This window comes from Thamnophis elegans, chromosome 2 (assembly GCF_009769535.1).
Source record: "Thamnophis elegans isolate rThaEle1 chromosome 2, rThaEle1.pri, whole genome shotgun sequence".
NCBI lineage: Eukaryota > Metazoa > Chordata > Lepidosauria > Squamata > Colubridae > Thamnophis > Thamnophis elegans.
Window position 1 is genome coordinate 98380803 of NC_045542.1, and position 132467 is coordinate 98513269.

General features: G+C 39.8%; 4 protein-coding genes across 12 annotated transcripts; 2 read left to right on the plus strand and 2 right to left on the minus strand.

Moving 5' to 3' along the window:
- The first annotated feature begins 34162 nt into the window (after positions 1 to 34162).
- Positions 34163 to 107013, plus strand: NSD1 (nuclear receptor binding SET domain protein 1). 8 transcript variants are annotated; one of them, XM_032211074.1, is made up of 24 exons: positions 34887 to 35451; positions 36049 to 36086; positions 36366 to 36953; positions 65776 to 65911; positions 69118 to 69290; positions 70070 to 72212; positions 78074 to 78195; positions 79491 to 79782; positions 81360 to 81466; positions 83538 to 83613; positions 84824 to 84942; positions 85836 to 85976; positions 88112 to 88235; positions 88699 to 88899; positions 89060 to 89239; positions 90182 to 90338; positions 91578 to 91783; positions 92408 to 92520; positions 93227 to 93496; positions 94453 to 94569; positions 95107 to 95248; positions 97086 to 97192; positions 97829 to 98030; positions 99848 to 104974. In XM_032211074.1, the coding sequence occupies exons 2-24, from the start codon at positions 36069 to 36071 to the stop codon at positions 101662 to 101664; spliced, it is 7551 nt and encodes a 2516-aa protein (XP_032066965.1). In that variant the 5' UTR covers positions 34887 to 35451; positions 36049 to 36068; the 3' UTR covers positions 101665 to 104974. The 8 variants fall into 8 exon arrangements, with proteins under 8 accessions (XP_032066967.1, XP_032066965.1, XP_032066963.1 ...); XM_032211079.1 differs by having other exon boundaries at positions 34888 to 35451; positions 36049 to 36953; positions 70070 to 71675; positions 99848 to 100039; positions 101093 to 104974; XM_032211080.1 differs by having other exon boundaries at positions 34888 to 35451; positions 36049 to 36953; positions 70070 to 71675; positions 99848 to 100039; positions 103615 to 104974.
- A 1337-nt stretch (positions 107014 to 108350) lies between these two features.
- On the minus strand, positions 108351 to 118244 carry RAB24 (RAB24, member RAS oncogene family). The gene is made up of 9 exons (XM_032211082.1): positions 118123 to 118244; positions 117267 to 117489; positions 115841 to 115909; positions 115586 to 115664; positions 112258 to 112325; positions 110350 to 110449; positions 109812 to 109862; positions 109224 to 109283; positions 108351 to 108831 (listed from the first exon to the last, which is right to left on the minus strand). Exons 2-9 carry the CDS (start codon positions 117381 to 117383, stop codon positions 108764 to 108766), a joined length of 612 nt encoding a protein of 203 aa, XP_032066973.1. The 5' UTR covers positions 117384 to 117489; positions 118123 to 118244; the 3' UTR covers positions 108351 to 108763.
- Positions 118245 to 118328: 84 nt separating this feature from the next.
- Positions 118329 to 121763, plus strand: PRELID1 (PRELI domain containing 1). The gene is made up of 5 exons (XM_032211081.1): positions 118329 to 118661; positions 120145 to 120370; positions 120478 to 120591; positions 120768 to 120846; positions 121433 to 121763. Exons 1-5 carry the CDS (start codon positions 118570 to 118572, stop codon positions 121549 to 121551), a joined length of 630 nt encoding a protein of 209 aa, XP_032066972.1. The 5' UTR covers positions 118329 to 118569; the 3' UTR covers positions 121552 to 121763.
- Positions 121764 to 122194: 431 nt separating this feature from the next.
- MXD3 (MAX dimerization protein 3) lies at positions 122195 to 129519 on the minus strand. Of its 2 annotated transcripts, none has more exons than XM_032208553.1 (6): positions 129146 to 129519; positions 128874 to 128973; positions 127752 to 127781; positions 124735 to 124849; positions 123478 to 123643; positions 122195 to 122955 (listed from the first exon to the last, which is right to left on the minus strand). In XM_032208553.1, the coding sequence occupies exons 1-6, from the start codon at positions 129213 to 129215 to the stop codon at positions 122762 to 122764; spliced, it is 675 nt and encodes a 224-aa protein (XP_032064444.1). In that variant the 5' UTR covers positions 129216 to 129519; the 3' UTR covers positions 122195 to 122761. The 2 variants fall into 2 exon arrangements, with proteins under 2 accessions (XP_032064444.1, XP_032064443.1); XM_032208552.1 differs by having other exon boundaries at positions 124735 to 124852.
- Between the last annotated feature and the right edge of the window lie 2948 nt (positions 129520 to 132467).

The following is a 132467-nucleotide window of genomic DNA, read 5'->3' on the forward strand; positions in this document are numbered from 1 at the left end:
AGACAGCTTTAAGTTATCCTTAGTTGTATGAGAATATATTTTTCCTTATAATTCCAATGCTGTCCAAGAGCAGCTTTGATATATAAAACCTGTTAGGTTTTGCCACCCTTTAGCCTGGAAAGGAATCAGAACACTAGTAGGACCAGGGGACAGGGCAGAGGTGGTATTCAGCCGGTTCTCTCTGGTTCAGCCAAACCAGTAGCGGCAGCTGCAGGAGGCTCCGCCCACCCACCCCGATGTAATGCGCTACCTTCTGCGCACGTGCAGAAGGCTGTGCACATATGCAGACTCACATTTGTGAGCCGGTAGGGAAGGTAAGTGAATCCCACCGGTGGGACAGAGGCAGTAAAGACAGAATAAAGACAGGATGTGGTGCTTTGTTGCTCCTGTTTCTATCTGTTGTTTCCAGATTTAGGGGGTGTTCAGGGATGGGTAACACCTGTGGTGGAAGGACCTGCCACACTCTTTTTAGGGCTCCTTGTTTAGTGACACTCAGCTCTCACTTGTGGCTCCAAAGAGCTGTAACACATGCAGAAGCCACATCCAAGTAAACTATCTTGGAGGGGCCCCAAACAGTTGAGGGCAGCTGATGAATCTTCGACTCACTGTGAGGTGATGGATTTGTAAATCCGGTGTGTGAAGACTGGCTCTGGCAGACTGAGCAGAGGAAACGGGTCAATTGTCCAGGGGTCAAAAAGGCAGGCCCAGCAGGAGCTGTGGAGCATGGCAAGACACTTAGATTTCCTATTGCAGCAGGAGAGGTCTCCAGCTGTTCTCTAGGCCACTGGACTGCCGAGAGAGCGTGACCGCCCTTGTGCAATGGCCGTCCCACTTAAAACTCCATCATGTACAGGTTTCTCTTGTGCAATTTATTGTGTAGCGGGCTTCAGTAGGCAAGAACCAGACCAGCATAGCTGCAACAGCATTTATTGGCTCAAAATTAGCAATAGCAATAGCAGTTAGACTTATATACCGCTTCATAGGGCTTTCAGCCCTCTCTAAGTGGTTTACAGAGTCAGCATATTGCCCCCAACAACAATCCGGGTCCTCATTTTACCCACCTCGGAAGGATGGAAGGCTGAGTCAACCCTGAGCCGGTGAGATTTGAACAGCCGAACTGCAGAATTGCAGTTAGCTGAAGTAGCCTGCAGTGCTGCATTTAACCACTGCGCCACCTCGGCTCACAAATGCCTGTGATTTATACTCTAGGCTTATGATGGCATAACCTATACATGCCATAGGTGGAACGCGGAGCCCTCTCTGCGGGCACACCAACGGTTGGCCCAGCTCCACCGTGCATGCGTGCACATCTCCCACCGGCCAGCTAATCTTTGGGTCTCTGCCACGCATGCACAGGGGGTGGGGGCGCATGCACAGGGGGATTGCATTCCATTTTGGGGCCTTGCACAGCGCCCCCGTACTCCGTTTTGGCTTCTAGGTTAATGCAGGAGCCCCTCACTCCATTTGGGGTTCTAGGTTGGTGCAGAAGGCCTTTCAGGCCCAAAATGGAGCACGGAGGGGGAGGATATGCACATGCATGCACGGGGGGGTCATGTGTGTATGTGCAAAGGTCACGCACACATTGCATTGTGGGTGTGGGCATGCTCATACACTGATGCGCATGCATGCTTTTGCCACGCGACGACGAAAAGGTTCACCATCACTGCTCTAGGCCCACAGGGCTTTAACCAATCATAGAACTAGAAAAAGGCCGCCCAAATATAAATGTTCTAAATTTCCCTCCAAAACAGTTTGGGTCATCTAAAGGCTAGTTCGCTTTAGCACAGTTAGCACAACTATATACATTCAATACATAACACAATTCTGCTTCATCTACAACTGATCTTCAAATCCTCTCCGTCCAAACCTAATTTGATGAGTCTCCTGCAGTGATGGGGGAGTGGCGAATCAATAGGTAGAGGTGCCCACTGGTAGTTGTAGTCCCAAACCTGCATGTGGGTAACACCTGGGCCAGTGGTTGCTTGTCTGTGTACCGTAAATCTGTTTGGCAGCATCCAGGGTAACTGAGCAGTCCTTCTAGGATAGCAAGCCCATCCTTGCCTGAGGAAGTTAACAAACTAAAAATTGTCTGTCCCACAATATCTGGCTAGTTAATTGCAGCCAGAAGATCATCTCCTTAGTGGTTGAGAATCAAGAGGGGGGGGGGGAAGAATCAAAGAAAATTCATGTTTGGGAGCTTGGAAGATCCATATCTGGCTGGATAGAGACAACATGTCAACGTCTGGAAGATGAACAGCCAACTCAGAAAGCCCAAACTGCCCCAAAAGCTGCTGATTCTGTTCTACAGAGGAGTTATTGAGTCTGTCATCTGCACCTCTGTAACTGTCTGCTTTGGCTCTGCAGCCAAGCAAGACAGACATGGACTTCAACAGATAATTAGAACTGCAGAAAAAACAATTGCTACCAATTCCATTGAGGACCTGTATACTCTACGAGTCAAAAAGAGGGCTGTGAAAATAACTACAGATGCCTCACATCCTCGACATAAATTGTTTCAACTCCTACCCTCAAAACGATGCTATAGGGCGCTGCACACCAGAACAACTAGACACAAGGACAGTTTTGTCCTGAATGCCATCACTCTACTTAACAACTAATTCCCACAACAAAGTTAAAAGTTTACTAAGAATATATTACTATTCTTCTCTTCCTTCCTAATATCTGTCTCTCCCCAGTTATGACTATAATCATGTTGCTTGTATCTTTCAATTTATATTGTTTTTATTTGTTTCCTAGTATAATTTGATTGTTTATTAGTATCTTTTTATTCTTGATGAATGTATTTTATTCTCCTTATGTACACTGAGAGCATATGCACCAAAGACAAATTCCTTATGTCCAATCACACTTAGCCAATAAAGAATTCTATTCTATTCTACTCTACTCTACTCTACTCTACTCTACTCTACTTTACTCTACTCTACTCTACTCTTGTCAGCTCCTCTCCATTAATTAATTAGGAAAGAAAGACCACAAGACTCCATGTGTGGAAAATCAAGTGTACTTTTACTAATTAAGAACGGTTAAAAGGCAAAGCGTAGCGAAGTCTGATTAATTAGGCGCGAAAGCAATTGATATATAGAATAGCCCATTCCCCACCCCTTGGCATCTTAGTCCCAGTCCAATCATAAGTCTTCCAAGTGTCAGGTGTGAGATAACTTCAAAAGGCATCACGAAGATGGAATGTCAGTGCCATTAGTCCTGGCGGGAAACACCCACACATGCGTAGTCCGATCAGTCGGTGAACTCCAGAACCTTCCTCCAGCACAATGAGTAACCCCTCCCAAATACCATGCCCTCCCTCCCCGTTTCATGGCAGCTGAAGCGATAGCAAAGCAGAAGCTGACATCTCTACTCTAGCCTAGCCTAGCCTAGCCTAGCTGAACTTTGTTGTCATAGTATTGGCATTGCTGCACTCAGTGAGATACCAGGCTGGCAGACAAGAGTTCTCTGCAGGAAATAGTGAGTAGATATAGAGCTTTTTGGAAAGGAAAACCACAGACAGACAACAGAACTCACACGATAGGTTTGGCAATCAAAACTGCTCTGCTGAAGAGCATTTCTATTGTGCCCGCTGGAATAAATGAACGCATCACGAAGTTCCACTTTCCTCTTACGAAGTCTCAGTAGATCACCAATCAACACTTATACACCACCTCTCATGAGTCCAGATGAAGACAAGGAAGCTTTCAACAAGGACCGGACAAAAGTATTCAAATAATTCCCGTCAGTGGCCAATTCATCATTCCAGGCAATTTCAGTGCCAGCAAAACTGGGATGGAGTCCTTGGGGAACATGGGGTGGAGAACAAAATAGCAGTGGCCTGCTGCTTCTGAGAAAATCCACTGAGCACAACTTGTGCATCATTAGCACTATGTTCACACCAGTGGTGGGATTCACTAACCTTCGCTATGAGCATGCTTGCACACACGTAGGCTTCGCTTACATGCGCCACCTTCTGTGCACCGCATTACGGTGCACATGTGCACCGCTTTACGTCAGGGCGGTTGGGCGGAGCCTCCAGCAGCCGCCGCTACCAATTTGCTCGCACCGGTAAGAACTGGAAGAAAACCACCTCTGGTTCAGACTTGCAAACAAATGCAAAACTACCTAGATCAGGGGTGTCAAACTGGCGGCCCACGGGCCAGATGGATCACACTCAGGCAATGCCCCCCCTTTACCTCCGCAAAGGCAAAAAATAGAATAGAATAGAATAGAATAGAATAACAGAATTGGAAGGGACCTTGGAGGTTTTCTAGTCCAACCACCAGCTTAAGCAGGAAACCCTACATCACTACATCATGATTCGTCATGTGACATCATGGGCCGTGATCGAGTTTGACACCCGTGACCTAGATGCATCCCAGATCCAAACACTAGCACCTGCTTGACTATTTCATTGTATTCAGCACAGTCTTTTTTGGGTTTTATGCCCTATCTGGGCTTTTGTTAAGAGAACTTTTATTTTTCTTTAAAAAAAAACAAACACAAATATGTCATCATTTGTCAATCATTAAGACATTGAAATACAATTTTTTTTGTTGTGTGTACCCCTCCCTCCCTCCACCCCCCCCATCCCCCCTCCTCCTTCCCCCCCGACTTCCCAGAACCCGTACACGGTATGGATTTTTAACTAACACAGTCTAAAATCTATTGAGAAAAAAGAAATAAAGAAATTAATGACATTCTAGATTGAACTTAGCTTCTTCTTACTGAACTAACTTTTAACAGTTTAAATCATTTCTGATCTTAAGCATAGGCTAACTGGAATTTCTTAGTCCCGTATTTATTTTGTATATAGTCAATCCATTTTTTCCAGTCTCGTTTATATCTCTCATTTGAATGATCTTTGAGATATGCCGATATTTTAGCCATTTCAGCTAAGTTTGTTACTTTCAATGTCCATTCTTGGATTGTAGGCAAGTCTTCCTTCTTCCAATATTGCGCCACCAACAGTCTTGCTGCAGTTATCAGGTGCAGAATCAAATTGGTCTCTACCACTGTAAAATCAGTACATATACCTAGTAAAAATAACTGAGGAATAAACTTTATCCTTTTTTTAAAAACATTTTGCATGACCCACCATATTTTTATCCAAAATGCCTTAACCTTTTGGCAGGTCCACCATATATGATAATATGTAGCATCGAGAGAACCGGATACATAGAAGCCAACTTTTTAGGATCTAAATGCCATCTATAAAACATCTTGTAAAAATTTTCTCTCAGATTTTGAGCTTGTGTAAATTTCACATTTCTTACCCAAATTCTTTCCCATGTATCCAACATTATTGGTTCCTCAATATTTTGAGCCCATTTTATCATACAATCTTTAACTAATTCTGTTTCCGAATCCATCTGTATTAATACATTATATATCCTCTTTATATGCATTAAGCTTTGATCTCTTATTTGTTTAAACAGATTATCCTCAACTTGAATAAAGCCAATTTTTTGATCTATTTTCCACCTAGCCTGTAATTGCCCATACTGGAACCATGTTTGAACTACCTTCTCCTCTTTTAATACCTCTAAAGATTTTAATTGTAATACCCCCCTTTCCGAGGTAAGAAGCTGTCTGTAAGTAAATCTATCCTGTTTTTGTGCTGTATTCATATTTTCAATTGCATGTCTAGGAATTGCCCACATGGGTATCTTGTCATTTAATTTATATTGGTATTTCTTCCAAACCCGCAATAAAGCATTTCTCAAAATATGACTTTTAAAGTTCTTATCCAATTTTTTGTTGAATAACAGGTAAGCATGCCAACCAAATACCAGATCGTGTCCCTCAATGTTCAATATTCTATCATTGGTTAAATGAATCCAATCACTAATTACAGATAATGCCACTGCATCATAATATAGTTTTAAATTAGGTAGTTTCAATCCTCCTCTCTCACGTACATCTTGCATTATTTTCATCTTTACCCTCGGCTTCTTTCCTGCCCACACAAATTTGTTGATACCCTTCTGCCATTCTAAAAGGTTCGCATCTTTTTTAAGTATAGGTAACATTTGGAAAAGAAATAAAAATTTTGGTAAAATGTTCATTTTCACTGCCGCTATCCTGCCCAGCAAAGATAAGTGCAATTTCTCCCATTTTTTCATCTCTGTCTGTATGCTATGCCAAAGTGGTTCATAATTATGCTTATATAATTTCCCATTTGAAGTTAAAATGTTAACTCCAAGATATTTGACTTTTTTAACTACCTCACATCCTAGCATCACTCCTAATTCTTCCTTTTGTTTAATATTCATATTTATAGCTAATATTTTGGTTTTTCCTAAGTTTATTTTAAAGCCAGACACTTAACCATATTGATTAATCGTATTCATTAAAACCATACTGGATTCCTGCGGTTGTTCCAATATTATGACCAAATCATCCGCAAAAGCGCGGACTCTATATTCTTGCTGCCTAATCTTGATCCCTTTTAAACCATCCAAGCCCCGTATTTTATTCAACAATACTTCCAAAGTTATAATAAACAATAATGGGGACAAAGGACAACCCTGTCTTGTACCTTTTCCAATTTGAAAAGAGTCTGTTAAACTTCCATTGACTATGATTTGTGCTGTTTGCTGTTGGTATATTGCTTTAATTGACTGTAAAAAATTATCTCCTATCTGCATTTTTTGCAATATCTTCAGCAGAAATTGCCAGTTAACTCGATCAAAGGCCTTCTCAGCATCCAAAAATATAAACGCAGCAGGGATCTGGTTGTTCTTTCCCAAATATTCTAATGCATTAATAATTAATCTGACATTACTTTTCATCTGTCTCCCTTGTATAAAACCTGTTTGGTCCGTATGTATCAATTGTTGAATGACCAACATTAACCTATTTGCTAATATTTTAGTAAAAATTTTATAATCTACATTCAGTAATGAAATGGGTCTATAATTTTGGGTTGAGTAGTATCTTGATCTTCTTTGGGTATCAAAGATATAAACGCTGTCTTCCAAGATGGAGGGACTTTACCTTCCGTTTGAATCATATTAAATAATTCTCTAAGAGGTTCTACCATTTCTAACTGTAAGTTTTTGTAGTAAACCGCTGTCAAGCCATCTGTACCTGGTGCTTTCCCTGGCTTTAATTGCTTAATTACCTGCAGGATTTCCCCCGAGGTTATTGGTTGATTCAATTTTTGCCTGTGTTCTTCTCTAACTGAAGGTATTTTCTCCTTGTCTAAATATTTGTCTATGTCTAAACCATTAATTTTATCCCCTTTATACAGTTCTGTAAAAAATTCCCAGAAAGCCTTTTGAATATCTTCCTGTTGGAACACCTCCTTCCCTCTGTAAATCAGTTTAGATATATTTCGAGTTTTCCTTTTTTTCCTAATCTGATAAGCTAACCATCTGCCAGGTTTGTTTGCATTACAAAAAGTATTGTGTTTTGCATATAATAAATTAGTAGCTACCTGGTCAGAGATCAACATGTCAAATTGAGATTTTAATATGTTAATAGCTTCCTTAACCTTTGTATCGTCTGGTTTCCTTGTTAACTCCAGCTCTTTTCTCTTAATTTCCTCTTCCAGTTCTGTTCGTTTTAGCCCTTGCTTATTTCTATGTGTTTTATTTATATTCATCAAAACTCCTCTCATATACGCTTTGCTTGCATCCCATACAAATTCCATAGATGTACCCTTATTCATATTCAAAACAAAATATTCAGATAGTAATTTTTACAATCATTAATATAGTTTTCATATCTAAATAAATTTTCATTCAGTCTCCAAAACCTTCTTGCCTGCACTACCCTTCCCAACTCCATCCAAACTGGGTTATGGTCCGAAAGGACTCTAGCTGCAATCTTTGTTTTCTTGACCCTAGAAAGCAAATCATTAGTGGTTAGAATAAAATCGATCCTTGAAAGGGATTGATGCCTGTCCGAGAAGAAAGTGAAGTCATATTCCTCTGCATTTCTTTCTCGCCAGATATCTCTCAATTCAAAATCATCCATAATGTCAAAGAAAGATTTGGGTAACTTTGCTCGCATCTTGGTATTTAGGCGGGAAATCTTCTTATCTCTCTTAGTATCTATCACTCCATTCCAGTCACCCAATAGTATACAGGAACTATAGTCCCACTGTACTAATTTAGCATGAAGATTTCTATAGAATCTATCTTGCTGTTGATTGGGAGCATAAATTCCCAAAAGTAATGTCTTTTTCCCTTCTAAGATTAAGTCTAAAGCAATATATCTTCCGAAGGGATCTGCTTCTATTAATTCAGCTTTCATATCTTTTCTTAAGTATACAACTATACCATTCTTCTTTTCCATAGCAGAAGCTGCAAAATGTTGACCAAGTTTTGAGTTGATCAAATATTTTTGATCAATTGACTTGATATGAGTTTCTTGCAAACAAATTACATCGTTCTTAAACTGTTTAAGATAATGAAATATTTTCTTCCTCTTCTGTGGAGAGTTCAGTCCGTTGACATTCCATGTTAAAATCTTAGTTGTCATCTTTGGTTGGTTGAAGCATTTTTAGAGCTTCCTGCACGGCCTGTTTAACCTTAGGTCTAGCTCCTCCCACTGCTTCCAGATTTGTTGTTGTAGTTCCTTGATCGATGGCCGATGATTGTTGATGCTGTTGCCTCTTAGCTTGTTTCTCCATACGTCTAGTAGTCATGCGGCTAGGTCTTGGTTCCATAGCACCTTGCACTTCTAGAGAAGAGAGATGCTCCATCTTGTCTGGTGGTTGTGTAGTTTGCTGTCTATCCTGTCCTTCTTGTGGTCTTTCTCTAGGTCCAGATGGTGCAGGGTGTCCGGCCTTCAATATATTATAATAAAAATCTCGGGCTTTCCATACAGAGTTGAGGCGGTACCTTTGCTTATCAAATGTAAATATGATGCCAAATGGTGCATCCCATCTATACTGTATCTGACGATTTCTGAGTTCTTCGACCAAAAAAGCGTAGTCTCTTCTGGCTCTTAACATTTGAGGTGGTATCTCTTTCAAAACAGCCAGGTCTTGACCGCCAATTTGAAGCTTAGTGTTATAAGACGCTTGCAGTACCATATTTCTGAACTCTCTTGTAGTAAAATATATAACGATGTCTCGAGGAAGCTGCTTCTGCTTTGCCAGCCAGGAGTTAACGCGGTAAGCTTTGTCAATTTGCCAGCCTTGGTTGGTCCCTGGTCTTCCCATCAGGCGGTCAAAAGCTTCCGATAGGATCTGTTTCAGGTTCTCCTGTTTCTCCTCACGCAGCCCCCTTACTCTTAATGCGAACTCCATTTGTCGGTACTGTATCATAATAATTTCTTTTTCAGCATTTTCCACTTTTTGTTCCACCACCTCTGTTTTCAATGTCAAGTTAGCATTGGCATCATTAAGAACCTCTAGAGTATCTTCCACTCCAGAAATATGTTCTGTTAATACAGTTACAAGACTCAGCATGTCGTCTCTAATTTTATCAACCTTAGCCTCAAATTTCTCATACAACTCCTGTTTAAGTCCTTTTATTTCACTTTTAATTTCACTTTTAATTTCTTCTTTCATTTCTTTTATTTCCTCTTTTCTCTCCTCTCTATTATCTCTAAATTTATCTTCCATTTTAATTGTCTGTGCATTAAAAGCCTCGCTTAGATTACTCAGAAAAAATTCTTTCGTTAACACATCCCCAGCAGGGGGCGTAGGAAGCGGAGGCTGCAGCTTTGTACCAGGCACTGAGGATGTGCCCCTGGAAGTAAAGGGTGACGTCTTCAAGTTAATATTTGGTTTTGAGGCCATTTCAAAATTTGTCTGCCTGCAGTTAATAAAACTCTATTGCCTAAATATGCAGCTTTAAGTAAAGAGGCTTTTATTTTGAAATTTAAGGCTTGGCAAAAGTTTCAGTGAGTAAACATTGTAACAAGACCGTTCAACAGATTCATCACCATTTAACTTCCAAATAAGCAAAGTTAATGAAGGAGTAAAATTCTTCTATTGTGAAACCAAAACATGTGATAAGCTATCTCTTTTGTTTTGAATTCTTTTGAAGTCTTGTGAGAATTAGCAAAAAGTGTTCGTTATTACCGGAGAAACCAGCCTGCTCGGCGCCATTTTAAAAGCCTCTGAGTAAATAATTTTTCGGAGGAGAAAAAGAGAAGAAGCTAAAATGTTGATAAGCAATTATTGTCCTCGCAGTAAACGGATTCAGCTCGTGATAAGATTAAATCAAACAAAACTTAGAGCAGAGTGGGAGAGACCTACTTTGTCCTGCACAAGGCAGTTGGAAGTTCCCAGCACGGACAGCCGTTCTGCCTTGGGCTAGCCCCCCTTTCCTTGCAAGCACAAAAGCTGCAAAAATCGAAGAGCATTTGCCAGCAAAACAGTTTCTTCTTTCCCTCTTGCCTGAAGGATAAGAAAACCTGATAAGACGTCAGATGGAAGATCCTCTAATCAGGTACGTAGCCAGGAATTCGGAGGCAGCTGATTTTTTGCTGCTTCCACCAGTAAGCTCCTCCCAGGAAGTCGTATTCAGCACAGTCTTAAAGATGTCCTTATCACCCGTACCATGCAAGGTGTTGAGTGATGGACAGATCACAGGCTGGTCCTCTCTGTCAGTTTACCGCTTGTAGGCATCTGTTCTGAAAAGTGGACACAGTTTAAAGATGTCATCACACAGATTGCAACATCCGTACTCCGAAAATCCAGGTGCATCAAGAACTGGTTTGATGAAAAACACAAAACCATTTCAACAGCCTCCGGGTGGAAAGCAAGGCCTACGCAGACTTGCAAAATGATCTATCATGTGTCTCAAAGAAAGACAAGCTTAAGTACCTGCAATCCAAAGTATAGACAGAACTGTGAGAAATGCAGGAGGGATGGGAGCAGAAGAAGGCTGATTAGGTGGAACCTATGCTGACATGCATGCCACCCAAGAGTTCTTCAGTGGAATAAAGTCAGCTTATGGTCCTTCTAAATCGGGATGATGCCCCCTGGCTGTCAGGTGATGAGTCAAAGCTGATCAGGAAGGACTGAAAAAATGGCTGGGCTGAACACTTTTCCAACTTACTCATTAGGCCAGGGGTGTCAAACTCGTGGCGTCACGTTGCCATCACATGATGTTTCACAACATTTTTCCCATTTGCAGAACTGGGGTGGGCATGACCTGCACCAGACACATCCGGCCCAAGGGCCACCAGTTTCGTGACCCGACAAAAGCGCGCACGACAAAAGCGTGCTGACAAAACCACGTCGCTAAAACCGCAACATCATCAATGCGCCAGCGCATCGACAGAAGGGCGATTTAAGTTAAGGTAAGAGTTAGGTTTAGGGTTAGGTTTAGGGTTAGGTTTAGGGTTAGGTTTAGGGTTAGGTTTAGGGTTAGGGTTAGGGTTAGGGTTAGGGTTAGGGTTAGGTTTAGGGTTTGGGTTAGGGTTAGCGTTACGTTTAGGGTTAGGATTAGCGTTACGTTTAGGGTTAGGGTTAACGTTACATTTAGGGTTAGGGTTAGGGTTAGGGTTAGGGTTAGGGTTAGCATTAGGTTTAGGGTTAGGGTTACATTTAGGGTTAGGGTTAGGGTTAGGGTTAGGGTTAGGGTTAGCGTCAGCGTTAGGGTTTGGGTTAGGTTTAGGGTTAGGTTTAGGGTTAGGTTTAGGGTTAGGTTTAGGGTTAGGTTAGGGTTAGCGTTACATTTAGGGTTAGGATTAGCGTTACGTTTAGGGTTAGGGTTAACATTACATTTAGGGTTAGGGTTAGGGTTAGGGTTAGGGTTAGGGTTAGGGTTAGGGTTAGGGTTAGGGTTAGGGTTAGAGTTAGGGTTAGGGTTAGGGTTAGGTTTAGGGTTAGGTTTAGGGTTAGGTTTAGGTTCACAGCGCGCTTCTGTCGCCGCGCTGTTGTCGGCGTGATTCAGCGCTCATTCATCGGCACGGTTTAGAACTCGCGGTTTAGTCACTGCGGTTTAGTTGGGTGCGGTTTTGTCGGTCATCCTTTTGTCGGTGAACCCACCAGTTTGACACCCCTGCACATGGACATTTGCCATATCTGTCAGCAGACTCCTCAGTTGTCAGTCTTGGATGTCCTAGACCTGTCTCTTTCTAAAGATAAGATCGAAAAAGCAATCTTGCAGATGAGCTAAAATAAAGCAACAGGACAGGATGGCATTCCTGCTAAAATCTACAAAGCACTAGACTCACCAGACATCTTGAAAAACATTTAGTCCACAGATGAGATGTCTGATAATTTCCATGATGCCTTTATAGTGATTCTCTATAAAAATAGGGGAAATAAATGAGATGGTGGGAACTAGAGAGGTATCTCACTGCTGTCCATTGCAGGGAAGACCTTTTCCCGCATTCTCCTTAACAGAATCGTCACTGCCTCAGAAAGGAACCTCCCAGAGGCCCAGTGTGGATTTTGGGCAGAATGACAGACATGATACTTGCTACGAGGCAAGTTCAGGAGAAATGCAGCAAGCAGAAAGAATGAGCCTCTTTACTCTGTCTTCATTGACCTGACAAAGGCATTTGACCCTGTAAACAGGGAGACTCTCTGAATCATCCTGAGATATAATGGGTGCTTGAGGAAACTTGCGAAACTCTTTCATAATGAAATGACATGGCAGGTTCTTTGCAACGGTGATATGTCAGCTGCATTTGCCATTTCCAGTGGGGTAAAACAAGGTTGTGTATTAGCCCCAGTCCTATTTTATCTGGTCTTCACTTGCATGTGGTCACATGCTGTCCAGGGTCTTAAAGAGGGAAATTATATCAGGTACTAATTGGATGACTCTCCTTTTGGACTTTGCCTGACTGCATGGCAAAGTGTCTCCATACGGTCAATCAAAAAGCTCTCTTTATTGATAGGACAAAGTGGCACATGAAGACAGTGACCTAGAATTTATGCTGAACAAATTCTCAGAGGATGCTATGCTCAGGGGCCTGATTCAGCCTGAAATACTTTACCAGTCCATGCCAAATACCGAGTCCATAGAACCCAAAATCACCATTGATGACACTCAGCTGTCAAATGTAAACAGCTTCAAATACATGGGAAGCATCATCTTGAGTGATGGGACTGTGAACAAAGAAATTGATCAACAAGGACAGCCAGGCACCGGGGCAAACTAGAGTGCTCAATCAATGTAGGATCTATAGCTCCATAAAGCTAAAAGTCTACAGAGCTGTGGTTATCCCTTCTTTCTTCTATGAAGGTGAGTCCTGGACTCATCAATGCCAAAGGCACATTGAGCAACTGAAGGAACTTCACATGTCTGTGCTCCACGACATTCTCAGCATTCATTGGCAAGACTGTGTCTCCAACTTGGAGGTCTGCAAAGTCCACCAGCATTGAGTCTCTACTTATATCAGATCCCAGATGAGATGGGTGGGAAATGTCATCACAGCTGATGACTGTTATATGCCTTGCCAGTTGCTCTGTGGTAAACTGGAGACTGGCAAGAGTCCTCGGGGTCATCCATGCAAGTGCTACAAAGATGCAGTGAAGGAAACCTATGCCCTTGTGACATCCAACCAACAGAACTAGAAGCTGTGGCTGCTGTTAAGATTCACTGGCAAGCCCTGTGCTATGAAAGCTTTGCTGGCTTTGAAGACAGGCTCCAACAAAAACTGATGGAAAAATGTGAGCAGTATTACAGAATACACCCATAGTTATTGAAACTAACAATGGACTTCTAGTGGCCCTATTGTGATAGACTCAGAGCTTCCAGATTGGGACTGCAGAGCCACCCATGTGTTCACAAATGAACTGCACAACAGCATGTCTTCTTCAAACCCAAAGGGCTGCTTATCCATCCATCCATCCATCCATCCATTTATTCTTCAGCTTGGCATGGTTGGCACAATCAATGACCTTTCTAAAATCAATGAAGCAGATACTGTATTGACTTCTTTTTTATATTCTTTGGCTTTCTCAATTAAACAGCATACATACCTCTTAATCTTTCATGTATATGCAAAGCTAAGTTACCATACTGTTGCCTGTAATCAATTAGGTTTGGGGGGAAATTTATTTAATGCAGGCAAAAGCCAAAAGAATGTGTGCATCACGCAAAGAAAGGGGTGTATATATGTACCATATATAACCTTAATCTTTCTAAAGCCTCATCTTGGTCTTACTCTTTCAGTATTGTGCAGCAGTGAATTTACCAGAGACCATTTGAGGATAACGCAAAAGTAGAAGAATTCCGGTCCTCCTCAAGGGGTGGGAAGAAGCTTTCTTGAAAGGAAGATGCAGTTGCTTACTAGCAGAAGAATCGTGCTAAAATGGGAACAAAGACAATAGCATGTTGGAGGCCTGACAAAAACAAAAGTAAAGGAGGCTACAGCAGAACCACTTTCCCACTTTGAGACGCAACAGGAACTAATACCAATGAAATCCTGTGGTGCGTGTTCCAATTTCTTTTAACAAAATCTTTTGCAAAATCCAGGAGGTGCAGTTTCCTTTGCTTTTGACTAAAACCAAACACCATTTAGCTTTACTTGAGTAGCAGCATTTCTGAGAATCCTGGTTATCTAGGATGGCCCAAGCTACTCCAGCCTGGTACCCCAACTGATATGGGCTGGTACCCCAACTGATATGGCAGGGCTGCCAAACTTGTGGCCTGTAGGCCAGATGCATCATGCGCTGGCCAGACACATGCTTGGTTTAGCGAAGGGGGTGGGAAATCACAATATGTCACGTGACACTGCCAGGATGATGCAGGTTTGACACTCATGGGCTATGGTGAAAGACTAGTAGGGAATAATGGGAGTTACCGGTAAATTCCCCAACATCTGAGAAGTCCTTTTGTTCTTCCCTGCCTTATGACAATCAAGACAAGGCCACAACCTCTGGCATTCTGGATATTTAAGGGCACAGAAGCATGGCCAGCGGAGGAAAATACTTCCCTGATTCAAACATTTTCCTTATTTGAAATAAACACGTGTTTTTCAGGTTTGAGGACCATTCACTTGGCTGGTGGAGAATGCTTGCTCACTTTCACTCTCTCTTAGCCAAACCTCTTCTCTAGTGTTTGTGAAAATCAATGAGAAAAGGCCCATTTCAATCACCCCTTTTTTAAGGAAAAAAAGTTAATTATAAAAGTAATAGCAAATATAGCTAAATGGGATATTTCACAGGCATGTAACACAGCTATATACACGATATATCTAGCATGTGTGTGTATGTATGTGTCTGTGTGTGTATATATATATATATGTGTGTGTGTGTGTGTGTTTGTGTCTGTGTGTGTTGCATTTGTGCTGATAAATAAATAAAGGGAGACTAGTATAGATCTATTTCAAGCCATTTAGCTCTCATCAGCTAGCCGTTGTATTAGGCAGTTGTATTAGCCACTAAGCCATAGGCTCTCCTCCTTTATCAGCTAAGCCACACACACACACACACACACGCACGCACGCACGCACCATATTTTTGGAGTATAAGATGCACCTTTTTCCCTCAAAAAAGAGGCTGAAAATCTGGGTGCGCCTTTTACACCGCCCCTTCACCAAAATGGCCATGTATAGCCTTTAGGAAACTTTCAGAGTGTTCCTGGGGGCTGGGGAGGGCAGAAATGAACGAAAAATGGGGCATTTTTCGCTCAATTTTGCCAGCCCCCAGGGGAACTCTATAATCCTCCAAAAGGCTATGCTGGTTTTTAAAAAAAAATATTTTGGGGAGGTCTGCAGAGTGCAAAATCTTTTTAAAAAATTTGCTTCTTCAAAATCTTACTGCATCTTATACTCCCGTGCATCTTATACACTGAAAAATATGGTGTTGTATGTGTATATATATATGTGTGTGTGTGTGTGTGTGTATGTATGTATGTGTGTATATATATATATATATATATATATATATATATATATATATATATATATATATATATATATATATATTTCAAATCCCAGTAAGGGTATGACTAGCTGATGAGAGCTAAATAGCTTGAAATAGATCTGTACTAGTCTCCCTTTATTTATTTATCAGCACAAATACAACATATATATATATATATATATATATATATATATATATATATATATATATATATATATATATATATATAATATATATTATATATATTATATATATTATATATATATATATATATATATATATATATATATATATATATATATATATATATATATATATATATTCTAGTTTTCTGTTCTAGTTTTTGCTTACTTTTAAGCACTTATCTTTTTTCTATAAAGTATATATTTGTGTTTTGTTCCTTTGTTTTTTTTCTGTTATTATTTTAAAAGCAACAAATTTTTTATTAAAAAAAACCTTGACCACTTCAAGTTGAGTGGCCTTCAGTTCAATGCTGGCTGGAGAATTCTGGGAGTTGGAGTCCACCCATCTTATAGCAATCAAAGTTGAGGAACGGCCGTTAAACTACCACTTTGCTGACATCTGGCTCTCTGGATTTTTATTGTCAGAATATAGCAGCCCTAGCACAACATCTTGCTTTTTTTAGATGCTTTAAACTTCTTATATAGATCATTTCTTGTTGCCAATTGATGATTGATTATAAATAGCATATTTTAAATATGTTATTTATCTCATAGTTCCAGGAATGGTCTCTTGAGTTCCCCAAGATTGTGCTATTGAAATTAGAAGGCTGATTTTTGAGAGTATGATATTTTAATTTATAGTATGACTAGTAAAATGGTTGGGTTAAGATTCTTCAAATCATAATGCTCCTGTTTCCCTTTTAATTAATTTGATTTTTTTTCCTTTTAAAAACAAATTATCCTCCCCGCTGAAATTTCAACCCTCTCCTTGGGTGATAATAAGTTGGATTTTCTTTAAAAATGCTTGTGTGTGACAAAGCAGTAATTGAAAAATAGTAGACTACTATAATAGTAATACTTCACTTTACTCCTCTTGAAGGCTTGGAGAAGTCAGAATACCAGAAAAGTGGCATAAAATGTGGTATCTCATTATTGATCTGCTTAAGGAATTATCAGAAAAGTAGATTGATACAACACACACACACACACACAACCTGCTGAGTACTTTTTATACTGCACTGGGTCATCCTTTTTTCCTACTGAAACTTCTGGAATTTTGTACAACCTATTGCAAAAGGAAGAACCCAAAATGATGTGAAAGATTCCATGATTCCATTGGTGTGGGTTCAATCAGCTTTCAGTGTGGATCTAAAGCCACATCTGGTAGTAACAGGTTACTCTGTTCTTTCTCCCAGCCCAAATTAGAAATATAATGCATACCATATCATATTAAGACTGCAGATATGCAGAGGAGCACCAGATGGCAGCAGAGAGATTGTTTTGTATCTTGTATCTTGTGCACCTCCTTGCTGCCATCTAGTGATCCTCTTGTGTTTCTGCAGACCAGATGTGGCATAGCAAATGTTTATTCTATGGTCTCTCTTTTTCCCAGATTATGTAGTAATCTGGTTTCCCAGCAGAGACAATTTATTTTAATGTCCTTTTACTTTTGATAGTAAGGTGTTTTAAAATTAGATGAAATTGGTAATCAAAACTTCTGCAGAGGTGGAGATTGGCATGAGGGCAATTAAGAAAGGCCACTCATGGCTAATACTCTGGTCATAATTTCTTTTTTAATTAAAGGCACAAGACCCTGCAAACGTTTGAAAAATATTTTGCCATAAATAACACTATGCTGTTGCAATTGTATTCTACTGTAAAAACAAACACACAAACAAACAAACATATAGTGCTATATTGGCCTAGCTTGGGAAGCTGAGAAAAGTTCCTGGAAAGAAACATGTTGAAATGACTTCTGTGATATAGTCAAAAAATTGCATGGAAGTGTCTGTGAAGTCACCAGAAATCAAACTCAATCGAAGAGATATTTTAACCATTATATGTAAGTGTCCTCTTCCGAATAAAGGCAAGCTGGCTTATAGGTGATTGTCCTATAAATATTACAAACAAATTATTATAAAATGTTGGGCCTATGTAATCTTTATTTTCCTCTGGCTTGAAGAACAAAGTAAATGAGTAATACTATTTTGCTATCTTTTGGGATCAGTAAGAGCTGAGGTGGTACAGTGGTTAGAGTGCAGTACTGCAGGCTACTTCAGCTAACTGCTAGCTGCAGTTCGGCAGTTCAAATCTCACGGACTCAAGGTTGACTCAGCCTTCCATCCTTCTGAGGTCAGTAAAATGAGGACTGAAATTGTTAGGGGCAATATGCTGATTCTGTAAACTGCTTAGAGAGTGCTTTAAAAGCACTATGAAGCGGTATATAAGTCTAAGTGCTATTGCTTTCACAAGAGGTTTTTCTCAAGCCCATGGCTGGTAAATCAAGAAATGTGGCATGGTTTTTCTCTCATGTAACCTTGGAAGAAAACACCAGAGCCACTTATAGAATAATCTGAATTTTATTCAGTTAATATGAGATAATATGCATTTTGAAACCATGAGTCTGGATGACCAAAAGAGGGGGGAAATTGCAGCCAATGAGGCAAAAATAGTTCAAATGGTTTAACAGGTTTTATTTTCCTTTTACACGTGTAAGCTGTAGATATCCTCTGAAGATAGCTAATAATCAAATGGAACGTTATACATGGGCATTGTCAGCTCTTCAGGGTGAGCCAGGTCAGTAATTCCACAGTCATTGAACCAGGTTTTGGTGCTTCTGGCAAAAGTTGCTCTCATCAGAAAAGAGGACTTTGGACACTGAACAACAGGACTTTGGACCACTGTGCTTCATTAAGACCAGGGTCAAAACAGCTGTCTACCAGGAGATTTTGGAGCACTTCATGCTTCCTTCCACAGACGAGCTTTATGGGGATGCTGACTTCATTTTCCAGCTGCCCACACTGCCAAAAGCACCAAAATCTGGTTCAATGACTGTGGGATTACTGTGCTTGATTGGCCAGCAAACTCGCCTGACCTGAACCCCATAGAGAATCTATGGGGCATTGCCAAGAGAAAGATGAGAGACATGAGACAGAACAATGTAGAAGAGCTGAAGGCCGCTATTGAAGCATCCTGGTCTTCCATAACACCTCAGCAGTGCCACAGGCCGATAGCTTCCATGCCACACCGCATTGAGGCAGTAATTGCTGCAAAAGAGGCCCAAACCAAGTACTGAGTACATATGCATGCTTATACTTTTCAGAGGTCCGATATTGTTCTGCGTACAATTGTTTTATTGATTGCATGTAATATTCTAATTTTCTGAGATGGTGGATTTGGGGTTTTCATGAGCTGTATGCCATAATCATCACAATTATGACAAATCACGGCATGAACTATCTTGCTTTGCATGTAATGAGTCTTATCTCATATATTAGTTTCACCTTTTAAGTTGCATTACTGAAATAAATGAACTTTTGCACAATATTCTTAATTTTTTGAGTTTCACCTGTACTAGATGGGATTCTAGCACAGAGCCTGCCCAAATCCTCTGCCTTCTCCAGTTGGTTTCAAGACAAAAGAGACTTTCCCCATTGTGATTAGGCTGAGGCCTCATTGGTGGAATTGAGCTAAGATAAATGACTGTTGCTTGAGATGAGAAAATATACTGCATCCTGTTCCCAGTGACATCTTGCCCAGCCAGCTGATCCTATGAGGAAGAGAAAATGGAAACCAGCAAAACATTTGTCTATTCCACTCCTGTTTACTTTGCCTGGATAGCTGAGGGGAAGTTGCAAAACCAACCAGCTAGTGTTTCTCTTACAATCCCATAAGTTCTCATTGCAGTTGGTGGCAGTACCTGATTCACTTTGTCTGAGCTCAGAAGCTAAGCAGGGTCAGACCTGGTTAGGACTTGGATGGGGGCCTTCAGGAAATACCAGTGTTGTAGTTAGACTGGGAAGTTTTAAAATAAGGTTCAGAAGAAGACAACAGTGACAGATTGCTTCTATACAATTTCCTTTCATATTTGCAGTACATGTCCAGAAAATCATTGGAAGTTGAGCTCTTCACACTGTAGGTTTAGGAGCTGGTAGTAGAGGTGAATCAAGAGATCCCCCTCCCATAGAGAAGCATTTGAAATATATCTAGACCTCCACCCAAAACCCAGCTTTGCAGTATTTTAAACTCCTAAATTGTGGGAGAAAAATCAAAGAGCCAAAGCAGCTTTCAGCCTGCCACAGAATTCTTGAATGGATGTGCCCCAAGCTACTTGGCTCAAAGTAGAATTTCTTTATAATGGATAAGGGAAGTTAATTAGGTGCCATCAAGTGTGTTTTTTATTCCCAGGGATGGGTAAAGGCATACTATCTTGACCTATTTTTGGCAACAACTCATATGCCTTTCAAGTGATTTATTTCATCCATTCATCCACTTTATCCATTGTGTTCCCCAAAACTTGCCAAGCATAATAATTTTTTGATCCATTGTCTGCCTAAATTATGTGCCTGAATTTTATGAGTTTCTGCTGGCTGATCATCACCTCAAGGGAGCCATCAGTTTGGTTCAGGGCCAATTTATTAGTTGTTCTTACTCTCTATGGTTCCTTTCCAAATGCATAATTCTCAGTGGCCAACTTTTGCTTTTCAACCTGATCACTGAAAACTACTGCTTTAATCATTCTGATTGTTCTTGTGATGTCCTTTAACCGTTATTATCTTAGTTTCTCATTGTCTTTGTCCTTCAGCACAATGTTTATCTTTTCTTCAGCCCCCAAAAATCAAAACTATCTACCATCTTTACTCTTTCATTCTGCTGCTTTCCATGCCAAAGTTACCATTTCACTTTGATAATTCAGTTCTGGCTACTTTACTTGCAGATATTTTTGTGTGACAAAGATACTAGAATTCTAAAAGCATTCTAGAATGTTAATTTACATTAGCTACAGCAACACAAAGACTAAAGTACTGAAAGAATTCGATTATCCTATATTTGACCAGAGATGAGTCCCATTTATTTTATATCATCTTCCATGTGTTTACCTACTGTTCGTAGTTTTATTTAAATGTGCATACTTTGAGAGTGAGTAAAATGTGAGTTTTAAAGTTTAAAGTTATGTGATTGTTATACTCAGGATAAGGTATTTTCTACATGATTAAAATAAGGATCAATTTCAAAACTTAAATTGTTTTCAGATTCATCAGATGTTTTAAACCAGAAGAGAACAGAACAGAATAGAACTACAATCAACATGACATCCTTTTAATTCAAAACCTAAAGTAGTAAAGGAACAAGAGGTAAAAGTAGTATCAAAAGTGTTTGAAATATTGCTGGACTTGGGAGCAAAAAAAGGGGGGAGGAAAGGAAAGGATTGAACCAAACCAGTGGTGACATTCAATTTTTTCCTACCATTTCTGTAGGCGTGGCTGGCTGGGTGTGGCTTGGTGGTCATATGACTGGGTGGGTGTGGCTTGGTGGTCATATGACTGGGCAGGCGTGGCTGCACAACTGACTCACACACAATGTAAAAGCAACTGGACTTCACACAAAATGTCCCCTGCAACAAGCAGGAACCTCACAGTCACAGAGAGTTCAAAAACCAACTATCACACTTTACACAAAAATAACACAAAAGCTGCACAACTGACTTACACACAATGTAAAAGCAGCTGGACAAAATGGGCCCTGTAACAAGCAGAAACCTACAGACAATCAGGCACAGCTGATTATCACACAGCTGATCGTTGGAACTTAAAAAAAAATAAAGCATTTTTTACTACCCATTCAGGTGAATAGGTAGCAAAAAAATGCTTAATAAAGTTTTTAAAAACTATCGAGTGGCATAGCTGATTGTAACACAGCTGATCATCAGAACTTTTTTTTTTACTTTTTAAAGTATTTTTTTTTTACTACCGTTTTAGGTGAACTGGCTGGAATTGGTAGCATTTCACTCCTGAACCAAACTCAAAACCAAAATCTTAAAACCTAGGAAAGAATGGGCTCAGTTACCCACATGTTTGATTTGCAAGGTCAGTATCTCCTGTTCTACCCACAACATCCTGAGATTATTTTGAATGTTACAAATTTGCCCACCCTTATAATTCAACAATATAAACATTTTTTTCCTACTTCTATAGCGGAATTTTCATATTTTATACATTTTGGTTCATTGTGGGCCCTGGCTTATGGTGATGCCCTGTTCCTAATCGATGAATTTTAAATGGGATCGTTTTAATGGATCGATGGTTTCTGACTTGCCCAAGAGTAAGGGATTACATGCTGAAAGGAACAGTGATTTGAACATGATTGACACATCTAAATCTTCAAAAGTTTAAGTAAAAGTACTCACCAATATAAGATATATGTTAGCAAGATTTAGAATAGAGGTAGGAATCAGAAAGAGGGAAAATATTGTTATGTACACTCCTATATCATGTTTTAAAATTAATATGTAATGGGAAGGATTAGAAGTTGAAAAATGAGAGCATTATATACCCTCAAATAACATTTTTATGGTTACCATGGTTATTAGCATTGAATAAGATAAAATAATATTGAATAATTAAATTATGAGGGATTATGTATAAGGTGGAGTAAATATGCTAATACTTTTAATTACATATTTATAATGTTATAATGATGTGAGTATGACTACTGTAAGAAATATAACTACAATGGACAAGAGATGAAGGATAGAAATAGAATACTGATTAATATAAGATTGGTGTTACCAAGATAGGAAATAGAGGCAGAAATTAGACAGGGGTATATAATACAATGAATGTTTTTATATAACATGCTAAAATCAGCAGATAGATGAAAGGATAAGAAGTTGAAAGATGATTGTATTTTATATAATGTGATCAGAAAGATGTGAGTATGATTAATATAGCTGATCAAAATTGTCAATTCTATTATTGTTGTTGGGTATCAAAACCAATACACAAAAGTCACACTGTCCATGTGTTTAATATTCATACACATTTAAAAATAAAAAAACTTATTTTTAAAAAAGTCTAGGTAAAAGTTAAATATGAGAGGCTGCCAACAGGAAGTTCTTAAATTTTCTTTGGAAGCCTTCTTCCTGCATCTTCTAAGAAAAAAAGAAAGGAAGTCCTTTTAAAAATCCTTCCCAAAGACCAAAAATATAGCATTAACAAAACCTTATGAAATAGAGGAGATGCAATTTTACATATAGGGATATTTTTCCTTCCTTTCTTCCTTCCTTCCTTCCTTCCTTCCTTCCTTCCTTCCTTCCTTTCCTTCTTTCCTTCCTTCCTTCATCCCTTCTCTCTCTGTCTCTCTCTCTGTCTCTGTCTCTCTCTCTCTCTCTCTCTCTCTCTCTCTCACACACACACACAAACAGTCTCAAGCCTAATCCTATCCCAATGCTATGCTTTTAAAGCAATGAACCAAATCTCCAAATATTTTTTAAAAAGTTTATTGAGAAAGAGACAATGCAGAAAAAATAAATAAAAGAAGACCACAGAATTCCAACTAACAACATTAAATTAGTTAATTTACATACTGTCTGTTCAAGTAAGATCTTGCTTTTAAGAATATGTTTGGAGTTCACTGAGAGTTGATGGCTTGAGTTAAATTATCTGGAATTGTTTTGTTTCTTACTGTTCCTCTGGCCCCACCCACCTGTTTTATATAATGCAAAGAATAAATGAAAGACAGCCTCTGGGCATATGCTTTGCCCAACCAGACAAAATGCTTTAGTGTTGATGTTGTGAATGTAACTAATAAAATGAAAAATTGCCTGATTGCTGAAATGACCATCCTAATAACTCCATGAATAAATTATAAAAGATGCCAACTAGTTTACAACAATTATGTGTTTTATTAAAAAGATTACTGTACATAGGTTATCTTTTTGCAAAAAAAGAAAAAGATGGACCCTGTCTATTCTGGTCTATCAGCATGGAAATCAACCACTATATTGTACTCTGAAAAAACTAGAGATGTCCCGTGTATCATCCTCTAAGTGCATTGAACAGCCAGACAAATTCTTACACAATTAATACTGTGCAAGAATGGTTTCTTGCCAGCTGATCTTGATGGCTGCTGAGAAAATGTGTACAGCAAAATGCATGCCATACACAAGGACATCTTTACCAAAAACAGGTGCCACATTTTAAAAATCTATGAAGTATACTATGTAATTACACTTCTACCTTTGTGTTTTCTTTAAGATACATATTATAACTCAAATTAATTACAAGTGTAAAAATAAAGAAGAACCATGCTATTGATGACTCTGTAATATAATTTCAGGATATTTTCAATGGTAGAGAAAAAGAGTTACACTGACTGTACTGGCTGCTGGCTACTTCCAAATATTGCCCTAGTAAAGGTGATTTGGAGAGGCTGCCATCAGACAGGTTCACCACTTGACATACCCCTAACCTGTGCAGTTGGGGAATCCTTAGCTCTTCTTCCAAAGAAAGCCAGTCCCATCAGCCTAGCTCCAGGAAAAACAAAAAGGGAGGTGGCTTGGATCTTCCTATCCAAAGCCTACAACTGCAGAACTTAACTAAACCTTGTAAAAGTTGTACAATTATTTAGTCTTGCATGTAGCAAAAATTCTAAAGTGAGATTTCATTTTAAACCAATTAAGCTAAAATTACTAATGTAAAAAGACATTGATTGAAAACGTAGAATACGGGTAGACCCTCTCATCTGGTTTACTGCAGTTGCCACCCTAGCCACCATATATATAATAACAGTATCTATATACAGTTACTGTTATACTATATACCCCCAATTCTCTTACACTCAAGGTCTCATTATCCAGACTTCCATTATCTGTGATTTAACACTGCAATGTAATCCTGGCAAATGCCAAGGTCTGGATGTATAGGTAAAAAAGGGAAAGGATAAATATTCTTTCTGCCTTTCTTTCAGGTTGTTTTTACAGGTAAGGGCCAAAATGCCTATAACCTTGATACACGTTTTTCCAAACATTTTATACTTTAATATATGAATGGGTGTAGGAATATGGGCATGTAAATTCATTCTGTAAATGAATTTTTACATTCCTGTTTTGCAAGAAAAACTAGAACTATCAGGAAAAGAGTTGGATGAATCTGATTTTTTGGCACATACTATCTATACATACCATATCTATACATATATTGTCCGTAAGCTAGCTTGGCATATTGGAGAGGCAGTTTGGTCTAGTGGTTAAGGCAGCAGATAGAAATCAGGAGAGTGTGAATTCTAATCCTGTTTTAGGCATGAAAGCTGATTGAGTGATTTCTCAGCCCAACTCACCTCATAGGGATGTTGTGAAGAAAATAGGAGGAAGAAGCTGCCTTAGGTTATTTATAAAATAATAAAAGTAGGATTAAAAAATATTTTAAATAGGCATCAAGCGAGAAACTGGGAAACCCTGAGTTCTACTCCCACCTTAAGCATGAAGCCAGCTGAGTGATCTTGGTCAACTATTCTCTCTCAGCCCTAGAAAATAGGCAACAGTAAACCACTTCTGAAATTTTGCCAAGTAAATTGCATAAACTTGTCCAGGCAGTCCCCAAGCCTGACCTGAAGGTAATACACCTATGTACAAACAAACACAGATACACATACATGTACAGTACAGTTCTTAAAGCAGGATGCTATGCAGGTTTCTAAGATACAGTTCTAGATTTACTTTTTACTTTTATAACTCAACTCCTAATAACTTAATTCAATGAACTTTACTACAATTCATTTGAATTGCTCTAAGTCATGGGTCGTCAACCTGGTCCCTACCGCCCACTAGTGGGCGTTTTGGGATTCCAGGTGGGCGGTAGGGACTTCGGAGGTTAAAACCTCCTTTTGAGCGAGTGGGCAGTTGCAAAATAGGAGAAGCAAACACGTGGGAAGGGGAGAGGGGATAGCAGGGACAGGCAGAAGCCAAACAGAGCAGTTGCAAAATAGGAGAAAGAAAAGTTATAGGCAGGAGAGAATTGTTGACTAATAATAATAAGTGGGCTAACTAGCTCAGCCTTACTTTTGTACGTTGCCCTAAGGAAGGTAAAAAAAGGAGATAAAAAGGAAAAGATTAAAAAAAATTAACAAAAAAGGGAAGAAAAATAGAGAAAAGGGGATAAAATAAAGGAGGAGAGTAAGCAGTGTTTAGTCTGGCTCATAAAGTTAAAAACATTATAAACATGCATAAAGTAGAAATAAAAAGATAAATGTACGTACATTTCTTTTTTAAAAAAAAAACACCCTCCTTTCTAAAAAATATTCCGCACTTGCGCAAAAACTGGTGGGCGGCAAGGAAATTTTTCCATCAAGAAACATCCATTAGTGGGCGGTAGGTAGAAAAAGGTTGATTACCACTGCTCTAAGTAATACGGCTTATGTAACATTCTTCAAGTGTGGCACAGTGGTTAGAGTGCAGTACTGCAGGCTACGTCAGCTGACAGCTAGCTGCAGTTCAGCAGTTCAAATCTCACCAGGCTCAAGGTTGACTCAGCCTTCCATCCTTCCCAGGTGGGTTAAATGAGGACCCAGATTGTTGGGAGCCAATATGATGACTCTGTAAACAGCTTAGTTAGAGAGGGCTGTAAAAGCACTATATAAGTCTAAGTGCTATTGCTATTCAAAACTCTTGATTCCATTTTCCAGATAATTCCTCTATAGATAATTATTATTTCTCTTCTATAGGCTGGATTAAGCAGGGTTTATGCACTATGTCTTTGGGTTGATATTCTGTTCTCAGGCTTCTTTCTTCCTCTGGTAAGTTCCATATTAGAAGATGAGATCCAGTTCATTGGCAACTTCAGAGGACTTTTAGTAGCAAAAACCGTGGCACGACATAACCGCGAACGTCAAAAGCGCGCCAACAACACCGTGACGCTAAAACCGTGATGTCAACAGCGTGCCGACAACAGCGCGCCGACAACAGCGCGCGACAACAGCACGCCGACAACAGCGCGCCGACAGAAGCGCGTTTTAACTTAAAGTAAGGTTTAGGGTTAGGTTTAGGTTTAGGTTTAGGGTAGGTTTAGGGTAGGTTTAGCGTTAGGTTTAGGGTTAGTTTTAGGGTTATTTTTAGGGTTATGTTACAGCGCGCTTCTGTCGGCGCGCTGTTGTCAGCGCGCTGTTGTCGTGCGGTTTTGACGGTGCGGTTTTGTCACCGCGCTTTAGTCACACGCGCTTTAGTCTACCGCGGTTTTGTGGTGGAACCGCAAAAACTTATCTTTTCCCCATTCCACAGCGTCACGTGTCTGACTCCATAACCTGAAAAATGCAAATGGTAGGTAGGAACTTTTGGAGAGGAACGGTATCCCCATTTTAGTGAAGGCCATATCACCAGTTTCACATATTGTTGTAAGTCATAATTGCTAAATCATGTTTTATTAAACACACTACTTAGGGGGATTGGTGTGTCATGGTAAGCCATGAACTGTGGCTTTCAAACCAAAATGTGCTAGGCTTTAGGTCTCGTCTCATGTTGGTTTTATGTAAACCCAGCTTATCTTCCATCTGATTTCTTATACAACAGGCTACCTCAAACCTCAAGTACTTAACAAAAACACATAGAACCAGAATTAAAATCAGATACATTGACTTAACAGCGTTTAAAAGCTTATTTTATAAGGTATGTTTTAGAGCCTTTTACAAATCAGACAAAGAAGCCAATCTCAAATTAATAGAAAATGCATTCCAGAGACTTGGGAAGTTAATTTCCATTTCTGAATTTAGAAATTGGTGACTCCCATAATAGGATTAGGATTAGGATTAATTTCATTTATATGCCGCCCTTTTCCCCGAAGGGGACTCAGGGCGGCTCACAACTCAGTCAAGGGAAAGGAGGTACAAACAGGAGATAACAAAGACAAACAAACAATACACAATTTAAAACACACAACAACCGTACCATTCGAGAAGGGGGGGCAGAAGCTCTTTAGCCCCAGGCCTGCCAGAATAGCCAGGTTTTAAGGGCTTTGCGGAAGGCCTGGAGGGTGGTGAGGGTTCGAATCTCCACTGGGAGTTCGTTCCAGAGGGTTGGAGCAGCCACAGAGAAGGCTCTCCTCCGGTTAGTCGCCAGTCGGCATTGGCCGGCGGATGGAATTCGAAGGAGGCCTAATCTGTGGGATCTAATCGGTCTATTGGAGGTAATTGGCAGCAGGCGGTCTCTCAAGTACCCAGGTCCAATACCATGAAGGGCTTTATAAGTGACGACTAGCACCTTGAAGCGTATCCGAAGACCAATAGGCAGCCAGTGCAGCTCGCGGAGGATAGGTGTTACGTGGGTGAACCGAGGTGCACCCACAATCACTCGCGTGGCTGCATTCTGGACAAGCTGAAGTCTCCGAATGCTCTTCAAGGGCTGCCCCATGTAGAGCACGTCTGCTAACCAGATATCAGGCTAGGTTTCTTATGTCCAGGAATAATCCCCTCCCTCCCTCCTTCCCTTCCTATCAGTTTTCAACCCATCTTGTAAACTACAACTCTGGACAGTTCATAGCAGTAAAAACTAAAACCAAAAAAGCCCAAATGCCTGACCTATCATCCCTAATTCCACCTATCCATATGATCTTCAGGCTCCTCTCCTAGGGGGAAGCCATCTTTTTATAGCTTTCCTGGAAGCTAAAAGGGGGAGGTTCTCCTGGACCTCTTAGGGGAGGGTGTTCCATAGGGCAGGGGCTGCTACAGAAAAGACATGATTCCTAAGTCCTATTAGATAGTAAGAATTAAGGGGTGGGAGCTGTTATATACCCACCCTATGTGCAGCAGGCAGACCATCTCAGACAGAGATGGTCCCTCAAATAAACCTGACCCCATGCTACATAGGGCTTTTAAGGTAATAACCAGCACCTTGTGGGGGGGGGGGTACTGAGAACCAGTGCAGCTCACACAGCAATGGTGTAACATGGGCAAACCAAGGGACATCCAGCACTGTGCATGCTGCCATGACCTGGACCAGTTGTAACTTCCAGGTAGTCTTCAAGGGCAGCCCCTTGTAAATTTCAAGGCAATGGTCTAACCAGGAATGACCAAAGAGTGAGTGACCATGAGTATGCCTCCCAGTCCAAAAATGGATGCAACTGGTGCATGATTTATATGCAAAGATCTCTTTAGCAAGAGCTGCCACATGCTCTTCAAGCAGGAGCTGCAAGTCTGGAGGGACTTCCAAATTGTGTACCAGCTCTGTTTGAGGAAAGCCTAACCTACTAAGTGTGAAAGGTAAACACATCACCAGATCCTGAAGAGGAGCAAAAATCAAAGCTACTTTATCTTGCTAGGCTAGAGTTAAAGTCGGTTACTCACCATCCAGTCCCTCATAGTCTCAGGGCACCAGGTCAGCACTAAAACAATGTCAATGGCCAGATCAAGGGTGGATGAATATATTTTATTTATTTGTCAACATGTACAAGGTAACAAGTATTAGTATAGACATGGACATTATTGTATGAGATTGGTACAAATAGATGGATATAAATAAGTATAACATGGCCATGAAATGAGTAGATATCAATGGGGACAGTAGGACAGGTATGGTAGGTAGGCACGCTGGTGCGCTTTTGCACATCCCCTTAGGGACCTCTTAGGAAACATGTGAGGTCCCCAGTGGACAAGTTTAAGGTTAAAGATATAGGGGTTTGAAGAACTAACAATGGAATCAGGTAGAATGTTCCAGGCATTGGCCAACTTCAGTTGCTGAAGTTATTTAATTGTTATTTAAGTTATGTTTAAAAGTTATTTAAGTTATATAATTGTGTATCTTCACATCCTGATGATATTGTAAATTGTGCCATCGAAGAACCTCACCCAGCAGTTTCATACAGATGTTAGAGGAGCAATGAGAGGCCCAAGACCTGTTCACCCCACTTTGCAAGGGCCTAGGCCTTGATCAATCCCCACCCCCAATGCTGAGTGAAATTGGCCAGTGAAAAAGGAGAAGAACTACTGCAAAACAATGCTTCCTTCTCTCAATCCCTGAAGCTGGGTGAGAAGAACACTGATGGCATCAAAAGCTGCAGAGAGATCCAGGAGGACCATAATGGTCCACATTATGACTTTGGGACTGATGAATAACCAATGGAATTATTGCCTACCCATATGTCTATGTTTCAAGCATCTTCCTTGAAACTCTTCACATTATCAAGCCGACAGTGAACTAGTCACGTGAACACGATTTTCCCAAGTGAGATTTGGGGAACTGAAAATGCAACACAATTTACACACCATGGCTCTGTGGTACCTTAAGCAGAAAAATGGAAATGAAGAAAGGCCCCAAAGCTGGTTAGCATGGAGATGTTCTGAATTATTTCGTTCTGTTTACATTCCATATTCCTATTCAATAGAATGCTAAGGGTTGCTAACCAATTAACAAAAAAGGAGATTCCAAAACTAAAAACGTGTTAATATAAATTTTAATTTAATATTAAAAGCCTGGTGAAAAAGAAGCCTCTTTACGTATTTTTAAAATGTTGATAGTGGTTAGCACAAGTTCTGAGGAAGCATATTTCACCGCTTGGGAGTAATGCAGAAGGGCTTTTCCCCAATAGAAGGCCTCTGACAGCAGGAACTTCTTCAGAAAGGCTTGTCCTGCAGTTCTTAGCTGCTGGGCAGGACACGAATAAACTCTCCTGGGCCTTAAGCCATAAACAGTGCAGATCATCTAGTACAGAGATCAGGGTTCCAATATGTTACAAATATCCCATAGTTTGGTCTACGTTTAGAAACATTAAGAAGAAAAAAGCAATAAGGTTGCCATTGGAACTGCTCCAGAATACATTGTTTCAGATAATTTACTTACGTTTATTGAGAAATTTAAAACAATATTTTCCCTCTTATATTTCAATTAGAATATTTTATATCAGTCAGGTTGCAGATTCCCAGCTACCAACTGACAAAAAATTATCTTCTTTTGGGTAAGATGGATCCAAAAATGATGGACTGTTATTTCTGTAAAATAAGAGAAAGGTCAATTTGAGCTGGAAGGAAATGCATGTCTAAGGCCTGCAGATAAAAGGAACTGTAGCCAAGATTTTGGGGTAGGTGGGAATTTGAAGTGGATAAAGATGCTGGAAGCTAGTCCGAGGAAGCTGGGAGTAGCCATGGTTGAGGCCTAAACACAAAGGTATAAGAGTCGGGTTGGCTGAAGAAAGTATTCTTTGAAACAATATTTTTACTGTTTTTACACAGTGAATTCAAGGCAATAACTTTGAGGTTCAATGAATGTGGGAAACTGACTGACCATGGTTAAAAGAACAATAGCTAGCACACCACTCCTATGGGAGAGAACAGGTAGAAAAAGAGAATCTGAGAGAAGAAAATCAAACTGTGGAAAGAAGAGGTGAAGGAAAAGAGATAGTGAAATCCCAGAGAAAGGAGAAACATCAGCTTGTTGATATGCTTGTGTGTTTTATTAAATCGGCCTTTGCAATCGTTCTGTTGTATTAAAGAGGGAATTGTGTTGAATTGTGGATAACTCAGTCCTAATATTCCTGACTATTGCTGGTCATAATACTGAGCCTGCTGGGTTTTGTGGAGGACAACAGCTAACCTCCACTCACCCACCTTTCTTTCCGTCTTTCCCTGGGCAGCTTTCCTGGGAATAATCAGGGTCACTTTTGATTGCCTGTCCCAGATGTGCAAACTTAATCTGAACTACAACTGACAAAGGGATCCTCTTCAGCTATTCTAATAAGCAGCAGAGATACTCATGGATGAACCAGGTTTCCCGAAAGACAGTGATCACCGGAGAACTGCAAATGTTCCTACCTTCTATCTCTCCTGTTAAAAGGACTACTTTCAATTTGGGAATGGTTTTGTTTGCGTGATACATCAGTTGCAACTGTGACAACCAGGTTTTAAGCAAGCACCTTCTATGAACTGCCAAAAATTTACAAATTATCCTTAGACCATGATTATAAACAGTTTGGTCTAGAGGTTAAAACACCAGACTAAAAAGTCGGAGACTCTTGAGTTCAGGCCCCACCTTAGCCATGAAAGCCAGTTGGGTATCTTTGAGCCAGTCTCTCAGCTCATCCCACCTCATGGGGTTGTTGTTGTGGGGAAAATAGGAGAAAGGAATGTGGTAAGAGCCGAGGTGGCGCAGTGGTTAGGGTGCAGTACTGCAGGCCACTTCAGCTGAATGTTATCTGCAGTTCAGCTGTTCAAATCTCACCGGCTCAAGGTTGACTCAGCCTTCCATCCTTCCGAGGTGGGTGAAATGAGGACCCAGATTGTTGTTGGGGGCGATACGCTGACTCTGTAAACCGCTTAGAGAGGGCTGAAAGCCCTATGAAGCGGTATATAAGTCTAACTGCTATTGCTATTATTATTTATTTATATGTTCACTGCCTTGCGCTATTTGTAAAAACAATAAAGATGGGATACAAATAAAATAAACAACCATGGGTAAGCATGTAAGTAAACAAGGCCTATGTAAAGCAGTATAAGCATTCAAAAGCATAAGTATTATTATTACAGTGACCAGGTAAAAAAGCCACTTTTACTACACAGAGACGGGGGGGGGGGGGGAGAGTGATAGCTCTTTTTATTCTATGTGGACCTTTCTTTCCCAATTTCTTGCTCTCCAGATACCAATTTCCATTATACTCTTCAGAATCTGGTTCAGGACAGCTTGTAATCAGTAACTACTTCAAAGAACAATACTGTCAATTTCTATTTCATACAGGAATATTTGTGGAAGAGGAGGATTAAAATATTTGTTTTATTTAGATCAGTTTGCATTCTGGCCAAAAATATGTAACAGGAAAGGGTGGTTGGTATATTACTGGTATTAGGAAATACAAAACTTCCTTAATCAGATCATTAGTTTATTTAGACCAACTTCCTGCAACTGGATACATCTTCTGCTGGTCCAAACTTTATTGGGGCTGCAACTTTCCAAATTCTAATTGGTGAGGCATTCTTTGCACTGCAGTCCCAATGTTTCGGGGGGGGGGGGGGTCAGTTTGGAGAAGACTGACCTGGACCACTAGGGCACATTCTAGTTTGTCTATTCTGAGGCCTCAGCAGCTGCAATTTAAACAAAATGATGCTCAGTAATAATAAAAGTAGAAAAACATTCTCTTTTAGAACTTTATTTGTGCCAAGGTTCCATGCACAAGTTCCATCTGAGATGGTAGTTTCAGAATAAAAGTTGGTGATTTGCCCAGGCTTGTTCAAATTGTCAGTGGCAAAATTAAATCTGTTTGTGCAATCTGCGCTGTGCTTCGCTTTTAGTGGGGATATTTTAAAAAGCCCGATCCAAGATGTCAGAATGTAGCAGGTTCGTCCACTGTGGGCATACCCCATCTCCCCCATGCCAGCCTATCCTTGAATGGCAACTCCCCCACACAAGAGTTTTTCCTCTGGAAAACTAGCACTAAGAGCAAGCAAGCTCTTTCAAGGCAGCAAAGAGCAGAAGCTGGAAGCTGGCCTTGGACACAATCGTCTCCCCTGTTTGCTTGACTGGGGGTTGCTTCTGCCTGCTCACTCTCAGCAAAGGATGAGAATTTCGCTGAAGCCGATTCCATTTAAATATATAAATGAACATATCAAATAGAAATAAGGATTGATAAGAAACCGGAGGTCCCGGTTCCCTCTTCAGCAAGGCTGCTTTGCTTCCTGCGGACGAAATTCGGCGGCGAGGATTTCAGGTAGACCGAACGAGCCAATCCACCCCTCCCGCTTCAGCCCGTCTGGAGGGGCTTGGGAGCCGCAGGGGGGCTGCCAAGAGTGCGAGTGCCCTGGGAAGGTTTGCCTCGGCTTGGCTCGCAACTCCAATGGCTGCTGTACAAAGCAGGTGGGGGGGGTGGGTGGGGTGGGGGTGCCGGGCGGGGGCGACTGCATTCTGCTCCCAGGCGAAGCCGGGGCTGCACGCGGAAACGGGAAGGGAGAACCACACGGTCAAGGCCCGCCGCTCTTGACCGATGTCAAGGAGCTGCAGCGGCCGCGAAGGAGCGGGGAAGCCGGAGCCTGGGTAACTCTGGGCCGTCGTTCGGGATCTGCACCGCACCACCTCCCGCCGGAGTTTGGGGATTCGGCCGTGGTGGCTGCGCTGCGGTGGGTCCCCCTGCGAGGCTCCCCGCCCGCCTTCGCCCCACATAAGGAAGAAGCAGCGCTTGCCCAAGGCAACAGGCACGCGACGTTCTCGCTGGCCCCGGAGACCAGCTGCGGCAGCGGGGGTGGCCCTTTCAGCGCCCGCAGCGGTAGAGCGGGCTTCTCTCCCCAAGTCAGGCGGGAGACGCTTCATCCAATCTGTGGGGAGGAAGGAGGACAGCCACCCAACCTCACTGCTGGGCAAGCCATTGGCTGGGGAGTGGATCTCCCCCCCTCCCCCCCTTGAGGGTTTGGGGAGCGGCCTGGTTTCGTTCTGTAGATGAGATCCTAGCCTCGTCTTCCTCTGCCCCCCCCCCACGGTTCTCGGGGGCAGTGTGGCCCTGCTCTCGTCTCTGGGAGAACAGGATCCCTTTAGAATTTGGCGGGGGCCAAAAGGCAGCCAGATCTCTCGCCACAGCCCAGCCATTTATTTAAGGAGAGACGGCTCCCCTCCCTTAATCGGCGAAGGAGGTGGGGCGGGGGGGGGAGAGAAAAGAATAGCGACGGAGCTTTTCTTCACTCGCCACCCCATTGTTGGCCGCGAAGAGGGAACAAGTTGACCTGCTCAATTTCCCTCATAGTTTGGGCGCGAATATGGGGGCAGCCTTGGCTACGTCCTGCTCCTAATCTCAGGGGCAGAAAGCCCACCCGGTTTTCCTCTCCCCCTCCCCCTCCCGAAGCGGAATAGGTTTACGAGGTCGGCCCGGCGCCCTGGTCAACCCCATGGATGTGGCGAAGGGCACTCAGACTCGGCGGCACCACGTGCCCCGGAGAGAACCCCGGGACGGCACTAAGCCCGGTTGGCTGGTGGTCACGGGGCGTCAGGAGGACTCCCCCCTCCCCTTATTTCAGGCTGGCGAGGAAAGCGGCGGCTGCCCAGCGGATGGGTGGACGAGCTGAACAGCCACCATCTTTGCTCGCTCGTGCTCTCTCCCGCACCGCTTGGCGGGGGAGCTAGCAAAGGCCTGGCCTCGCAGGCGGCGCCCTGCCTGAGGTGGCTTGGTACGAAACGACTCGTTTAGGCTGCGTGGAAGGACGGGTGCTGGCGCTGGGCGCGAGAAAGGCAGGGTTTGTCCAGCGCGGGCAGAGAGGAGAGCTGCGGCGCCATGTGCCGTGGGAAGGAAGGGAGGGAGGCCGAGGTTAGGCCGGGCAGAATTGCTCGGCCACAACCAGCCCTCGGGAGCAGGCTAAGGAGATAGTCAGTGGAAGGAGCAAGAAGTGGGGCAGGAGGGGCTGCAGCAGTGAGCACTAGGGGGCAGCGACAAGCACACAGGGCCGTGTGGTGCCCAAAGGGGACAGGAGCGGGCGCGCCCGCTCTGATTGGACAGCGCCGCGTTTGCAGCTGCTGAACCCCAAGAGTCAGTCAGGGGGCGCGCGCGAGCGCGCACGGGGGGACAGCAGTGGCGGCGGCGGCGGCGCGCCTGCGGCGGCGGCGCGCCTGAGCGGAAAAGAGCGAGCGAGCAAGCAAGCTAAGCGCAAGAGGCCGGCAGGCTGCTGTGCTGGAGTCGGAGCGGGTAGGGGCCGGAGGAGCCAAGTCGGCTCTTCGTTTTGGCCCCGCACTGAGGGAGGGGGCAGGTAAATTTCAGGAACGACTTCCCCGTTCTCCAAAAAAGGCTTTAAAACGTTTTCTTCAGCCAAATTCCATCCGGACATGGCAAGGGCGCTGCAGCCCACTCCAGATGGGCCTTTGCAAAGGGGAGGGGGGGCAATCCTTGCTCGCTTCTGTCGGGCCTAGTAGGGAAGCCGGGCGGTAGGAAAAGGAGGAGGGATGAAAAGTCCAGAAGCCTTTGCTCGACCGTTCACTGTGTAGCAGCTGGAGCTTTCGGGGAGGTGGGGCGGGGAGTGCGGCAAGGCCAGGCCAGGCCTGCTCTGCTCTGCGGTGCTCCCGGCAAGCAACAGCAGGATGGATGCTGCCCTTGTTATGAAGGCAACGTCAGGTTGTGGCGATTAGGAGGCAGCGTTGCTGGGAGTGGAGAGTCGGGGGAAGGAGCCCGCACCCGGCTTGTTAGACGTTCTGCGGCCTCCGGGCCAGAGCAGAAGGCGGCTGTCGGGCCTCTGCCGCGGCAGCGGCCGCCGAGAAAAGGAGGAGGAGCAGGAGGAATGGCTGCCATTTTGGAGAACAAGGCCATGGAGGGCTTGGCTGACCCCATTGTTGCTGTGTTTACTTCACAGGTTGATGCCCGCCTCGCAGAATGGATCAGGCCTGCGAAGTGAGCAGGAGGGGCTGCCTGCTCTCTCTCACCACTCCTTTGGGGCTAGACGCGCTGGAGGAGGAAGGGGACAGCAGCCCCTACGTGGGGGAGGGTCGGAGTGGTAGCCCCGAGCTCCCTAATGGGTGCCCCGTGGGGGTTCCTCCAGCAGCGTCCGAGGCTGCATTCGGTCAAGAGCCTTCCTCCTTTTATATCCCGCTGCGCAAGCTGCAGGATTTGGCCTCCATGGGCAATGCTGAATATTTCAATAGCTCAAAAGATGGCTCTGATTCCTTGCAGGAGCTGGAAATGAACGACTCCAGCCGGGACTCCCTGGAGCTTTGCAGTTCGTCGTTGTCGTTAGATGGCTCCAGAGACTACCATCTGCAGGATTCTGCCAGGACTTTGGATTTTGACTCTTTTTCTTCATCCGAGGAAGACAAGGAGGAGGATTCAGAAGCCTCCTTCATCACAGCTGAGGAAAACCCAGAGGAAGAAATTCTCTTGAGGATGGCAAATAGAGCTACAGCCACCTGCAGTAAGGAAACCGACTCTGAGAACAGGGCAGACCTCCATCTAGGAGACTGTGTAGAAATTAGACCCAATGAGACCATTTCTGCCCTCTTATCAACCCCACTTTGTTCTCCAAAGCATGTACAAAATAATTCTTACCAAGAGTCGGCTATAGGGAGCAGGACTGAGAAAACGGATCTACCCTCAATGCCTTATTTACCTGGAGATGCTGATCTGAGAAAAGAAAACCAATTCAGTCTCATGAAAGTATCTGAAAAGGAAGATCCAATTCCAACTCCCATCAACTTAGGAAACTTGATAGAAAGGCTTGAATCTTCAATTACTGCAAATCCACCAACTCCAGGATTACCATCTGTAAGCAGCCTTGGGGTACCAAATAAGTTTTCTGGAAATTTATTTTACTGTGGCCACCTGCTGCTTTAGAGAAGCACAAATAGAGGGGAGGAAGGTCGATCAGTTAAGGGGCAGCCTTCTGCAACCTGGTGCACTCCAGATAATCTTGTTCTTAAAACCATTAACTGTCTGAACTAGGATGCTAAAATTTAATTCCATCTGGAAGACATTAGGCTGAAGAAAGTTGTTGTGGGGCAGATTTTTTCCATATATCTGCTTATGTGTTTCAGATGAAAATTGAAATGGGAATGATTTAGTAAAGTGAATAGTACAAATGTAGCTTATTCTGCCTGGCACATAATCATCAAAGTTGGCATATTGAAAAGTAACTTATTGCAGAAACAGGATTGAATCTGTTATTTTTTTTCTTTTATAGGAATTCCCAACTTTCCTTGCTTCTTATTGACAACCATTTGCCAGAATTGGGATGTGATATTTTATTGATTTAATTATTATTTATTTATTTTTTGTTTACAACATTTTTTTTCTTCCTGCTTACGGTTTCAATTATTAGTATAAATCTGGAATTTTAAAACTACTTTGAAGCCAAAATATTCTTTGGATAGAACATTTGTCTATAGAATTAATTTCTACAGTTCATTGTAATTTGTGAGTGTAGGTTATCTTTACATCAGTGAAAGATAAACCAGTTCTACGAGCTGAAAGGTTATTCGTGCATTTCTAATTTGATTTGCAAGGTTGGTACAACCGTTTCACATAAAAGTCACTGCAAGAGTAATAGCACAAATATGAAAATAAGTGTAATTTTGAGCATTTCTTTTGCATAGAAACACATTTCAGATACTTGCTGTCAGTTTTGTCTTTTTAGTGCATGTACATATGATACAACGAACTGATATTGTGTGGTATACTATACATTGTATAGTATACATTGATGTCAACAAGTGTCACATGCCAGGTAGGCATGCAAATATATCAGGATAAAATAACATGAAGCAGGGGGAAATATACTATTTTAGTAAAACTAGAAAGATTTAACTAAAAATATAGGTTTGAAGATTACATTGTTTTATAGTTATAAGAAGCTGATCAGTTCATGGGCCTGGAATTGATTGGGAATGACAACCATGATACTGATAATACCTGGAATGAAAAGTTTACTTTTCAGGAGTAATTTTGCAAATAATTATGTTTTGCTGTGGCCCTATATTCATTGTTGTGAGTGGAAGTATTAAAGAATAAACACAGGGATTGTCTTAAGAATTTTCATTGTGGTTGGTTTGTAAAGGTTGTGCTGTGGCAGTAAATAAATAGAAAAAAGAGTGTGATATAAGAGTAATAGAACAATTCTGCATTTGCCCATTCAGAAGTACATTCCATGTAATTAAATGGAACTTATTTCTTGATAAATGAGAAAAGGATTACGAACAGTTGTCTGGTGCACACATGTATACACATACACTCCACCTCTAAGTTTGGACATATGGTGGGATTTTTTTGAGTTTGCTTGTTATGTGAACCAAGCTATTATGAGTTTTTGTGGGATGCAAGCAATGTATTTGTACGAAGTGCTGCTATAAGAATTGTTTTATCTTCAACTGTAACATTGACATATTGTTCATATTTATTGTTACTTTATTGAAGGCTAGGTAATTCAGGGGAAAAGTTGTTACATCTAAAAACAGCAGCCAACCCAATAATATTTTTGCAGCAGGATTTATACCTCATTGCATGAAGTGGTTATTTCAACTATTAAGTGCACATATAGATATGTGAAGTTCTTAAAGCAGTCATCCAATATGAATTGAGTAATTTATTATATTTGTGGATAGGTAAAATTGATCTGACTAAAGAACCTTATTTATTGTTTTAAATAAAGCAAGCATAATCCTACAAGAGACATTCTCTGCAAGGCCAAATAAGAATATCTCTGAAGTGGTTATTTTATGAGGTTGCTGCTATTTGTAACTGCTTGCATTTGGCTTTTTGTTAAAGTGAGGTGCAAAGGACAAGCAATGCAAGAGTTAGTCATAGGAATATTACTGTCCTGAATATAATTACGAGTTTCATTTCCAAATTGCTTTGTATCTACTGTTTTGAGTTAGAATCTCTGTTCTCTTGAGCCTTCTAAGTCTTGAGTGTCCATGATTAGGTCCTGTGGTGGTTAAGAAGCCTATTTGGCTGAACACTGCTTGCTTGTGTGGGATGCTGTTAAGATAAAGAAAAATAAGAAATCTTTTTTTTAAAAAAAGAGTTTTGTCTTTTGGAATTCAGTATTACAATTCTCTTTTAAAATGTTTTGCCTAAGGTTAAATCAGACTAAAAGTATGTTAGCTTACTGGATCACTTTTGTGAGTTTATACGTATATTAAGAATAATAAACCAAGTAAATTCTAGGCATTATTAACAATCTGTAACAAAGGGTAGTTTCCTTTTTCATTCAATTGAAAGTATTATTTTGTCTAAGAAGAGTTAATAAGGATTAAATTATAGTTAATGGTGTGAGTTCTCATACTTGAAGAAAGTGGAAACCTTTATAGGTATTCCTTGACTTACCACCATTTCTTTGTAACTTTTTGTTAGTGCCAATTTGAAATTATGATGAGCCCTCACACTTATGACTGTCTTAGTGTTCCTGCAGTTACATGATTTCAGTCTGGATGCTTGGCAACCAGCTTACATTTACAACAGTTTTTTAGTCACATGATTGCCATTTGTGACCAACAAAATTAAGTGTGGTCATGATGCTTTGCTTAATGACCAAACTGCTTAACAACATATTTTCCAGTTCCAGTTATGGTCATAAGACGAGGACTACTTATAGCCTGTGACAAACTTGAAATGGGACCTTTACACTTGTATGGTGCTTAGGTGAGTGCAGAAGCATGTGGCCTGTAGTGTTGCAATGGGATGCTAAACATCGCTATTACTTCAATCCTGAATCCCTTGTAGTAAACTCATAGGTAGAACTGTTGCTTTTCTGTGTAGAATAATAGTGGATATTATTTTTTGCTGCAAATTAGAAAAAATAATTGGATGGTTTATGAACCTTATGATTGGAAAGGGTAGATTATGGAAAGAAAGAAACTTTGATATAACCTTAGTAAAAAGGGTAAAATACAAATATTCTTATAATTGCTATTAAGTAGATTAAAAACCACTTCTTTATTATCTCTTTTTCATTCAATTCAACTTCATTTCTTTTTTCTTTCCTATTATTTTTCTCTATTTCTCTTTAAGTAAAAATTTGTAATATTTTTATTCGGAGGAAAATTATCTATCTATCTATCTATCTATCTATCTATCTATCTATCTATCTATCTATCTATCTATCTATCTTCTAATACCAGTAATGGGGATCTGGCATATTCTTGTGGCTGGGGGGGATCTGTAGTCTGTGCCCCTGGGAGATCCCATCTCAGATTTCTATGCAAAAATTTCACTTAGGTCATCTTTTCTGCATCTGTTTCTGTATTTACTACCACTCAAATTATGAAGGGCTTTCTAAAAATAAATTGTTTCCATTCTATCCCATGTACTCTGCCCATAACTAATGAGACCTTCTGACAAACATAATGGACAGGTAAAAATAATTTTGGAGGTTCATGCTAAATATATTAATACCACACTTATTAAGTTTTAGTTGTTCAGAATTAATCAGCTTATTTACAAAATGTTTGTTGTAGAAATAGCCTTTTACCATATTTTTCAGAGTATAAGATGCACCAAGATTTTGAAGAGGCAAATTAAAAAAAGTTTTTGCATTCTGCAGACCACCCAAAAAATCCATTTTTTTGCAAAAACGGGCCTGTTTTTTTCAAAAAAAAGGGCAGGAACAGCCTTTAGGAGGCATATAGAGTATTCCTGGGGGCTGGAGAGCAAAAACGAGAAAAAATGGCCCATTTTTTGCTCATTTCTGTCCTCCAGTGCCTTGGAGCACTCTAGAAGCCTCCTAAAGGCTATGCACAGCCATTTTGGTGAAGGGGGTGGGGTTTTGGGAGGCGAAAAAAGCTGTATTCAGTGTATAAGATGCACCCAGATTTTCACCATCTTTTCTGAGGCAAAAAGTTTTATACTCTGAAAAATACGATAATTAATTTAAACCGATATTATTTATTATTTTATCTTAAAATGTGATTCTCGGACCTGTGAGTGTCCCCTTAAGACCTCTTAAGGGTCCGCAAAATAAAATTTGCCAGACTATGTTGAAAAATAATATCTGAGGAAGCATCCCAATTTCATCACCCCATTGCATTAGGTCAGGCACGGAAGGTATGTTACCTGCTCGATTGGTTAGGTAGTTTTGACTGGCAGGACCTAGATAAAGAGCCTCCTCTGCCATTGCCATCGCCCTATAAAATATTTTGCCTCCAGAGGTGAGATTGTGCCCAGCTCTTTTGGCCTTCCAGAAGAGTATAAAGACCTGGATTTGCCAACTGGCATGGGGATTGAAGAGTCACAGGTGACCAGTGGTGGGTTTCAAAAAATTTTAGAACCTCTTCTGTAGGCCTGCTTTGTGGGAGTGGCTTGTCGGCCATGTGACTGGGTGGGCATGGCCAATTTGTAAAATGTGGTGAAACTCACTTAACAACGCTCTTGCTTAGCAATCAGAATGTTGGCTCAGAAACTCTGGCATTTGAAGCACACAAGTCTTAAAGCTGTCAAGTTACAAGACCCTTGCACCCCTAAGCCTTTAGAAAAAAAAAACAGGGTTGTTCAAACTTGACATCTTTAAGACTTGTGGACTTCAACTCCCAGAATTGATGTAGGAAGGTGGAACCGGAGGAAGCTGGAACCGGTTCTAAATGGCACTGTAGATTTGTGGAACCTCTTCTATAGAACTGGCAGGAACCCACTCCTGCAGGTGACCCTGAGATTGGTTGGTGGTTTGAGGCGCTCCCTCTGACTTTTAAGTTGCCTTTTAAACTTTGTTCTTATTTTATTTTCTGCTTTGTTTCCATTCTGGTTTTCAATTAAGTCTCTTTTACATAGTTTTATGGTTTGTATCTGTAAACCACCCAGAGTCACTTGGGTAGTGAGATGGGCAGTATCTAAATTTGATAAATTAATAATGCAATATTAAAATCCCATCAACAATTATAAGAAGTGGCAGTGTGAAAGCAAATGTGTCGGTTTTAATTTTTAATATGATAAATAAAGATAAAAGTAACCCATACAAACAAAAGCTCTTTTGGGAATCATCCATAAATTTTAGAAGGGAACTGAGAGCACAAACATTAAGAAACACTGATAGTGTTTTGCATCATTGATTGTACCTAATAAAGCAGTTTGCCCATTATATCAATATAGAGGAAGAATGTTTCAGGTAGTCTGGCCTGTGGGTGAAAGAGTTTTCACTCAGAGAGAAATAAATCTATCTGCTAAACGCTCCCTTGATCATGTCTTTGCTCTGCCTCTTCCTGATGTGTTGGATTAAAAGGATCCTCTGCCCCATTACTGTCCAAAGGTGTCAGTCTTACCTAGATTCTAGTGCAGTGATGGCAAACTTTTTCAGCAACAAATGCCCAAACAGTAACGTGCCGGAGCCCCACAAACTCAAAGACCAGCTGCCTAGTGCGCATGCACATGCCGGCCACTCGGCCTCTGGGTTTCTGGCACACGCATGCATTCTGGCCAGCTGGTCTTCAAGTGGCAGAAACCAGAAGAGCAGGTGGCAACAGCGCACATGCCCACAGAGAGGGCTCTGTGTGCCACCTCTGGTATGCATGCCATAGATTCGCCATCATGGTTCTAAGTGTATTCTTTTTTTTTTTTAATATATTTTTATTATTTTTACATTTAAAACAATGCAGTACCGCGAAGTCGAAGTGACCATACATTCATATTATATACAGCTAGTCTCAACTATTAACATTTAGCCTACTTAATACATTGTCTATCCTTCTGTTCAATCACAATATATACAGTTTGTTCCAGTCTTGTCACTTTGTCTTATACCAATCATAAAATCTGTTCCAGAGTTCAAAATATTCTGATTCCCCTTTATTTTTAAGTTCAAGAGTGAGCCTATCTGCTTCCGCACAGGCCAACACTTTTCTGATTATATCTAGCTCTGATGGTGTATTTTCTTTTTTCCAATATTGTGCATAAGTTATGTGCGGCGCAGTTAGTACATGTATAATTAGATAAAGTGTATCTTTCTTAAACCCCTCCGGTATTATACCTAGGAGAAAAATTTCTGGTTTAAACAAGATTTGGTTTCCCACCATTTGTTCTAACCACAATTGAATCATTTTCCAATATTTTTTTGCCTCATTGCACGTCCACCACATATGATAAAAAGTGCCTGGTTCTAAGCCTATTCTTATAGTGGCCTGAGAGCCTTTTAAGAATGAAATGTTTTGAAAGAGGTAGTAAGAAACTGGCCGTGTTCCCCAAGACCAAACTAAAGAGACCAAACCCTAGTGAAGCTCCTCCACCCATTACTGGAGGACTCTCCTTGGGCAGTCAGCTTCTTTTTGTTATTGCAAACTGTGCAATAACACACACACACACACACACACACAACTCATCTTTATGGCTTAGGAAATGTTAGAATCACAGAAGAGAAGTTGTACCTTGACTTGACTTTCTGACAGACTCTGGTGGTTTTCCCAATAAGTGTGTTGGTTCCCATAATTCTCGGCCAGCCTGGTATTAGACTGAGAATTAAGTCTAATGCATCTGGAGAGGTTCTTGGGAGAATTTGCTCTTCCTGTGGAAGTTTGCGAAAACTAACTTTTATTTTGGGGGGGTTTGATGCTGTATAATACTGTGTAACCTTCAGAGAGATTGTCTTCATTGTTTTCAGAGGAAAAACAATGTATCTTTATAGCAATATTCCTTATGATAAAATTGAACAATCCAGGCTAGGCCTGGAAAACATAATGAATTTAGGGATTGATCCAGACGTTCCTTTCATGCAGATCTCTGCTGAAAATAATGGGGGAGGCAGTTTCTTTCCCACACCCAACCCAGGCTCCAGTGGCAGCAATATCTTCAATTCTGAAACATTTGTAGTCCTCCATAGCTGTGTTTTCTGGGGATGCTAAAATGGGCAAAAAATTAGATCAAGGGTATCAAACTCGCATTGTCACAGTGTCATCATATGATGTATCACAGATTTTTTCCCTTTTACTAAACCGGGGGTGGGTGTGACTAGTGTGTGACGTATCTGGGCCGTGAGTTTGACACCCCTGCTTCAGATTATTATTTCATAAATTAGATGCATGAAGCCTTTTATTTTGTGGTTGTACACCAATTGCTTAACAGCTTTGTTTATTGTGTTTCTGTTCAGAAGTATGTAAAATGGCTTTTTAAGTTCATAAGACACATGTTTAATTCCTCCATTTTCAGTGGCTATTTTTAGTTTACTTATCACAATTAATTTGTGGAAAATCATAAAAATCGTTGAAGTGAGGCGTAATCTATTATTAAACATTATGCTGTTTCTTATGTCTTGTTCTGCAAGTGACCTTTCTATCAGTCAATAGTAATTTTTGCTAAAGTAAGTAATAATATGCTTTCCTCGTTGTGTTAAATGAGGATGAGAAGAAATATGGCAGTTGGATCAGTTAAGAAAGTTAAAAGATCTGTGTCAAAATATCAGTTTAGCTGCCCTGAGCTGAGGATCATTTCAACCAGTTGTTGATTAAAGACCTTCATTTGAGAGTAACCAGGCAAAAGTATTGATAGTAGGCATGGATTTCTGCTTCACATTAGTATCATTAAACATCTATGATATGGACAATACCGTGTTTCCTCGAAAATAAGAAATGGTCTTATTTTCTTTTGAACCCTGCAATAAGCACTTGGCTTTATTTTCAGGGAGGTCTTGTTATTTTTGAGGTGCAGGAGGTGGTGAGCGTGGTCACCTCATGACTGCTACTGTGTTGCAATATTTTGGGGGAGGGCTTATTTTAGCGCATGCACTCAAAAGCCCAATTGGGCTTATTATCCGGGGAGGTCTTGTTTTCAGGGAAACGGTGTATCCAAAATTCAGTAAAGTATAATTTTTTTTCCAGAAAGTGGAGTAGTTGAAGTACCAGCCTAGAAACTGGGAGACTATAATAATTTCTAGTGTCCCCTCAACCAACTGGGTGATCTTGGGCCAGTCACTTTCTTCTAGTCCTAAGGAAGCAAGAAATGGTAAAGCACCCTGAAAGATTGTGCCAAGAAAATTGCAGGAACCTCTCTAGGCAGTCACTAGGAGTTAAGACTGACTAAAAGGTACCAAATAATCATTTTCTTCGTGCCTAAAATGGGCTCTATAATTAGGGTAAGACAGATTTAATTGTGTAGTTATAGAAAGAAATGGCTCATTGTTTAGCAGGCCAAACTCCAAACTGGAAGTAAGTGCTGGAAACTGGCAAAAATGCAATCATGTGATTGTGGAGACACTGCAAATGTCTGTAAAAGGAAATTGGGTGACAAATGCCCAAAATGCAATCACATGACCCACAGGATGTGTATAGCTGTAATAATTCAAAAAATGGTTGTAACTTGGGGGAGGTCCATCGTAACTCTTGTCATTAAGTGACCACTTGGCAGTCGAGGATTTAAAGTCTGGTATACTAGAGTGACTTTCTGCTCTGTTTCTGGCTTATGTAGGGTTACAAAAAAAAACCTAGAATTTGATAACTTTAAAATAATATAAAGCACTGAACTAAAGGATATTTAATTGTAACAAGCTAATACTTATTCCTAATATAGAAAACGTGCTTAATGTATATTTCTATTTTTCCCCCCAAAAAGAACAAACATTTAATGTTCTACTTCTCAGACTTCTTTTTTCTTGTGATACATTTTACATTGTTGCAAGTTTTCTAAAGCTATGAACAAAAATTAGTAACATCTCTAAGTAACCTGGAATATTTTTTTTCTTTGCCTATTAGTATTGGAATGTCTACTGAGAAAAATTCTGGCCCAGAAGATTACCTAATTGCATATGTATACTAAATTACTAAATTAATTGCATTTTTTTCTTCTGTTAGTAAAGTCAGAATGAATGGATTAATTTGAAGACAAAAGGTTGCTTTTTACTGCTTTTGGAAACCAGGTAGTATCAGCCCTTGTTAGTATTTGAATGGGAGACCACAGGGAAATTTCAGGGTTTTAGACTAGATTAAGACATTGAAAAAAAATACCCTGAAAGAAGGCAGCAGGCACTCACTTCTGTGTGGTTGCTAACAAAACTGTATATTGTCTAGGAGTCAAACTCAATTTGAAAGAAAAATTTACATGTAAATGAGGTAGTACTTAAGGAAACAGTTATTTAAATATTATGTGTTTTCCTTTCTAAAACTTCCTTTGAATAGTGGTATTTCTTTCACAGATGCATGTATCAGTTTGTAAGTAGCAGTATTTTGGGATATAAAAATATTAGAGTTTTGAAGTATCTTGCAGGCTCAGTTAAAGGATAATTCAGAAAATAAATTTGTTAGCCTATTTTGGTCCAATGTCTTTTATAAAGTCTTTTTCTCCATTCCAAGATGCTGAAGTTTTAAAGATATTTTCCTTTTAATTCATCTAAATGTTACTTTAAGAAAATTCTAGTATTTCTGTAGAAAAATATGGAGTCTTTTCCAAGGCAGTGGTGTTACATAGAAATAGTATTTATAATGAGACGTCAACTTCTGTCTTAACTTCTCTCTCTTGTTTTGGTGATAAAGACTCTTGAGTTTGATTCCCATAAAGAAATCTATCTTTATGTTTGCAGATAATTTCTGGTGCTTCTGCTGAACAACCATAAAATGTTGGTTTTTTTTTTAAAGCATTAATTAAGCTGATATATAGATCCTAAAGCAGGTGCTGCACAGTTAATTTTTGAATCCCTATATGTAGCTATGTCATCTCGCACAGCACTGTGGCAACTAGGGAAGTAATAACTATGCTAAGATTCTTTATATGGGGCATCAGTAAGTTGGGTACAACTATATATGTTATATTCCGTTTTGTTAGTGTTGAATATTAGCTTTTTCTCTCTCTGCAACGAGAACTGTTATTGTGCCTATAGCTTTTTAAACATCATTGGGGGGGGGGGACTCCTTGGAATTGAATCACCAGTAGGCATGTTAAATAATGAATGGAGTTGAAGAAAGAAAGGTCCTAAAGTTATAAAAGGAGAACGACAAACCATTACTATGTTACTATATTATTAATGATTGAAACAAGATTTCCATTTCCTGTTTTTTTTCATTTGCGTTGTTTCAATTTAATTATAAGTTAGGCCAAAATCTTAAATTCTTTGCTCTTTAGAAACAATGCATTACACCACTATGGCAACATGCAGTTTTTCTTTTATAAAGGAACACATTTTATACAGTGTTTTAATTTTATTGTAATTTAGTTTAACCTTAAATCAGTTGTAGTTTTTGTCTCTCTCTTCTTCCCTTTCTCATTCTGGCCTCCCAACATTCTACTCAAAACTTAAGAGTGGTGCTCCATCCAAGAGAATACATCATTATCACGTTGTACTATGTCTGAACCATGTTAAAATACATTTTCTAGGTAAATAAAATGGCATAAATTTTAAATAATGAAACAAAGCCATTGGGGGTTTGAGACAAAACATCCTCTGGCAAGATGTTTTAATACCATTCTTTACTTTTATAATATTGACCCCCAAAGTCCAGCAAATGAGAAAATGAAGAAAATAGTCCAGATTAGATTAAAATTGTTTTGACGTCTTTGAACTTTTGAAATATCAGAGTTGCTCACAATATAAATCAAATTAACATGAATTTAATGCAAGCCAGAATTCCCATAAAAAGTATAAAAGAACTAGCTGCCTAGTCTTGTGAAGGATCACAGAAGGTAAAATTCTGCCATGTTTTCTTTTTAGAAAACCCATTTCCTCTCCTTTCTACCTTATCTTTTGGGAAGGATAATAGGGGATATCTTAAAACAAGTAGGACATTTAAATTTTTCTTCTGTATGTAAGACTATTTTGCACCCTGTAAGATATATATAATAAAGCAAACCCAGGATTTACCTGACTGAAATAAACCATAGTTATCTGATTTACATGCAGTACATTACAGCTAGGACATAAGGTTGACTTTATATAATCACAATAAATCAATAGCAAAGAAAGCTTAGCTTTGAACTATGCTTTTTATACATTCCTGTTATAGTCAGTAGGTCAGTGGGGCTTTGGAGAATCAAATCTAAATCTACATACTTTGTCTCTCCAGTCTACTAGTATATATTTGTTATGTTAAGGGTTCTATTTATTTGTCACTTTCATTGTGCCCCTCATTTCCTAATACTGTTAAATATAATGTTTCAATGTTTATAGATAAAAGGAAATGGCATTAGAACATGTAAATTAACGAGGTGGCCTTTTGAACATGTAGGTTGTCTGTTTTCTAGAACTTGTTCGTGATGATAAGAACATCATTGCTGAAATGCGTCTCTGCTTAGTAACCAGTATGTTCTCTTTGGAAATTGTCTTAATGACAAATATGTTCCATTTGGAGATGTTCTGTCTGTACCCAATAGACTTCTGTCTGCTACTTTCTCCTTTCTTGATTGTTTTCTGTTTTTCCTTTGTGCAGGACTTTGATATGCTTCAGATGTGTATTGGATAAAGCTATAGTATTAATATTTATGGTTGTTTTATGTGTATGCCAAATCGTAACTTGATACTTAGTACTCCTACTTACTTAAATGCACTGCTCCCTACTAATATTGTCCTGGATCCTAAATAATGCTTAGTCAGTGGAAGCTTCTTCTCAGTGGGTTACCAGATTGGCTGCAAACATCTGGATGACCATCAGATAGCAAGAATGGTTTAGATCAGTGCTGTCAAACTCTTGGCCCGCAGGCCAGATCCATCACACACTGGCCACACCCACATTAGTGAAGGGGGGGAAGTCTTGATATATCATGTGAAGCTGCTGTGACGATGCGAGTTCCACATCTCTGGTTTAGAACTTTCTTTACTACAATCTAATGGTCATCTGGAGTTTTTGTTTCCTGTATCTACTTCTCAACCTCTCTGTACATGCACAAAAATGTATCCATATGCACTTTGCTCATGTCATACTTTCTTCAGTATTATTAACTGCTTTCTCAAAAAAATGTTTGTTAGCAGTATGAGTTGAATTTTTATCACCAGTGACATCTAGATTATAAGAAAATTACACATTTCTTTAGGATGCTTGGACCCCTCTTATTTCCATAGCCATGAGAATATCAAGTAACAGAATTTAAGTTTGGAGGATATCTATGAGTTATTCAAGTGGCTACAACTTATAATTGCTTCTTAGAGCAAAATAATAGGGAGGGTAGTATGCAAGTTCAGAACAGAGATCAAGCTAAGGCCAGCACTTTGCCTGTCAAATGAGTAGGTTTGAGATAGCATATTTTATGGAGTATAAGATGCTCTGAAGTATGACGCACCTAGCTTTTGTGGGGGAACACCAGAAAAAAAAATCTGCCTCTGACTCCCAACAATTTGTCATCTTGTAGCAAACAGCAAACAGCCAGTTTCAGTTTCAGCACAACCTGATTAGCATAAGCAGCTGATTGTCGAGCCTCCCCACAATCAGCTGTTTCAGGCTGCAGGGATTGCCATAGCCTATTGCCACCACTGCAGGCCCCATTTTTGGCCTCTGCATCCTGTTTTCAGCCTCCGCGTGCCCTGTTTTCCGCACATTCTGGGCGGCAGGGATCGAAATGGGCAGAAAATGGGGCACTCGGAGGCCAAAAATGGGCACACAGAGACCAAAAATGGGGCATGTGAGGCGGCAATAGACAATGGCAATCCCTGCAACCTGAAACAGCTGATGGTCAGGAGGATGATCCAACCAAGAGTTAGCTGCTTGTGCTAATCAGGCTGCGGTGAAGCTGAAACTAAAACAGGCTGTTCACTGTTTGCTGCAAGAAGGCAAATTGCTGGGAGGCAGAGGCCAAAGAGTGGTGGGTGGGGCTACATTTGGTGTATAAGATGCACCCAAACTTTCAACCTCTCTTGGGGAAAAGTGTGTCTTATACTCCAAAAAATATGGTACATTTATAGAATTCGGAGATGAGAGTCAAGAAGCTAGAGGCTTGGTTGGATAAAGCAGTTTCCCTTTTGGAGCATTCCTCCTAGCAAAAAAAGGTAAGAGCCATCTTTGCCAGCCATCCCTTTCAGAACAGCCCAATATTCTGATGAGTTCTCTAATTTGTGAAAATAACTTTTTGAGAACCACAGAGGCTCTAAGTTAGTCCAAGACCCTATGAAGCCCTTGTTTTTTTCCAGCTTCCAATAAAATTGCCCACTGAATTAAAAGCTGATTAAAAATAGTTCTGGTCCAATCTATAAAGTTAATGTTTGAACAATTTAAAACACTAAAGAAATGCTACTATTGCAGAAGAAACGGTTTCTGACTGATTTGTAGCCATATTCCCATTTTTTAAAAACACAATTAAAATCCTTTCATCCACATTAATAAATATAATCGAGCAGGGGGCGCCATTGCAACCATTGAATGCCAAATCAGTTCATCGGTGGACTACAAAGTGTAATATTTCCTCCCCTTTCTAATGAGTAAGGAAAATCAGTTAATAAAAAAAGGAGAAAACTGCAGAAATAATATCCCCTGTAGATAACACACACAGTGTTAATTTATGCAAACATGAATTATTCTGGTGTTTTCAATAAGCTCAGCGGAGCTGAAAACCAGTTTAAAGTGCATTATGAAAAGGCACTTATTGGACATGTGGAATAATTATAGCTATGGATAGGTGGATTATTTAAAAAAAGGTTTTGGCTAGGCTTGATTTGTTAGTTTCTGCCATGTGCATATTTTAATCTGGTATTAATATCAAAATTTATTCAGTTCTTAGTACAGGAGAATTCCAAACACATTAGAATGGTACCTATGTTGATTTTTAAGTGAATATATTTTCAAGTGAGAATAAGCGTTTGTAAATTGAATATATAATGGAGCTTGTAGGGTAGTGTGTGTGTATTAAATTCAGGAATATATATAGCTAATTCTCAACTGTGATATAATTGCTATAGGGAATTACATTTTGGATCATTGCTTCTGCAATAAAGTCTGTAGATATTTGGGGATTTGAAATGCTTTCACCATCATTAAGCACCTTTTAAATGCAATTCAAGCAATAAATATTGCATATATATTGTCAGAAAAACCCATATCCAGTATATTAAATACGGACCTTTGATGGGAAGTGGGATAGATATAGTTTAAATAATGAAATCATGTTCAGAAAACTCACTTCCTGTACTTCTGTGGACATTCCCTTCATAAATAGCAGAAACCTTTCAAATCCTTTTGAAACATCTGCAGAATCTTAATGTTCAAGACAAGGGGACAGTAGTTCGACTCAGCAGTCCCCAATCTTTCTGACTCCATGGACTGGCAGCAGCAGTGGCGGTGGCGGTGAGGGGCTAGTTTTGCATGCACAACCTACCTCCTGCTCATGCACAAATGAAGCTTTGCGAGTTTGCCCCTTACTTGTGCAGTACACAGACGGGTTGGGGTCCCATGTTCCAACTGATATAGGTCTTTCTGCTACATCCATAATGAAGAGGTTAGGACACATTCTTTTGAAGGAAATTCGTTTTAGACAATTTAGTAACTCACAGTGAAGAATTGCTTCCGCAAGAGATACGGCAGATGTGTCCTCCAAAAAGTTGATGCTGCTGTTGTGAAGGTCATACACCCATGGATTTTGCAAGCACAGGAGGCATTTCCATCAGGGCTGTTTGCAGCTGCTTTGTTTCGCCACTAGCCCTGCTTAGAAGAGCCTATGCATGCAGATATATATCCACTTGGCAGTGGAAGGCCTTCACAGCAGCTGTACAAAATTGTTGGGAAACTCTGATCATTTGGACACTTGAAGAGATGCTTTCTTCAAAATGCTATGCAAAAAAAAATACATGATTTATACAATGCTCATGGATAGTTGGTTACTGGGATCCAAACTGGATCACTCCAAATGGAAGGAACAACTTGTCCTGAAACCCTCGGTAGCAGATGCATCACCAGATTTTTGGTTCACATTGTCCATTACCTCCAGCTGGGGACTCTGTAGGTGACATGGCTATGTGGCATCTTTCCATAGAGGAAGGAGACATCCTCATTACCTATCTTGCCGAACAAAAGTATATGATGCTCAGATTATTTGAGTGGCACAGCCAGCAATGACCCACATATGGCTGGCCTACAGATGCGCTTTGAAGTTTCTTAGGCCCCTATTTTGGAGCCCTAAGTTGGAGGTTGTGCAACCAGGGTTATAGTTTTTTTAGGTGAAATTTACATACTAGGATCCTGGTGTGATTGGTGCTGAGTTATAGTGAATCTTGATGCTCTCTTTTGACAGAGTTTGCATATAGTTACTAACTGATAGTAGTTGAAAAAGAATTCTCCCCCAACTTCTCATTACCCTAAAACTGCATTTCTTTAATGGAATATTGATTGTTCATGGTTTATGTACAGAGAATTTGGTTTATGAATTTTTGACACCAGTTGGCTTGCTTTTAAAAATGTATATCTTTTCTTTATAAAGGAGATAGAAAAACAAGAGAGGTAGAAAAAGGAAAATATTGTGAGAAACTGTCATAAAGAAGCACTTCCTGGTAGTAATATTATGATACAATGCATTGGAATGTTGGGGTTTGTGAATAATTTTCTGTGCTATCAAAGGAATATTATGTTTATGCAAATTATTATAATTCATTTTTTAAAATCATAGTTGAACCTAGAATATCCTTTTCTTGAATGTAAGTATATACGGGGAGTGCATCTTTTCATACAGTGGGAGACACAAGTAGTTTCCATAGTGCAAAATGATTTCAGATTTGTATATTTCCAGTTCAGAAAAGGTAATAAATTGTGATTCTTATTATATTTCAGAGTCAGTGTGATGTTTTTGAGATGAAAAATCTTGATGGGAGTAAAGTTATTTGAAAAGAGAAGTAGGAAAAGGATTTTCTGAGCACTTTCAGTGTATCCAAATTTATTATTTCTCATGCGTAGGGAAAGAAATAAGGTTTGTCCCTACATTCTTCAACTTATTTTCAGTTTTTTAGACCATCATTTGAAGTGTAGCTAAAATTTCTTTTTGAAAAATTAGTGATGGTATCTATATTCTTTAATATGACTTGTCTCAGGCTTAATAAAGGTTACCCTGTAAATAGTAGAACTTTAATTGGTTATCAGCTGAATTAATTCCATAAACATTTTTACAAAATGTCTTTAAGTCTTCTGAAGCCACAAATTACATAAGATGCTGCAGAAGAATGTTCTTGTTTATCGATGGGTGCAGAGATCAGCAAATTATTTATAGAGATTTGCATAGATAGATTCTGTTCAAAAATCGCATCTAACCAAGGAAGATTGCTGAGTATTGTGTTATTTATATGGTTCATTTGCTCTGGAATTTGAGGTGAGGCCATAATTAATATATTTTCAATCTTGGCTTAGCAATTATAGTCAAATTTATATCCAATATCAGTGGCCTCCAAACTTTTGGACATTCGGGAACAATTCCTTGGACAGGTTTTTCCGCAGACCAGAGGGGGCATGGTTTTCTGTGCTGCCTGCATCCCGCGGATGGGGCTTTGCTTGTTTGCACAGACCGGTTTCTGGCATGACACAGACCAGTGCTAGTCTACGGACTGAGGCTTGGGGCCCCTTTTCTATATAATAACTGCTGTAAAATTCCAAGTAACATTTAGCTTGGGAAGGCATAAAAGAGAAAACTATTCTCCCATGGAAAGTCAAAACTTACAAGAACTATAATCTCATATGAACAAGCATGCCTATTGGTAACACATTGTTTAATTGCTCCCAATTAGCTTTTCTTGGCATTTGATGACTCTAACCAACTTGGGAGAACTAAAAAAAATGTTAGAAAAGTGTTAGGTAAGCTCCCCGTTGGGAGAGTGAGTACGTTCAGCGAAGCGTTGTGAGAGTTGTGTTGGAGAACACACAAACCAGCATATAGAGACACTGCAGTTTAAATAGGCTTTTACTTTCGTGGAAATAGAGGTATCAGAGTCCATCAAACAGTCCAAGTCATACACGGATAAGACAGTCAGCCATCAATGGCTTTCCGTTAAGGGATAATCCAACTAACATAGTCCAGTATCATATAATCAGTCCGGTATTCAAAGTTTGCTAGCAGTTGCAAAAACTTACAATGGCTCAGGGCACTCAGATCAGATCAGCCCAGCATCTAACGAACAGAGAGAGAGCTAACAGTCATTCTGGCTCCCTCTTATGGCCGATTGAGGAAAACAGCAACCAATCACATTTTACAGTATGCTTTAAAGAAACAGGTACAACATTGTTACATGATTTATATATTGCCAACCCAACCGTTAGATTATATTCCTAACAAAAGGAAACAACAGATAAACAATCAAGAAGCTGACTAATTGGAAATTAAGTGTACAGTTCTCTGTCAAGAATTGAAATGGGACCTAGAAGTATTTATAGGCAGTTAAGGTCATCAAGAAGCAATGAATAACCTAGTAGTTCAAATATGATGAAAATTAAGATAGGAGATAATCCTACACTTTCACAAATCCAAAAAAATTAAAGCAATAGACCCTATATCTGTGATGGTGAACCTATGGCATGCGTGCCAGAGGTGGCACGCAAAGCCCTCTCTCTGGGCATGGGCACTGTCACCAGCTGCTCTTCTGGTTTCTTGCACACTGATCTTTGCAGGCACCTGAGTGTTGGAAAATGGCCTGAAAATGCCCAAAACCCAGGCAGTTTTCCGGGCCTTTTCTGGGCCATTTTCCAGCGTTCCAGTTCCTGCGAAGACCAGCTTGTGTCCACGAAGACCATTACAAAAACAGCCTGAAAATGGCCAAAAAAACTGCCTGAAAATGCCCCTGAAAAACAGGCATCTGCGTGCCGGCCAGCTGGTCTTCGGGTTTCCAGTGCTCTGGCACACATGTGTTCTGATTTGGGCCCTTGGTGCCGAAAAGGTTCACCATCACTGCCCTATACCATTACCTATTGAATAAAAGTGGTAACAACAGAGTTAATCGGATTCAAAAGATACAGAGATAAGAGAAGGGCTTTTAATCAATAGTTTTGTGTTGCGGGTAGATGTTTGGTGCCTGTATGTTGGTCATTAGACAAAGAAGTCACTAAGTGAAACAGCAAATGTGCCTATGATCTTACTTCAGCATTCCTTTGCTTTACAGACCTGTGAAGGTCATAAGTGCAAAGATTACCGTATTTTCACCCATATAACCCGCCCACGCAAATAACCCGCCCACGCGAATAACCCGCAGGTTTGCAAGACCGTGTAAAATGTTTTCCGTATACCCCGCCCACTTATATAACCCGCGACGAGTAAGGGAGAAGGGAAACTGCTGAGATCGGGGGACGGAACGGAGGAGAAAGCTTGTGCCAGCTGGGGAGGGGTTGGACGGTAGTTAATCTGCGTAAAAAAAAATTGTATACCCCGCCCACTTTTATACCCCGCGGGGGCGTGCTGTGTATGTAAAAAAAACCGCATATAACCCGCGGGTTATATGGGTGAAAATACGGTAGTTGTAAAGTTACTTTTCCATTATAGCCGTAATTCCAAACAGTTGCTGAACAAGGATTATCTCTACTCAACAGAACAAACCAGAGGAAATGGTCAGTGAAATGTGATCTTTTGGGTTGTGCATAATTTCTTACTTAGTGATTCTTGCAATCTCTAAGAAATGTTAAAATTGGGAAAGGTTTTTCCCCCTGTGAAAAGCTATATATATATGATTTTAAAAGGAAAAGAATCATTGGTAGATATCTTGCATAAGTTTCCACTTGGGGCTAGCTATTTAAGTAGGAACTCCTGTTTTCAATTGTTTGTATTTCTAATTAAAACTCAAGTACTATAATTCAATTGGTGAGGAAGAACTATTGTGTAAAAAAATTATATTAAAAATTCCAAATTGTAGCTGTTTGTTAACTATTTCCTACAGTATGCTGGGTTACAACTCCCCAGCCAGCATAATCATTTAGCAATCAAAGATGATAAGAGTTGTTGGCCAGTGCTGGCTAGTAGAATGTTCGAATCAGCCATAATTTCTGAATCCCAAGCAGTTTTTATCTTTGGAGATAGCATGCTTTGTCCTCTACAAGATTAGAGAAAAAAATGAGTGACTCAGAATTAGCTCCATTAAAATTCATTGTTTACTCTTAGCCTTGTATACATAGAATTGCAGCTGAATACTCACATGATCTTCATATTAGAATAGGATGAGCAGATACAAAAGAACTTTGAGCTTCAGTTATCCTTTGCAAATTTAATCTTCTGAAATTTCCTCTACACAACTCTTAAAGAAGAAACCTAGTGCTCCTTTACTATAATTTAGCTACCTGAATATAAGTAATTTCTATGAGGGATATGAGTTCTAATTTTTCTACTTGACAGAATGGCTGGACTTAGATGTCTCACTAACCCATTATATGACCATTATATTTTCAAGCTATGATTAAAACAAGCCACAACTCCACATAATATAGCAAGCTAAGGTGACCTGGTTCACAAAATACTGAGAGGGAATGGCCTTGTTTTTGGCTTGTGGCCCCTGAGAATTCTGAAAGCATATTGTGGATCATGTCCTAAAATTTGTAATAAAAGATAGTTTATTCAAGAATGGCTGCTCCACTGGCTCTCTTAGTCATAAATATTTGTTTATTAGATAATAAACTGATGAAGTTATTCTTCATGATCTATGTTGTTAGATGCATATACATTTATCATAGTGTTCCTTTCTGGAATAAGCCATGCACAAAAAATAAGTGAGAAATAATGAACAAAAGAAATTAAAACATTAGATTAAACGTTGACATTAGAATTTTAAAATGAAAGTATAGCTAAATCTTGTTTATACTGGTTCTACTATCTATATTTCTCCAAAACCTTCTATCCTTTTAATCTTTATATCATCACTTTGAGGTCTCTTCAACTGGAACCCAGAACTCAATAGTGTGGGCAGTGGTGATTATGCCTCAGTATGCCCATATAACATCTCTGCTTCAGGAACTGCATTGATTGCCACTTTGTTTCCAAGTAAACAATTCAAAGTGCTGGTTGCAACCTTTAAAAACCTATATGGCACAGGGCTTGGTTACTGAAAGGACTACTTGCCTCCCATAGAGAATCTACCCAGATGATCTGATCTGGCAGTGTTGGCACACTCCAAGTTCCTTTCATTAAACAATGCAGTCTATCAAGACCCTAGAAGTATGCCATCTTAATAACACCAGACCTCTGGAATGAGGTTTTCCGCAATATTTGAATGCCCTCCAACCTACTGTTGTTTCAAAGGATCTCAAGGACCTGGCTCTTTATCTAGACTTTTAGTGGGTGTGACTGAAGAGTCCCTTCTTCTTTTTTCCCGTTTGGGTTTATTATCTCTGCCAACTTTACTCTTTTTTTCTGAGTAGTTTTCTTAACTTAAATGTACTTAATATTTAAAATGATCAGAGTTGCTGGGAGTTGGGCAGCATTTAAATTTAATATATTATTGTTAGTCATATAGTGAGCCCAATGTTTAGACTGGATTTGGCATTTTTACCACCTATTGAGTCCTTCCCAGGGGCCTGTGATAGTCAGATGTGTTTCATGATATTAAAGGTATCATCTCAGGATGTAAGTTGCTGAAAGTAAAGCTTACTTTTCATGATGATTTTCTCACTTGGTGATCAGTGGTGCTGCAGTTGTTTTGGGATTGCACCCAAGGTGCCTATTACTATTTGGTACTATCTTTGCTTTATTTTCCAATAGAGTCATTTTACCTCTATTTGCAAGTCTTTGTATTTTGTGATTTTTCCAATGGTTTCTCTTCTGTTTTGCTGTTTTCAGGTACTGTAGCATCCACATCCAGACTTTTTTGTGTTTCTTAACTATTATTAATTAAGATGGCAGTGTGCTTATCTGTTTGAATTCTAAAGTCCAAGAACACTTTAGCTTCTTCATTTTCTTTTATTTTCTCTACGTTATGGTTCTACCAGTTCTTGGTAAATGGTGATTCTTGCAGATACTCCAGTGCAGCATTGTTGGTATTTTGTCATGCCATTATCTGTGTGATCTTGTAGCATCTAACTAGGTGGTCCATTGTTTCTTCAGCTTCTTTGCAGAGGTGGCATTTGCTGTCTGGCTATCTTCTCAATTCTGGCTTTGCCTGCATTTGTTCTTAAGGCTTGGTCTTGTGCAGCCAGAATTAGCTCCTCTGAATTTTCTTCAATTTTCCTGCTCCTAGCCATTGCTAGATCTTCTATTCTGTCTTTCTTGTATACCAGTTCGGTCTCTCCAGTTCTCAGTTAAGACTTCATGAGATTGTAGCTTCAGTGCGTCTTCGTTGTCCTTCAGATATTATTCCAAATCACTTTCTTCTTCTTCAGCTGTCTGGTGTACTTGTAACATTCCACTCCCACCTATGCTGCTTGGTAAATAATACCTTTCCATATTGCTGCATGGACATTATTCATTGTAATTCTTTTTCTGATCTTACTCTCCATGGTTTTTAGTTCTATTTGAGCCCAGACATTCCAGATGTGTATCTAATGACTGGAATTGCCCAGGTGTCAATTTCCTTGATGGTATTTCCTTCATTGAGTTTAGACTTTACAATTGTCTTCCTGCATTTTAGCCATTAGCCACTGTAGTTCTATTTTCTAAGAATGGCTACAAATAGCTTTATATATCCTGGGGGTATTCTTGGAAATAATTGTAAAAATAAAGCTGGACTATTTTCTGTTTCTGCATTATGCCATGCCAGATTCCTAATCACTTCTTTTTAATTAAAAGAATCTTTTAAAAATGAGTGGAACTTAGAGCCTATTGAATCCCAAGAGAGATATTTGTAGATACATTGTTGCTTATTGAGATTGCATTGCACATTTGAAGAATCTTATATTAAATTATGCATTATGAATTTTAAAACACAATAGATACATTCATATATAGCTCCAAGCCAGAATAGGCAAATAACATCAATAGTATAGGACCGTGATGGTGAAACTATGGCACGAGTGCCGCAGGTGGCATGTAGAGCCCTCTCTGGGGGCATGTGAGCTGTCGCTCCAGCTTAGCTCCATCACGCATGCATGCATGCCTCCCGTCGGCAAGCTGGTTTTCGGGTGTCTGCCGTGCATGCATGGGGGATGGGATGCATGCAAGGGGGGCGTGTGCGCATACGCAGGGGGGCAGAGGGAGCGCAGGGAGTTGCATGCATGGAGGTTGCGCACGCATTCACGGAGGGGAGCAAAGGGGATCGCATGCACATGCGTGGGGGCCCCCACACGCATTGCACTATGGGTGCACACGCACGCGCTTTCGACACACAGCAACAAAAAGGTTAGCCATCACTGGTATATGACAAAAACAAATTATGTCATGTAGATATCTATGTACGTATGTACCAGTATGTATGTATACACAAACACATACACACACATTTGTGTGTTTGTGTGCGCCAAAAACATATTCATGGAAATATTGTATGCATAATTGTATGCAAACATTGCTATTTCATAATTACTTGAAATCAAGATTTGTAACAGTGGTCTCTTGAATAAGCCATGTTAGTTGAATTTGCTCATGAACGGCAGGATTATGCAAAGCCATGATAGAGTTGACTAATGTTTTACTTAGTATATAATGAGAATCTTTGCAAACTAGGCTATTATGGATTGTTCAGTGTTTATGATGTAAAGTCATTTTTTTAGCTTTATAGGAATTTCCCTGCATGCTAGTCTCATGTGGAATATACTGTACAGTTTTTAGGAACATGTATTTATGAAACCGAAAGAAAAAGAAATCCAGACAGCTGCAGAAAGGATATGGTGCAGAAATAAATGTGGTGGGAGTCATAGGAAAACTTGAAATTCATCTACATGGGACAGATCCTAATTCTATAAATAAATAATTTTATTATTATTAAGTTTTGTATCTAAGAGAATTCAGACTTACATTTAGCATTTGTGGCACTATTGTATGCAAATGCAATCTAAGAAAGTTTGATGTTGAAATAACATTTTATCAGTCTGTTTGATTTAAAACAATCTTCCAAAGGAATTAAGTATTGATCTACATGATAAAGCCCCCAAAGGTCTTTCTCAAGACATATTTTATCTTATTCCTGACATATATTATACCTTGCGCCTGATTTTGCTTCAAATCTTAGTTCTTAAATTTTTAATTCTTTTACACAGATGTATCAGATTATACTAGCATACATTAGCTCAAATATGTTATGCCTCCTATAGTCATTCCTTAGTTGGTATTTCCTGTTCCAAAAATTTCCTATGTTCCACTAGGAATATCCAACATTTGTTATTTTTCTCTTTTCCTTCCTACCAAGCAAGAGCAGAGACTGATTTTTCTTGTTGCCGAACAAATAGTTTATAAAACTGTGCATTGGAAGGGGGAGGGGGGTAACTGTATATTTACACAATCCTAACAATAGAGTCAAATGAACATCCTTGTTAGGAATATAATCTAATGGTTGGGTTGGCAATATATAAATCATGTAACAATGTTGTACCTGTTTCTTTAAATCATACTGTAAAATGTGATTGGTTGCTGTTTTCCTCAATCGGCCATAAGAGGGAACCAGAATGACTGTTAGCTCTCTGTTCGTTAGATGCTGGGCTGATCTGATCTGAGTGTTTTGGAAGCTGGCTGTTAGAAAGTGCCGTGAGCTATTGTAAGTTTTGCAACTGCTAGCAAACTTTGAATACGGGACTGATTATATGATACTGGACTATGTTATTTGGATTATCCCTTAACTGAAAGACATTGATGACTGACTGTCTTATCCGTGTATGACTTGGACTGTTTGATGGACTCTGATACCTCTATTTCCACAAAAGTAAAAGCCTATTTAAACTGCAGTGTCTCTGTATGCTGGTTTGTGTGCTCTCCAACACAACTCTCACAACGCTTCTCTGAACGTACTCACTGTCCCAACTGGGAGCTTTCCTAACACTGGTTATGGGCCCAGTTTGGGAGGTGCCTGTTATACTTTGAGTATCATGGATCATTATTCCCGATACGATTATAATACTGTTAAGGACGAAGTTCAGTATAAAACATCTCAGTGAGATTAGGCAACATCTGGTTTACAAATAGATAAAACAAGGAGGGTACAAAATCTCACAAACCGAGAAGATTAACCAGCTTCTTAGAATGTTTAGGATGGAACTGTGTAAACCAGCTAAAACTCCAATGGGTCAGGAATTTAGCCATGATGATGTAAAAAGCCCTGTGTTTGATAAAGGTATTTATCAATCATTGATTGGTAGCTTATCGTATCTGATTAATTGGTCAAGGCCCGAGATAGCATATAGTGTAAATCAATTAGCCAGGTTTAATGCTGAACCTACTGACTGGCAAGCTGCTAAGAGGATATTAAAATATCTTAAGCAGACGATGCATTATAAATTGTATTTAGAGCCTAGAGATGATCTGAGATTAATTGCATATGCTGATGCAAGTTTTGCTACAGATGTGTCTACACAGAAATCAACATCAGGATTTGTTGTATTTCTGGGAAAAGCACTAATTGGATGGTGGTCTATTAGACAAAAACATTTAAGTCTATCGACTATGGAGGCTGAGTTCTCATGTCTGTCATTATTATGTACAGATGTAGTTTGTTACAAACAACTCCTACTGGACATGGGAATTGACATACGAGAGTCTATTGTTGTTTATGAAGACAATCAAGCAGCAATTCAGATGGTATCCAATATTGCTGTAAAAACTAGGTCAAAACACACTGATATAAGATATCTGAACATAAGGCAAAGTGTGAATAGTAAATTAGTTTCACTGGAGTATTATATGTCTGAAGATAACATTGCAGATCATTTTACTAAGGCCCAAGGTAATATAAAGCATAAATGTTGTTGCGAGGAATACCGATTAAGATTGTAAGATTTATATATTGTCCTACCCAAAGGGGAGAACATTAGGAATATAATCTAACAGTTGGGTTGGCAATATATAAATCATGTAACAATGTTGTACCTGTTTCTTTAAATCATACTGTAAACTGTGATTGGTTGCTGTTTTCCTCAATCGGCCATAGGGAGCCAGAAAGCTCTCTGTTCGTTAGATGCTGGGTTGATCTGATCTGAGTGATTTGGAAGCTGGCTGTTAGAAAGTGCCGTGTCTCTGTATGCTGGTTTGTGTGTTCTCCAACACAACTCTCACAATGCTTCTCTGAATGTACTCGCTCTCCCAACGGGGAGCTTTCCTAACAATCCTTAACAGAGGAAATGTCTAGAATTGAAAGCAACAAGCTTCCTTTGATATGCCAGTAGGAACAAGAAGATTGCCAGTAATGCTTGTGAACTTGTAAACAATAATTAAAATGTATGTACATGCTGACAGTGGTTGCATAATATGCCAATGTTGGTGAATTATTTTTCTAATGCTTTTCAACAAATAAATGCATTCCAGACTAGCAATTACTATCCTGCTAGGATTCCCCAGTAAAAAACAAAACAAAATCCTTATGTTGAATTAATTATATATAAGCCTGGTCATAAACATAGAAAATATATTATGTAAGGCAAAAGTGAAGACGTCTCTTTCTCCAGATATTGATCAGAGACATCGTCTGGTTGCTAGAGTCAACCTTGACCATTGCTGAGGGATTCTGATAACCTCTTAATTCTTCATTCTGGAAGCCAAAATACGTCCCCATGGTTACTGCAAACAGGATATAATACGGTCTCATTTTCTAATTCAGATTTTGCTTATTTATTTGAAGCATAAATTCTTTTGGAACTTAGGATAATTTATTTTTTTACATGTCGATCTGTGCTTTATGGCTATATCTTTATTAAGCCTTTAAGGTTTTAGAAATATTTTGATCTCTTCCGTGGCACACAAGATTTCAAAATTGGAGAAGGAAAGAAGAAGAAGGCAAAAAGCTTGAAGTCATTGCCTGCAGATGAAGTCTAGTTAGAGGCAGAAGCTGCACATAATACTGTACTGATAACGGTTAATATAAAACAGCTTTTAAGGTTTCTGGAATTAAGAAGTAGTAAAGAAATAGATTATTCCTGAAAATAGGAAGTCTGATTGTATAGAAATCACTTTATTCTTATGCAAAAGACAATGTTCCTTAGTAGTAGAAAACAGAAGGGGGGAGTAGTAGTGGACAGTTTTGTGGTTATAAAGTTGGACCCTGGGAATAATTTTGCCTAATAGGTACAGGAGCTTGTTGCTATTTTTACTATTATTATTTTACATTCATTGGTCACCCAACTCCAATGGGCTCCTGGTTTATACCTTTTCAGAGAATGTAGCATCATTCCTGCTTCAGATGGCATAATTCTTTTTTTCCTATATAATTTCTCTGCAATTATGCAGATGACTACCATTAAAAATATTAATTATAGTTCAGAAATCCATATGAGTAAACTAATCATGGTCTCATGGTAATATCCTAAAATGATGATTAAACTTCAAGGTTTATTATTTGCAGCCCAAGATCAAACCCAGAAAAAAGACCCAATCCCACAATAAATATAATAAAAAAAATTTAAAGAAAGAAAATCCTGAGATAATGAACAGTTAACAACAGAATTTGAAAGGAATCAGATGGTTTCTAAGAGCTGTTGGATAAAAATGTTGCAATTTAAGTTTGTGAAAACTTAAGAAGTTTGTGGCATTCAAAAAAAAAAAGATAATGGTATTCTGGTCACAATGACAATATTAAGTGGATAGCAATTGGGAAAAGTAAGTAAATTCAGTTGCCAGTGGGATATTTTAATAGCACATGTGAAATAGATTCTATCTCCATGACTGTGTAGAAGCAAGCATGGTTTTTGTATTATTTCTACCAGTTGTTGCCATAATAGGTAATACACCAATTGGGCCAGTGCAAAGGAGGGTAGTATAGAATATTGGGGAAAAATGCAGGGACAGTCCAGGGAGGGGAGGAAATTATACAATACAATAGCAGAGTTGGAAGGGACCTTGGAGATCTTCTAGGCAGGAAACCTGTACCGTTCCAGACAAATGGCTATCCAACATCTTCTTAAAGACTTCCAGTGTTGGGACATTCAAAACGTCTGGAGGCAAGCTGTTCCACTGATTAATTGTTCTAACTGTCAGGAAATTTCTCCTCAGTTCTAAATTGCTTCTCTCCTTGATTAGTTTCCACCCATTGCTTCTTGTTCTACCCTCAGGTGCCTTGGAGAATAGTTTGACTCCCTCTTCTTTGTGGCAACCCCTGAGATATTCAAAATGCCTTAACCTTTTGGCAAGTCCACTATATGTGGAAATATGTATCATCGAGAGAACCACATCTCCAACATTTGGGTTGTAAATTTGGATACATAGAAGCCAACTTTTTAGAATCTAAATGCCATCTATAGAACATCTTGTAAAAATTTTCTCTCAGGTTTTGGGCTTGTGTAAATTTTACATTTCTTACCCAAATTCTTTCCCATGTATCCAACATTATTGGTTCTTCAATATTTTGAGCCCACTTTATCATACAATCTTTAACTAGTTCTGTTTCAGAATCCATCTGTACTAATACATTGTATATCCTCTTTATATGCATTAAACTTTGATCGCAACCCCTGAGATATTGAAACACTGCTATCATGTCTCTCCTAGTCTTTCTTTTCATTAAACTAGACCTACCCAGTTCCTGCAACCGTTCTTCATGTGTTTTAGTCTCCAGTCCCCTAATCATCCTTGTTGCTCTTCTCTGCACTCTTTCCAGAGTCTCCACATCTTTTCTACATCGTGGTGACCAAAACTGAATGCAGTATTCCAAGTGTGGCCTTACCAAGGCATTATGTTATAAAAGAGGTTGCATATCTAGATTGAGCATCTAATTTAACAGAAAAACACCACTAATTTAGTAGGTTAAGATGGAAGCTGTTGAGATTACTGAACAGTGCAATCATGTGCACATCTTCTCAGAAGCAAAGAACATTGGATTCATTACTCTTTGAATGGGTGAATATATGATGTAAGGCTAAAATGGTAAAACAAAATCTATATCAGCACTATCGGCCTTGCAGCAGGATGGGCAACAAACAAATTTAATAAATAAATATTTCTTTGCATGTATTGCATTTATGCTGAATTCTTCATAGCGACATCCTTAGTTTCCCAAAGGAAAATGCCATTGATCATGGTATGTTTAAGTGGAAGAAATTTATGCTTGGATAGATTATTTCGGATGTCTGCCATTTTGCTACCTCTCTTTGCAATATTGTTGTGGCAAATTTTTAATACTTGAGCTGCGTTCTGGTTTGTGTGTGCTGTGATCTGTTCAGAGGGAAAGCCCTACTAAAAAAAACCGATTCTGGATCCCAGTTCTTCCTTTCATGCAAATAAAAGTTGTTTTATTTGTCTTAAAGAAGCTGCTACTAAAAGAGCCCTAACAAGGTACAAAGTATCTCAGTGATCAAATATTGTGTTAGTAATATAAATTCCTTTCCCCATTTTTATTGACGAAATTGTTAAGACCAGAGCTCTTTCCTTTCAGAAGAGAGCAGAAATACTAGTTAGGGTTTGTTCACAGATTTTAAAGTTGATAAATTTGTTTACCAAAATATCAATATTGGTGCCTTTTTTGATTTTCTTCTTCTTTTATTTTATTTTCTGAAATAAAATTTTGCAGTGTATGATTTATAAATGTTCAAAACAGTGACTTTATACAAAAGTTTGTGATTAGATTTGCCTTGAAGTAAAATACTCTTTTGACTATTTTAATTTCCAATATATATGGTGCACTTTTACAGTGGGGAAGGATGGGAACTAATTCAGCAACTGATTTATTGTGATTTCTTGTTTTATTTCAAAGGGTCGAACCAAGAAGAAACCTGCTCCAGTGAAATATGAAGCTGGAGATCTTGTATGGGCCAAGCTCAGCAGACGTCCATGGTGGCCCTGTAAAGTTTGTCATGATCCTGTATTAGATACTCATTCAAAAATGAATGGTAATCTACTCATCCTGCATTATATATGTTTTGAGTTTTATCATTGAACATCATTAAGTACATATAACATTTTGTAAATGATTTGTTTGCATTGTGTGGATTAATCATGATCAATTGATAGGGAAGAAATAGAAATGATTCCTAAGATAGTCCTAAGCTAATCATATTTGTAATGAGTGAGATTTTCTTAATGGGGAGATGGGAAGTACAGAATATTTGTTGCATAGTGAGTGGGCTTGAGTATGGAACAAGTTCAGGACAGTCCAAATTTTCAAAGCACCTGAAGGTCAGACAAGGAACAATGGATGGAAACTGATCAAGGAGAGGTTCAACCTAGAAATAAGGAGAAATTTTCTGACAATGAGAACAATTAACCAGTGGAACAGAAGTTGCCTTCAGAAGCTGTGGGTGCTTCATCACTGGAGGCTTTCAAGAAGAGACTGGACAGCCACTTTTCTGAAATGGTATTTCAGCAGGGAGTTAAACTAGATGACCTACAAATGTCCCTTCCAATTCTGTTGTTCTGTATTTCGAACGACTGTTTTAAGGTCAGAATATTCTTGAATGGAATATTTTGATCTTCCTGAGTATTATCCACATAAATGCTGTCATGCAGTAAAATTCTAAACTGGTATTTTTGAAGTTAGCTGTTTATGCATTGGATTTTTTAAAAAATGCAGGTAAAGATTTTTATAATTATAATCCTATGCAGAATAATTTATTCAGTTCTTAAGAAATCTTCAAATGCAACTACTTAGGCATTTTTAAAGTGCATATCTTTAAAAAATAAACTTTACAATAGAAGGGGGCAGCAGAACAATCATATTTTAAAAAATAATTGCAGGACAGAGTATGTATAGTCCTCAACTATTTGTTTAGCAACTGTTTGATGTTACAATCAAACTATAAAAAAAGCAACTTATGACAGGTTCTCCCACTTGCAACCATCATAGCATCCCTGTAGTCATATGATCAAAATTTGGGTGCTTGGCAGATAGCAAGTATTTATAAAAATTGTGATATCCCAGGATTACATGATTGACATTTGTTGCCTTCCCATTTGCTGTCTTCTGACAAGCAAAATCAGTGAGGGAAGCCAGATTTGCTTAATAACCATGTGATTCACTTAACCAATGAGGTGATTCATTAACTGCAGGGAAAAAAGGTTATAAAATCGAGCATGATACATTTAACAACCACCTTGTAGCTAAGGGTTGAAAGGAAGGGTTCTTGATGCTCTCTGAGCTTGGTTGCTTTCTTGCAGATGTTTCATTACCCAAACTAGGTAATGTCATCTGTGCAAATGATGAACATCACTAATGATTTTACCTTCATTTGGGTAAATGTCTATGGAGATTCTCAATAATCCAGGTCATGGTTGCCCCAAAGATGCTTTCTCCATTAGGCAACTGGACTTTCTTGGAAAACATTTCTCTTTGAAAACATTTCACTGAACATTTCTTCAGTTCTGAAGAAGCTTCTTGGATGAGAAGCAAAATGTTTTCAAAGAAAAATCCAAAGAAAGTCCAGTTGCCTATTGGAGAAACAATGGGGAGTGGGAAGGATAGATTCCTGGGAATGGATGGTTTAAGTGCAGCTCATTTTTTTCTGAACCTTCCTCTCCACACACTTTCCCCAATGGAAAAGAAGACTGTTTCCATTGGAAGACTTTTAAAAAATGGCCAAAAAGAAAGAGCAGTTTTCAAGGTCTCTTGTTGGACAAGGAGAAAAGGGTTAACTTTGTCTTGCCTCTTGTCCCCAAAATGTCTTGCTATGCTGCCTGCAGATAGGAATTGGAGATCCTCCAGTGTTGCTGAATACTGCTCTGTAGTCCACCTCATTGGCCATGTTGTTGGCCAGTTTGCGGTCCAGCAATTTCTGACCCTGCATGGATTCACCACTTCTGGCTAATAGGGGTAGTTGAAGCTTAATTTGGAGAAAAAGGAACCTCAGATGACCTGTGAATTAACTACCATAGACTGACTGCATCCTGCTAATAAAATAAAGCAGTAGCTGTAGAGATATATTTATTTATTATATTTATTCTGCCTTTATTATTTTACAAATAAGGCAACAAACACATGCAATACTCCTTCCTCCAACAATTTTCTCCATAACAACAGGCCATGTGATGCGGGTTGGATTGAAAGGAAATGACTGGTTCAAAGTCACCCAGCTGGCTTTCATGCTTAAAGCAAGACTAGAGCTCCTGTTTTTAGGCCAGCACCTTAACCACTAGGTCAAATTGACTCTTAATTTTAGAGATAAGCAGCGCCTATTAAAATAAAGCCTTTAGCAACATTGGGATTGCTTTGGAGCAATTCTTAGGATATTTAAAGAAAGAAAGGCTTATTTGTTTGGTTTACATCTTTAATAGTGAACTTTGATGCTATTAGGGAGCAAGTTGAAAGGTATCAAAGTGCTGAGAATGGTGAAGTTTATCGAAACACATCTTTAAATATAGTGAGGGTACATCCTACATGGGTGGGGATGGGGGTTATGGGTTCTTATGTTGTGAAATTTTCATCTTGCAAATTACCTAGTGTCATTGTACATGAGTTTATTTTATTTATTTATTAAATTTGTTTGTTGCCCATCTTGCTGCGAGGTGACTCTGAGCAGATTACAACAATTAGGAATTATATAATAGCAATAATAGCAATAGCAATAACAGTAGACTTACATACCGCTTCATAGGGCTTTCAGCCCTCTCTAAGCGGTTTACAGAGTCAGCATATTGCCCCCAACAACAATCCGGGTACTCATTTTACCCACCTCGGAAGGACGGAAGGCTGAGTCAACCCTGAGCCGGTGAGATTTGAACCGCTGTACTGCTGATCTACCAGTCAGCCTGCAGTGCTGCATTTAACCACCGCGCCACCTTGGCTCAATTAGGTTGCCATATACACTTATTTAATAAATAAATATTATATTTAATAAATAAAATCACAGGTAGAAAAGAACATTCTTACTTGTCATGAAATGTTCTGGGGATGTGCATTTGGAAAGTCTAATGTATTTCCCTTGAGCTCTTGATTCTAAAAGAAAGCTAACAGAAATCGTGCAAAGGACTCTCTATAATAAAGTGAACATGTGTTTCAGTAACTTATTTTAGGCTCCATTTGCTAATCCTAAATTGGCAGTTTCAGGCCGTTCTTTTCTGAACTTAGTACAAAATGTAAATATAACTAATTTTATTTCAATAGTTACTAACCGCAAGCCATATCGAGAGTATCATGTGGAAGTATTGGGCGATCCATCTGAAAGAGCCTGGGTGATGGGAAAATGTATTGTGATTTTTGAAGGAAGACATCAGTTTGAAGAACTACCTATCCTTCGGAAAAGAGGGAAACAGAAAGAGAAAGATTACAAGCACAAGGTAAATCTCTTGTTCTCATGCATGTACTGTGTTTAGGATTCTTGCTGAAATATAACACATAAGTAAGGATCCAGCCAAAAGGAACTATTATTGAAAGAAGCATAGATTGCAGTTGGAATGAAATCACTTGCATAAATACCTCATTGAAATTAGTAGGATGTCAGTTTTGTTTTGATTATGGCCATAACATTTTCAAGCTGTAATCATTTATATAATTTGAGACTTGAAACTTGTTAGTAGAATAATGTTATATGTATTGGTATATTCACAGAGCCGCCTAAAATAAATTAGAAAATGGCATTTTTTTATTTTCTTTTTTAATAAAACAGTAGAACTGATAATTTTGAGAAGAAGTCACAATATTTCTAATGATAAAGCATTTGCCTTGGAAGTGCAGGTATAGGATAAGATGACCAGGATGGGGCTTATTTTAGAATAATGGGTCCAGTAAGAACTCGTCTATTTCTAGTTCCTAGCCCTGCATTCCTTTTTCCAGTGCAGAAGTGGTAGTATTAACTGTCCAGGGGATTGTTTCACTTGAAGTACTCCAGGCTGACCAATGGAATTCTTAACAATTCCATTAGGCTTCATTAAGGATCAGTATTTGTCAAGTTATCTGAATGTAATAATGCTGCTCAAATCTGAGTTGTATATTTTGTTATACATTGCAAATAAACTTTGTGAAGGAAAGTATGATAATCTCTTAGTGTGATACTATTATTTGCATATAAGTATTTATTTTCTAATTTCCTCTTGTCCTGTCTCTATTCATTTTTAAGGTTCCTAAGAAATTAATGGCTAAATGGGAGATCAGTGTCGGCCTTATTACTGAATATCTTAAGCAGAATGGCATGAAAAAATGTATCCGGACTTCTAGCAAGTTGGAGAGTATTCATTTAATGGGATCGTGTAAAAAGGATTCCTTAAACGAGCAGAGCAGGCATCTGAATGGATATTTGAAACCATTAGCATTTGATTCTAAACATTTGTCCCATGATAAAGGAAAAATATTCACTAAATCACAAATGAGGAAGAACTCTGATGCAAGGAAGGGGAATAGAATTAAGAAATGTAACATTAAGAGAGAGTGTGAAGGGGAAGTGCCAATGAGCAAAGTTAAAAATACAATTTCTGAAAACATGCCAGATAAGCAGGCATCTCATGAACTTTGCAGAGCAGCAGAAAGCCTTATGGGTTCCAAATGTACAGTGGAAAACTATTTGCTCTCTTCTTTTGGAGAAAGACAATTTGAAAATAAATCTAAAAAAGCAGAATATGATGTCTCTCAAAGAGACTGCCAACTTGAACCCCCCCAAATAGATTTGAAGAAAATGAAAAGCCCCTCAGGCTTCATGTCCAGTTCAACACAACAGCAGCCATATTCTGGAACTGAAGGTGGAAATGAGATAAAAAAAGAAATGGACTCTGATGGTATCTGCGATCTAGAGCCTCTTGACCAAAGTATTGCAGCAGCATATAGAGATCTAAAAATTTGTGACTCTATAAACAAAGGAGGAAAGGAACTGTCTTTGGGACAGAGAAGCATTAAACGTCCTGTACCTCTCTCCAAAAGTAGTAGTAGAAATCAGAAACCTCTGGAAGGCTCTTTAGATAGGAATGCCAATGTTGAAGCAGGAGACAAGCAATTCCAGCAGCCATCCTTTGAAGCTGAGAGGAAGGCATCTGCTTACAGGAAGGACAATCTTACCATGGTAGATAAGCACACTACACTCCAAAGTAAAGGGTTTACAAGTCACATGGATATTGAACAGCTTCAATTCAGAACTACAAAATGCAAACACAAAGGATCTGCTGCTGCTACCACCCCCACAGAATCATCTCTTAAGAAAGAGGAATGTATCCCTGACAGCTGCTTTTCTACTACCAAAGGTGCTCCTGGGTTTCAACTAGATACACCTGCCAAAAGTGGGAAGCTTGATGGCTCTCAACTGCCAAACAGCACCAGAGAGAAATCTCATGATTCTGCTGAAATAGAAACAGCTGTTGTGAAACATGTACTTTCTGAGCTGAAAGAGCTGTCCTATAGGTCCATGAATGATAAAGCTAAAGACTGTGGGCCGCCTAAGACTACGGTGCCCCTACTCTTTTCATCTGTCTCTGGGCAAAATCACTTGCCTATTGAGCCTGATTACAAATTCAGCACCTTATTAATGATGTTGAAAGATATGCATGACAGTAAGACAAAAGAGAAACAGATCATGACTTCGCAGAACATTGTCTCCTACAGAGGTTCTAGCAATGGGGAAAGTGCTGGAAGTAATACTCCGAGTGATTTGACACCTTTGACTACAATGGGAGCAACTCCTAAAATAGAAAAAAATCAAGAAAGTGCTCAAGAACCAGAATGTCTTAAACCCAAAGAAGGTCAGTCCTCTTTTTCACATGATATCACAGCCAAGTTGATCAATCCTGGTGCTAAAAAAAGGGAACTCGCAAATACGGCTGTAGCTGATACACACTGCACCGCAAGGCGCAGCTATCCAAAATCTAAGCAACTATCTAAACTAATAGTTAACACAACATCAAAGAGCAAATCATTAAAACATTTATTCAGTGCAGCAAGGAGAGTGTCCCACCAGCATAGAGCTACCCTAAGCTCAGTTGCTAGATCTCTAGACAAAACCCAGGAAGATTTTGCAAGGAAAGTACCTTGGGAGTTGATCCAACATTCTCCTGGTGAAGACTCTTCGAGTTCCTCTGATGGCAGTTTAGTTCATGTAAAAATGAAGTCAGAATCTGGTAAAAAGAAAGAGAGCTACAGGCCCTTTGACAATGGGGAGTGCCTAGAGTTGGAAACAGGACTGAATAGAGAAGGCTCCTTGGGGGATGAGTCTAAAGATGTAAGCCACGTAGCACCCAAAAAGCGATGGAAACATTTTAACCAAAGCAGTTCTAAAGCTGGTAAGCACATCGGTAGTTCTAGGGAAACAGGAGGGAAAATATTTTGTTCATCTTTGGCTGGTACTGAACGAAACAATTTTGATTGAGTGGAGATCTGCCCTTGCTTTTCAGGGTGATTAAATAAGACAGGCAAAGTTTGTGAAAACTTTTTAGCTGAGTAATGTTTTCTTGTTTATAATAAGAACTGCAAGTGGGTTGTTTGATTTCCTATAGCTGCAGGTGGAAAGTACTATGAAATCCTGTAGATTAAAAAAAAATCATTTTTAAAAAGGTGGGCTAGAACTTGGTTCTTTGACATCTAATTTTCCAGGATAATTTTCTGTTTGTTAATACAAGGATCATGTAGTAAAAATGTGTGCCTGTACCTGTAGTTTGGTACAGCTGTTAAATTTATTGTCTCATTTGTAGGTTGTGAGAAGTAAGTGTTGCAAAGCTATAGAAGCAAGCTACCTTTGATAGGAGAGAAAATCTTAGAGAATAGCCTGGCATATATTATGTTGTATTGAATTTTTTGAACACTTCTCCTCTTTTGAGGTTAATTTAGGCTTCTAGTTTTTAGAAGTCAAATCAACAGCTGTCCAAATAAGAAAAGAAATAAATGTAGGTTTGTTTGTTTGTTTACTTTGCAAAAAGGATATTCTTTTCAAATGAATGCTGTGGAATCAAGCCCAGCTGTACTATAAGCAATTCAAAATGGCAGGAATTTTAGTGTGTCTGTTGTAAATGTTAAGAAGTGTAAGATGTAGAATGTACTGAATCATTGCTGCACATACCCAGATGACAATATAGGCAATAATTCTGAATCTCTTTGCTGCTATCTAGTGTTGCCTCAATTTTTGCAGCCGACGGATAACACGCCTAGTCTGTATCATTTCAATCCATGAACTGTAGATTGTATTTTTAAGTGTTCACTTATTCATGTCCAGCCTTGGGGTTGCCTGTTATGCGGTACCCCAAATCTTAAATAGTTGCTTGAGTTCTGCCAGACTATAATAATCAATATGACAAAAGAGAAGTATTATTTAATGCATAAGGAATTAATTTATTAACTATAATTTATATGAATATCTTTACTTGAAGAACCTCTGCAAATAGGCAAACAGAACTGAAAACATTGGGCTGAACTACAGCTCTCCTCTTCTCATATAGTAGAATGTATTTTATGTTTTGCTTTGTTTTTTAACTGAGGCAGCATTGAAAAGAATATCTCCACAGGAGGTTAAAATATTCCCATTTCAGTAATGGCTCATGTGGAGGTAGGTTGAGATCTGAAGGTGCAGAAAGCAGGATAAAGGTCAGTTATAGTTTGATAGAGCCATAGATATTAATTTGTACATTCTTTATATATGAAATGTATATTCACACATATGTGCTTGTATGAATAAGGTTAGGAGTTAATAGGCTGCTATCATAAACTGCATCTCTACCTGCTGTTTTATAAAAAGTAAATTAAGCACATTTATAATTAGGTTGCTCTCAAAAATGACCTCAGATTTAGTCTAGTAATTCTACTTCAGGTTGAAAATAGACCTTGCAATATGCATTGCAAGATATATTTGATTTAAAATTTTATCATATAGGCTATTGTTTTAGTAGAACAAGGTAATATTGCAAGAAGCTGATCCTGCCTAACAATAAGTTTCTGCACTTTTTACCTAATGTAGTGTTTGGAGGTAGCTACTTGCACATTATAGCAATAGCAATAGCAGTTAGACTTATATACCGCTTCATAGAGATTTCAGCCCTCTCTAAGCGGTTTACAGAGTCAGCATATCGCCACCACAGTCTGGGTCCTCATTTCACTCACCTCGGAAGGATGGAAGGCTGAGTCAACCTTGAGCTGGTGAGATTTGAACCGCTGAACTGCAGATAGCAGTCAGCTGAAGTGGCCTGTAGTACTGCACTCTAACCACTGTGCCACCTCAGCTCTTCTTATAGTATATTCTACATTATATTGGTTTTGTGGGCTCAGCATTAATTACAGTACCAGTAGATTTCTAGGTGAATTTAAGTGTTGATTTTAACTTATAAAATCCATATAGCTTGGGACTTGCATACCTACAGAATCAACTACTTCATATGGAGGCTATTGATCCAGTGTGCACATCCTGTGTAGGAAACTTAAAGGGAGACAGGAGAATTTCAATACTTCTAAGATGGTTGAAAGGTTCTCTATAGTCTGTAGGGTTGACCTTTGCCGAGAAGTCTAAAACGGTGAAGAGGGACACAATTTCCCCCATCCAGATTCCTTTGTAGATCATCCCATGAAATTTCTGCTGCTTGCTGAGACCTGAAAGGAATCAGATAATCCAATTTGTCTTGGACACTTTGCAGTTGCTATCATAACCTTCCCCAGAATTGGAACATTTAAAAATGGATAACAGTTTTCCAACATGGCAAAATCAAGGGAGGGGTTCTTCGTGAGCAGGGGCACTTTTTCAAGGAGGATAATACTAATCTTCCACCAACTTTGGCTTTACCTTCCTGACACAGCTGATAACCCCTTACCTTCTTCCTGAAGGGGCCAGGTCAGGCAGGATTTCCATTCACATGTGGGAGAACTGATACTCTCCACTTCCCCAGAATGCTCAGAATGAAATGAAACTATATATAACATTGCAAGATGCTTACCTCTGTTACCTCCATTGATTCTATCCTTTTGGCATCTAGTTTTGAGTGAGTTTAATTTTATAGGCAAAATGTTTTGAGCTTGTGGGCAGTTTTTCCTCACTCTTGCTAGACAAAAGGAAATGGGTCATCCTGAACAATACTGCTGGGACCCAGCCTGCCAGCACAATAAAAACAAATAAGAATACTTCACCACACTTAATCACTATAGTATAGACTCAAATATGAGCTTGTACCAGGTTTGTTTAAACCCACTTCTATGTTTCTTCACCAATGGTCTTGGTGTTTCATTTCCCAGAACTTCTTAGTAAATTACTGGGTACCTTGGGATGAATGAACAGGGAGAGAGAGCACTCAAAAGCCATCTTATCAATCACCATGGTCAGTTGAAATCCATGCAAATCCGTAAAATATTAAGGGTTCTCCTTCTCTGCAGAATTTTTAGGTGATGACTAACATTAGGCAAACCAGTAAGTGATTTAGCCATGGCAAATACTACCAGTCCCATCCTCAAGCATAGATTACCAGCAGCTGATCCAAGGTGAATACTTAGTATGATGGGTGACTGCTTCCATACAATACAATAATATAATAGAGTTGGAAGGGACCTTGAAGGTCTTCTAGTCCAACCCCCTGCCTAGGTAGGAAACCCTATACTGTTTCAGACAAATGGCTATCCAACATCTTCTTAAAGACTTCCAGTGTTGGAGCATTCACAACTTCTGGAGGCAAGCTGTTCCACTGATTAATTGTTCAGATCAGACATTTATGTTAATGCAAATATTCTCAACTGTTTTCTTTTTTTTTAATCATTCAAAGGTTTTATTTCTTTTAAAACACAAATATTTCATCATTCGTCAATCATTAAAACATCGAAGTACAATTTTTGTGTGTGTGTGTGCCCCTCCCTCCCTCCACCCCCCTACCCCCCCTCCTTCCCCCCCCCCGACTTCCCAGAACCCGTACACGGTATGGATTTTTAACAAACACAGTCTAAAATCTATTGGGGAAAAAAAAAAGAAATAAAGAAATTAATGACATTCTGCATTGACCTTAGCTTCTTCTTGCTGAACTAACTTTAAACAATTTAAATCATTTCTGATCTTAAGCATAGGCTAACTGGAATTTCTTGGTCCCGTATTTATTTTGTATATAGTCAATCCATTTTTTCCAGTCTCGTTTATATCTCTCATTTGAGTGATCTTTAAGATATGCCGATATTTTAGCCATCTCGGCTAAGTTTGTGACTTTCAATGTCCATTCTTGGATTGTAGGCAAGTCTTCCTTCTTCCAGTATTGCGCCACCAACAGTCTTGCTGCCGTTATTAGGTGCAGAATCAAGTTAGTCTCTATCACTGTAAAGTCAGTACATATACCTAGTAAAAATAACTGAGGAGTAAACTTTATCCTTCTTTTAAAGATATTTTGCATAACCCACCATATTTTTATCCAGAATGCCTTAACTTTTTGGCAGGTCCACCATATATGATAATATGTAGCATCGAGAGAACCACACCTCCAACATTTAGGCTGTACATTCGGATACATAGAAGCCAACTTTTTAGGATCTAAATGCCATCTATAGAACATCTTGTAAAAACTTTCTCTCAGATTTTGAGCTTGTGTAAATTTCACATTTCTTACCCAGATTCTTTCCCATGTATCCAACATTATTGGTTCTTCAATATTTTGAGCCCATTTTATCATAAAATCTTTAACTAATTCTGTTTCCGAATCCATCTGTATTAATACATTATATATCCTCTTTATATGCATTAAGCTTTGATCTCTTATTTGTTTAAACAAATTATCCTCAACTTGGATAAAACCAATTTTTTGATCTATTTTCCACCTAGCCTGTAATTGCCCATACTGGAACCATGTTTGAACTACCTTCTCCTCTTTTAATACCTCTAAAGATTTTAATTGTAATACCCCCCTTTCCGAGGTAAGAAGCTGTCTGTAAGTAATTCTGTCCTGTTTTTGTGCTATATTCATATTTTCAATTGCGTGTCTAGGAATTGCCCACATGGGTATCTTGTCATTTAATTTATATTGGTATTTTTTCCAGACCCGCAGTAAAGCATTTCTTAAAATATGACTTTTAAAATTCTTATCCAGGTAATAACAGGTAAGCATGCCAACCATATACCAGATCGTGTCCCTCAATATTCAATATTCTATCATTGGTTAAATGAGTCCGATCACTAATTACAGATAATGCCACTGCATCATAATATAGTTTTAAATTAGGTAGTTTCAATCCTTCTCTCTCACGTACATCTTGCATTATTTTCATCTTTACCCTCGGCTTCTTTCCTGCCCATACAAATTTGTTGATACCCTTCTGCCATTCTAAAAGATTTGCATCTTTTTTAAGTATAGGTAACATTTGGAAAAGAAATAAAAATTTGGTAATTTTTGGTCATTTTCACTGCCGCTATCCTACCCAGCAAAGATAAGTGAAATTTCTCCCATTTTTTCATCTCCATCTGTATACTATGCCAAAGTGGTTCATAATTATGCTTATATAATTTCCCATTTGAAGTTAAAATGTTAACTCCAAGATATTTGACTTTTTTAACTACCTCACATCCTAGCATCACTGTTTTCTTTATGTCGCCACTACATCATCATCAAAAGCTTTTACCCTATAAGGTAGAGTTCAGTAGCATGGCCATTGTGGATACCATAGCATATGAGATTCTGGCCAGGTGTAAGAGTAACTCCAAAAAGGCAAACTTGAAGACAGGATGATAAAGCTACTGGCTGAATCCTATTTGTTTTCCAGACTTGTGGGACTAAAAGAAATGAGGATGGAATCCTCTCTGAAGAAATAAAATTGATGTTTAGAGGGCAAAGCAGGGGTGAAATTCAGCAGGTTCTGACAGGCTCTGGAGAACTGGTAGCGGAAATTTTGAGTAGTTCAGAGAAACGGCAAATACCACCTCTGACTGACCCCAGAGTGGGGAGGGAATGGGAATTTTGCAGCATCCTTCCCCTGGAGTGGGGAAGGAATGGAGATTTTGCAGTATCCTTCCCCTGCCACGCCCACAGAACTGGTAGTAAAAAAAATGAATTTCACCACTGGGGCAAAGATACATAAAAATAATTTTAAAAAGAGTTTGCAATGATGATGAAGAAGACAGTGGTGATATTTTACAATGGAAGATTCTATCCCACCTCCATTGTTCCTTTTTGAAGTCTATGAAGTTGTTTCTCTCTTCTCTCAGTTGTAAATGCAGAGAAGAAGCGCCTTAGAAAACCAAGTAAGAGGCTTCTAGAATATGCGGAAGAATATGATCACATATTTGCATCAAAGAAGAAAAAAAAGAGTCAAGAATCATTTCAAAAGGTGGGTGTTGAATCAAACTAAGAATTTATGAAAAATGGAGAAAACTCTTTATGGCTAAAAAATTAGGACTAGAATTCAAAATAGGAATAAGTGTATAGAGTGTGGAGAAGCATTTTCCTCTTTTGACTATAGTTTTTGTTGTTATAATGTGTGAATATACAGGTAGTAATTTGGTGACTGTCTCATTTAGTGACTATTCACAGGACAATAATGAAAAAATAACTTTACAACCAGTCCTTGCATTTAACAACTTTTGCAGGTCTGTAAAACAAAGAAAAGCTGAAGTAAGATTGTAAGATCACTCTTGGCTTTACTTAGTGATGGCTTTGCTTAACAACTGAATTGATAGTCCAAATTGCACTAAACAAGGACTCTCTCTAGTAGGAATGAGGAAGAATGGACGTTAAATAACAAGTGACACAAACACCCCAAAATATTTGACTCCTTCTGTAAAGGAAGTTTTTTTTAAACAACTATAAACAACTTCTATAACATGTTTGTTTCCTATGAAGGAATAGGATTTGAGTATATTACCAATCAGAAAATAGTTCACAGAAATATTATAGTACTTGCCTATCTATTTTGAGTACATCAAGTTTAATCTCTAAACTACAGTCAGATTACTGTAGTTCTTTAAATTATAATTAGGGATGAGGGGAATACATTTGGTCATGAATGAATAAAGTATTAATTAGTTGTTTTAATATCTGTTTTTTCCCCAATACATAACTTTTTAAAATCATCATTAAAAACAATAAAATAAATCAATTTTAATTTTAAAATTATACATCTTATTTTTTTTAAGCATGTATCTTAAGGAACATAGGGATTTGCTTCTGCAAATAGCATCACCATGATTCCTTTTTTCCTTCATTCTTAGAAATGTCTATTGGCTCTCCATGATCCCAAAGCCATCAACTTATTGCTTCCCTCGTTCCCACTTAATGGTTGTTGTGAACAGAGAAGAAAGTTAGAGAAACCTCTAGCCTAACGATACTGTATCATGGGGTGTAATTTATAGGGGGAGCGAAGGAATATTAGTTATGGAAGTACCAAATAGTGGTAATACTGTGCCTTTCTCATTTTAATCTTATATTGTTGTTGTTGTTTTAAAAAAGAAGAGTTTATTGTATACCTGCATAACTTCTTCCACTAGTAGAGCCAAAATAAAGCATTATTTTCATTGACTATTATCTAAAATATGCTGAAATATGGTAATCTCTTATGTAACTTTGCTCATGATTAGCAGTGATTCCTGCTCTGACCACTATCTCTTTGTTGGTCACTGCTAATAGACCAGTTCTCTGGAGAAGTCTGAAGCCAAACAGAAAAGCAGCATTGAGAAACAAGCATGTAATAAACCTCTTGAGAAGAAGCCCTTGGACTCCATTTCATCCTCTTCTTCATTAAAAGAATCTCCTCCCATCCTTGAAGCCGAGCGTCCTCTGTCAGAGGAGTCTGATGTCCAGTCCAGGGAACCCAGATTAGAAATGCCAGTTTTGACGTTATCTTCAGCAGACGTGTTGGAATCTGTTGCCTCTGCTCCAGATTCTCACGCACAGGGAGAAGAACCAATAGTCAAACCAGGTATCAAGATACGTTTTCTGTGTAACTCCATTTGGAAACCCAAGATATTGCATGCAGTATTTATTGGATGGATTTCATTTATACCTTGCCTTTCCACCCAGGCAAATACTGAAGTAGCATAATTTAAACAAACAAACAAAAATCCCATCCCAGGTTAAAATCAGCATCAAAACAGGTACCATAAACATTTAAAAATTAAAGGTTTCGAGAAAGGTAAACTTTTATAAGCTGTGTAAATTATTCTCTTGGAAGCATTCCACTTCACAATTTTATTTGTTCAAAAATATTACTTATGTATAAAATTCTGTCTGCCTCAATGTTTATAAGCTTTTTAACTCTGACAAAATGCATAAACACAATTTTCAGACTTGTAGCTTATAAAGAAAAATGTCAGTTTATAACAGGTTTTTTTTGTAATGTTTTACATTAATTACTATGTGAAAACATTTTAATGTGTATATGGAATGCATTATGCTTTATTGTTTCCAGGCATTTCTGTTCAACTAAGCATAAGAAAATCACTGTAGTACTCTTACATTTTCTAACTTGCTAGTTAGACTAGTTATGGTAAAACAACCTGTTAAGAAGACCATGAATCCAGGCAGATCTGTAATTTTTCATGTTGGACTTGGCTTTAGTTTTTCTTACATCTTGCCTTTTTCCAAGAGCCATTAATCCACAGATAAAGACCCTTTAGGTCATGGGTATCAAACTTGCAATGTCATATTGCCATCATGTGAAATTTTGTGATGTTTTTCCCATTTGTGGAGGTGGGGTGGGCATGGCCTTCATGTGTTCATGTGACACATGTGGCCCGTGGGCCGCCAGTTTGACACTCCTGCTTTAGGTCCATAAAATAAGTGCTTAGGAGCCCAGTTTGCAGTATATTAAGAGTATAGAGCTTTACCACTGTATAGGAGGGATCCTTAAATGTTTTGCCATTGAACATCACTTTAGCATAATCTTAATGTACACAAGTCCCCATAAAATCCAAACACCAAAATGAACACAAATTAACAATGAAAACAATACAATGAGATTTATTTGCAATGAATTTATTATTGGAGTTTTTTCCCCATTCAATCCTGTCCAATTCTGAAAGGCTGCCTGAGCCTGCAGTTTTCTTGGCAAGGTTTTTCAGAAGTGGTTTGCCATTATCTTTTTCCTAGGGCTGAGAGGAAGTGAATCTCCAAGGTCATACGTGGTAGAAGAGAATGTAAATTATCCAGTTCTCTGCAGCCCAAGGGCATTAACCCATTCATTGCTCGAACTGGACCTTGCATAATAGCACTTCGCTCACAAATGGATTGTGCAAGTGGAAATGCTGCCATTTTTACTTGTTTTAGATTTTATAATAGAGAAACAGGAAAGCACGGGGATTGGGCTTCAAGGAGTTCATTCACCAGTAATTACCAGAGTTGCAGCTGCAGTTGAATAATTTGGGATATCTTATTTATTCTTGCTTTTCTTCCTTCTGTTATGAAGAAGCTTAATAAATGATGCCATTGTTCTTAGTTGTTTGATGCTGCTTTTTTTAATCCAGTGAAGTCACTGTTTTATATATACATTTTTTGTAGGAAGCTTTGAGAGTAAGCGCCAGCGAAAGCCAACAAAAAAGCTCTTAGAATCCAATGATTTGGATACAACATTTATACCAAAGAGAGAGTGGACCTCTATAAAGAAGGTAAGTTGATATTTCTTTCAGCTTAAAAATAATTCTTAAAATATTATCATTTACTCTGAAAATCAGTTACTTTCAAAACCTGGCTATGTGACTAGGCTTGGGGTTTCCATGGAACCAGAGAGTTCTGTAGATGACTCCATTGTTAAGGAGCTGTTTTTTAATTCTCCTTCACTTATCTTTTTAGTTGTTATGATATTTATTATTGTTGTTTTTATACCTGTACTTTCTGTTTTCTATGTTCTGTTGTAAGCTATTGTGCATAACCCATAGTTGCCTTATGCACCTATATAAATTTGATCAATCAATAAGACTCTTCGTTTGCGACTCTGTAATCCCTTAATTAGGAATAGAGTTGGGGCGACTGGATGGAACTGAGCCTGATGCCCTTCCTGGTGCCACACAGAGTGTGCAGCAGATATAGCTATAGGACTTAGATTTATATACTGCTTCATAGTGCTTTACAGCCCTCTCTAAGCGGTTTACAGAGTCAGCATATTTCCCCCAACAATCTGGATCCTCATTTTACCCACCTCGGAAGGATGGAAGGCTGAGTTATCTGCCTGGTGAGCTTTGAACCACCAAATTGCAGGCAGCTGTCAGTCAGCAGAAGTAGCTGCAGTACTGCACTCTAACCATTGCGCCACTGAGGCTCATATTTTCTTTGTGCCCTAGGAGAAAAATATATGCCACTACCTAAGATTAAACTCTCAATCTTTTGAGTGAGAGCCAAGTCTTCATCACTAGGCCACCATGCCACTCAAAAATAATAATAATAACTAAATAAATTACAGAAGTATGACATTTTAGACAGCATATGTTTAATTAACACATAAGAGCAGAGGGGGAAATCCATGTAATGTATTTCAGAAGATGATCTATAGTGTTCCATTGCGTATTCTTTAAAACACACATGTATACACAGACAGAGGTTACATTATGACATGGTGATCTGAATTGTGAACTATTTGGTAAAGAAACCTGGATTGGAACTGAACTGTTTTGTGAATTGTGCACACTCTTAGGCAGAGTCAGATATCAGTGATTGGGCATTCGCAATGAAATCTGAGTCCAGAGGGGAGGGGTGTGAGTGGAAAAAGCATCCCAGAAAGGACCATTCCTAGTTTTTGGGTGAGAGTAAAAGTAAGGGAGGGAAGAGATACTTTTGGTATGGAATTGTTGGTGCTCTCTGAACTTGGATGCTTGCTGGCAGAAATTTCAGTGCTAGAAGAAAGTGGAGTTTTGCTCTGTTATATATATACTGCTAGACAGTGGTTTTCCCTGTCAATGTTAGTGGGGGTGCTATTTTCTTTTTGCTAGTGCTTTGATTAGGTTCTTGTTTGCGCCTTGTTTTTCTAAGTTGCTAGTTCCTTGATTAGGGCATTTTTACTGCTTGATTATTTGTCTGGTGTTACTCCTGATGTTAATATCTATTTATCTGGATATTGATTGGGGAGATATTCTGGTCTGATTTTTCTTTTTAGTTTTTGAATGGTGTGTAATATTGTTTATTTCTATGTGCCTGTTGACCAAATACCAAGCTTCCAGGAATTCTGTCATATTTTTGGATTTACCTTGGTCTAGAAGGCTGACAAACCATTGTTGAGTCTATCTATACGTTGTAAGATTAAGGAACTTTTAATCTGTCTTCTTACTGCTAGTTGGTATTCATAGATGCACTCTGCTAGTGTTCTGCCTATCTTTCCTGCATAGTGATTATTACAGTTCTTTTACTGTTGTATGTTGAACAGGTAGTCCCTTACTTATGACCACAACTGGGACTGGAATCTCGGTTATTGAGCATAATGGTCATTTAGCCCATGTGACTGAATTACTCTGACCGGCTGCAGGAATGGAGCTGGGATTTTAGGATCTGACCTTTCAATATTTGAGAAATTAATAATACATTATGTATTATATATTCATGGCATCCCACTGTCCAGCCCCACTCCTGCATCTTTCTCATTTAAAAAAAATGTGTAACGTGTCAACTGGAATTGCTTTTTTAGACAAACTTAGTAAAGTAGAACAATGTATTTTCATGTTCTAAATTATCAATGGTGCTTATCCACAGTGTTCTGAGGCTGGTCCTTTGGATACTGAAATGTCTGAGCTTTATTCCACATCTCGGCTTTCAAATGCTGTCGAAGGTAAGAAATGCATACATAAGTAAATAATATTAAAGTGAGCCAGGGTTTGGGATTGCATCTCAGAATCCATCATCTATGGTGAACGTAAGTATCTTCATATGAACCAAGTATAAACCGAGTTCAATAAAAAGAACATTATTTTTATCTCATTAGACTGAACTGATTTAAATGAAATATTGGGTCTACCTGGAATTCCTCAAGAACATTCTGAGGAATAATTCAGGAACATTCAAAAACATGAACAAAACATGAACATAGAAAGAATATGAATAGAAGTCATCCTGAGAAGAATGTTGTGTGAGAATTAGAAATCTTCTTTGACTTAACTTTGAGAGATTCTGTTCCAACTAGACTATTTTTGGTTATGTTCTAAAGGATGAGACATCCACAGTCAATTGAGGTGATTCCTTAATTCTGATATGTGGTTTCCAAAGAGATTCTTAAACCACTGCATTTATCTAGACGTAAACTGTCTGCGTTAAAAATGAACATTCCCCACAAAGGAAGAATAGGTAGGAAAAATATAATTCCACATTTGTTTGATTATTTGCTTTCATTCATAGAAATGGTCCAGTATTCTCATGTTCCCTCTCCTTCCAGCAAAAACAGTAAGGAGGAGGAGAAAGATGATGGAAGGACAGTTGCAATAAGAATGGAAGCAGAAAAAAGGAACATCAAAATACTATAGAGATGATACTATAGAGAAAAGAGGTTACTAGGCAGAGAAGAGGTCTGCTAAAAGAGTTAAATTTTCCAAGCAAATAGTGTGTACCAAGCAATGACTTCAAAGTCACATCTTTTCAGCAGCATTATTTGTAACTTCTATCCATTTGCTTATTTAAAACACTGCCCCGCTATTGTTCTCTGAATATAAAGATCGGTTTTTAGGTAATTATTTCACAGTAATAAACAGATAAATTATTTGTTGCACAATGGTCCTACAGAATAAGTAGGGTGTGCTGTTTGCAAATGGACAGACACGTTTATCAAACTGTTAAAACCAAAATATGGAATACATATACATTGTCATTACACTGTCTATATATAGTCAATGAAGGGGAATCAAAATTTGTAGAAGTTTTTGCTCCATTAGCAGAAGGTGCCCAAGGTTGGATTATGGTATTCAGTTCTGAGGACCAGGGATGCCAGAATTGTATTGGGGGGAAGTTAATTCCATACAGTTCCAGGTGTGTGGTCTTCCTTGCTGCAGCTCCTGAAAAGGTTCCTGGGAAACAGAGGAAGAGAAAGCGTCAGCGACGCAGCTTGGCAGTAACTTCCTGTAAAAAAGAAAAGAGTGACAATACCCAGGAGGAAACTCTGAACACAGAGGTACTACTAAGCTCTGTATGAAGTGACTTTGCAATTTTGATTGCTTTTCCATTGAGGAATAAATTTTTGTTATATTTATAACAACAACACATAAGAAGGGACATTTTAATAAATACTGTTTTGCCAACAGATATTTCCCTGCTAAAGTAGGCACTTGCTTTAAAAATCCTAATCATGTTAATTTTAAAAGATATTGTTGAGAATCACATGACCAGGGTAAGCTAGGGGTTTCTGGGTAATTTTGTTCTGAAATTTGAGTGGTGTCTAATAGTATCTGTTGTTGTTCAGTCGCTGAGTTACGTCCAATTCTTTGCAACCCTGTGGATCGCAAAAAACCACACACACACACACACACGGTCTTCCATTGTCTTTCGCAGTTTGCCCAAACTCATGTTCATTGTGTTGATGACACTTTCTAACCATCTCATCCTCTGCTGTCCCCTTCTCCCTTTCCCTTCAATCTCTCCCAACCTCAGAGTCTTTTCCAATGAGTCCTCTCTTCTCATTTGGTGGCCAAAATATTTGACCTTCAGCTTTAGTGCCTGTCCTTCCAAAGAACAGGATGGGTTTCCTATAGGATTGTCTGATTTGATCTCCTTGCAGTCCAAGACACTTTCAAGATTCTTTACAGTGTCTCAGTTTTTTTTACTATATATTGGTATAAAATCATATACTTTGTAAAATGTTTCCCCCCTCTTTTATGCTCTGAATGGTTGTTTTCATTTACTTGGTTTTATTTTTAAAATGAAAGTGTTCAGATGAGTGGAAGAATTAAACTCATTTATTAAACTTTCGTGTGTGTAAATGGCCAATGGAACATCTGGAAACCACTAGGGATATATTAAATATGGGATTGGATTGTTTAAAATCTCTGTTTTTTCTTCTTTTTAAAGGGTGACAGATCTCATGGAATAGCTGGAAGCCCTAAGGAAACTACTGAGGAAGGTTCTGAAAATGATCCTGGGTTGCCTTCATCCAAAAAGATGCAGGGGGAGCGAGGTGGAGGAGCTGCTCTCAAGGAGAATGTGTGTCAGGTAGTAGCCTCCAATATTTGTCCTATCACAGTAACTGTAAGGATGGCTTGAAACAATTAGACAACCAGAAACACTCCACGTTCTTCAATTCTTTAAAGAGAGTTTGTATAGTGACTGCTTTTGTTCGCATTGCTCTTTTCCCCCTAGGTACACTTCTACAAATAAAACTTATTTGTACTTGGCAAACTGCCCAGAATTATTTGAAGTCATCATCATAATCATCATTATTCTCCACATGATCTTTTATTCTTGAAAGTTGCTTTGTTGCGTTCAGCTTCCCTTACAAGCTTGTTCCGTTTGCATGTTAATGTTTCTAATATTCTTTCTGCCTTTGTTGATTATCTCCTTGCTGATTTCTCCTCTTCTGTTTCTCCTTTATCTTGTTAGTTTTAACTCCTAACTGAGTTAAAAGCTCCCTATGTATTCATAATGATTTCTTAAGCTTCCTGCTCCCATTCCCCTCCCCTCATGGAATAGTGTGCAGTAGTACTTCCAGAATCACTTTTGAGAAAGCCCAAACCTTTCTGCGCTGTCTTTGATCTAAGGATTTCTGTCAATGAGATCCATTTTACTGCTACTGAGTTGTTCATTATTGAGTACCTGCCTATTCCTCTTGGTCTCAATACATGGCATCATGCTATTTTCTGGGATCCCTGGTAAGTTTCAGTCTAAAGCTCTCCAGATGAGGGTTGCAAAGTGATTTGTAAACACTTTCTTCCCCATTCATACGTGAATGAATATGTCATTTACCTTGGAAGTATCAAAAATTGCTTCCATTCCATACTATCTGCATTACAAATTGAGGTGAAGAAAACACCTGTTTCTTCACTCCCTTCACTCAACCTATCAATATAGCATAGCACCTTATAGTGTCTTCAAGGCTCTGACAGGTTGTATCATGTGTTCCTATGTAGATCGTCAGGAAGGGATATTTTTCAGCAGGTATACAGGTAATCCTCTGCATACAACTGTAATGGAATCTGTCCATCACAGTCATATGCCACGATGGTCAAAAGGCAGCTCATACTATAACATGCAGTCGTGTGATTGCAGGATGCTGCAAACTGCTGTAAAGGGGGGCTGGTTGCTGGATACCCAAAATATGGTCACCATGGGTGAGGCGATGTTGCAACTTCAGAACTAGGTTGTAAGATCCCTTGGGAGGTCTCTTATAACTTTGAATCATCACTAAGTGACTGGTCATAAGTCAAGGACTTATAAAAATTTGGGGGAATTGTTTCATTATTTCTCCTCTTTCAGTAAGCTGTTTCTGGGAGTCTCCTTGATGCTGCAGTCCCAGCATCTATTTCCTGAGCCTGATTTAAAAGTTCTCCATCTTCCCTGATAATCCAAGTGAGAAATAATTTATCCTTCTCTTCCAAAGGAGCAGTCATCTTACACTTATAGCATGTACATGTTTTCAAGGAGAAAAAAAAAGCCCAAATATGACACATCCCCTACAGGTTATGAGAGCAGGTTCCTCACTATCTCTATGTTCCAATAAGCCACAAACAATTTCAAAAGTTGGTTTCTGAGTAACTGGCTTTCTTGTATGTCCTATGAAGATGCCCTACCTATACCCGCAGCAAACAGAATTCCAGCTTCACCCCAACATTACTCAGGAAACATTAAGCAAGCAAACACAGGAACATCCAGGAAGCAGCCAGCAGCAGAAGCTGCAATCAGTCACCAGTCACTCCTGTTTTTCTGCTTTTCCACTTTTCCCTTCCCTCTTTTCTGCCTCTTTCCTCCTCTCTTTTGAATTCCTCTGCCTAGTAACTGTCTGCTCTTCTTATTTATTTGCTTAGTGACCTCTCTGTTTGGGAACTAGCTCCCTTATATTTCAGTGTATAAGATGTTTTCCTATTGACTTTATGGTAGATAAGAAATGCACGTAAACACATTTGCCAGGGGAAGGGGATAGAGGAATTGAGCTAAATTTTGCCTTGTAGGATGAACTTAAATTTAACTTTTGAAATAGTCTAAATTGCTTATATTTCTACAAAAGAATCTGTATACTTAAGAAAAAAAAGTATTGTTGAATGTTTCCAAATAAAGTTTCAACTGGGGTTTTGTATATTATTGTACATACAAAAAAAACAGCTTATGGTGACATACTGTTCATTTACATGCAGATCTGTGAAAAGCCAGGTGAATTGTTGCTGTGTGAAGCTCAGTGCTGTGGTGCTTTCCACCTGCAGTGCCTCGGGCTCTCAGAAATGCCGAAGGGCAAGTTTATCTGCACTGAGTGTTCCACAGGTACAGTACTGGGTGGATGGAAAGAACTTACTATCAAGTGGTGCTGTCTGTCAGCTTGGCAGCCTTGGAAAAAGGGTTGGACCAATTAATGGAAAGCATGGGGAACAATGGCTATTAGCCTTGATGGCATTGTGACTGCCCCTGAAGAGCATCTGCTGGAGGCTACTGAGCTTCCTTGTAAAGTTGGCTGGCCACTATGACAACAGCTGCTGGACTAGATAGTCCAGGGGTCTATTCCAGCAGGGCATTGCTTAGGTTCTTATATATTTAGGTAAGTGTTTGAACTTGTTGCAAACAAGTGGTTTTTCCTATGGGGAATGGATGGCCTTATGGTCGGCTGATTTAGAACATATCTGAGCTCTTTTGAGACCTTCTCTCTGGACGACTACTTAATTATAAATTTTTGTTGTTGTTGCTTCTGTATTTGAATGCCCCTATCTCTTGTTCTTGATTTCTCCATTAGGAGTTCACACGTGTTTTGTATGCAAGAATAGTGGGGAGAATGCAAAGCGTTGTTTACTTCCTCTGTGTGGCAAATACTATCATGAAGAATGTATACAGAAATATCCTCCCACAGTCATGCAGAACAAGGGTTTTCGCTGCTCACTGCATATCTGCATGACATGCCATGCTGCTAACCCAGCTAATATTTCTGCATCTAAAGGTACATGCAGGCGACTTGGAGCAAATTTGGAGCAAGATGTGGGTTTTATTTGTAGACATTTAAGGACTCAATGGACTTTTTTAAAATTGAAATTTGAATTTTATTATTATTTCCCAGACATATTAATTTTTGAACTGCAATTCAATATATTTCTTTTTAGGTCGCCTGATGCGTTGTGTGCGGTGCCCTGTTGCATACCACTCAAATGATTTCTGCCTTGCTGCTGGGACAGTGATTCTTGCTTCCAACAGCATTATCTGCCCCAATCATTTTACCCCGCGAAGGGGCTGTAGAAACCATGAACATGTAAATGTCAGCTGGTGTTTTGTTTGCTCAGAAGGTAAGGCATTGTTTGCTGGATGTGATGCATTGTATGTATTTTAATGAAGACTCCTTTGCTGTTGCATTGGGAAGACACCTCTGAAGATAGGAGAGGGAATTTCTGGTGTGTGTATCAGAAGAATAAAGCAAAAATATCCTAAATATTATCCCCATGCAAAGTCTGGTAAAACTAAACCTCAGCATAAGATGTTAAGATGAGTTAGAGCTTGATTGCTCAGAAGCTTCATTTATATATCAGTTTACTCTGCATCTTTCCTGAAAAGTATAGGGATGATTCCTCCTTGACTCCTTTATTATCTTGTGAACTACCCTGTTTCCCTGAAAATAAGAGTTTCCTGGATAATAAGCCCAATCGGTCTTTTGAGCGCAAGCGCTAAAATAAGCTCTCCCCCCAAAATAAGCCCTCCCCTAAAATATTTAATCACATGCACAGCAGGTCCCTGCCATTTCCTGGGGGGAGGGGAAACATGCCCCCACACCCCATATGCACCTTCCATCCATGTGGAACGACCTTGAGGAGGCTGCTTCTGCATACCCTAGCTACCGCGCCCTTTCTCTTAATGGCGGACGCAAAAAGAGCGGCAGGCCCAGCGACACTATGGTTGGCAAGAGTGTGCTAGAAACACAGACAGAACCTCTGGCCCTCCCTGGATCAGCCAATCCACGAGCCGTGGGCTGAGGTTAAGAGGCCTCCTGCACTTCAAAAATAATAAGACCTCCCCGAAAGTATAGCCAAGCGCTTATTTCGGGGAGAGTCAAAAGAAAATAAGACCCTGTCTAAAAAGCAATCCAAGCCCTGCAAGGGCATCTTTGCACAAATAGTTGTTGTAGCATTAAGTACCTGCATGCTACATTGGCTGTAAGGCCTCTAATTATAAATCCTATTTCTGATGGTAACTTGCTTCTGACGACTGTGATAACGCACCATTCGTCCTTATAGGTGGCAGCCTTTTGTGCTGTGAGTCGTGCCCTGCTGCATTCCATCGGGAGTGCCTGAGCATTGACATGCCAGAGGGGAGCTGGTACTGCAATGAGTGCAAGGCTGGCAAGAAGCCACACTATAAGGAAGTGGTCTGGGTGAAAGTGGGGCGCTACAGGTGAGTGAAAGAGGCTATTCATGCTACACCTAAATTAATAATTTTGTCTCCACTAGCAATAGCAATAGCAGTTAGACTTATATACTGCTTCATAGGGCTTTCAGCCCCCTGTAAGCGGTTTACAGAGTCAGCACATTGCCCCCACAGTCTGGGTCCTCATTTCACCTATCTCGGAAGGATGGAAGGCTGAGTCAACCTTGAGCCAGTGAGATTAGAACTGCTGAACTGCAGATAACAGTCAGCTGAAGTGGCCTGCAGTACTGCATCCTAACCACTGCACCACCTTAGATCTTATAATCTGAGTCTGTCCATTAGAAGAAGACATCATCTTTATGGTTCAGTTGACTTACAACAGTTCATTTAGTGACTGTTCGAAGTTACAACACCATGGAAAAAAGTTACCTATGACTTTTTTTCACACTTAACAACTGTTGCAGCATCTCCATTGTCATGTGATCAAAATTAAGACACTTGGCAGATGACTCATATTTATGACAGTTGTAGTGTCTGGGGGGGGTGTCATGTGATCTCCTTTTGCGAGCTTCTGACAAGCAAAGTCAGTGGGGAAACCAGGTTCACTTAACAACCAGGTTACTCATTTATCAACTGCAGTGATTCACTGAGGCAAGAAAGGTCGTAAAGTGGAGCAAAACTCACTTAACAGATTTCTCACTTAAGAACAGAAATGTTGGGCTCAATTGAGGTTGTAAGTCAAGAACTACCTGAAATGACAATTAAGCTACCTTAACACACGTGTGTGTCTTATCCTCAGTTTTTCCTGCTGAGGCATTGTGAAGAGAACATGAAAAGCAGGGGTGTCAAATTCAAGGCCTGTGGGCTGGATGCAGCCCATGGGGTGCTTAGATCTGGCCTGCAGGACCACCCTGCCAGCAAAAAATGGACTCCCATTTTTGGCTGCGATGGCTTCCTGCAACCCTCTGCCAGTGAAAAGAGCTCGGGAGGGCCGCCTGTGGCCATCGCAGCAAAAATGGAATTCAGGAGCCCGTTTTCACTGGCAGAGCACTCAGGCCACCACAGGCACCCACGCCCACCCCGGTCCCCCAAGGTCAAACACAGCCCTGATGTGGCCCTCAATGAAATCGAGTTTGACACCTCTGATTTAAAGCACCTGGTCTTGTCCTGTCGTGACTGAGTTAGCAAAGGTGATTCATATCTGAGAGGAGAAGTTGTAGGGGATGCATCTCTTCATTACTTTACCCTTGTGTTCTTTATCACCAGGTGGTGGCCGGCTGAGGTTTGCCACCCTAGGACCATTCCTGTCAACATTCAGAAGATGAAACATGTCATTGGTGAATTCCCTGTTCTTTTTTTCGGATCAAATGATTACCTTTGGACTCACCAGGCTCGAGTGTTTCCTTATATGGAAGGAGATGTGAGCAGCAAGGATAAGATGGCAAAGGGAGTGGATGGCATTTATAAGAAGGGTAACTTACTTTAATTCAATCCAATCTGAGAAAGTGCGTAACGATCATAAAATAAAAAAAATACTTGGTTTATACTGTGATATATCAATTTACTTTATTATTTGTGGTCTCGGAGCAAAGGTAAACTAAAACATTGACAATCTGATATTTGCATTTTTATCACAGTTAATGAATCTGCCTTTGGGTTACTTATATGTCAATTTTGGGCAGGAATTCAGGATGTTATATTTGCTTTGATTTTGTTGACATGAAGCCACCATAATAGTCTATAGATAAATGTCTCCATCTTGAAGTCTTGTCATTGATTTGGGTCTCTAGCCATTAACCATACAAAACAAACTTTACACCTTCATTCAGCCTAACTTCCTCCTTGATTCAGACAGAGCACACTTCATTTCCCTAACTTCCCTGATCTACATATCTCATTGCTGATGCTGGAAAGAAGAATTTGAGTTGAAACTTTGCATAGCTTAGGGTATGTCCTCCTCCTTATTTTGGGGGCCTATTGCACATTTATTCACATATGATTCTTCATACAAAAATCTTGAGAAACAATCCAGATTGCCAGAAAGGTATATAAAAGTGTCTGTTCAACTATAATAAAAAGAGCAATTCTCAACTTAGCTTTACAGGAAGCTGCTGTAAGATTTGAAGAATTAAAGGCACAGAAAGAACTGCGTCAGCTACAAGAAGACAAAAAGAATGATAAGAAACCTCCACCATACAAACACATTAAGGTCAGAATGCACAACATAAGAGATCTGATAATACTTTAAATGTAATTGAGTGGTTAATGAGGCTGATTGTATGTGACTTTTGCAAGCCTTAATTGTATATTAAGCTTTAGTTTTAATCAGGAATTGTTGTCAACTAGTACATACATTTCTTGCTTAGCTTGAATTTAAATTTCTATGTTTCCTAATATCTAACTACTCTATAGAAAGTTGATACTGGATATAAATTTAAGGAAGGAAGGAAATTCTTTGCTATCATACCCTACTAGCAGTGTTAAACAAATCACACAAGTAGATTCCCAAACTTTTTATCCCATCCCATCCCATCGCATGTAAATTAGCTGTTAGGTACACTGAGTTGAACTTGGTGCTCACCTGCAATAAATTTGTATAAGGGAGTCTCCTGGTTCAGCAAAGATATAAATTTATATATAAATATTATTGGAAGGCCAACCCATCTGACAGCCATTATATGGTTACATAGAGGAAGTGAAATATGTACTATTTCTTCTGGTAGTGGTAGTAATAAAGTACCCTCTGCAACTGTAAAAAAAAAAAAGAAGAAGTAACTATTCCAATATTGTTTCCTCATCATCTATGCTGCCAAAAGTTATTTATCTTTCAATGAATGTCAGCGTACTGCCAGACAGTGCATCTGAGTGGTGTTTTCAAAATGTACACTTCCTAAGACAATGGTTTCTGCTTGTAGGTAAACAGGTCTGTGGGCAAAGTGCAGATCTTCACAGCAGATTTGTCTGAAATACCACGCTGCAACTGCAAGCCTACAGATGAAAACCCCTGCGGCTTGGATTCAGAGTGTATTAACCGCATGCTGCTCTACGAATGTCACCCTGCGGTTTGCCTAGCTGGAGAACGCTGCCAAAACCAGTGTTTCACCAAGAGACAGTATCCAGAAGTAGAAATTGTCCGTACTTTAGCACGTGGCTGGGGTTTGCAAGCTAAGAGAGACATTAAAAAGGTACTTTTGCTTTTTTTAAATTTTCATTATAGTTACCACATATCTAAAAACAAAGAAAAAGCCAGTTTTTCTGTTCTCATATACATCATAAAGACATAGTAGAAGTTTTATTTCTCATGGTACATTTTCTACCTACGTAGAGGTTGGATTATGCAACAATGGAATCTTAAATTGCATTCCTCAAATCAGTGTAGGTCAACAATTCCTTATACTGATTGCTTTTCCATGTCAAGTATTTCTTTTTTCAGTGTCAATTATTTGTCATACAAATTCTGATTTAAAAGACACAAATTGTCTATGGCAGCTCACTTGTTTCTGATACCCATGTTGTTACATCAAATTACTACTGAATATTCATAATATTCTTAAACTGTACTATAAATAACATGATCCTAAATTATTGTATCAGGAAGTAATTGAACAAATGTTCCTTAAAATATTTGCCAGTTTTAGTGTAACAGCTTTTAGTGTACAGCTGCTTCAATAGTCAGGTTTTTGTAACAACAACCCTGGAGATTGTAGTCTGTAAGGCCTTGTAGGCTTCTTAGATTTTGAGTGGAATATAAATACATATGAATATATAATCTTCAGGTAGCCCAATCCCAAATTGTTAAGAGCTCTAAAGTTCAAAAGCAGTTTTTTTTTTACTGATTATATAAATAAGTTGGTTATATTTCACTTATGTTGGTTACCTGTGTGACAAATATATAGGCTGCTTCTCTCTAGCAGCTTCATAGCTTCTGGATTTTTGAAAGTAACCCCATGTAGGCTTATTCTTATTGTAAGAGTGAGAACATTATTGAACATGAAACAGATTGGTTTCATGTTCGTGTTCCATGTTCCTTAGACTTTTCTCAAAAAAGTAGCTTGGAATATTGACATTAATGAAGAACTTTTTGTTTTCCTAGTTTTGTAATCAGAGTACTTACTTGTTCTTCCATTCCTGGGAATTTCAGGGTGAGTTTGTGAATGAGTATGTGGGAGAATTGATAGATGAAGAAGAATGTCGGGCCAGAATCCGCTATGCTCAAGAACATGATATCACCAACTTTTACATGCTGACCTTGGACAAGGTGGGCTAAAAACATTTTTGTTTGCTGTAGATTGAATGACAGGTGTCTATATAGAAACAATGTCAAAACCCTTGAAAAAACAAATGCTCCTTTGATAGGTTTGTGTGCACTGTTCTCTTTCTGAACTGTTCAATTTGTCCACCTTTGTATTTTTTAAAGTGCTCTACATATAAGCTTTTAAATACTGAAATTTAAATACTAAAAATTTAAATATTAAATAATGAAACTTAAATACTTTGGTCACCTAATGAGAATGAAAGAATCATTGGAGAAGAGCCTAATGCTGGGAACGATTGAGGGCAAAAGATGAAAGGGACAACAGAGGTGGCTGGATGGAGTAACCGAAGCAGTAGGCAAGAGCTTGAATGGACTCCAGAGGATGGTAGAGGACAGGAAGGCCTGGAGGAACATTGTCCATGGGGTCGCGATGGGTCGGACACGAGTTCGCAACTAACAATAACAACATATAAGCTAGTCTCAGCTAAAAAAGATTAAAGCTATGTTTTTAAAAGATGTTATTTCATTTGGTGATTTTAGGATCGAATAATTGATGCTGGACCAAAGGGCAATTATGCTCGATTCATGAATCATTGTTGCCAGCCGAATTGTGAGACACAGAAGTGGTCAGTGAATGGAGATACGCGTGTTGGGCTGTTTGCCCTTGTAAATATTAAGGCAGGTCAGTATGTCTCATTAAAGCTCTCTTTAGAAACATTTGGGGTGACTTAAATGCTTAGCTTTTGCTATCTGTTGACGATTATAAAACTCATTACAAATATTTTAGTGTTTAGGAGATAAGTTGTTCAGGTGGATAGTTTGTTCCCTGAGTAGGTGGACAGTCTGCTAGCCAGAACTGACTCATCCTGATTCCATCTGCAATTTGTCTTTTTCCTTTATATTTTCTTGGCTCATTTATTTCCTGAAAGTTGACAGAGGACTGTCTGCTGTAGATGCATGGTTCTTCATTTCTTTTCTCTGAACACCCCACAGTGAAGTTTTTTTAACCTCATGTCTTCTTTTCCCACTTCTCTGCTACTTTCCTGCATAGTTTTTGATACCAAGGTTTCTTTCATTTGCTTGGTTGCCTTCCTTGTCAGCATTAGTAATACTGCACTTCTATAAGAGCCTATAGAAGTCTTATAGCTGCTGAAAGAGTTCTGAAAGAAGGGGGAGAAATGGTATTAAAGGGACAGTGAATAAACACCCATGTTTTATTTAGTGGGATTAGGTTCTGCAAAGGGTTAATCTCTAATAATTGCTATTACTTACCCATGGATACTGCTCTGTGTTGCAGTCATTCTGTTAGAAAAAACATGTCACAGCTATACTTCAGAAACAGTACTGAGATATAGGCAAGTACAGGGATCGGCAACCTTAAACACTCAAAGAGGCACAAAGGTTGTAGCTGAAAGCCCCCCATTCAATTCTGAAGCTGACCAGAAGTCCGGTTCACCCACTATAGAGTCTCCTCCTAGCACGACATCCTTTTTCCTTTACCTGTCCTAACCGAAAGCCCTATCAATTGTGGAGCCAACCAGCGACGGAGCCACATCAGAGGGATGAAAGAGCCACATGCAGCTCCAGAGCCGCAGGTTGCTGTCCCCTGGTGTGAGATACTAGTAGATACTGCCTAACACAATAGAAATAGATTCCCCTCAGCACTTTTAATTTTTCTTCTGGCTTTATTTATTTATTGAATTTATTGGCCACCTATCTTACCACAGGGTAACTCTGGATGGCTTACAATATTAAAAGATAAAACTACATGAATGAAATACTCCAAAAAATATAAAAGTACAAAATACAATATCTGGGGTGGGAGGGAGTAGGATGAGCATGGGGGGGAGTTGTGATGTGATATTAATCTATCAACCAATCTCCACATGAAGTCCCTCCTTTAGAACCGATGCTTACTGGCAGAGCCAGGTCTTTAAGCTCATGTGGTAGGTCAGGAGGGCTGGAAGTGATCTCATTCAGGGGGTGCAGGGGGCAAGGCAGAGAAGACTTTTCTCCTGGACCTTGCCAGCCAGAATATTGTGGCCATCCCTGGCCTGGTTGGGGTGGGCCAATCCCAGTGGGATAAGATGGTCCCTCAAGTAACCTGGACGCATGCCATGAAGGCTTTAAAAGTGATTACCAACACCTCAAATTGCACCCAGAAGCTGACAGCTAGTGCAGCTCGCGGAGCAGTGGTCTTACATGGGCCACCCTTGGGGTCCCAAGAATTGCTATGCTACTGCAGTCTGCACCACTGTAGCTTCCAAATGCTCTTCAAGAGTAAACCAATGTAGTGTGTGTTGCAGTAGTCCAACTTGAGATGATTGGGGCTTGAATGGCTGAGCACACAGACTCCTGATTCAGGAGACACCGCAACTGACGCACAACTCTAAAGTTGCACAAACGGTCTTGTTTCATTAACATTTGATCTTTCATTTGTTTATGAGATACTGAATCTCATGCTCTAAAACCTGTATGTCATCATCCAGGTGGGTCTTACTGATTTCTTTCATTACCAGGGACTGAGCTGACTTTTAACTACAACCTGGAATGTTTGGGGAATGGGAAAACAGTTTGCAAGTGTGGAGCACCAAATTGCAGTGGCTTCCTTGGAGTACGACCAAAGGTATAACAATCTGTCTTTGGATACTTTTCATTAAATGCAGCTATATTAACCTTATGTATACTGGATACACAGGAATTGTTTATACTACTGTGGTCTTCTACTATTAGTGTAATTTGCTCCTGTTGATAAAAGTAGCATCCCTGGTTGTCTATTCTGCATTATTTAAACTGAGAGCTGAGAGTACAAATTAAAAAGAAAAAGAAGAGCAGTTCTTGTGTTCCTTGTAGTTCTATTAGAACACCTACTAATGGACCATCTAGGATTAGACATTTCATTACGTGCCATGTTTCCCTGAAAATAAGACAGGGTCTTATTTGCTTTTGACCCCTGAGATAAGTGCTTGGCCTTATTTTCAGGGAGGTCTTACTATTTTGGAGGTGCAGGAGGTGGCAAACACGGTCACCTTATGGCTGCTGCTGTGTTGCAATATTTTCAGGGAGGGTTTATTTTGGGGGGAGGGCTTATTTTAGCGCATAAGCTCAAAAGCTTTATTGGGCTTATTATCTGGGGAGGTCTTATTTTTGGGGAAACAGGGTACCTTACTTAAACAAGTTAAATAAAACTAGTTATACGAGAACAGGGACTTTTTTTTTCCATCCTGAAGAACTGCTCACTGGAATTTTTTTCTGTCTTCAGAATCAGCCCCCTGCTACAGAAGAGAAATCTAAGAAATGTAAGAGGCGGCACGGGAAGCGCAAGTCACAGACAGAAGTCACAAAAGAGCGGGAAGATGAGTGTTTCAGTTGTGGAGATGGTGGGCAGCTGGTTTCCTGTAAGAGACCAGGCTGCCCCAAAGTCTACCATGCTGACTGCCTCAATCTGACTAGGCGACCTGCAGGTCAGTCATGCATTCTCATATTTTGTTACTGCAGAAAGTATTTCCAGGATGAAAACAGTAGCTCATATGCATGTAGGGAAGACAAAAGAACATATTGCTACATATTGGCTAAAGTTCTGTTCTTTAGCCAATATCGAGGTGGCGTAGTGGTTAAATGCAGCACTGCAGGCTACTTCAGCTGACTGCGGTTCAGCAGTTCGGCTGTTCAAATCTCACCGGCTCAAGGTTGACTCAGCCTTCCATCCTTCCGAGGTGGGTAAAATGAGGACCCGGATTGTTGGGGGCAATATGCTGACTCTGTAAACCGCTTAGAGAGGGCTGAAAGCCCTATGAAGCGGTATATAAGTGTAACTGCTATTGCTATTGCTATTAACTATAAACGTAGTTTTCTTTTAAGGTGTTCTGTGTTTTTCTTCTCCTAGAAACATCGTGTGTTAATGAATCAAAATCTAGGACAAAGTTAGAAAATGAAATTATTTCTTTCATACATTAAGTGTAGTACTAATAGAAAAAAAAAACCTTTTGGATGAATTGGAATCAGTTATCTCTCCTGTATCTTTTTTTCCTCATTAAAGTATTCCACTTTAACAAGCTTTTAAATACCAGCTGTTAAATGATTTAGTTACAACTTCTGTCTATCTAATTTGATTTTCTTGTAAATGGTTCCTAGAGTTTGAATTAAGTAATTTAATTGTTACCTCAAGCAGCATTTATCATTAGAGTGAACGAGGAAGAAGGTCAGATCAAAAGAAATGAAAAAAGGAGCCCAGGGGAACCAGACATATGCTTATGAGATGTTAAACAGCAATTAGTTGAAACTCACAGGAGGTTATACCACCTCTAACGTTTTTTTCTGGAGGTGGGAGAAGTGGAAATTTTTATGTCTCTAGTTAAATTCTGTCTTCCTTAAATTCCCTTTAGACTATCCCTAGTCCTATAGGGTGTAAACTGTTTTAGTGAAAAAGCACATGTGTTCCATTAGAATGCAGTGGCTGTTTGTGTGCTAATGTTCCCTTGAAGCGCCAGCTCTCTAGTGGCAATATACCTTTGCAAAGTGTTTTCCCCCCGAGTGCTCCCCCCCTTGCAGTACTAAGCACAAATACTTTAGATAAAGCAAATGTATTTTATTAAGGGGGGAGTCTTGATAAAGGGGACAGAACAAACAATATATTTGATATTTATAAGGTGACAGCAACAAATCAAACAATAAAAGACATTGATTAGATGCAGGGAAAGATAAACACCCTTACAATATGTGGCGTCTTCTCCTTTCCTATCTGGGTTTTTTTCTTTAGCATTTGCAGCACTCGAGGATTTCAGAATACAGTCCTATTGTTAAGTTTCTGAACAGGTTAGTTTTGCAGATCAAAGGAAATGACTTTGGCTAAAGGAAAAACAAGATTTCCTACACTTCCAAAGGAGGCATGGTTGCCATGTTAAAATGCTAATATCACCTTAATTAAAAATGTAATCATGAAGCCTAACATTCCAGGTAACACTAAGGCCCTGTTTATTTCTGATCATAGGTATCTTTTCTTGTTCTATAAGATGGAGGTTCCTGCAGTTTGAGCCAGGGCAAAGTTGAAACACAATAATAGTTACACAACAGTAGAATGAAACCTTCGTATATAATGAATTGGCCTTTGTGGGTTATATCCTCTGCGGGCAATTTAATACCAGCATCTGGGAATCTAGAGCTGAATTTAGCAATTTACCCTGAACAGCTTTCAGCAGTCAGGCTTTCCTTGCATCTTGATTTCAGGGACTTTCAGAAACTACCATCACTCATTTCAGTCATGCTTTTTCCTGTGCTGCAGGAAAGTGGGAATGTCCTTGGCATCAGTGTGATGTGTGTAACAAAGATTCAGCCTCCTTCTGCGAGATGTGTCCCCGATCATTCTGCAAACAGCATCGGGAAGGCATGCTGTTCATCTCCAAACTGGATGGACGCCTGTCATGCACAGAACACGATCCTTGTGGACCTAACCCTCTAGAGCCAGGAGAGATTCGTGAGTATGCGCCTTCCACAGAATCAGCAGCTGGCTGCCAAAACACTCAGCCATCAGACCAGCAGCCTGCAGCTACAGGCCCGAAATCTCAGTCCTCAGAGAGGCTTCCTCTGACTGTGTCTCTGAGGCTGCAATCCTCAGATAAACCATCTTCCTCTTCATTGGCTCTGAGGCTACAGTCCTCAGACAAGCCGCCTTCCTCGGTGGCCCTGAAGCTACAGCCCTCAGATAAACCACCCTCTACAATGGCACTGCGGCTTCAACCAGCAGACAAACTGCCCTCCACCCTGGCCCTGAGTTTAAAGCCCTCTGACAAATTGCCCTCCACCCTGGCCTTGAGGTTCAAGCCTTCAGACAAACTATCCTCTGCCCTGGCCCTTAGATTGCAATCATCAGACAAGCCACTTTCGGCAGTGGCTCTTAGGCTACACCCCTCAGAGAAGTCAGCGCCCACGGTGGCCCTCAGGCTGCGGGCCTCAGAAAAGCTAGCTTCCCCTGGGGCCCGGAAGGGGCAACCCCCTGAGAAGCTGTCCCCCGCCATAGTTCGGGAGGAACAGTCCTCTGTCGCCACTGAGGAAAAGCTACCTGGATCTGAGACAGCAGCCGACTGCTCGGCCCTAGAGGCACCCAGGAATTCAGACCCATCTCCGATGGGTACTTCCCAGCCCCTATTGCTAGATAAGCGCCCCACCACCCCACCGCCCCATGGGCAGGTAGTGGACAGAGCTGCAGAACCTGACTCTCTCAGGTCTGAGCCGCAGGGCAGGGCCATTTCTGTAGGGCAGCTGCCTCAGCCTTCAGGGAAGGCAGCCCCTTCACTGAGCCTGAAGCCGCAGCCGCCAGTTAGACCTGTCACCCCAGTAGCCCTGAGGTCTAAGCCGTCAGAGAAGCTAGTCGCTCCGACCGGCTCACCGCCTCAGACGCCCAGCAGGCTGCCTACCCCTGTGGACATTCGGCCTGTACCATCTGACAAGCCTTCTACCGCCACGGGCCTGAGGCCTCAGCTCTCAGACAGGCTTCTTGCCCCACTAAACCCCAGGCCTTTGCTTTCAGAGAAAGCACTGCGGCCAGTCGACCAGAATGCTCAACCCAAAGAAAGAGGCTTTGTGACTGTGGAGCAGAACCCTCAGCCGAAAGAACGGACATCTGTATCTGGCGAGCAGTCTTGTCGGCCAACGGGGAAATGTCCACCCTTCCCAGGGCAAACCTCCTGTCCGCTAGAGAACTTGCAAATGCACGAAAAGACCTCTTGGCTTAGTGCAAAAGGGCTGCCATCCATGGAGCAATCTTTTTGGACAGCTGAGAAACTGCAGTCTCCTGAGCACAGTCTCTGTCCAGGCCAAGAAGCAATATCTGCACCCTCCACGGAGCAGACATTTTGGTCAACAGAGAGATTGTCTGCATTTGAACAACCCCCTTGGCCTGGAAGGGAAGCTCCACTACCTTCTGGGCAAACCTCATGGCTGACCAGAAACATTCAGACATTGGAGCAGATCTCTCGGCTCTCTGGGAAAACACAAACGCCTGTGGGGCAGGGCATCTTGCCTTTGTCTGAGCAAAATGCGGTGCTAGGACTGGACCAGGACTCCCCTGGCCACGAACCTCCTGAGTCTAAATCTAAGTGAAGCCAGTTTGAGGCCAGACGGGTCACCTATTTGTTTTTATTGGTTTTTTAATTGTATGGGAAAGGATTGTTTTGGTTTGTTGTTTTCTTTTTAATCCACTTCCCCAGTTTCTTAACCTTCAGCAACATCCTGCTCAAGCTATTCAGACGTATTTTAACTAAATCTCTATGATGCCCAACCAAGGAGCAAGAATGTAGGTGGTCTTTACCTTCATTTCGCAGACAGTAATGCTGATATAAAGGAATCCGCTTGGGATAAAATATTTAATTCCATTAATCAGAGTTTACTAATTTTGTGAGTCTGAATCTAGGAACAGACTTGTGTTCCTAGATTATTCCCATGTAGCTCCAAAGAAATAGTTGTTATCATGACAAACTTCCTCACTGGCCCCTCGTATTTCCAAAATGTTTAACTAATGAACCCAGATATTGAGGACACGCAAGGAAATGCAGCAGGTTTTTAGTCCTTAATTTTCATTCCTTGCAGTCTAACTGCTGTCAGGTTGGAGCTTTTCAAATGCAGGTGCTTTAAAAAAATACTTGAAGTTAGTTGAGGACGTCAGTTCTGCAAAACAGAAGAACTTGTGCCTCAGTGAACCTAAGTCTTACAGTGGGAGTATTCAGAAATACTATCTGTTCGATTCTTTGGGACTTAGACCTTTAGTGCAATGGCACCGGAGCTCCCTTTTCAACAGAATTTTGGCCACTAAAGACACGAGCAGGTTAGAAAAATAAGTACATTATTCATCTAGCTTTTCAGTGCAGCATTGTTGTGTTGGATTTTGTTTTGTTTTTACAATTTGTTCACCAAAGTCATCTTGTAGTCAAAGCTGATAGTCAGTGTGGACAAATACAACTAACTTTCCTCTTTTCCATGGCAAATCTGCTTAAAAATAATGTTTGCATTATGTATGGGTGCTTTTCTAAATTATAAGCTAATTCAGAAAACTAAGCAGTTGATGACCTATATGAGAATAAATGTTCAAGGTGAAAAGTGAATATTACTATTCTGATTAGTATCTAGCTTAGCAAGCCTTTCATATTGTCTCCTGCAACACTCCCACACCCCACCTACAGAAAATTGACTTGAATTTAGTGGGGCAGCCCCAAGGTGTCTTGTTGTTTAAAGAGAGAGAGAGATAGCTAAGGTCATAGTTCTCACACTGGAACATGAAGAGCTCTAGCACTTGCCTGAGGTTCTCGTTCTTTTTTCTTTATTTTTCCAGTTAATGCAGCATTTTAGTCTTGACTGGTTGCTAGATTGATAATACTGTCTTTCCGTTAAGGAGAAGCATTTAGTATTACATAAAGGGGCAGATATATTATCTGCATCACAGAAATATAACTTGCGATGGTAGTGATGGTGGTTTCTTTAAATCGTAGCTGGGGAATCAAATAAATTATTACTTCACCATGTATATGACGATATAATTCACTCTGCAGGGCCTTCACATATATAATATGGCTTACATTTCATACTACAAAATCAGCAAACTATTTGACCATTTTTAGATTGCCACCTTATTCTATTTGCCTGGGCATTCTGAACTCTCACAGAATATTAAGCTCCAGTTTGAAGCAAAAAACTTTTGAATAGCTCCCATTTGGTCCTCTTTAGATGTTCACATTTTGGCACAGAGCAGAAATTCTAACTCTGTCCCAATCTAGAGCCTCTCATCTTGGAATAGATAACTGGGGTATTCAGGGCCTGTAGGCAATCATCAATGTTGCAGTGGCAGTTCAAATTCAGATCCATTACTTTTTTCAATGTTGGCTTTCCACAATGACAATATCTACTCGGCACTGCGAAATATTCCCTACCTGGTTGTGCATCTCATCCTCTTCTCTGATTCATTTCATTCTCTCCAAGTGCAGCTAATGACTTTGTAAAAAGCATTATGACTAAATGGAACCTTAGTGCTTAAAGTTGGTTTTCCTTGAACACCTGCAGGCCGAGCGCTGCTAATTGCTGAAAATGGCGAAATGCAAACACCTTTTGTTTCTGCGTGACTCCTGCCCAAAAGGAAACAGGACAGTTCTTCTGAATGAGACAGATACAAGAAACCAAGGGCATTTTACCAAAACTTTTTAAAATGAAAAGATCCACCTTTTTGAACAATCAAGCAAGTCAAGCCAATCATGAGGCTCAGCATATTAAACATTTCTCATGTGGAAACAAAACGAGGCTCTAAATTTCTCTAGGCCTTCCCATCAACTGGACTTTATCATATAGATTGTGTGTTTAGGGCTTCCTTTGTGCCAGCCCCTGCCCTCCCTTCACAGCTGTACTTGTAAGAAGAGAGATATCTGCACTGCTTTATCCAACTTGGTTCTTGCAATGTCATGTGTTTTAACTAGGTATTTGTTTCATGGAAAAAAATAAACTGTGAATATTTTTGGTGGAGGCTATTTTAAATCTTTAAAACTCAGAATTTTTTATTTTGAAATCTTTTGTTCAGATTCCTAGGGATCATGTAGGTGACTGTAAGAACTGGGATTTATGTAGCAGCACATTCTGAATCTTTGGCTAGGAACTCATGATTGAACCAATTTAAATCTTTCAAGTGGTATTTCAAAACAATTGCCCAATGACTTATTTAATATTACGCCTTTCATCTTTTCAGTGTCCTTAAACTGAATTTGTTTAAAGTCCAAAGCTGTTAACTGAACTAAGTAATGAAATAGAAAACATTGCAAAAGTATAGCTGGAGCAACTTGAATATTTTATCAAACACAACAGACTTCTCCAAGTCCAGGGTTAATTGTCCAGGTCATTAAGCTAAGTAAAACTACAAGGTGTAACTTCAGGAAAATATGAGGCATAAGGAGGAATCACCACCCAGGTCTCAGTTAGCATAAGGTAAGTTGCAGTCTCTATAACCAGATGACCACGAGGCAGGAAATTCTTCATTAGAAGGGACACTGGTCAAATAGAGAATGCCATCAGTCCAAAAGAAAAGAGCAAATGAGGGTTGGAGAACATAGTTAATAAAAGTTGAATTTCTAGGGGCTAAAATAGTCTTGAATTTAAAGTTGTTTGGGCATATTTACTCTACTCTGCTGTTGAGTAGTGGTATCTTGCTGGAATTGTGGATTCGCCTATGTGCAAATATTTTACTTTGCTATCATGTTTATTTTAGACAGAAAAAGAAATGGTCTATAACTAAGAGTCTGGTCTAGGGTCGTGCAATTTTGGTAGATGGGGGTCTGAGATCATATTTTGTCTTTGAAAAATGGGCCAAGAAGGCACATTCCAAAAATTAAACAGATTGGGGAATTGAGAACAATCTGGGCTAGAATTTAATGTAAATACATACATACACACATACATGCAGTGTGCATTATACAGTTTGGGTGACTGTTATAGAACTGTAAAGAATACAATTTGTGCCTCTCCTTTTTCCAAACATTTTATCTAAGCTTTTGAGAAGGGAGAAGTGAACCTTAAAGCCTGCAGGTGCCTAGATCTGTTCAGAAACACATGAAGCTGTTAAAAAGGTTTATTTTTAATATATAGGCTACTTGTGGGATGTGTACAGTGTAAAACTAAATTGAGGGCACTCCTTGGTCAGTCTTGTAATAGTTACAAGTTAAACATATGTTTATTTCCCAGAGGCTTGAATGGGGCTTGTTTATACATGATCGTGATAATATTGAAGTATATGGAGAATTCTGGCCAGAACGGTTCAGTAATGTGCTGCTATATTTCATGCTTCTCTGTACCAGTTTTCTGCATTTTCCTGCAGATGGTAAATTGACTGCAAGTTCTTTCATTTAGGATGTATAGTTTTAAAATGTGGGCGTATTTTTAATTAAAAATGGGAATTTAGAATTATATGTAATATTCTGCAGCATTCATATGCTTATGTTCAATTTTTTAAAAAGTCTTTCCTCCAAATACACGTAATTACTAATGAGCTACATAAAAAGAATTTATTACCCCTTGTGTTGCTATATGAGATTTTACAGTGTGGTTGAATTCCTTGGAATGTACAAAGCTGTTGAAACTAATTTGACCATTTAAGAACATTGCATTACAGGAATTGAGATAACATTCACATCCAAGATCAAGATGCATTGGCTTATTCAAATATTGACAAAGTTACACTAAATAATGGACACATCTCTGTCTCCTTTTCTAGATTTGCAATTGTTAGTATGTTCAAGGTGGTAGGGAACAATTTAGATGACAGCCACTTGAATGCACTAGTCCTTTTGGACTTCAGGTTGTTGTATGCTTTGTGCTTCTACAGGGCAACATCTTGAAAAGTTGTAGTAAGTGCAGCTCAAATTCATCCTGCACTCTTGACTAGATAAATCCCTGAAGCTGTGCATTCTGCTCATCACCAGATAAGCCAGATTACAGAAAGCATGCCCTTTTGGTTGTAAAGTTGAAAAAACCCTGAGGCAGCAGGATATCCCATTGATCATTTTTTGATACTGTACTCTACGGTGTGATGATTTTACATTTGCTAGGTGTGTCATCTGAAGAGAGATGCTTTTGTAAGAGCCTAAGAGCTTATCCTAGTATGTGGTCAAAAGTATTAAGAGAGGCTTGCTTACATTTGAGGGCTCAAAACAAAAGTAATGTTGATTCAGGGGAGGGGGAGATGGTGGAAGAGGATCTTGTGTTTATCTGTTGCGGCAAAAGCAAATTCCTTGCAGCATTTTAGAGACTTAACAAATTTATGACAAGTTTGGGGGTTGCAGTTCTTAAAACAGCTGCAGAACTATTGTTCATACTTTTGGTCATTTATAACAGTGATTTTAAAGTTTTAAAAAAATCATGTTGTCTTTATGAAACCAAAATAAAAATGAGTCAGATAAGGTAATTAGCACTTAGTAATGCTAACATGATGGGAGGGGGGGGGGAGAGAATTGTTTCTCCAATATGCATTGTTTCATTCTCAGGCATGTTGGTTACTGATTGTGGAGAGGGCATCAGTGGGAATTATGGCTAAGCAGAGCTGTTTGCAGGAGATCTAAACAGTATATGCTGCCATATCCCTCCAGTGCTTAATTTTACCTGCATGGATGATGAAAAGGAGTCAACAAAGCAAATGCCTATATTTGTGGAAAAAACCAGCCCTATATGGCTATGCAGAGCTGCCCAATTCAGAGAGCTGGCTGTCAGAAGAAATTTTTGGAATAGCTACATTGGAAGAAGATAAAGTGTCTTTGGATTATTATTTTCATTTTGCTTCCCATACCTAGTTGACTGTATGTGAAATTTATAATAATTGGGGGAGGGGGGGAGGTTGCCCTACCTGGCGTTCCCAAAATATGTACTGTAATTCTTTGTATATAAAAGAACGTAATTACTGTAAAGTAAAGTTTAACTTTACTCTTATCTGTGTGCATTGTCTCATTAAGGTCTGGCAGAACATTAAAATCTACTTTAAAGGAAAGCTACTTTCACAGCAGTTAACCCCTCCAAACAGTTAATGGGCCCAACAGTGCTTAGCTTCCAAGAGAGCACAATGTTGTTTGTCTGCCTCTCAGGCAAAGTCAAGTCATGCTCATTTCTGGTGACTTTTAAAACTGTCCAGACTAAATTATTAAAAACTGTTGAAAGTGTGCTGCAAAATTAAAATGTGATTTTTGCTGGATCCTTAACGTGGCATTTTAACTTCTATCTTACTATAGCTAGAAACGTAGATAATTATTATTTATTCACCATCCTGAATTGATGGAGCTTCTTTCTGTCTATCATTGACCAAAACATTGTGCAGCTTTCTTTTTAGTGTCTTAGTAGAAGATTCAGTCCTATTTTTAAAAGTCCAAAGGGAGAAAAAACATTTTCCAGTGACAAATTAACAGGTAACGAAGTGTAATATATCCAACACCTTGATACTGCTAGTGTTTATAAAAGAAAACATCACTACCCTTCCCTGTCAGGAAAGGAAAAGCATTTTCATGATTACATCTGTGATCTCGCTCTACAGCCTTCTGGCATTCTCTAGCTCCCATATTCCACCACTGTAACTGCATTGGAACTCCAGTATCCTAATACTATCTACTGTATGTAGTTCTATGCATTGTTGTATTAAATTACTTTGGCCAACTCTGATTAAGCTATCTCAATAGAGACCCCTATTTGAAAGAAGGGTTGTTTCTGTTGCTACATTGACAGCCGCTGATTGGCAGAAACTGATGGTCATCCCTAGAACCACTCTGAGATGACTTGCAGGTAAGAAAGTTTCCTCATATGGCCCCTACGGATAGCTCTCATTTAACAACAGTAACCGATACCATCATTTCTATCTCTAAGCAATGCAGTTGTAAAGTGTGGGGTTATGTAACCATGTCACTTCATGACAGAAATTCCTACATTTTCAGTTGCCATCATTAAACAAGAATATCACACCATCACTATTTGCAACCTATACATTTCCCTATTGACTTTGGTTATAGGAAACTGACAAAAGGAGGTCACAAATGGCAATCGTGACCTAAGTATCAAGAGAGGTAAGTATCACGCCTTCAGCTCCATCATAAGTAGGGTCACTGAACAAGTGGTTAAGTAAGGACCACCTGTATATAACATAGTAAAACCAGGACACGGATTCTTTTCCTAACTTTCTGAAGTTCTGGACATACTGTAACTGCAGATAAATTCTCATCCCCAAGTGCTGCTCCAAATAATCTGAAACTTTTTCAGCAGAAATAGAAAGCTGACCATATCCCTCACACAAGACCACACTGCATTTTATTTACATGTAGATAACTTAATTGGAATCCATTTAAATAAGCTTAAGAATCAGGCAACATCTTCAAAATAGCAGAAACAACCCTAGTCAGCATAAGGTCTCTTGTGCATAGTGATGAAAAATAATTCTTGACACAGTTCAATAATTTAGTCAATATCTGTTGGGAAGGGAGCACAAGGCAATCAAATCTTCCACTCAACAAGGCAGCACATTTTGCAGCATATTCATATCCTTGATCTCTTCTGTTTCCTTGGATAGCGGCCAACAAATGATGTTCTACATATCCAAAGGGCAAGGCATTCCAACTAGCAAGTAGAAGATGTGACCCACCATAAAAAGCATGAATTGCAATCTCTGGTGGAAAATGTTACTTTTGGCAAAATAAAGAATTCAGTGATGACAACAGCTGTAAAAATAGGTGGTAGTGTTCTTTTGATTCAGATCAACTCCTTTGTCCTCTGAAAGTAAACACATATAGGTTATACAAGTTGTACAGATTTCAAACAAATCATAGTTAAGGCTCCATTAAAATTTCTGTGGAAAAATTTGGCAGTCACAATTCACTTAAATGTGGGTAATGCATAAAAGCCAATACCTTTCCTCTGTTCTCGTCATTCCCAATCCTCCCTGTTACTGATAAGACAGGAGTGTGAAAAGATGCTTATTGATTCTGCTGCCTTCCATGCTTCTCAGGACACATTCACAACTATTCTCCTAAATTCAGTTAAAGGTCTCCAGGTCTCAGTTTCACAGGGAATAATATGCTGGATATATGTTTTAATTCAGGAATACAACAAATGATTTAGAAGTGGATATAGATGCTTAAAACACGCCTGGTTCAGCAACTCACCTGTTAAGTCAAAATCAGTAAAATGCGCATAATCTTCAGCCACCTTCTGGAATAGCTCATCTTAAAAAATAGAGATAATAAAATCACACAGAGCAATGAAACACTCAAAATACAGCAAATAATGAAAATCCCTTTGATAAACTGCTGAGTACTTTTGTAGTTTTTCCCTTCCCCTCCTTCGGGTTTGTGCGCCGCCCTGAGTCCCGCAGGGAATAGGGCGGCATATAAATAAAATGAAACTCAAACTCAAAACTCAAACTGAGGCAGCCAAAAATGTAACCCTTTTAGTCTATTTGTATACTCGCAGGGGGATAGTTAATTTAACTAAGTATAACTTTTTTTAAACAGATCTGCTAGAATTATATTGTAGTTCTAATTGAAGTGGAGGTAAAAATAGTTGCTTTGTCTTTTCTCATAAAGAAAAGATAAAATAACTCCATTCACATTATCCTCTCTCCAACACTAGGAGAGAAAAATAGGGGAATGAACATATGATTAAACATTCTGCCTATTCTGGAATTCGGTTGTTCCAAGAATGCCAGGCATGTTTAGCATAATGTATGTACTGCACACAAACAAGATACATACCTACATTCTGTCCAGTCTTGCTTGAGGTTTCAAACAGCTCAGCTTTGATCTCTGGAATGATGTGTCAGAAGGCAAGGATAAATGTTTTGTTTTGTACTAGTAACCGATAATATATCAACTATTACAACTCTCAGCCTCTGGGCTAGATCTAGAGCAGGAGCAATCTATACAAAATCACAGCCATTTGGAATCAGATCATTTCCCCTCTCTTCCCCCCCAACCCCTTCAACAAACATGAATATTCCAGCCAATGACATTGCTCCAAAAAGGTGGATGCAAATTATTTTCCCTGAAGGGCAACACTTAAGTCACATAATTGCAATAAACTGCTGTTTTAGAAGACGACAGTAGAACTGTTTGCCCTCCTTTCAAAACTGAGCAATTGTCAGCAGTGTCCCTTCCATGAGGAATTATAACCAATAAACAAACATGGTTTGTCTTTCCAAAGACATGGTCAGTGGAACATTTGGACTGCCTATGAATGACTGACAGGGACAAGAAGGACCCTGATATACAACAGAATAAAATAAAAACACACCATCTGCATAGTCCTGTACATCATGGAAGTCAATTTCTCGTCTTCTCTTATCCTCTTCCAGCAAGTCACTTTTGGTGCCACACAAATAGATCCTGCAGTTCTACAAAAAAAGAAAACAAGGCTAGTACTTTCAACATATGAGGACTCCACTGACACTTTGCTCCTCACAGGAATCGTTATAGAGCAGGGGTGTCAAACTCAAGGCCCGTGGGCCGAATTCAGCCCACAGGGGGTGTAGATCTGGCCTGCGGGGCTAGCCTGGAAATAATAAAGGCCTGTGGTGCCTCCGCTACTGAAAATGGGGTGCAGGGGGGACCATGTGCCCCCCCAGCCCCCGGTTATGGGCCTGGACAGCCTCCTGCAACACTCTGAGAGCCAAAATGTGCCCCCAAATTTGGCCTGTTTTGGCTGCCAGAGTGCTGCAGGAGACCATCCTTGATTATATAGCCCCGATTAGAACATATGTGTGTTGTGAATTTTAAACTATTTTTTTACTTATTTTGCTTTTTTTTTTCTTCTTTCGCTGTAAGCCGCCCGGAGTCCTCCGGGATTGGGCGGCCTATAAATTTAATTAATAAATGAAACGAATGAATTCGTAAGCTTATAAAAGGGAAGAAAGGTAAAATATTTTACCTTTCATGCTTGCAGGATTCTGCTACTATAGCCTATGTCAGCGATGGCGAACCTTTTTTGGCTCGCGTGCCATAAGTGGGGGGAGTGCAGGAGGGTCATGCGTGGGCATGCCGCACCCATAATGCAATGTGTGACACACACCCCAGTGCGCATGCGTGCATGAGAGGCACTCCGCCCCCCATTTTTTGCATGGTTTTTTTGCCCTCCTCAGGCTCCAGAGGCTTTATAGGAGGCTGGGGAGGGCAAACACAGCCTCCCCTGCCCCCCCCGGAGGCCCTCTGGAGGTTCTGAATCCTCCGGAGGGCTTAAACCAACCCTATGAGCAAACCGGAAGTCCATTCCCGAACTTCCTGTTTGCCCATAGGGCCTGTTTTTTGCGCTCTGGAGACTTCAGGGAAGCTTCTGAAGCCTCCGGAGAGCCTCTCGGGGTGGGGGGAGGCTCTTTTCGCCCTCCCCAGACTCCTATAAAGCCTCTGGAGCCTGGGGAGGGTGAAAAATGGCTTTAAAAAAGGCTGAACTCAGCTGACAGGGCACCGCCTCGTGTGCCCTGACAAATGGCTCTATGTGCCACCTGTGGCACGCGTGCCATAGGTTCACCATCCCGGGCCTATGTCAATAATTTATAGTTCTAGTCTTCCTATGGATCTGGTCTCTCTCTCATAGGGCGTTCAAGTATATATTAAAAAAGCAAAATCACAGAAGTGTACATCTATCTATTTCTATAAGTGTATAAAACCATGTGTGCGGAGGTGTGGTCCTGTGCCATGCCCACCATGGCCACGCCCACTCTAGCCACACCCTATACTCCCTCCCCACCCTCCGAGGTCAAACATGCAGCCCTCAATGAAATTTGACCACCACCCGTGCTATACAGAGTTAAGTCTTCATTCTGTTTAGTATTTTGCCAAGAAAGATCTCAGAAGGTCCCCTAAAGCAGTTTTGAACTTAATAAACACCGGGGGATTAATTTGATAATGACCAAGTCAAGCTTCCCAAAATATACTTCCAGTGTCTCAATTCCCTACATCAGTGCCTATCATAAGCATCTCCTATGGGGGTGAGGGAATTTATTCTCTGTAAAAACTAGTAGCAGTATTTAAACAACAGAAAAATAATAAACAGATCATCTGAATCATCCAAACAACTATAACCCATATATTATAAAAAGAGACCACTGATAGGACCCCATAAACATCATCCCAGAGTTTTCCTTGATGTTGTCCTGGAAAAGCCAACTATCCCATTTTCTCTGCCTACAAATAGAGATCAACGTACTTCCTCAAAGTTCTGTAGTTCATTCACCCAGAATTTTGCTCTCTGGAAACTGCTTCTGTCAGTGAGATCTGTGGAAAGAGGAAGTGTCAGGACTAGATCCCATCCCTGGAATTAAATAAAGCAGTTCCATTCATCCCTGCATAAGTGAACTATGTCAAGAAACTAGAAGGAGTAATTCAGTTGAGAAAGTAGAAGTATCTTCCTCAAAGGCTCTTAATAAAGCCATTATAGTCATTTGGGCTACTTTATGTGCATGTTAAGCAAGGTTATCGGATACCTGTCATTTTTATTGGCTCAATTTCCCAAAGAAATTCATTAAATCACAACAAAATCTGAGTACCAAAGTACAATTCCAATTCTGTATACAGTAGTGCTTAAAAATGTGTGGTTCTTTTTGAATTTTCAGTATTTCTGCAAAAATATGTGGCATGTTTTCCACACAAGTTATTACTAGATAGACAAACCCAATTAAATAAACTAGAAAAGTCTATTTATATTTATTCATTTTATTTATTTATTTGAGGAAAACTGAGGTAAAGGAACATATTTGTATACGACAAAAAATAAGCCAACCTTTATTTTTGGTAACTAGTGAACTCCCTTTGAGCAGTAGTAACTGCAACTAAACATTTCCAATAACTATTGATCGGTCCTGCACATGAATTTTAGGTCATTCCTCCTTACAGAACAGCTTTCAGAAGTCTTCAGAAATATCCTTTTGTCAAATTGTGACAGACTTCCACAACATTCATGTTTTGTGAAGATCAGACTTGAGAGTGAATATCCAGAATTCTGTTGTTTATATAAGGTAGGACCTTCCACATTCACATCTAATTATCAGCCCATTGATTGAACCAGCTGACAATTTCCCTGAACTGCTAATCCTAAAGGTTCACATAATTTTACAGTACAGAAATGTGTTGCTTTAGATAATTTTCTTTAATAAACCAATGAGCTAGAACAGATAGTCCTCACTTCACAACTGTAATTGGGACAAGCAGCTGTGGTGCTAAGCAATGCAGCCAAGTGAAACATCATGTGGCTAAACTCAAGACTCATGACTGCTGCAGTCATTAAGCAAATCATCCACAGTCACTGACGTCATTTGACCACAACTTGTAGCTCAGCTTTCCCAATGAGTTGTTGGAAGCCAACAATGAAGCTCATAAATAGGGATCATGTGACCATGGGATTGTTCTGACCCAGGCTGCCTAGGCAGAGGCAGGCTTCCCTAGAGTCCTTTATTGCTCTGCTAATTCCACAACAAATGGCCCTGCACGCCGGTAAAGTTCCACCCCAAACTTCCCCGAAAGCAGCAACCCACAGTTCCATAAACAAAGCCAATAACCCTGAGCCGGATCGCAGAAGCAGAGAGGAAGTCCAAAAATGAAGTCCATAAAGCAAGGTCCGTAAAGTTGTACACAAGATTCCAGATCCATAAGGCAAGGCCAGAGTCCGCACGCAAGAGTCGAATTCCACAGCAGAAACACAATACAAGCCAGAGTTTTCCCAAGGCCAGGGAAATGCATGCCAAGGCAAAGCATGGAGACCTTCATCCAAGCAGCCTCTCAGACCTCCTTTCAGCTTGCCTCCACTCTACTCTCTATGCCATTGGATCGAATGGGGAAGGCTGCTGTTCCTCAACAGAGGGGATATGCTGCCTCTCAATCGTACCACCACCCGTCTGCAGGTCATCCCCCCATGTGTCAGTGAGGGGAGGCAGCTCCCCATCTGGTTGACCACCTCCCCCAATGCCTGAAGAGCCTAGGACATCATCATCCTCAGCTCCTGACCTCTCCAAACATTCCAGGGGAGCCTGTGGTGGTCTGCTGGCAGCGTGTGGAACTGGCAGCAGAGTCGGACAGTGAGGAGTTTGGGTAGGAACATGGGCCAGTTCTGGAATCTGGGGAAGACTTGGACGAGGGCTCTGCATCGAAGGAAGAGAGGTGGCCAGGGCCATCTGGTAGTTAAGTGCTAACTCCGGAGCCTGGCATCAGCGAGGCAGAAGAACAGGGGGAGCCTGTTCCTAGTGCACGCATCTGCAGAGCTGCCAAGAACAGTTAAGACAAAAGGGGGGACTTGGGAATAAGGCTTGGAGATGATTGGCCCCCTCCAATAAGACATAAAAGAGGAGCAAAGGGACTTGAGCCTTTGCAGGTAGCAATTTTGTTCATTCTGCTCTGTTTAAACTCTGAAGCTGTTTGACTGTGTTCTGTTTGGCTTTGCAAAACTAATTGGCAATTAGGTCTCTGGCAGTGCTTCAAGGAATATAAAGGTGGTGTTTATCAGCCTTACCCTGAAAGACTCTGGCAGATTTCTGTCGGACTCTTCAAGACTGGTTGTGAATCATTATGGACTATGAATGAACATAATTCACAGCCGTTTAAATAAAAAGAGGGGTTGGGGGACTAAGCGTGTGATTTTTACTGTCTCAGGAAGCCTAGATCTGATTAGAGCCGTACCATCACCATCAAATGATACTAGTTCTAATTCCTCTTCCTCCTCCAAACTGGGATCCGAAGGGGCCATGACAGGGACAATATGATGGTCATAAATACCCTCCGGTTGTGAAGTTTCCAAATTTAATCGCATGAATGTGAGGCTACTGCAAAGACACTGCAATGGCCTTGTTTGAAGACCAGTCGTAAATTTACTTTTTCAATACCATAAGCAATGCAGTCATCAACTGAAGAGTACCTATACAACTTATTTAATGGGGCTCTCTTTATCTAGTTTTAGGACTTTTGTGGACAATAGAGAATATTTTAGGTCTTACTTATGCAGAAATATTGAAAATTTAAAAAGTTTCACAAATGTTTAAGCACTACTGTATATGAAATTATTTGATTATAAAGTGAGATTTTTCCCCACTGATAATATTTCCTGACCAGGACGAGTCTCATAATGCTGTATTAGATTTAAGTATATAACATTTGCTGTCAAGCAGCTCAACTATGATTGCTGGGTGATCCAACAGAAGAATAGTTTGTATAGCACTGCCCTCAAACCCAGCTATATTATAGATGTAGTTCTTCCTTCCATTCTGCCCTTTGTAGCAACAAATTTTAGCTAGAGCCGATTACAAGATATTTCAGGGTGAAATGACTTTCTTCAAGTGGCAACATGGGATGGGAGAGCTAGATGAAAGTAGCAGTTGATGTCTGAACACTACAAAAAATATTGCCTTTTCCAACTGGCATCTTCTAATTGCAGTTTCCCCGATGTTCCAAGCTAAGACGGTCAGCTTGGCTCTAGAAATCTGCCAACATGCAAATACATGCATGTTTACCAAATGAATGCTTACCATAACATACAAATGAATGCTTACCATAACATACAATGGCAGCTTTCGCTCCACGATAGTATATTCGGCTCATAGCTTCATACCTCTCTGAGCCGGCTGTATCCTAGAGAAAGGTAATGGAGAAGAGTCAGATTTCCACTTAGTGGGAAAGTATGGTTCTACTTTACATAGTACTATGCATAATGCAATGCAAACATTGATTAAACATACCTGCTGTCAGTATTGTGAAATAAAATTAAGAAACTTTCTCACATATCTATTATTTCAACCGTGACTTACCCAGATACCCAAGGTTACTGTGCGGCCTCCCACTGCCATTACTTTAGCCACGAATGCAGCACCTATTGTCTAAAATAAGAAAGATAGATGTGAACACAGATATAGTATCCCCGTCAGTTTTGGAAAGCAAACATATAGTCAATTTACAACCATAAATGGCCCCAGAATTACAGCTATGTTGCTGCAATCCTAACTTAAGGCATCATGTGAATGGATCCATTTTTAAAAATATTTTTATAGTGGTTGCTAAGCATATTTATTTCATCCAAAGGACTCCCCACCCCGCCCCCCAAACCAGAAGTAAATACCATAAGCAGCAAAAATGTAATTGCAGTCACTTGACTGTGGGAAGTTGCAAAGACCCTATTGCCAAGTGCCCAAAATGCGATCATATTGGTGGGGTGGGGGTGGGGAGAAGCTACCTCCATATCTTTGAAAACATGTCATAAGCAACTCTGGAGAAGTCCGTCTTAATTTCAAACCAGTCATTAAACAACTGGTCATAAATGAAATACTTTTTTTAGAGGCAAATGTATCATATCCAAGCAACAGTGGCATAAATAATTTGTAAACCGGAAAAACAACTGTTTTAACATTTTCTTAGTGTGCATTACTGAGTGAAACACCTGCTGGCAGATAAGACACTATATATTGAGGATCAGTAACTTCTCAGAAAACATTTGCAAAGCTCTCTTAAACGGAAAGTAGACTTCTCTGCTCCAGTTAAAATGGCTCCTTTTTGAAATAGTTTCACTTCAGTTTATCAGCCGCTCCCCATTTCACAATAAGTAATGTAAAAACCTTCTCAAATTCAAATCCTGATGACTAGAGCCACAGGGCTGTCATTTATCTATTTATTCACTCTCAGCTTCTGAAATCCAATAGAACTATAACAGCAGTTCTATAATAGTAACAGAAGAATATTTTAAAAGATCATCGGGAACAATAACATCCAGGCCCAACCCGGAGTGGGGCTTTCATCTTGTACCAGATCTCCTTTCTCAGGATTTTCTTCAATAGCTATGTTTTATAGCACTCCTTAACACTCAGCAAGATAGGGGATAGTCTGAACTTAAGAAATAAACTATTTCAATTCTGCACCAGGGAAACACAACTCTGTAAAAAAACAAGGAGCTCTTGGCAGCATTTAGCAAAATGGTTTCCTCCGGGATGTTTGGGGACTATCCAATCTAGCCAATGGCCCTGGGATTTCCCAGGCAATTTCTTATCTGACTGTCAATCAAGACCAACTGTGCTTAGCTGAAAAGATCAGCTAATATTGATTAAAGTTGCTTATAACATTAAAATAAAATCAAGCCTGAGAATCCTAACTTAGTGAAATGTGGGGGAAGAAATGGATGGACTTGTGAAGGATTCAGTACAAATGAGTGGACAATCTTTCAGCACAAAAAAAGACAAAACTCACATTTTGATAAGGTCCTACTAGGAAGCGGTTGTGAACATATCGCTCCACCAAGCTGGTCTTGCCTACATACTCTTTGCCCAGCATCACAACTTTGGCATCCACACGCTGCCCGCTCATTCTCCTGCCCTCGCAGCCGAGTGTTGCCCTCCAGAGGGATCCTAAGCTCCCCCAACTCAGTCAGGTGGAGCAGCCAAAGAGGTGCAGCTCAATTAGGCAAGTTCACCTGAAGGAAGGAAGAAGAGGAAGTGCAGTGATTCATCACAACAGAGAAGATATCTGACCAAACCCTAAGGCATCCTTCTCTTCTGTTCTCTTTCTGTATTTGGCAACCAAGAGTGATGGCACCTTGGATTAAGAGCCATGGCATCCATTTTCTTACGCTAAATACTCCTACCTGTGAGAAGACAAAGTCACCAGACTAGAAGCACAAGCTTTTTTACTCTTCCAGTTCAGAGACTTCGCCTAATATCAGTAGGTAACATCAGAATCAGAATAGAGCTGGAAAGTACCCTTAGAGGTCATCTAGTCCAACCCCCTGCTCAAGCAGGAGACCCTACCGTTCCAGACAAGTGGCTGCCCAGTCTCTTCTTAAAGGCCTCCAGTGATGAAACACCCACAACGTCTGAAGGGAAGCTGTTCCGCTGGTAGGCAGCTCGAGAGGCAGGAATCGACCTCGGGGAAATCCCCGGCGCGGAAAGGAAGACCTGACTTGGACTGGAGGAACGGTTGCCCGGTGCATTTAGCATGACATCGGAGCACGCCGGGTACGGACCGCTTGGTCCCAAGGACCAAGCACGGGCAGCAGCGCCGAACGAGGCCCGGCAGATACTGTGGGAGACGCTACAACGATACTCACCCCGGCCTCATGTCGCTGGAGCCGGCCAGCCACCGCTACTGGAGACGAGGCGAAGAGAAGCAGCGGCCTCCTTCCGGGCCGCCTGGGCCAAGCAGTTTCCCAGGACATCCCCGGGGAAAGGGGCGGGGCTTCCATTCGGGAGCGGAAGCGCGCTGGAGGGCGGGGGCGGGGCCTGGGCTGAAAGCAGGGAAGGGAGGAGGCAGCGGCGGAAGAAGCGCTGCCGTCGCCCCGCGGAAGTCGTTACTCCTCTCCTGTTTCTGCATGGCGGCTGCGGTGTCCCTGCAGCTGCTGCTCCCGCCGCCATCTTTACCACTGGCCGCTCTGCGTGGACGGGACGGCGGGAAAGCGTGAGCCCGGGTCGGAGCAAGCCGGGCCGGGTGACGCTCTCCGCCGGCTCCTTCCTCCGCCTCCTTCTCCTCTCCCGTCGGATCGGTGACCGCGGAGCCGATGGGGAAGTACTTCCTGACCCTGAGCGTCCTGAAAGGGCCTTGGGACCAAGTCTTCACCGCCTTTTGGCAGCGCTACCCGAACCCTTACAGGTCAGGGGGAGCGAGCAGGGACGGGGCGCTTCTCCGTCCTGTCGGGCGGGCGGGACTGGCGCTAAGCTGCCCTCGTCTCCTGGCCGAGGGGCTCAGAGAGGCATGGGGGGGTGGGCGGGCGGAGAGGGACCGTAGTTACACGGAGCGGGTTCTTCTTTCGGGGCAAGACGCCAAAGGGCTGCTGTTTGCGAACCTCCTCTCATTCATCCTGCTCGCTACTACGGGTGTGGCTCCGGCTGCTGTGTCGATCGGGGGAAGCTCTGCGCCGACCCGGGATTCCGCCCCAGAGGTAAACCTGGGAAGCCCACGGACAGCCGATGAAGCCAAAGGGGAGAAAACGGAGGGATTGTGAATCTCAACCTTTTTTTTCCTTCCCTCCTAATGGCGAAAGCCGCTGTGTGACCCTTTAGTGCAGTGTTTCTCAACCTTGGCGACTTTTAAGTCCTATGGACTTCAACTTCCAGAATCCCCCAGCTGGCTGGGGAATTCTGGGAGTTGAAGTCCACAGGACTTAAAGTCACCAAGGTTGAGAAACACTGCACTAAAGGGAGGAAGGGAGCCAGTGGAGCTGAACTGGTTGGTTTGAGCTCACCTTACAATGGGTTAAAGGAAGCTTTTACTACTGTGAGTGGAAGCTGAAATAGGAAGTTGGGGTGGTATTTTAGAAATTCAAAGATTCCTGTGGAAAAAGAATGATCAATAATGGTTTGACTCAGTTTAACTGGTGCTAGAAGAAACTGTTGTCAAAATGAGCCCCTTAGGGAAAGACCCCAATAGTGTAGATTAAAATAATACTCCTGAGGTAAGTTTAGTTAGCAACTGCTTATCTTCTTAAGCCTCTTTTATCCTGATCTCATTAATTTATAAGGTTAATCTTGGTCATTGTGTACTGTCCTATTTAACTTACTTTCCCTACTTTAACACCTATATTTGGCTGAAATAATTAAAAGATGGTCGACCTAATTAAACATAAGACCACTTCTCTTGCCCATTGGACTCAAATAAAATAAATGCATGCTAGTAGAACTGTGAAAAATACAGCATCATTCAGTTAATCCTCCAGGGAAAGATTGAAGGTGAACGAGGTCCAGGCAGAAGAAGAATATCATGGCTTCAAAAGCGAAGGGGCTGCTTTGGACAAAACTCAGCAGCACTTTTTCATGCAGCTGTTGACAAAAATAGGATTGCCAACATGATTGCCAACGTCCGATGATGGATATGGCACAAGAAGAGGAAATACAACTGTAATTCTGTCAAAAGTAAACCTGAAAGCAATGCTTCTCCATTTCTCCTTCCCAATCAGGATAGGTGTGGTTTTGACAAAAGATTCTAGATATGAAAATAGGGTAGCTAAGACAGAAATAGTATTATTTGACTCCACTGAATTGTGTGACTAGATAAATAGGGAGTGTTATGCTGCTATTTAATTATAGCTGCACAACATAGGGTAATATCTTAAAATTCTCTTGTCTTTTTTACCCAGCAAGCATGTCCTAACAGAAGATATCTTGCATCGAGAGGTGACTGATGACCAGAAACTGCTTTCCAGGAGGCTCCTAACCAAAACCAACCGGATGCCACGCTGGGCAGAGCATTTCTTTCCACCTAATGTTGGCCGCCATGTCTATATCCTAGAAGATTCCATTGTGGACCTACAGAATCGAACCATGACCACATTCACCTGGAACATTAACCATGCACGTCTGATGGTAACAGTAAAATGTTTTACATTTACTTGCCGCCACTACGGCAACATAAAATGACTCAGAAGGTTTGAGGAAGTGATTCTTACTTTGGAATGCTGTCTCCCTTGCAGGTAGTGGAGGAGCGATGTGTTTACAGAGAGAACCCAGAAAACAGTAGCTGGACAGAAGTCAAGCGGGAAGCTTGGGTCTCCTCCCGTCTCTTTGGCGTTTCCCGTGCTATCCAGGTAAGGGAGCTACAGGTGTATGCATGACAAAGAAGAGACTGCCTGTAATAAACAATCTGGGACTACTGGTATCTAGCTGAAAAACCAGGCTGATTGCTCAATATTTCAGCTCTCCTAATAAATAGAGAAGAGGCTATTTTTATCTCTTTGCTCAACTGGCTGTTCTCTTGTTTTAGGAATTTGGCTTGGCTAGATTCAAGAGCAATGTGACCAATACTACTAAAGGTTTTGAGTATGTGCTGAGCAAAATGCAAGGTGGGTACATCTGTAATAGCAACTAAAAACGCATACATAAAATGTAGATTAAGAAAATTCTTTTTGGACTTGTTCTAAGTACCACAGGTATTCCTCAACTTAAAATCACAATTGAGCCCAGTTTCTGCTGCTAAGTGAGACAGTTATATCCCATTTTACAACCTACTTTGCCACAGTTAAGTGAATCTGTTTATTAAGTTATTAAAACAGTTGTTAAGTGAATCTGGTTTCCCCACTGTCAGAACGTCGCAAAAATGATCATATGAACCCAGGATATAGCAACTGTCATAAATATAAGCCACTTGCCAAGTATTTGATTGTGATCATGGGGATGCTGCAAGATCATAAAGTGTAAAAAACTGTCATAAGTCACTTTTTTTCAGTGCCATTGTAACTTTGGTCGCCAAACAAATGATTATAAGTTGAGAACTACCTGTATTAAAAATTAAAATCACTCTTCATAGGTAATGACTTAAAATTTTATACAATATTTTCCAAAATCGGAACAAACTAGAGTTTTACAGAAAAACTAGGTACAGTGGATATATTTACTTACTCCTGGACTTTTGGCTTATTGGTTTTACAGGTGAAGCACCATCTAAAACACTAGTGGAAACCGCCAAGGAGACTGCCTTGGCGGTTACTGAGAAGGCAAAGGACTTTGCTGGCAAGGCAGCTACTACAAAAAAGCAACAGTATGTGTGAGAAAACAGTTTTTCCACTGAAGGAACTAAATGCCACTGGCAGAGTGATACAATAATACTGGAAGGTTCATTTTAACTTAAGCTTCCCTTCCTTTGGAAGTTGACCAGAATGTCTGTAGATTTTATGTTTTTTTAATTAAGACTGTACAAATCTGACAATCATCTTCTTTCTTAAAGGTGTAATTATCATTAAAAGAATAGACTTCAATTTCAGGATCTGTTTTTCATCAATCATTTAATTATCTTCCTATTTACACTTGCCTCTTATGCAACTCAAAAGTAAGCCTTTGTATATGAGACTTCAGAGAGTTTGTAGCTATTGGTGAATAAATGTAACAAATTACTGAGGTTACGTTAAGGTAAAGGTTCCCCGCACATGCATGCTAGTTGTTTCCAGCTCTAGGGATGATGCTCATCTCCGTTTCTAAGCCCAAGAGCCAGCACTGTCCGAAGACTTCTCCGTGGTCATGTGGCGGGCATGACTCAACGCCGAAGGCACACAGTGCTGTTACCTTCTCACAAAAGCAGTCCCTATTTTTCTACCTGCATTTTTACATGCTTTCGAACTGCTATGTTGACAGAAGCTGGGACAAGTAACAGGAGCTCACCCAGTTATGCAGCACTAGGGATTCGAACCGCTAAACTGCTGACCTTCTGATATACAAGCTCAGCGTCTAAGCCACTGAGCCACTGCATCCTTTTAGGAGGTTAGGTTAGGTTACAATTAAAAATAGTTATCAAAATCCCACTGAGTACATCTTAAGGTGGTTCACTTTCAGTCAAAAAAGGTCAGAAAAACCTAGATTTTGCAATGGCAAAAGGTCTCTTGAAGCAAATCTTTACTATTAGTCCATTCAACAACAGCATATTTCATATTTAAAAAAACCTGAGCACAACATTTACCTGTTATGATATGGATTTTTAAAATCCTCCCTGTAGATAAGAGCTAAGTTTATATTTTGTTTAAAATACCTAGGGTTCCTCACCAGCCCAAGTCTCTGCAGAATGGACTTGCCTGTTCCACAAACCTTAACTAGGATGACATGTAAGATGCATATGTTATGTATAGTCAGCTTCTAACAATTGTCCTAGTTGGTTTTGTGAAGAAGGTGGAGATGCAAGACTTGATTTGATGAGGTGGTGCATAGTCTTTTTTGTTAAGAAAGGAAGGGTTCTTCTTTACTTACAGAAAACAGTCTTATAACTATGTATCAGTTACCCTGCCACGAAGTAATTTCTGAAAAGCTTGAAGCCTGTCTAGATGAATGCTGTCCTCCTAAATGAACTTCTGTCCATAACCAGAAGTTGCTGATATTGGAATAGCTGTGCTCCTGCTGAGTACTGAAAGCAGTCACGACATCTCCAATGCTAGCAGATGCCAGGCCTTCTACGTCCACTTCATTTTCTGCAACAGAACAAAAAAAAAAACCCACCTTAGCATTATGCTTTATTCAAATGGAATGCAGTATCTCTTATACAAGCTTCATTTTCAACATAGGCATAGCTAGCTTTCCTAGGGACCACTTATTTCCTTTGCCTGTGCCTGTCCAGTTCAATCCAGCAGGATTTATTCTGGGTCCTGTCGATTAAAGTCATCTTGTAGGACACAGAAAGCCTACATACTGTTACAATTCTTGCCCTCTGGAATGATCTCCCCTGCTCTGAGATTTTATAAGCCTCCCTTCTTTTGTTTCAGTAAGTTATTTTTTAGTTTTAGGCTGCCCAGGATTGCTTGGGAGCCATGTGACCTATAAAATGAAAACAAACATAGATCTGGCTCAGTTATTCTCCAAATTTACCATGCCTTTTTATCATTTAACACTATAGCCAGTGACTTTCTGCTTATCAGACTCTGCATTTTTTTTGCTGCATAACTTGTCAGTATCATGAAAATGTAGCACTAGAATCATTATTGGGCATTGCCCACCTGAGTCAGAATGCTCAGAGGAGAACCGAGAAGAATCCAGGCTATCTGCTGCCCGTTCCATATTCAGATGGGCTTGCAATTCTTCTAAGCGCTGGTGCAAATTCTGCTGCTCACAATGTAGCCTCTCTTTCACTTGTTGAGCTTTCTGTTCCTGGTATTCTAGCTTCTGGGAGTGAAAGAAGGATGGAAAATAATATTTGGAATTGCAATTGAAATGCTTCCATATCTCCTAGGAACATCACATTGGCTACTATTGGGAACAAAAAATAGCACAACCACTTTCTCAAATTCAGCTGGAAGCATTTGCTAGGTAGTTCACCCTAAACAAAAAACTGAAGGAATTATAAAAAGTTATTCTTGGCTGGATTTAAGATTTCTCCCTTTGTTTTTATTGGTTCTTAAACTTACTTGAAGGCTGGCAGTAGTTTTTCTTTTTTAATACAAAATTTATTAAAAGTTTAAAAGAAAACACAAAAAACAAATACAGAACAAAGGAAACAAAACGGGTGCAGAAAAAAAGCTGCTGGTTTTCTTTGTAGCAGATATGTAATGTTACATAAGTCTTATTCTATGATTACAAAAAAAGCTCACTTTTTTCTACTCAATTTTTTTTCAAATCCTCAAACCTAGTTATGTGATAGGTATAATTTTTTTCCATTTGATGGAAAAGTCTACAAGGCATTTCCAGTAATCAAGGAAGTCAATTTAGCCATCTCTGCAAGTTCCATCATCTTCACCAACCATTCCTCTATTGTGGGGAGTATCAATTTTTTCCTCTTGAATTTTTTTGAATACGCTGCAAATGTCGTACATAAAAGCACAAGTTCTATGTTTTTTTTCTAGCTATCCATTAATCCCAAATGAGAAAGTTCTGATTTCAATTGTACATTTGTCTTTAAAATCTTCTGAATTTAAAAAATGAATAAAACGTCCCTTCATATTGTTCACATTTCCAAGAGAGATTCGAAATTCCTTTATACATTCTAGATAGTTTCTCTGATGACAAATTGGTTTTTCCTTCTTTATTCATTTCCATTTATTGACTTGATCATGCTTAAACCTCTCTCTCTCTCTCTTTTTTTTTTTTTTACTATTTTTCAGTTTTAAAGGCCATGTGTTATTTCTAATAAAATATTAAAACTAGAACCCTCAATACCATTTGCAAATTACTAACAACTAAAGCAGTCAAGAAAGGCAGTCTCTAGTTATTCCCAATATTATTACAGCTTCCTGGAAAAAGTGAGGTACATTACTTACTTTAATATGCAATCTGGCACGATGCAGGAGACTAAGTATTGTGTAACGAGAATGCTCTGTATTTGTGGGGATCTGCTGCTTCAACTGTTCTAAACACTGCCGTAGCTGGGCCCTTCTGCTGGGAAGAAACAGACTGTGGACAATCACATTTTAGGTAAAGCCTTAATTGAATTCTAGACTCAGAAAACAGGTGTCCAACCCGTGGCGTCATGTTGCCATCATGTGACGTTTCACCTCTTTGCGGAGCTAGGGTGGACGTCGCCTGCGCATGATGCATCTGGCCCATGGGCCGCCAATTTGACACCCCTGCTCCAGAACAAGGCAGAACCACATTTTCCAAAGAGTAAATAATTAATATATGGCTGAACTCAATAATTCCTTAATTCAGAGATTTCTGTATTGAGTCACCACTTTCTGGGTGAAATCAATTCAGAGGAGATAGGATTTTTAAAACTAATTGGACCTGAGAATGGTGTCATTGTCAAGACTGATTCTCAGGGATGTAGAAAACTAAACCAATGAGCTTAGCCATCTGCTGCTCACGATAAATTCATTGGGTGGATAGGTTATCTACATTAATGTATGATTTTATAGCACTACAGTAATGAAAATCTAAGAATTGCTGTTTTACTGGGCACAATACTGTATAACATGGATTTCTAATCTTTTATGCTCCCTTGCTGATAAGAATGTAACAAACTCCAGTCATTGAGATGTTATGAAAGGGTTAATGGTCTTGGACTACATTTCAACTTGAAAGTACTTACATAGAAAATACTATCTACCATCTGCTGCATTCCCAGTTCAGTTTCATTGACCGGAAATGAGAACAGCCAATAATAACAGGCTAATGGAGAACCAGCTATCTGCACTTGAAGAAGCCTGAAATGGGTGCTTAAAATATTTAGGAAAAATAAATCAACGGGAAAAGAATTACGAGGAGCATGAATTCATTGCCTTGAATTGATAAAATATTCTTACCAGGGCAATATAAAGACCAAGAAGTTGCATTTTTTCCTAAACTAAGTTTGGCCAGTGCTAAGCTCATTCACTTCTTGTTGGTGCTCAGTTTGTTATTCAAATTCACCCTGTTTAATTCATGAGATGATACAGGTGAAACTCGAACAATTAGAATATCGTGCAAAGTTCATTTATTTCAGTAATGCAACTTAAAAGGTGAAACTAATATATGAGAGAGACGCATTACATGCAAAGCAAGATAGTTCAAGCCGTGATTTGTCATAATTGTGATGATTATGGCTTACAGCTCATGGAAACCCGAAATCCACCATCTCAGAAAATTTGAATATTACATGCAATCAATAAAACATGGATTGTACATAGAACAATATCGGGCCTCTGAAAAGTATAAGCATGCATATGTACTCAGTACTTGGTTTGGGCCCCTTTTGCAGCAATTACTGCCTCAATGCGGCGTGGCATGGAAGCTATCAGCCTGTGGCACTGCTGAGGTGTTATGGAAGACCAGGATGCTTCAATAGCGGCCTTCAGCTCTTCTGCATTGTTCAGTCTCATGTCTCTCATCGTTCTCTTGGCAATGACCCATAGATTCTCTATGGGGTTCAGGTCAGGCGAGTTTGCTGGCCAATAAAGCACAGTAATCCCACGGTCATTGAACCATGTTTTGGTGCTTTTGGCAGTGTGGCCAGGTGCCAGGTCCTGCTGGAAAATGAAGTCAGCATCCCCATAAAGCTGGTCTGCGGAAGGAAGCATGAAGTGCTCCAAAATCTCCTGGTAGACGGCTGGACTTAATGAAGCACAGTGGACCAACACCAGCAGATGACATGGCTCCCCAAATCAACACAGACTGTGGAAACTTCACACGACTTCAAGCATCTTGCAGTGTATGCCTCTCCATTCTTCCTCCATACTCTGGGTCCTTGGTTTCCAAATGAGATGCAAAAGTTGCTCTCATCAGAAAAGAGGACTTTGGACCACTGAGCAACAGACCAGGTCCGTTTTTCTTTAGCCCAGGTAAGACGCTTCTGATGTTTGTTCTTCAGGAGTGGCTTGACAAGAGGAATACGACATTTGAAGCCCATGTCCAGGATCCGTCTGTGTGTGATGGCTCTTGATGCACTGACTCCAGCCTCAGTCCACTCCTTGTGAAAGTCCCCAACACTTTTGAATGGCCTTTTCCTACAATCCTCTCCAGGCTGCGGTCATCACTGCTGCTTGTGCACCTTTTTCTTCCACACTTTCCCCTTCCACATAACTTTTTATTAATGTGCTTTGATACAGCACTTTGGGAACATCCAACTTCTTTTGCAATTACCTTTTGAGGCTTTCCCTCCTTATGGAGGGTGTCAATGATGGTTTTCTGCACAACTGTCAGGTCAGCAGTCTTATGATTATGATTCCTACTGAACCAGACTGAGAGACCATTTAAAGGATCAGGAACCCTTTGCAGGCGTTATGGCTTAATTAGCTGATTAGAGTGGGACACTTTGAGCCTAGAATATTGTACCTTTTCACAATATTCTAATTTTCTGAGATTGTGGATTTGGGGTTTTCATGAGCTGTAAGCCATAATCATCACAATTATGACAAATCACAGCTTGAACTATCTTGCTTTGCATGTAATGAGTCTATCTCATATATTAACTTCCTTTTAAGTTGCATTACTGAAATAAATGAACTTTTGCATGATATTCTAATTTTTTGAGTTTCACCTGTATATTGTGTAAGCTAGAAAATGGTTAACTTGGTAAACAGCTTAAATGTACGTGTGAATAGTATGAAATATTAAGAAACATATAAATGGAAGAAAGGACTTAGAAAGATCATTTCCTGGTTTAGAAAAAGGAAAACATTTTTAAATGGTGACCCTGGAGCAGAAACTAACCCTCAAAATTAATGGAGGAATTGGTGCTTCCTAGTTATTAACAGAGCTAGGACCAGGCAGAAATGAGTCCATCCTTCTTCCCTAGCCAATAAAATGTGGGAGAGGAGCCTAAAAAAAACCCAATTAGAACAATATTCTTCTTTAAGTGTACCTGTGTTTCTCCAGCTCATTTTGTACAGACCTGAGAAGAAACAGAAACACAAAACAAAAATGATGAACTATATTTAAAATTCCAACAATTGATAGTTATTTTTTATCAACATCATTCAGTGAAGCAAACTAAGCACACATTCAGTCAAACCAAAATCTCTTATGTTCAATTTCAACCTTCCTCATTTGTGCAAAGAAGTAAATATTTTCCATTCAAAAGAAAACCATAAATTTGCTGGATTTGCATGAAGACAGAATCTCATGCCTTTGCAATAGTGGCAAAATCAATTTAAAAATATGAATACTAGTAACAAATATTAAGAAGTAATGTTTTCATTCATTGCACAATCTTAAAAGAGAGAAACAAATATGAAGTATACTTCATCTTTCAATGTTTTGTTATTAGATAATGAAATTTATAAGACTCAAAGTCAAGTCAAAGATTTAAACCCAAGTCTATATACGCTTCAGCACCAAGTGGAAAAGTATTATGAAGCATCATTCAGAAACACTAAAGGAATAACTAGTCAATCTAACTACTAGTTAAAAAAAATACTTCCAACAGCCATCCTTTCAGTTAAATCCTGCTTAAATTTCACACACAACCTCAGCTTCCTTTTGAGTATATCTTGTTCTTTCAATCAGAAAGGCCTGTTTACTACACGCCTGTGTGAATAGTACCTTTCTTCTATACGAGTGCTCTTCCAAGTACTTTTTCTCCTTATAGTGAGAGAAATGAAACTAAAAGTAGACATAAAAACATAAAAACTTGGTCTAGGATTAGTGGCTCTCAAATTCTGGTCCCAGGACGACCTTTACATTATTAAAAATGACAGAGGACCCCAAAGAGCTTTGGTTTCCATGGGTAAGGTAATGTAATATTTATTAGAAATGAAAACTGAGAAATATTAAAGCATTTGACTTCACAGATCTTCTCCCCCCCCCCCCCCAAAAAAAAAAGGTCTCCAGACCACACTTTTAAGAACCTCTGGCCTGAAGGAAATGCAACCTTTTTCCAAAACTTGGTTTTCCACATCAGGGTAGCGTTCCTCCTTGTCTTAAGTTTTCAGGAAAAAAAAAGAATAAAATCAAACAGCCCGAGGTCTAACCGAAGAAGCCTTACCGGAGGTTTCTCAGGGCCTTTCGCGTTTTCGGCTTCCTCTGCGATTGTAACGCATCTGGTCCGCAGAAAGGCGAGAGAGAAGCATAGCCGTGTTCGGCTTCTGGCGCGTGTGAATATATAGATATAAAGACGTGTAAGTATGTTTTAGAGGTTCCAACCTGCCCTCGCTTTCCCACTCGCTCCCTTCCTACCGAGGAGACCCAGTTCAGCCGCCCTCCGGTTAAGAGCCATATACGCGTCGCCCCTTTTTTACCACCCTTCGAGAATAATACCTCTCTCTCTGCGCTCCAAATAGTCGGCCGCTTGAAGCAACACCTGAATGTTGCTACTCGTGAGCTCCATGACAACAGCGGACCCGCGCAAGTAAGGACTCTGCAGCCCTGGTCACGCAACCGCCCCCACCGCCTTCAGCAACCAACCCCGCCCCTTCGAACGCTCCAGGGTTCTGGTTCCACCCCTTCTCGTCCACAGTAGCAGTTCTTCCTTCGTGGATCTCCTTCGGGCAGCGCCAACCAAGGAGGATGAAGCCAAGCGGACTTTTTTTTTTTTTTTTTTTGCTTTCGTCTTTCGAACCGCTCAGCCACCCCCACTCCCCACCTCTCCTCGATTTTTAGGTTCGGGGCGTCCTCGCTGCCTTGTTTTGAATCTTAACCTGTGCAGGGCGGGGCTAGAGAAAACAGCGCTGTCATTGGTTGGAGGACGTGACCAGACGTTTATCCGTCACCGCCTCCTTGAAACAAATTCGGGCGGGTAACGATGAAGTCTTATATTTGAACGGAGGGCGGGGCCTGCACTTTGTTGTTTGGAGGAAATAGAACGAGACACATTTTAATGCTGCTTGGGCACAGCTCGGTTTTATAAATTAGATGCTTTCGCTTTCGTAAATTATAGACTTTTATGTGTGTACATGGTAAGTGCATGAAAAAAGAGCGTGATAAAATATCCCATGATCGTTGTAGAGTAGAATAGAATAGAACCTGGAAGGGACCTTGGAGGTCTTCTAGTCCAGCCCCCTACTCAAGCAGGAGAAGAACCTATACCATTTCAGATAAGTGACTGTCTAGTCTCTTCTTAATCTCTAGTGATGGAGTGCCTACAACTTCTGAAGACAAGCTGTTCCACTGGTTAATTTTCCTGTTAGGAAGTTTCTTTTTAATTCCAGGTTCCTTCTGTCCTTGATTAGTTTCCAACCATTGTTTCTCATCCTGCCCTCTGGTGGTTTGAAGAATAATTTGATCCCCTCTTCTTGTGGCAGTCCTCAAATATTGGCGTACTGCTATGTTACCCTTAATTCTTTTCTTCAGACTAGCCAAACCCAATTCTGCAGCTGTTCTCCATATGTTTTAGTTCTTTGCCTTTGATCATTTTAGTTGCTCTTTTCTGAACTTTTTCCAAATTCTCAACATCTTTTGTAATATGGTGAGCAAAATTGGTTGCAGTATTCCAGGGGTCGTCTTACTAGGGTTTTATTATTTATTTTACCTTTACTAGGGTTTGATCTTGAGTAATTATGTTCTACGTTAACAATGCCCATCAATACATACATTCATGTGTGCTCGCTAATCTGTACCTAGTTAGAAACAAATGATCAGCATATATTTTACTACTTTTAGGGAGAAAAAAATATTTAGAAGGCAAGAGGCATACACATTCCCTTAAGTAATACACATTTATAATTTATTCCATAGAATAATTCAGGCAACGGGGCTGGTGATATATCAGAACAGTAATAGAAACAAACTTCATTTATCCTCAACAAAGCTGGGTGTTGCTATAAAAGTTCCAAAGGTGGGTTGCTATTGGTTCGCAACAGTTCGGGCAAACCAGTAGTGGAAATTGAAACAGGGTTGCGGAACCAGTAAGCCCACGTCCCTGAACCGTTTGCCCAGTCGCCCATGCCATTGCTGGCATGTTTTTTAGTCATTTTATTAATGTTCTGCACATGCAAAGTGAGCACAAAGTGAACCGGCAGTAACACTGGCAGCAACCCACCCCTGAATTAATCTATGTTGAAAAAAAACAACTACCACCCTTCCTGCTACAAATTCACAATGTAGTCTTACCTTCAGATGTAACCCACCCCTTAAATATGCAACCTTAGTTTACGTTTAAGGCATTCCACAGATCATGAGAGTTGCAAGGAATCAAGACAGCTTACACATTTAGTAAATTATTATCATCATCCAAAAACACTTAAGCTTCCTGCATTGAAATGTGTTTTTTTAAGTAATTGTAACGTGGAGTTGTATTTACCTTTTATAGAAAAAGCACACATTCCAATTTATACTCACAGGCAGCCCTGCTGATAGACAGAATGAGAAATCACCTTAGGCAACTCATGATAGGAATCATGAAAGGGTATATCTATGACTAGTTATTATTATTTTTGTATCATTGTTGCCTGAAAGCAGATGTTCTGAAGATATTCTGCCTCAGTTACCACTACCATGGCTCTGTATTTGGGAGGAATGTTATTTGTTACAGAACAAAATTGTGTTGGTCTTGCCATAGCTGGCAAGATATGAGGGACAGAAAACAGCAGTCCATTCCAGAAGCAACTTTATTCAGCAGAGAGACAAAACTCTGATGATTAAGATCTAGTGCAAGTAAATATGTCCTAGCCCATGGTCCATATGCAGCACTGGACAGCTAGTAATTCGGCCCCACAAGACCCTCCAAAATAAAGGAAGTTTGTTATTTGTATACATGAATTATATATTTTATATGTGGCTTAAGACAATTCCTCTTCATTCAATGTGGCCCAGGCAAGCCAAAAAGGTTGGATCTGCCTGGTCTAATGTAAAGATATATTAGAAGCCAAATTTATTGTATTTAATTAATGGTAAAGGGACGGCTGCACTAACACAACTTTTAAACATACAATTGTAAACAGGTTGTGCAATGAACATGTAGAATCAAGTACCTTCTTTTCTTCTCACCTGGACATTGTTTTTCAAAATTTGAATGGGATGAGTTTGCTTATAATATGCCATATTTTTCAGTGAAAAATGTTCTCATGCAGCTGCAGTATGAGAAACTGTAAATCTGAAATAAGATGGTATCTTAATAGGTATGCATTTGCATGTCTGAATATTTGGGGGCATATTATAGTTTATACTCTGTTCCAATGGCATTTTTCTTTTACTGGTTTAAACATAGCCATTATCAGGCCCAAGCCCAAATGTAACATAGCAAAATTTAATCCAATCCAATCTTTTATTTACACCTAATGGACTAAATCTTACCAAATTAAAGCTATAACTCTCTACTTTACTAGATATATCCTAAGAGATTCTAGGTAGGAAGTGGCTACACTGAACTTCTTCCTCCTTCCCCCCATCCAAGGGGCAATTCTGGCCTGTCTGATAAGATTTACTGCCCCTTTCCTGGGAAAGCTCTGTTTTCCCAAACTCCTATCCATCAATTCTCCAGATCAGACATGAGCATTTTACTGCTCTGGGCCACATCCGGCCCTTTGCCTGTCTGTTTGGCTTGCATGAGGTCAATTGGAAATTAGAAAATAAAATGTAAATAAGCCAGCTGCAGGAGGTGGGAGAAGCAGCGGACTGCACTCCTTTAATTGGATGGAGAGAG

Coding starts and splice junctions, on each gene's coding strand:
- NSD1 (XM_032211072.1), top strand. CDS start 36,069: ATGGATCAGGCCTGCGAAGTGAGCAGGAGGGGCTGCCTGCTCTCTCTC. Junction 78,196..79,490: donor GTCAAGAATCATTTCAAAAG/GTGGGTGTTGAA, acceptor CACTGCTAATAG/ACCAGTTCTCTGGAGAAGTC. Junction 85,977..88,111: donor TCAAGGAGAATGTGTGTCAG/GTAGTAGCCTCC, acceptor ATTTACATGCAG/ATCTGTGAAAAGCCAGGTGA.
- RAB24 (XM_032211082.1), bottom strand. CDS start 117,383: ATGAGCGGGCAGCGTGTGGATGCCAAAGTTGTGATGCTGGGCAAAGAG. Junction 109,284..109,811: donor CAAGACTGGACAGAATGTAG/GTATGTATCTTG, acceptor CTATTTTTTAAG/ATGAGCTATTCCAGAAGGTG. Junction 108,832..109,223: donor TACTGATTTTGACTTAACAG/GTGAGTTGCTGA, acceptor GTTTACTTTCAG/AGGACAAAGGAGTTGATCTG.
- PRELID1 (XM_032211081.1), top strand. CDS start 118,570: ATGGGGAAGTACTTCCTGACCCTGAGCGTCCTGAAAGGGCCTTGGGAC. Junction 118,662..120,144: donor CGCTACCCGAACCCTTACAG/GTCAGGGGGAGC, acceptor TTTTTTACCCAG/CAAGCATGTCCTAACAGAAG. Junction 120,847..121,432: donor TGTGCTGAGCAAAATGCAAG/GTGGGTACATCT, acceptor TTGGTTTTACAG/GTGAAGCACCATCTAAAACA.
- MXD3 (XM_032208552.1), bottom strand. CDS start 129,215: ATGGAGCTCACGAGTAGCAACATTCAGGTGTTGCTTCAAGCGGCCGAC. Junction 128,974..129,145: donor TTTGGAGCGCAGAGAGAGAG/GTATTATTCTCG, acceptor CACACGCGCCAG/AAGCCGAACACGGCTATGCT. Junction 122,956..123,477: donor CTCTGAGCATTCTGACTCAG/GTGGGCAATGCC, acceptor GTTCTGTTGCAG/AAAATGAAGTGGACGTAGAA.